Source organism: Marmota flaviventris, chromosome 18 (genome assembly GCF_047511675.1).
Source record: "Marmota flaviventris isolate mMarFla1 chromosome 18, mMarFla1.hap1, whole genome shotgun sequence".
In the NCBI taxonomy this organism is placed as follows: Eukaryota; Metazoa; Chordata; class Mammalia; order Rodentia; family Sciuridae; genus Marmota; species Marmota flaviventris.
The window spans coordinates 9,486,094-9,626,167 of NC_092515.1; the positions used below are offsets into that span (position 1 = coordinate 9,486,094).

Below are 140,074 nucleotides of genomic sequence, written 5' to 3' on the forward strand. Positions count from 1 at the left end.
GGAAGAGGAACTTCTTAGGAGCACATTTAGATTCCAGACATATCATACTTTACAAGTGTTGTGTTATTCAACCTTAATAGCAGGATTATGATCTTGATGACTAGATGTATTTTTCGAGACAAAAAAAGGATTCAGGAGAAGACTGGCACGTTCTCTTTTAACAGTTTTGCAAATCTTTCATGTCTGACTCAACAGTCCTTCTACCTGCTTCTTCTGTCAGTTGCAATGTCAGACACCGTGTAGGCTCTGGAAAATTCCACTGAAGGCTGGTAAGAGTGACAAGACCAATGATGGCACCTCCCCTTCCCCTATTATGAAAATAGGTTAGACCTCAGGGACTCCCTGAAATGGCCTGGGGTCCCCTGGGCCACCACACTTTGAGAATCCCTGCTCCTACCGGGCGAGCACCAGTTAAAGGGACTTGATTTCCCCACTTCAAACGCAGAAAGAGGGAAAGAATTTTGCAAAACGTTTCATGTGCCCTTTTCTCCCAGCTGCTCCCACAGGAAACTTAGAGGCAGCAGGTCCCATCTCTGTTCGGGAGGAGATCACCGCCACCACCAGGGGAAATGTCAAGGGAGGGGGTGAGACAGGACATTTGGGTCCAGTCTGTCCTTAGCCTCTGCCCTGGAACTTGTCAACCACAGGGACCCTCAGCTTCTTGAATGCCGCACGACTCCTTCAGCATGTTTCAGTCTCTAATTCTCTTTTTGGCTTCTGAAACCAAGACACCCCCACCCAGCCCTGCTCGTCACCCCACCCACCAGGAGAGAGATGAATGGGGCAGAGCAGCCAGAAAGCAGGGGAAGAGGATCAAAGGTCACACCTGCCTTCCACCGACCCAGGGGTTTAAGAGAAGCAAGAAAAGGAGTTGGTTGGACTGGAACATGGAGGATGGGGGGGGGGGGCGGGGGGGCGGGGGGGGGGCTCTAGGTGTCTGTGTGAAACAGAGAGAGCTTCCGGGCTGAGCTCCTTGCAAGCAGAAGTTTCACCTATGTGAGTGCCGGTGGCTTGTGAGACACGGGGCAAGTCACAGTTCAGGACCCACCTGGGCATTGGATATCCCTGGACCACCCTCGAATGCAGCAAGTTCCCAGGTCACTGTGACAACCCAAAGCGCCCCTCTTCTCTGCCAGGTGTCTGTATCATAGCCCACTCCCAGGGGGTCAGACTGCCTCGCGAAGAAGCCCTGAGACACACTTCAGGCAGGGGACTTCCGCGGGCCCCTAGTGTTAGGTGCCAGGGCGGTGACTACAAAGCGCCACGGTGTGGGTGGTTTAAAGAGGAGGAACCCACTGTGGTCGGACAGCCCAGAGCAGCGGGCGGCCAGGGCTGGCTTCTGGAGCAGAGTTCTCCTTGGTTGAGACCTGCCTTCCTGCTGTCTTCAGAGGCTCTTCCTCTGCACATGCTCAAGGAGGGGGGGGCGGGCTCTGGAGCCCTTCCCACTGAGACCACCCCCCACCCCCCCCACCCCCCCACCAGGTTTTGCTTTTTATTTAGAGACAGGGTCTCACTGAGCTGCTTAGGGCCTCAGTAAGTTGCCGAGGCTGGCTTTGAACTTGCAATCCTTCTGCCTCCGCCTCCAGAGCCGCTGGGATTACAGGCGTGGACCATCGCGCCCTGCAACCAAGAGGTTTTCTGAGTCTGGCTTATTTCACTGAAGATAATGCCTTCAAGATGGGGGCACAATGCACCCCTACACTTGTGGGCCTGCCTAAAAGCCAGATGCTCTCCTGGGGCAGAAGTCCTGTGCGTCCCTCTGTCCTGTCCTATGGTGGGAAGGAAACTTATTTCCAGTCACACTCAGGGCTGGGCATGTTCCAACTCCCATGCACCTCTTCTCAAATCCTCGTGACCTCATGAAAAAGTGGGGTCACTGAGGCACAAAAAGACAAAGTGACACGCCCTGCCATGGCCAGTACCGGGCTGTCGGGGAGCATTCCCGCCACCTTTGTGGGAACTAGAATGAGGCTCTTGCTCTAAAATGAATCTTGCAAGAAGCACCCCTCAGTTACTGAAATGACTAAACACAGAGTCACCGTGTGACCCAGCTCCCCACCCCTACGTGTGTACCCAAGAGAGAAAACACAAGCCCACGCAGAAATTTCTACCCAGATATTCACAGCGGCATTATTCACAACAGCCCTAAGTAGAAAGGACCTAAGTTCTGATCAGTTGATGAATGGATAAAAAAAATGTGGCACAGGTGTACAGTAGGACGCCATCCAGCCACGAGCGCAGTGGGCCCTGACCCAGGCGTCAGCAGGGAGGAACTTGGAGAGTGGGACACAAAGGCCACACACTGTAGTTCCACTTGGATGGACTGTCCAGAACAGGTGCGTCTGTAGCCACAGACAGGAGGTCAGTAGGACTGGGGACTGGGAGAGCGAGAGGCTGATGGCTAAGGGGGGTTGAGCTTCTTCTCTGGAGTCATGAGCTTGTTCAGAAGTGGATGTGGTAGCCAGGCACATGCCTGCAACCCCATGACCCTGCTGCAGCAGGAGGATCACAAGTCCAAGGTCAGCCTGGGATGTTTATTGAGATCTTATCTCAAAATAAAACATGGCTGGGGATGCAGCTCTGTGGTAGAGCACCCCTGGGTCTCCCAGCCCTGCCCGCCCGCCCGCCCAAAGAGTGGACCGTGGTGATGTCACAACTCTGTGAAAACAGTAAAACCCATTGACCTACACACTTAAATGGGTGAGCTAGCAGGTGTACGCATCTTCATTTTCACATGAACTTCATCCACAGTCATCCTCCCTGGGCATGGAAAACTGTTTTCATTGTGATTTCCAGTTGGGTAGGGTAATTAACAACACTTGTGCTGAACATGTTCACACACACACACACACACACACACACACACACACCCCTGAGAAATTCCTCAATGGCTGTGTGTGACTGTCATGCCTTTGGAATGCAGCTCTTCCAAGGGACTCATTTTGGAGAAGACAATGTGCATTGATTGCTTTGTACCATGGTGTGTGCATACGACAGCGCCTTGTGCATTTCAGGGTCAGTGAAATCTAGCCTTAAATTCACTTCGCCTGCTTCTTCTTTTTTCTTTTAATTATTTATTTTTTGTTCTAGGTGGACACAATGTCTTTATTCGCCTGCTTTTTTTTTTTATTAACGAATCTTAGCTGTCATTTAGCATGATGCATGGAGTTATCATTCAGGGTTGGGGTGGCACTTCTGTTGGACAAGACTGCTTGTGGGAGAATAGGAATGTCCATTTCAGGATCAGAAAGGTGAAAGGAGACCAAAAAAAAAAAAAAAAAAAACCAGTAGGGAAAATAAGTAAGTAGTTTGGCCCAGTTGCCATGACAACCTTGCAATTACATCTCTTCCTATGTAAAAGTCAAACAAACAACAAAAACACTGCCTGAGGGAGGGGGAACCGAGGTGTCTTTGTTCTGTTTATTTATTATTTAACAAATGCTTATATAATGTAAGTGCTCCATAAATAGTTCTCCTGGTCCCTCTCCATGGAGCATGACTGTGTGTGGGCAGCCCCTCTTCCAACAGCTCCCACGGAGTTAACCTCTTTAATCCCAGGAGAGCCCTTTGAGGTAGGGACCATGGTAGTTGCCATTTCACAGAGGAACAGTGAGACCATGGAAAATGCCAGAATGTTCCGCAGTTCAGCTGGGGAAACCGTTGGGATGGGGTATAAACCTAAGGATGGGGCTGCTGGGCCCCATGGAGGACAGGACAGCTTCAGGGAGTGCAAAGGATGGTGGGACCAGCGCCCGTGGGAGTGACTCTGACACTCACAGCCAAGCCATTAATTCTTCACCATGCTGTGTCTGTCGGATGATGGCAGGTTCAGACCACACGTGTGGCGTAAATGCACATGCGTGGTGAAGAACAGGAGCACACACCAGAGCGAGGCCCAGTCCTGCTGGTGCCCCGCAGGCGAGTCCTGTGCGCTCTGGTGTCAGGCGCCTGCCTCTCCTGTCGCAGCCTGGGCTCCGCACTGCACAGACACTGGGACTGAGCCTCATGTCCCCAGCGAGTCCTGGCCACACTGGATGAGGCCAGTGCCCTTGATCTAGCCTATAATCAGAGTCCCACCTGTCCCCTGGGAGGGGGTATTACACTCCCCAGGAGGCCTCTGACTCCTGAATGAGGCCGGTCCCCTCCAGTGAAGTCTGGTCCTCTGGGAACACCGCCTTGTTCTCTGATTAACGGAGCTGGTGCTTCCAGCGCCCCCATCTTCCTTCCAGGACCGCCCTTGAAGATTGGGCTGCTTCCCTTCCGCCAGGCAGACCCAGCTCCAGTGTGAAGCGTTGCTATGGAGACAGGGTCCAGCCACCAGGGGAAGACAATGGGCGGGGTGGGGAGCGGGCGCGGGGATGGGGGGGGCGGCGGAGGGGGGCAGTCGCAGGCGCAGTCTCAGAGGTGGCGCTGAGACCCTGCGGAGTGGAGACCAGCCGTTGATCTCAGACACCACTGTGAGTGTCGGCTCCCATGCCCCACGCCCACCTATTGCGCTGGGTGCTGCCCCCCTACACCTGGCATCCGATGGAGCCATTCGGGCTTGTGTCAGGGACAAAGGGAGACAGGAGTCGGACAAGCCAGGAGGGCAGCCAGGGAAGTCCCCTGGGGATTCTCGGATTCCCTGCCTGCCCTGGGGGGCGGGTGTGGGAGAAGACCTCGGTGTCAGATCCAGCCCGCTGGCAGGTAGCAGGAGCCCTGAGCCTTGCCACATTCACTTGAACCTGAGCGCTAACCCCAGGGGGTGGCCTTCCAGAGAGCTATGGGCACGGTGTGCTGCCGCCCAGCCTGCCCGGGTGCCCTCCTGCCCCAAGATCAGCGTGGAGCCAGCAGACTATGGCCATGCTCCTTGGGCAGGACTAGTGGGGGGCTGGACATGGACGTGCACAGGGCCTGCTAGTCACCTGGGTCCCCGAGGGCCTGGAGCAGGCAGACAGGAAGCCCTCCCGAAGCTCACCGTCCTGCCCTGGGCAGGTTCAGGCTGAGCAGAGGGAGTGCCCAGAGGAAGGAGCCGGAAGCCAAGGCCACCCTTGACACGGGTCACGCTGCCATCCCCAGGGAGATGGGGGCAAGGAGCAGGTCTGGAGGGTTCTGTGTGAGGACCGGGCGCAGGACACAGGAGTCCTGGGCAGATGGAACTCCTGCTGCAGGACGAGAGGCCCAGAGGCCTCCAGGGAAGGCCCAGCCCTCGCTCTGGGGAACCCAGGCTCAGGGACAGCACAGGAGGCAGGGGAGGTCAGCCCCTTGGAGGGCAGCCAGCATTGCTTGGAGGGTCATTCTGGGTGGCAGGAACAGAGGTTGACCCAGAAGGGCAAGAAGAGGAGTCAGGGATGGCGACCTGGAAGGAGTGGGTCTGAGGACTCCTTGGAGGGAGCCTGGGCCTGGTGATAGCGGGGGACCTGAGTGGAGATCAGGATCCCAGTGCCTCAGGCCCAGCCGGGGAACTCAGTGGAAAATGGGCCTTCGGGGCTGTGGGGATGGAGCTGGACCCCTCATGTTCTTGGCTGTGATCACCTTGACAGACAAGCCAAGAGGGACTGCACCCCCGAACCCTGGGGTGCAGTGGACCTGCTTGAACACCAAGGAAGACAAGAGCAGAGTCCCCGACTTAGTGGCATACTGGCTGTGAGAGACATGTCCCAGGAGGAACTGTGGACAGGACATATTGGGGAGCCGGTTGTGGTAAAATCAGAGCTGAGAAAAGAGGAAGTAGACAGACAACCCTGAGTTCCTGGCTACTGCGGTGTACACCGACCCCTGGGACCTTTCCCCTGGGAGGACAGGTTAAAAATCCCTTCCTTCTGTGATCCTGAGTTGAACCAACAAGAAAGAAAAAAAAGAGGCCCTTCCCCAAATTGTCATTTATGTGCAAGGACACATCGGAACCCACATGAAATCGTGGAGGAGGGAGGCCTTGGGGTGGACGCCAGCCAGAGTCCTGAGGAAGCCAAGGGGAAGGGAACCTTCTGGAATGCATTTGCACTTGGCTGAGTCAGAGAACTGCCCCAAGGAGAAGAAGGCTCCGCGTGGCCTCCGATGACAGCCAAGAAGGCTCCGGGTGGCCTCCTGGACGTGGCTCAGGAGTGGAAGGAAACACGTGGGAGGGCAGGGCTCACAGAACCCACACAGGTGGCCAAGGCCACGGCCCCAGCGCCCATTCGTAGAAGAAAGCTGGTTGAGGGGCTTTACCCAGAAGGATGCGCCAGAAAGCAAGAGGGGCTCGCGGAGGCCAAGGGTCAGCAGCCCGCCGGCCACAAGTCGACTGGTGGGAAGAAGACGCATCTGGGGTGGGGGATGCTCCCCAAAAGCTGCTAGCGGGACCCACAGACATCAGGGCGGGGAGCAGACCTTGCCGGGCCACCGCGCAGACCCAGCTGGCTCCTTTCTCCCTCCCTTCCTGGCCTCTAGTGCACCTGACCTGGCCTCCCCCCATCCCACAAGGGTCCCCAGGTTCTGTCCTGGTCTCCGCCCAACGGTGCCTCTCCACGCATGGCCCTCAGCCTCCTCCAGCTCTGCCCTCGTGGCACCCCAGAGCCACCCACCCCATCGGCCCTCACCCTGGTGCCCACCTGGGTCTTCACCCTGCATTGTGCCCTCCAGCCCTCTATGCCCAGCTCACACTTGTCCCCAAAGAGCTCTATCCAGGCTTTGCCCCGGGCCTCTGCTCTGGTCCTCAGCCTGGTACTCTGCTCTGGTCCTCAGGGCTCCTGGTAGAAGTCACATCTGACCTCTGGTCAAGCCACTCCATCTCCAAATCCTTGAAAGGCTTCTTCCTTTGTCACCGCAGTTCAGAGCCAAAGATCTTATAACTATCTGCTCTGTCTAACCGGGTAGCCGGACTTCCCTGCAGGGGTGTAATTTGAATTTAACTGTAGTTAACTTTCCTCAAATGCCACACTCCCAGGGAGGGCGCCCCTGACCACCCTATTAACAATGCAGCCTTTTCTGCAGCTCCTCCCTTGACCTTCAGAGTCCGGCTGCTCCCTGCGCACTGACTTGTTCTCAATGGCACACCAGTGATGGTTGTCAGGGAGTTTAATAGAGAAATTGGTGACAAGGTACTGCTGTCAGCAGGTGCAACAAGGGCAAGTGCAGGTTGCCCAGAGGTTAGTAACTGGCAAGTGGCTGCCACCCAGAGGCTAGAGGGGCCTCGTGGGAAATGCTGCCACGTTGCTGCCCAGGTTCCCTACACAGAGCCCGTCTGTGAGGACAGTCCCAGGAGCTTGCAGCCTACCCCTGTGGCTCCCCCTCGGAGCAGCCTCCAGATATCGACCCCCTCCTCCGGCTTTCCAACCTTAGCGCCCTCTCCACACACAGCAGCCCCTGGCAAAGGGCCCTGGCAGTGGCTGCAGGGTCCTGCCTGCACCAGGGCAGGTGGGCACAGAGGGGAGGGGCAGCAGAGCCACTCAGGTCCAGCTCCCCAGGTGGAATAGGGTCTGTCCTGTCTTTGTGGTGTCCCAAGCTCCAACGCTGTGCCTGTCATGGGAAAGAGCTGACATTTGTTGAATGACTAACGGACAGAATGAACCAGGCTGGGAGAACCAGGCCACGGATGCACCAGGTGGGGAATGTTCTAGAACAGCACGGCCCCTGGAGCGAGGGAGCAGAGGGGTGTGGAGAGAGGAGCAGGTGAGGCCCAAGGAGCAGCGCCAAGGCCCTGAGGCCGGCAGGAAGCAGCACCAGGTGGGCAGCCCCCAAGGCCACCTCCTGTGTGGGTCGGGACTGCAGGGGTGTCCCGGGGGAGGTCGGTGCAGTTCACAGTCCAGGGTCCCCAGGAACCAACTTCTAGATGAGGACAAGATCCTACTTCGGAGAGCGAGGCCAGCCGGGCAGAGGAGTCCCGCCCGAGGAGGGCAAGGGAGACAGCGTTGCGCTCAGGGTGAATGGGGTGCTCTGGGTGCTCTGGGGCGCCCTGTAGAGAGGTGACCTGAGCAAAGACCCGAAGGCGGAAGGCAGGAGGCGTGGGGCGGGTGGCCCCTGGAAAGCGCAGGACAGAAGCGGGAACAGCCAGGGTTAAAGCCCAAGCCAGGCTGTGGCTATCGGGGTTTGTAAACATGGAATCACTGGCCCCTCACCTGCCAGGCACAGTGCAGAGGGAGACGTGTCACCCAAACAAGCCACCTGCCTCCGGATGTGTGTGCGGGGTGTCGGAGTCTAGTTGAAATGCAGTTCAGAAGGAGAATTTAGAATGGAAGCCAGCGTGCGCACTACAGGGAGCTGAGCTGGCACCCTGGGCAGAAAGACCGGGTCCCCCAGGGTGGGGTTGTGGGGACCACAGGAAGTGAGCGAATCAATTTTCAGGGAGACTGGCTCCACCCCACCCTCCCCTGGCAGGCTGAGTGTCCAGGTGTTCGTGCACCCCTGCCTGAATCTGTTTCCGGGTGGACCTGGGGATGCCTACATTAGGGGGTGTTGCTGTCTGTACCCCACCAGACCTGCTTTGCCCTGCAGGCTGCCTGCCGGCACTGAAACTCCGGGGGAAAAGGAGTTCGCCAGAGAGACCTGGTTTATTGGAGAGTCAAGCGTGAAGATGGAGAGCAGGTCTCAAACCTGCCCCCCAAAGCTCCAGTTCAGGGGTGTTCATGGGATAAAGAAGCAGGGTCTGGGGGGGATTGGAGGTGAGAACATCTGTTGCCTTCCCATACATAACAACCTTTGTGGGCTGGGGATGTGGCTCAAGTGGTAGCGCGCTTGCCTGGCATGCGTGCGGCCCGGGTTCGATCCTCAGCACCACATACAAACAAAGATGTTGTGTCCGCCGAGAACTGAAAAATAAATATTAAAATTCTCTCTCTAAAAAAAAAAAAAAACCAAAAAAACAAAACAAAACAAAAAAAAAACAACGCGGGTCCAGGAATGGCGTGACCTCAGAGGTTTTCAGCCATTTGAGAGCAAACACATTGCCCATCAGACAGACACCGGGGCCCAACACAGGCGGGGTCTCCCTGTGTTGCCCAGGCTGGCCCTGGACTCCTAGGCTCAAGCCACCCTCCCACCTCAGCTCCTGAGAACTGGGACTGCAGGCAGATGAGGCTTTTTCAATTTTCTCTTGGTTTCATGGCTGGGTGTCTTTATTTGGTTCTGGAGAGAGAAGAGCAGGTTTGGGCCAATAGGATGAGGGCAGGTTTTCACGCCTAGTTCCCAGGTAAAGAATCAGGCTTAGAGAAGCAGGGGAGGTTGCTGAACGCCAGTTTGTCCTGCTCCAAGGTCCCCTCTGGATCTGGGGAAGACTCCATCAACCTGGAGCAGGACTTCTTCCTCGTCCCTCGGCCGGCTCAAGCGGGGAGGGGGCGTCACATGACTTCCAGGCGTGAAGCGGTGTTCCAGATCTGGTTCTAGAACTGCCGGAGGGAAGAGGGAAGAGTGGCAGCCAAGGACCGTCCCCACCGCTGTGGCGCCCCGGGTCTCCAGCGCCCTCAAGAGCCAGAGCGAGCTGCGGCTCCCGTAGTGCCCATCAGGGGGCGCTCCACGACAGCTGGTTTAAAGCACACGGGGGCCGCGCTCCCCCTGGTCTCAGATGCCAGGCTGCTTTGGGGTGGGGGCGGGTGACCGTGCAGGCGCCACGCGAAAACCCTTGGATTCTCAACAATACGGAACACCCGGTTACTGTCTCGGGTTACCCAAGGGATCCTTCCACCTCTGGGGCCTCGTTGGAGGCCCACCCTGAGGATGCTGGGGACCGAAGGGCAGAGAAGGCCGTGTCCACTGGAGGGAGGGACAAGCTGAGACTCAGTGGGGGACAGATTTCAGAGCTACTCAGAAGGCTGTAAAAATAGGCCCCAGGAGGAGGGTGTGAAAGCGTAATTGTCTCGAGTTTTGTGATTGTGTGTGTGTGCACAAGTCCAGCCCAGTGTGTGCACATCCTGTGCATGGGTGTAAAGGTTGACATTTGTGGGCTGGGGTGGTGGCTCTGCGGTGGATCACTTGCCTAGCACGTGGGAGGCCCTGGGTTGATCCTCAGCACCACATAAAAACAAATAAAGGTATTGTGTCCAACTACAAATAATCAAATAAATATATTTAAAAGGGCTGGGGATGTGGCTCAAGCAGTAGCGCGCTTGCCTGGCATGCATGCGGCCGGTGTTCGATCCTCAGCACCACATACAAACAAAGATGTTGTGTCTGCCGAAAACTAAAAAATAAATATTAAAAAAAAAAATAAAAAAATAAAAAAAAAGTAAAAAAAATAAAAAAAAATAATAAAAATAAATATTAAAAATTCTCTCTCTCTCTCTTTAAAAAAATAAATAAAAAGAGCTGGGGATGTAGCTCCGTGGTAAAGCACCCCTGGGCTCAATCTCCTATGTTAAAAAAAATTATATATTTAAAAAAAAAAGTTGACATTTGTGAGTGTGGCAGGGAATGTGTGAGGGGCCTCTCGTGTGTCCATGGGGCCCAGCAGGTCTGTGTGTCCGAGGGTATGTGTGGGCTCACATTTGTGTCCATGGGTCTGTGCATGTCGGCTGGGGGTTTAAGGTGTTTGTGCGGATCTGCGTGTGTCGGGCAGGAGTTGGTCATCGTGGTGTGCATCTGGGTCTGTGTGTGCACGCACACTTGTGGCGGTGACGAGGGTGTGACCCAGTGTCGCCAAGAGGACCTGATGACTATGAAATCCAGCTTCACATCAAATCCATCTTGCCTGTTGTTAGGGCCAACAAGCCTTTCCCTTCAAGGACCCCACTGACCCCCAAGACCCACTGAGCTCTGGGTACTGCAGGGACAGGCGGGCAGCGCCGGGGTTGGCTGGAGACCCATCACAGCATCTGTTCCTTCTGAGATTTCTTCCAGGGTCTCTCTGGGACCCTGCTGTTCCCTTTTACCTTCCAACTGCTCAGGTCCCTACGGCCTTGAGACCACTGTCCTCCCAACTGGGCATCCACAAAGGACAGTCCCACCACCCCGCAGACCTGGTATGGAGGGCACTGCTCAGTGGCTCCCAACACCTGTCCACCTCACCAAGCCCACCCTCCAGGCAGGGCCGCACCTGTCCATTCTCCCAAACCTCTGGGGCCTCTTTCTAGTCAGGCTGAGCTGTGAACAAAAGGCCAAGTCCATGCCCAAGGGCCACTCAGGGCTCTGTGTGCTACCACCAGTGACCACCTCCTCTCAGGGCACAGCAGGGAAGAAAAAGGGGCTGGGGTGAGGTAGAGCATGTGCCTGGCACTCTGAGGCCATGGGTGCGTCCCCAGCACCACAAAAAGGGGCAGGGAGGGTGGGCAGGATTTTTACTTACCAGAGATGTTCCGGCCAGTTCTGCGGCCGAGTCTGGGGGGTGGAATTTGTTGTGAACCCCTCTCTGCAAATACCCTTTGCTCTTGCTGAACTTCAGCAGAGTTGGGGTGTAGACAGTTGCTGTCCGGTTTTTCACTGCTAGGGGTCTCAGGGCCACAAGGCAATTCAAAGAAGCCCTCCACCCCCTCCAGGTCTTGGCAACCCAGTCCTTCCCCGATTTCAAGAACCAATCATGGCCCACTGCCCTGCACCCCATTTCTGCCCTGTCCCTATGACTTTCCAACACATCGGTGGCCAAGCCACCTCAGGTATAGAGTAGAGGGTCACACAGCCAGCACAGGCAAAGCCACATTCTAGCACCCCAAGGGCCCCCAGAGGTGTTTCAGGTGTGTTTCCCAGAAAATTGTTTTGTAGCTGGTCACCAACTGGGGTGCAGCTACGCAAAACCATGAGCCCTGTACCCTCCGACCCACAGAGCCCAGGGCAGAGTATGTTAACCAAAGTGAGGACATAGACACAGGGGTCCCCTTCATGGAAGACCCGAGTGGAACACCAGCAAGGGCCAAATCACCCTGGAGCATTGTCAGCTGCCAAGTCCAGACCCAGGACATCAACTCAGAGACACTTTTATTTGCATGTTGGCTTAAGCCCTCTTTTCAAGTTCAAGGAGGCCAAGTTACAAGTGTTGGCAAAATGGAGGCAGGAAGGCTGGGAAGTCCCCCCTTGCTCTGCCCTCCTCCCTTTTTCAAACTGAGCACTTAGAAGTTAAAACCCCGGGCAATGCCACCCTGACCTACAGCTTCTTTCTTTACATTCTTTGGGATATAGTATTTAAAAAAAAAATAAATGCACAATAGATAAGACGAGGGTCACTGGGTAGAGATATGGGAGGTGCTGCCTGTCCCTCTGTCCACCTCTATTTACAAGTCTGGAGGGAGAGAGTAGCTCCGCTGGGACCTGGGAGGGAGGCACCTTAGTGGCTGATGGGAGGTGGGGCACAGGATGCTCTGAGGTCCCCAGGGAACCCTCACAGCTGATCTTCTTGTTCTCCCTGCTCTGCTTCTGCTCTGGCCTCAGCCCTTAGCACCCTGAGGTTCCTGGCCTCACCTGCCCTGGGGACTCTCTTGGGCAGGGTTGGCAGCCGGGGAGTGTGCCAGAAGGCTCTCCTGCGTTTTCGAAACCATGAAAAGCGCCCAGGGGTCTGGAACCTCACGGTCTTGACTTGTTTCCGAGCCCCAGCCCCTGGGGCTGCCCCAGCGGCCCCCAGACCAGCTAAGGCTTCGGCTTCCTGGATAGCCTGGGCCTCCCCAGCCTCTTCCCTCTGATCATCTGAGGCCCTGGCCCTCTGGTCAGCTGGAGCCTCTGCCCCCTGGTCAGCTGGAGCCTCTGCCCCCAGGTCAGCTAGCACCCCTGCTCTCTGAATGTCTGCAGCCCCTGCCCCCTGGTCAGCTGGGACCCCTGCCCCCTGGTCAGCTGGGACCCCTGCCCTCTGGTCAGCTGGGACCTCTGCCCCCTGGTCAGCTGGGACCCCTGCCCCCTGGTCAGCTGGGACCTCTGCCCCTTGGTCAGCTGGGACCCCTGCTCTCTGAATGTCTGCAGCCCCTGCCCCCTGGTCAGCTGGGACCCCTGCCCCCTGGTCAGCTGGGACCTCTGCCCCTTGGTCAGCTGGGACCCCTGCTCTCTGAATGTCTGCAGCCTCTGCCCCTTGGTCAACTGGAGCCTCTGCCCTCAGGTCGGCTGGAGCCCCTGCCCCTTGTACAGCTGGAGCCCCTGCCCCTTGATCTGCTGGGGCCTCTGCCCTCTGGTCAGCTGCAGCCTCTGCCCCTTGATCTGCTGGGGCCTCTGCCCTCTGGTCAGCTGGAGCCTCTGCCCCCTGGTTATGTACACCCTCTGCCCTCTGGTCAGCTGGTATGTCTGCCTCAGGAGCTGGGGATGCTGCCTCCCCCTTCCGACGACGTCTGAAGGAGGCCCAGTTGATCTTGGGCCTCCATCTTCTGGAGGAGGTGGCCAGCGCGCTCCTATCTCCTGCGTTTCCCATGTTGTCCCCGTGGCTGGCACTGTGGTTGGGCCCTGACGCCCCATCTCTCTCCACCGGGGGGGAGGCTTGTGGGGCCTCCCCCACCTCGGGGCCAGATCTGGGAGCCCAACCCTTCACCCTTCGTTTCAGCTTCCCCCAGGACACCTGGCTGACGTACTCTCGCCACCTGTCTGCCTTGGACTGTGGGGGCCCCGAGTTGTTCTCGAACATGGGTACTGGCAGGTTGACCCTGCGGCGCACGGGTGGGGCGCTGGGCTTCTTCTCCCCGCGCCGGAGGAAGGCCTCCACCAGCTCCTCATCGTCCTCGCTCTCCAGGTCGCTGCCCAGGAATTTGCTGCCCAAGTAGCTGACGGGCATTTTGCGCACCTTCCTGCGGCTGCGCGGGCCTTTGCAGCCCTTGGCTCTGGAGGTCTCGAAGTCGCTGAAGTCGCTGTCGCTGGCGTTGCTGCTGTCGAACGTGCCCACGACCAGCCGAGGCGGAGGAGGGACCATCTGTTGGACTCTCCTCCTCACCTGGGGCTCCTTGGGCTTCTTGGGGGGCTGAGGCGGGTGTGGGGTGCTCTTCTCGATGATGCGGGCCACGTCCTCCAGGGTGCGGCCCTCTTCCTCTAGAAACTGAATCAGCCGCTCCCGAAATTCCGCTTCCTTGGTGGCGGGCTTGGAGATGACCCTCCACACGCCCCCCGCCAGCCTGACCTCCCGGGGGATGAGCAGATAGTCCACGTCCTCCCCGATCTGCAGCATGCCCACCGTGGAGTCCTCCTCCTTGCGGAACACCTTGCCGATCTTCTTGAAGGTGCCCACGGGCTTCAGGGCTTCCACGAGGACGTCCAGATCCACATCTTTGCAGACATCGGGGACGCTCCAGAGGATGAGGCAGTCGGGGGACGGGAGGAAGCCCCAGGGGAACCAGCCCCCGATATGGCTTTTCTCCAGCGTCTTTAAGATCTCCAGGGTGATATCTGGGGTGGGGGGCAAGGAGCCCAAACAGACGACGGGAAGCCCCTAGTCTAGGGGGAAGCGGGGCGGAGGGTCCCGGCAACGCTGCCCGGAGGGTCTCACCTCCCCTCTCCTTCCAAAGTCCCCTCCTGCAACAAGCCCAGTCTTGACCAAGTCGGGCTCCCCACAAAGGGCTGGCGGGTATCAAGTCCCAGGATGCTTATGTGAGCCGGGGTGAGATCAGTCCCGAGGCTCGAGGCCCGCTCCGAGATGGTAACGTGGTGTCCCGACTCCAAGTTGGCGCGCGAGGGCTGCGCGTCCTCCCCGGCCCTGGCACCCGGGACGCGGCAGGGACTTGGGAGAGGTCTTCGCAGACAAAGACGGCTCGGCGTGGCTGTTCAATATGGCCGAGGAGCTCGGAGGCCTCAGCCCAGCCCCCAGGAGGGTCTCCCGCCCCCAGGCAGGCGGCCACCCGCTCCAAGCTGACCTTGACGCGCCGCCCGCCTCCCGCCCGCGCGCTCAGGCGGTGCAGTGCAGCGCACGGGCAGGAAGTTCCCCGGCGCCCTCCCCCTGTGAGGCCCACCTTCCCTTCTCAGCTTACACTCCGGGACTGGGAAGACTGACAGGGGGGCTGTCCACTCCCTTCGGGGCAGCCCTCCCCCCAGGGGTGTGGCTGCGCCCCGGGCCTAGCTGCGGCGGTGGCTTCTTAGCTAAAGGGCGGCGCAGGCCCACGTCAGCACCTTTCCCCAAAGCCAGCGGTCCCCAAAGCTACCTTCCTAAATGTGCAGGTTTCAGACAAGCCCCGAGGTAGGATGTTAATGGAGCCGATCATCTGAGAGCCATTGGCGCCTTCGATTACAATTTAAAATCCACCGAACTGTTGGTACCCGCAATTCCTACCCGCACACCCATACTTGAGGGTAGAGAAGTCCGTGCCAGGTCTTATTGTACCACTCCCTAGAGTGGTGGTTGGCACACAGTCTGTGCTCAATAAGTATGAGTGAATGGATGAACCTAAATGGTCATCCGAAGGGACTGATGACATTTTATGGCCTAACCTGATAATGAAGTTCTATGCGCCTATGAAAACTGAAGCGGCTAAGGCCACGCAAGTTTTAGGGAACCGCTGTGCTAGGCGCCATTCTAAGTGCTTTCTATGAATTAACTCATGAAATCCGAACGATGAGACAAAAGTCCCATTTTACAGTTGGAGAAAGGGAGTCCCCCTCCCCCAAAATAAAATCACTTGCTCAAGGTCACACAGCCAGCCCCCAAGCAGTTGAAGTCTGGGTGTGAAAGCAGAACTGTTTTGACTTTTGTGTGGAGGTCAAGGAGTCCAGATGTGTCTGTATGCTGGTCACGGGCGCGCGGACTCCCCAGAGAAGTTTCTGGGGAGAGGGACCCCCCCCCCTCCGGCAGCAGAGAGCCTCCAGAGGCAGGAGAGAGTGTATATTTCATTTTACACGTTTTTAGATTGCTTGGACTTTTAGCAATCAAAAATGTCAATTAAAATAAGTTAAATAAAAGAGAAGGCCCCCAGGCCCCATCGCGGCAGACTGGGTCAGAATGCCTGGGCCGCGGGGAGCAGGCTGCGATGAGATGGCCCGTTGCACCACCACGGCTGCGCTGCTACTCACGTCGGTTGCAGGGAGTGCGGACTCGGAAGCAGGGAGCTTCCGAGTGAGCTGTGCTGCGCCTGTGGGTACAACCCTCGCAGCACCCTGGGGAGGTGGGTGGGCACCATCGCTACCATTTTCTTACAGATGGGAGATGAGGCTGGCCTGAAGACAGCTCTAAGTGGAGGCCTGACCACTGAGCCAGGTCTCGGGGGCTGGAATAAACACGAGGCCGCTGCAGGAGCAGCTGAGCCACTCCAGGCCTCCTTCCAGGGTTGGCTGCTTAACCCCACAACAGCCACAGCCTGTGAAGCAGCTGTCAGATGTGTCTCTGCTGGAAAACCCTCCATCTCCTTCAGAGTAAAATCAAAGCTCTCACTGCAGTCCAGGATACCTACAGCCTCGGCCCTGCTTCCCCTCTCCTGTGGGCTTCTCCCTCCCCTCCAGCTGCTGGCCCCTTTGCTGTTTCCCTGGCAGAGTGGGCTTGTTTCAGCCTCAGGGCCTTTGTACATGCTCTCCTTCCTCACAGAAAGTTCTGCCCCAGCCTACTCTTGGCAATCTCCCTCACCCTGCTCTCCCTTTCTCAGGGGCCCTTCAGCATCCTCCATTACGACCACCACCACCAACACCTCCACTGGCAACTACCATCTCCAGGTCTCCCGGACCCTGTTCAGAGCAGTCTTTCAACACATAGAATGGCATCCACTGGATGACCAAGGAAGCCAATTTATAGTGAAATGCAGGGGTAAAAAGTGATTTTACACAAAAGCCAGGTGCACTAATGACTTTGATAATAGTATAGAAACGATCCGGTGTAATTTTATTTCACTAATGGCGTGTGATTTTATTTAACTCAGAAAGAAACCAGGTAGATATTTAGAGAAAGAGGGGAGGAGGGAAAATAGAAAAGAGAGGAGGAAGCAGACAGATGCGCGGGGTGGAGGGGTTACAGCCTCGGCGGGGCCTTTGCAGTTATTGGCTCCGCGGGTTGTTTTTGCTCTTGCAGAGCCTGGACCTTGGGCTCCGCTGGATTTTCCTCCTCCCGCGCGAGCAGCCGCCCAGCCCTCGCGCGCGCCCCGGGGCCTCCCGCAGCCACGCCCCTCCAGCCTGACCCTCTCCCAGCAGACTAGGGGTCTCCATGGCAACCAGGAACGCTGAGGGGCCAAGGTGGAGGACTCAAGCCTTCCTGAGGCCCCCTTCCCAGGCCAGCTCCCCTGAAAACCTGTTTTGTAGGGGCCCAAATCCAAAACTCCTGGGAAGACCCTGGTGTCAAGAAAGTTGGCTTAAAGAATCCCAACTCTCCTTCCTAGAGGTGACCTCAGAGATGAGACTCTGGGTTTTGTAACCAGTATTTTCTTAAAGGGGGGGGGGGGCGGTCGGGGAAGGGAGATAGGTCCTAAAAATGAAAAGTCCTAAACTCAACATTCTCATAAAAATTGCCAACCCTGAAGCGCTGGGACGAACGCTTGTAAACCCAGAGACGCAGGAGGCTGAGACAGGAGGATCGCAAGTTCGAGGCCAGCTTCAGTCAGCAGAGACTCTGACTCAAATTTAAAAAAAAAATGATAAGACGGAGATTGGAGCTCAGTAAACCAGACCCCCAGTCCCCCTTGCTTCAATCCCCAGTACCAGGAAGAAAAAAATGTTTTGTCCCCCCTGAGCAGTTCTGCTGTGAGCGGTATTAAATGGCCCAGATCTCTGGCCTGGGCCACCACAGAAAGAAACCAAAACAAAACAATTATAGTTTTCACTTTAAATTTGTTTTAAAAGAAAAAAAAAAAGTCGGGAAAGAATGAAAAAGGAAGTCAAACCTGGCGGAAATCCCTCCACCCAGCCACGCTTCTCACCTGTCACTCATTTATTTATTTGGTACCACGGATTGACCCAGGGCACTTTACCACCGAGGCCACAGGGTCTCGCTGAGTGGCTTAGGGCCTCACTAAGTTGCTGAGGCTGAGTTGGAGCTGCGATCCTCCTGCCCCAGCCTCCTGAGCCTCTGGGATTACAGGCGTGCGCCACCGCACCTGACACTTTTTGCCATTTAGGAAAAAAAAAAATTTACTAAAAGTGACACATTTGGTGGGACAAGACAGAGGTTACTGTTAGATATGTCTGTACTGACAAAGAGAAGCAGAGAGCGAGGCAGAGAAAGGAAAGCAAGCCCGGCAGCTTACTGAGGGCATGTGTTAGGTTTAGAATTTACTGTACCAGGATCCCCCACACACACACACACCATCCTGGATTATTTCCAGCACAGCACTTCCTGATTTGGGGGGTGTTGCTGGGGACTGAACCCAAGCCTCCGGGTGTGGCCTCTACTGTGCTGCTCTCCCAGCCTCCTGATATTTTCTACTGATCAACTCACCCTGTGAGCATCTGAGCCCCACCCAGCAGGGACGGGTGTCCGCGGCGCTCACTGCTCCAATCTCAGCCTCTAGGAGAAATTGCAAAATATTTGTTGAGTGAGTGAATGAAGAAGGAGGGGGCTGCCCTGATCAGTTTCTCTGAAACGTGCATTTTCCACTCGGTAGCGGGTCCTGAGTCTTTCTGCATCAGTGTGCGCTCACCCACATCCGGGTATTTCTTCAGGACAGCTAGGGCCTCTGCAGAAGCCCATGAGCTACCCTATGGTGATGTTAATACTAACTGCTGACTGTGTGTGTGTGTGTGTGTGTGTGTGTGTAAGTGGAAATTGAATCCAGTGATCGACATTCCAGAACTTCCTCGGCCACCTCCCCTTTGTGGCTGAGACTGGGGAGCACTCAAGTCTGGGGTCTAGCTGGGATTGCGGGCTGGGCCACTGCACCTGGCAAACTCACTTTTACAGAGCACCTACTTTGTCCCTGGCCCTGTACATTTTCTCATTTAATCCCAACAACTCGGCCTAAATGATTGTTATTCTCATTATTTCCCATTGGCTCGGGTCTGTTGGATCCAGCCACCACACTGTCCGGTTGCCTCAGTGGGAGGGGGGAGGGGAGCAGGGTTGGTGGTAAGGTCCCCAGAGTTTTCTCTCTCACATGACATTGGTAATCTTGGCATAGACACCAGACTTGTCCTCAATCTTAATGCCTAGAAATCAGATCCCTGTCTACACTGGACAGGATATGAATTATCCACCCTTCCTTTCCGGATACTAAGCGGTTAACTGACAGCGTGGGAAGTAGGTCCCCAACACACACAGCAAGCAGCAGCGCTGTGTGGCAGCCTGGCCACTTAACTGCCCCCACCCCCACCCCAATTCAATCTACCAAAGATCTGAAAGTTGTTTGGAGGGGGCAGAAGCCAAGCCGGCAGGCCACATCTCTGAGGGCTTCATTCATTAGAATCCTTGGGGAAAGTTCCAGAGATCTACCTCCCCAAGACAGTATGAGGCTGCGGGTTGGTGGCTGGGCAGCCACAGGCAGGGACTGAGCATCCTGAGGAGGTGGGGCAGCTGGAACTAGGCACAGCAGGCAGATTGGAGGTGAGTTCCTCCATTCTGAGCAGCGTAGAGGCCCCTTTAGTGAGGAGAGGAGCCATGACATTAAAACTCCTGCACTGGGAGCTGCGCTGACTGACAGCTGACCTCCCCGGGAGCCGCCTCACCTTCACGGCCAGGTGCCTCCTCAGCATCTTAGATTCTGTCTTCTGAGCTGCATGGCCACCCTCAGCTGTGGGACTGTTATTATCAACCCATTTCGTGGACAAGGAAACTGAGGCACGCAGAGTGAGTAAATAACCCAGGCAGCGCCCCCTCCCCAGCTGCTCTGCCTGGGTTTTCGTTTTTCAAAATTGGTTTTATTGAAGCATCTGATACAAAGTAGCCTTTTAATATATATATATATTCACCCCTTTTTGTCCCGATATCCTGTTCTGCAGTTTGGTTATCCATTCCCTACCTGCGGGCCATCTGGGTTGTGTCCAGCCCGGCTTCTTGGGCTGCTGTGGATATTCCAGAGCCTAAGTCCCAGGGCAAGGGGCACACACTCTAGGGCAAAGAACCCTGTGGCATGAGGAATATTAGACCCATTTTATGGGTGAAGAAACTGAGGCCCAGAAAGGTGAAGCCTCCCCCTCCCCCCAGTCACACAGCTTAGTTGGTGGCAGAGCCAAGATTTAAACCCAGGTCTGTGCATTCCAGGGCCTCCAATGCCCTTTCTGTCTGGGGCACAGATTGGTTAAACGTCTCCCAAAAACCATTACCTGGGCATACTTGCCTGCTTGGCTCTTAGCATCCAGGGTCCAAAACAGCCTTCTGCAGGCACAGAGGGAACAGATGCCTCTTTTGAGGGATACTTATCAGTTTAGGAATCTGAGCTGGAAAATCAGGCTAAGGTCTTTGTGGATGCAACACACATTTGTCCCTAGTCCAGGATCCCAGGGGCCAGTATTTCACAGCTTCCTCCCTACCCGCCCCCCCCCCCCACACACACACAGCACGTTTTGCTATTTTTTGTTTGTTGTTGTACTGGGGATGGAACCCAGCAGCACTTTTCCACTGAGCTCCATCCTCAGCCCTTTTTTATTTTTTGAGACAGGGTCATACCAAGTAGCTGAGGACCTCACTAAGTTGCTGAGGCTGGCCTCAAACTTGCAATTCTCAGCCTCCCAAGGTGCTGGGATTACAGGAGTGTGCCATAGCCCCCAGCCTGGCTACACAGCTGCACGTTTACCCACATCTCTGAACCTGCAGAAATAGGTGGCTGCTGTCCCATTTTACAGATAAGATAACTGAGGCCCAGGAAGGTTAAATGCCTTGCCCAGGCTCTCACCCTGGTTCATAATCCAATTCCTTGTCGGCTCTTCCGAAATCCGAAGGAATCTGAACACCAAGAGCTCAGCATGAGTAAAGAACATTGGAAGCCAGCCTTGGTGGCAATGACTGTGGTCCTAGCTACTCAGGAGGGTGAGGCAGGACGATCCCTTGAGCCCAGTTGCCAACCTGTGCAACATAGTGAGACCCCCCCGCTGAAAAACAGGAAGACGGAAGGAAAGAAGGAAGGGTAGATGGATGGGGAGGGAAAGAGAAAAAACCTAGACGTAGGCAAATATAAGAACACTCATAGTCTTCTTTGGTGTCAATATACTACTTTTTCCTACAAAATTATTGTGATTATGGGGCCTGCCCGACTCCCTGGGGAGTAGACCCTACAATCTTAGTTTTGGTCACCACATCATTGTTCTAGAACTCAAAGTTCCCTGGGCTGGGGGTGCAGCCCAGTGGCTGAGCGCTTCCTTAGTGATGCAAAGTCCTGGGCATCCCCAGCATTGCAAAAAATAATAATAAAATTCAAAGCTGCAACAATCTGCAAGTCATTGCCACTACAGCTGGCAGGAGGGCTCGGTCTAGGGATTGTGGCCCGCAGCGCAGCACCTTGCAGATGAAGGAAAACATAGATTCCCCTCAAACACTGAGGACTAATGAGTTAAGGAGGTTAGGAGGCAGAGCACTCCCTGTTCTTTTTCTCTGTCCTCCTAAAGGCAGGACATAAATCCTCCTCCACTGGACACAGCTTTTATCCTCTCAGAGCCAGGCACCAGAGAAATCTGAAAACAAACACAATCCTCCTGTTTATTTGCATTCCACCCGATTCCGCTTTTAAGCTTTTAAGCTGCTGCTTTGTCTTGTCCCGTGCTCCATGGATTGTTCTCGGGCTGGAGCTCAGGGGTCGCCCTGCCCAGCACACAGGGGGCCCTGGTTCTATCCCTCACGCTGCAAAAACAGACACCAAACACGCATGCAAACAAAACCCCACAGATTGACTCTTTGTCTAAAAGGTATGAGAGTGTCTGGCTTTGGTCACTGTCCTCTCTCCTGCTCCTTTGTGCAGTGCCTTGGAGCCCAAGGACCCTGTGCTGCTTTTATTCCTGATCTGTTTTTCCATCTGGCCTCAGGTCTTGGGAAGCTCATGGCATAGAAGAAACCTACATATTTTGGTCCTCTTGGCTCTCATGATTGGATAACATTCCTTTTAAAATAACACAGTCCTGGAAACCTTCAGACAATCCATGGAAGAGATTTTTTTTTTTTTTAAAGAATTTTTTTTTTCCAAATTGAACCTTATATAGACCCCCCTCAACTGCCCAAAACATTAAAGAGCAGACTTGTTTCAGTAGCATACATTTATTTTGTCAATTCTTATTTGTACAATAGAACATCAACCACAAAAAGCGATGAAGGGTTTCAGCTAAACCCACCTTTGAAATCGGGGCTTTACAAAGGCAGCTGCGGCCTGTCCAATCTACTTGGGAATTCCGGCTTGGAATCTGCTGTGCTAGTGAGGCCTTGTCTCAAGGTGGTTGATGGTTTTTAATCTAATGGTGTGCATTGCAACCCTGTCAGACTCTCCAATGGGTCCCAAAAAGTCTCGGAAAGGAAGTGATCTTGATGCATCAAAACCAACACACACTCAGGTTGTGTATCACAAATACAAAAGCTAGATGGGAAACACCCAAACCCATGAGAAGCACAAACACTGTCTCAGGACTGCAAAATGATGATAAGAAATGTCACATTGTCCTATACAACAGTTGTGCCCTGAAGGGAGCACGGTCTGCATGCAACAAACATGCTGGGACCTGTGTGGCCTTTATCCAAGTTCAGACTGTGAACAAGAAGCAGAGTGGTAGAACGTTCTGCGAGTGGATGTGCCCTGGGCGGGGATTTATAGGAGATGAAAAGATCGGTATGGAGCTACAGACTTCTTGACCATGGATGGGCAGAAGTTCAAATATATATGTGAGGATGGCAGGAAAAGCTTCATCCCACTGTTGTGCGCGCAGACACACACACACACACACACACACACACAAAGACGCTGAGGTCAACGCTTGGGAAATGGGCAGCAATCAGAGTCTTCAAGGTTGGGGTTTGGTTACATCAACCAAGTGAATCCTAAAAATTCCTTAGGTTTCTTGAAGCTTGCTGGGAACCAGGGGGACCTAACAGGACCTGAGGGGTCTGGCTGTTAGGGTGAGGGGTTGGCTCTGGTCAGGGGTTGTTGGGGACAGCTTTCCAAACAATGACAAAGGGGAATGGATGCTGGAGGTTCTACACAGGACTGATGCCCACCCCCCTAAGACACTGTGGGGCTCCAGTGGATAAGAATCTAAGCATGTGTGTGTGTGTGTGTAAATTACACTTTTGAAAATAAAGTCATTCAAACCTTTGCAGATCCCTGAACCGATGGAGGTTTGCAAATTCAGCCTGGTGTTCCTGAAGGAGAGAGGACTGGACACTCACAATTGCATTTTATCTGATTCCTTTTCTCCTTCATCACCATCCAGGGTACTCAGCTCACGGGATTGGGGACTTGGTGTTTCTTAATGACTCTTCAAAGTGGACTCTTACTTAGTTTTTCTTCTCTTTTACGGGAAGTCTTGCCTTTCCTTCTTTAGAGAGTGGAGCGACCGCCCCGCCCCCGCCCGGGAGGACTTCTGGGACTTAATGTGGGGAGACCCACTCTTCACCCCAGGGCCAATGAGGGCAGAAGCGCCCAGTCTCACCACTTCTGCAAGAGAGACAACGTGTGGAGAACAGCGACAGTTTTTGAGAGTCATGCACAGTTCCTCAGTGGTGGTGAGCAGGGAGCCAGCTCACCAAGGTGGCACCCTCGGGACAAATTCGAGCCAGAGGTACATTCAAGGGACATCCCTTTGAAAGACGGAAAACCGCTCTAGACTTTGCAATGGCGGGATTTCCAGAAGAATGTAAAGATACGGAGTCTAGGTCCCTTGTCCCTCACCAGCGGGGCCATGCGCAACACCTGGCCCCTGATGATGGCGGAGCAGGGGTCACCTTGACAGTCTTCCAGGCTGTGCGTGGGTTTTTCTCAACTCTGGCAAAAGACCTTCTGCAAACCTTGAAATCCAGAACATTGTGTGTCCCCTCCGTTTCCTGCAAACCCCAGCAGGCGCCTGGGGGCAGCTACGGTCTCCACGGCAACTGTCGGGACGCAGGGCTTTTCTCTGGCTCCGACTGCGACTGCGCGGCTGGTCCCGCGCTGTCCCCGCTTAGTGAGAAGCCGGTCTTTGTGACCCCTCCTCACTCAGAAGTTACCCTCACTCACTCAAACCCACGCACACACTCAGGTGCCTACTCTCAAATGTCACCCATAGGTTTTCAAATGACTATCCACCGGAACTCAGCACAATCATGCGCAGATGCCGCGCATAAGCTGAGCGCCCTGCTCAATCCGTGTATTCAGGTGACTCAGATGTCATCCGCATCGACTCACATTGGGTATGACAGCCACGAGGGCAAGGTTTAGGTCTGAATTGTTTCCCGCCATTTCCCCAGTGCCTAGCACACGGCAGATGCTCAGGAAATATTCGCTGGTTAGAGGAAATAATGAATGAATGGGCCGATGAGTGAAGTATCCAGACTCAACCAGACGTGAGCACGGAGCCCACCTACAGCTACTCAGACCACCTCCCTCCCTCCATGTGTCCAAGTAACACGATCATTATGGTCTTTACCCACTGACGAGTGAGTGTCCTGAAGGCAGGGATTATTATTATTTTTTAATGCTCTTCTGTATCCCCAGCTCTTAGGACAAAGCTAGGGCACGGCAGGTCCATAAATATCTGCAGAGCGAATGAAAGAAGGAAGGACCCACATTGAACCAGATGTTAGCCACACCCACTCGGCTGCAACCCAAAGTTAGATGAAAATCCCTAGTTCATCCACACTAGTGCGATGTCACCTCTGACACTCATTCTTACTCAGAAGTCACCCACTCATTGGAACCACCACCGTCCCTTGGCGCAGGCTACCCCCCTCACTACACCCCCCAAGGTTCCTCAGCTATGCCCGCCCTCCCCCGTCACCCCCACAACCACTCAGAACATTCCCACGCTGCTCCACGTGCCCCGCCCCCCGACGCCAGCTCACAGCTTCTTGTCGGAGGCGTGGCGCCGTCGACGGTTTTTCTTGTGCTTCCTCTTGCTCCTCTTGCCCTCTCCAGCCTTGCTCTCCTTCTCCAGGGAGCTCGGAGGTGGCACCGCATCCACCCTGGCAGTGGCCCCGGCCTCTGGGTGCTCCCCAGGCAGAGGCAGGCAGCACTTCACGGCGGGCAGCTCTCTGGGACCTGTCGCTGTCGGGCACAGTTCCTGTCTCAGGACTCGGGCCACATCTTCCACCGTTCGGCCCTCGCTCTGCAGGAACAGGTTCAGCTTGGTCAGGAATTCGACGTCCTGCTTCCGGGGCATGTAGACCACTCTCCACATCCCGCCCTTGCCCTTGATCTCCCTGGGGACCACGGCATAGTTGAGCTCCTCCGCCAGTCTAATGATGGCTGCCTTGGTCCTGTCTTCCTCCAGAAAGGCTTTCCCAGCCACTTCGAATTTGCCCAGAGGCTTGAGAGGGACCCGTATGATCTCCTCAAACTCCTCGTGGTTGCAGTCCTCCGGAATCCCCAGGATCATCAGGGACTTGTAACTGTCCACCTCCAAGGCCTTGCACCCGTGCTCCAGCAGTGCGATGTCCTTGACACCAAACAGCATCTTGCCCAACTCCTTGAGGCAGCTGTATGCCCGCTGGTGCGCGCTGGAGCTGCCTCGGGAATCCAAAAACTGATCCAGGGTGCCACGATCGCTTTCCCAAGCCTACCTGGGAATGAGGCCTCACCGGCGGAGGCTAGAGACAGACCCAGCTAGAAGCTCAGGCAGGGCGTCCCCGGTCCCTGCGAGCAGGGCTGCACGATGTAGCCCTAGGAGAGGGGACTCACGCGTCCCAGGCTACCCGAGGTGGGTGTTTGCCAGCCGATTCGTGGCTCCCGGGTCCGGCGCAAGGCCGCACGAGGGAGGGTCTGAAGATGCCTCTTTATTGGTGGTGGCCTCCGAAGGTCCCCCAGGCCCTGACAGTCTCAGCAGATTTGTGACGGCTGATCTCCCTGGGACTGCTGCCACCAGCGCGTCCTGGGTGCGGGTCTGGCAGGCAGGGTGACTCGTCCCCTACCGCTGGCCCAGAGGTTGCCCTTAGTGCCCTGGGGCGGGGCCAAGACCAGGACGCGGCCGCTGCACTTGCTCCTGCAGTGACGTCACCGCCTTCTTCCGTTCTGCGGCCCGGAGATCTCCATGGCAACTGCTAGAGCATCGCCTCTGCCATTGGCGGGCCCCGTCGCATTGAAATCAGAGTCCGAGGGGGTCACTCGGAGGTGAGGGGTCAGCTACCCAATTTCAAAAATCCCCACTCTTTGGAAAAATGGCTGATTCCGGAGGGCTGGGGTGGGGGTGGGGCACAAGGAAGAGACAAGATGAACCTAGAACATCTTTTGGGGACACAAATTTGGAAAATGTATAAAGACAGATGAGAACACCTGGAAGGACTCAGGAGGCAGCTTAAAGGACCCCCACTGGCCAGTTCAGATGACTTGAGCATCAAGTTAGAAATAAGAGTAACAGATTATAACCCCTCCGCGCAGATATAAATGAATGGGAAGTTTGTTGAGGAATGTGCGCAGTTATAAGACCTTGTCCTTGTAATACTTTTTTTTTTTTTAATCTGATTCATTTATTTCATGATCATGCGTTTCTCGGAAAACTTACTGGTGAAATGTGAAATGTTACAAAGTAATCGGGAGATTACAAAGTACAGAAGAATAAACCCTTTTTATCTTTCCACAACTTTGCTCTTTATTTCAACGTCACACATCACAGTCTGCGCAGGCACGTGCCCTTACACGCACTCAGTAGATTCCTTTCCTGCAGAAAGCTAAAGCCGGAAGGCAGAGAGAGAGAGAGAGAGAGAGAGAGAGAGAGAGAGAGAGAGAGAACATCAAGTATGTATCGTTGCCACTTGATGATGCTGGCTTCCAATTTAATCTCCTGCCCCTATAATACTTATTCGTCAAAGGGACAAGCACCCTTTACAATGAAATGTCCCTTAATTTTTCTTTTTTTTTTTTCCCTTTTTAAGATAGAGAATTTTTTAATATTTATTTTTTAGTTTTTCGGTGGACACAACATCTTTTTTTTTTTTTATGTGATGCTGAGGATCGAACCTAGCGCCCCACGCATGCCAGGCGAGCAGGCTACCGCTTGAGCCACATCCTCAGCCCTTTTCTTTCTTTCTTTTTCTTTCTTTCTCTCTCTCTCTCTCTCTCTCTCTCTCGCTCTCTTTCAAGACAGGCCTCGCCTAGTGGCTTAGGGGCCTCACTAAACTGCTGAGGCTGGCTGAGAACTCCTGATCTTCATGGCTCAGCCTCCTGAGTCCCTGGGATTACAGGGGTGCCCCACCACACCCAGAGGAGTGTCCTTCTTTGTAGGACACACATGCCGCAATATTCAGGGAGCCTATGGCACCAAATTGGCAAGGTACTCTCAGAAAGGTTCAGAGCAAAAACTTCTCTGTGCCATCTTGGTAACTTTTTTTTTTTTTTTTTTTTTTTGCAGGTTTGTGGTTGTTTCAAATAAAATTTACACAGGGAAAAATAAATGTCCCCTATCCATTCCCCCCCCCCCCACTGTGTCCATTCTGCCCTCCCTAATCCATTAATAAAGGCCACCTGCCTGCTCCAAGGGCGGGCCCTGATTGGGTGGAACTAACAACCCCACCCCTTTGCCACTTAATTGCTTCAGAAATGGTCACTCACTGGGGCCCAAAATAATCGGGACATATCTCCCTGGTCAGAGAGATTGGTTAGAGCCTGGACTCAACTCAGTAAAGCCATTAGAATGACGGGAAGGACTTCTGCGACTAGTGAAGCAGGGATACTCCCCCTCCCCCAAATATGAAAGAGTAAGCCTGGAAGCTGCAGAAGGACATTCTGGCATCATGAGAGAAGACATTTCTTTTGGGTGCTGGGGATAGAACCCAAGGATTCCTGCACATTAAGCACCCAGCATGACACTGAGCTGCATCCACAATCCTAGAAGAGGCTGTTCTGAGGAGGAAGGCAGAGCTAAGAGAATCACTGACAAACCCAGCCATAGTCCTAATGACACCACCTGTCTCTGGATCAAACCATACCTGAAACCCATTCCTCTGAAACTTTATTTTTAAATACTCATTGAATTACAATGGCTGTAACGAGGAGCATATAGATTATAAATGAAAACCCACACATGAATAGCACCCAAATCATAAATGGACACCATCAGCATCCCAAGAAGGGTGTCTTGTACTCTGTCCAAGTCACTGTATCCTTTCAAGGGTAGCCAGCCCCCTGACTTTCAAGGTCACAGATAAGTTCAGTTTGATTTTTGCATTTTTTTATGACGGATTCACAGACTAGGTGCCCTGTGTTTCTTGGTGAACATATATGTACACATGTGTTGCTTCTGCCGGGAGAGGCAGCACAGTATTGGTCTAACCTCCAAAGACAAACTTCTTCTCCCAAATTTCAAAGACTTTCTCCCATCAATGCGTTTTTCTCCTTTGGGTCATCCTGGGAGCAGACTGGACAGGGGGCCTGTTCCCACTTTAGGGCAGGGCAGGGCAGTGAGGGATCTGGGAGTGACCAGGAGGGAAGAGGCTCTTCTGGGCAGGCAGGTGGCTTCTCTGTTGGGGACCTTCCATCCAGGATCTGCATCAAGTGGCCAGTGCGGGTTTGTCAATGGGCAGAGTCTGAGGGGGAGGGGGGAGTGTGATAGTGACCTTGCGTCCCGTCCCGTCCCAGGGCACTCCACTGAGAGTTGGAGGGAAAGGCTTAACTCAGAGGCCACGAATTGGAACCCTCTCCTCAGGAAACTGGGCTCAGATCTGCTTGATTTGTTCAGCTCTACTTTCCAAAAGCTTTAAGTCAGTGACCGACTTTTAAAATGAAACGTAAAAGGACTCCAGATTTCTGGCTTCTATTTGAAATGAGAGAATCTGCTAGACAAGGGAGCCCACACTCCTAGTCCCAGCCACCTGGAGGCTGAGACCGGAGAAAGACTTGTCTGAGCCCAGGAATTTGGGGCCAGCCCTGGCAATATACCAAGATCCCTTCACTTAAAAAAATGGGGGGAAGAGAGGATCTGTCATACAGACCTTCATTGTCACCTGAAGAAAACCTGTTGGGACTGAGAAGCCTCTGCCTCCCTTTCAGATGGAGCTCCTGTTCCGGTTTTCCACAGGCCCTGCCAGTCCTTCTTGCTCCCCGTCCTTGATTTGCGTATCTGCATTCCCGCTTAGCTTTGCAGACGGGACTGGAGTGAGATGCCTGATTGACACCCTCAGTAACCTTCTTATTATTAACTCCCCCTTCCGTATGCTTGAGTAACTCTTCATAAAGGAATTTAAACACTGACTGATGGTGGCGATGCCCATGTCACCAGCACACGGAGGCTTCGCTTTTGTGTCAAGCTTCTCTAACAGCCAGCTGAAGCTTCTATTTTTCTTTGGTGATGCTGAGCGTGGGACCCGGGCTCTGTGCGTGCTAGACATGGGCTGCACCACTGAGCCGCACCGCAGCCCAGGCCAGCCATTTTGTTAATGTTCCCGCCATCCCCTCTGGGTTTTTATTTTTGACCCACGATCACCAAAGGTCCGATTCCATGATGAGTTCCTCCCCGGGTGAGACCCACAGAGGCCTTGCTCCTCCCTGGAGGCAGAGCTGGACAGGGCTGGCGGACCCATTACTCACCTTCTCCAGCACAGAGAAGAAAAGGGAGGCTTGCCCTCTCCTCCAGGGGGTTTCAGGAACCAGCTCTTCCATAGAGATTTCTTTGAAGCTTTAGTCATTTATTTAGGTACAGGGGACTGAACCCAACGGTGCCCACAGACCACATCCCCAGCCCTTTTTTGTACTTTATTTAGAGACAGGGTCTCCCTGAGTTGCTAAGTGTCTCGCTAAGTTGCTGAGGCTGGCTTTGAACTCTCGACCCTTCTGCTTCAGCCTCTTGAACTGCTGGGATTACCGGGGAGCCCCACTGATGCCTTATTTTGTCATTAAAAAGTCACCTTTCTGGCCATTGTGACACATGCCTGTAACCCCAGAGTCTTCCGAGGCTGAAGCAGGATGACTGCAAGTTGGAGGCCAGCCTCAGAAAGTTAGTGTGGCCCTAAGCGAATTAAGGAGACGTTGTCTCCAAATAAAAAACAAAAAAGGACTGGGATGTGGCTTAGTGATTAAGTGTCCCTGAGTTCAGACCCCACCATATCTGTCTATCTATCTCAGGGGTTGGGGTACGTAGTTCAGCGCAGAGAGCTTGCCCAGCATGTGCTAGGACCTGGGTTCCCGCCCCAGTGTTAAAAAAAAAAAAAAAAAGTTCACCCTCCACTCCACGCGGACAGTGTTCATTATGTACAAAGACGAATTCTCCTTCAAAAGATGTAGTGAACTTGGCAATGGAAACGGTTTGCCGTGGATTTTGAGTCCTTGGCACGCCGTGGTGGATCCCTGGGTTTACGCACATTCTGGTTCCAGAAGCAGGCGACACAACGGCTCATTTATTTGATCCACCAACGTTTCCTGAGAGGCTCCTTGTTCCAGGCCTGGGGTGCCGCGCCCTGGGGCGAGTGGGGCGGCTGGGCCTTAGGAGCTCTGCCGGGCAGCCAGGAGGGCACCCACCTCTGCCGTTTACAGCAGGGACAAGCCTGCGACCCCAGGAAGAGCTGATGCGCAGAGTCCACGACGTGCTAACGGAGCTCAGTTTTCCTGGGACGTCTTTCGCTAGAATTTAAAGAGAGAATTGTGTAAAGTGCTTTGGGAGCCCCAGCAACTGGTCCTGTCCAGGAAGACTGCCCTGATCTTGGAAGTCTTCCTGGAGGAGGTGACATTTGGGTGTTTTTGTTTGTTTGTTTTTTCTCTTTCTTTCTCTTTCTCTCTCTCTCTCTCTTTTTCTTTCTTTCCGGTGCTGGGGACTGAACCCAGTGCCTCAAGCACGCTGGCGTGAGCACTCTATCTACTGAGCCACATCTAAATACCACTTTTTTTTTCTTGTTCTAATGAGTTACCCACGGCAGTGGAATGCACTTTGACACATCATACATGAATCGCGTGTGACTTCTCATTCTTGGGGTTGTACACAATGCAGAGTCACACCATTGACTCTGTATGCACCTAGGGAAATGTCGCCTGACTCATCTTACTGCCCCCTCACTCCCCCACCTTCACTCCCCTCTGCCCCATCCAAAGTGGCTGTCTTCCCTAGAGTTTGTTGTAGATGAGCACCCACATATCAGGGAACACACTCTGCCTTTGATGTGGGGGGAATGGCGTATTTCACTTAGCATGATATTTTCCAGATCTAGCCACAAAAATACCATTTTTTTTAAGAGAGAGAGAGAGAGAGAGAATTTTTAAAATGTTTATTTATTTAGTTAGTTTTCAGTGGACACAACATCTTTATCTTATTTGTATGTGGTGCTGAGGATCGAACCCAGCGCCCCGCGCATGCCAGGCGAGCGAGCTACCGCTTGAGCCACATCCCCAGACCATAAAAAAATACCATTTTAAAAGTAGTTCGCACTGCTCTCCTTACACGGGCACACTATGTGCCAGACAGTATTTTAAGCTAGGTGTACTAAGTCATTTACTTTTTACAGTTCATTAGTTAATTATTGACTTAATGATTCAATCATTTATTTCTTCAGTGAATACTCATTGAGCAGTTTCTGTATGTTTTAGCCAGAAAACTGAGGATCAGAGAAGTCAGATCATTTTATCAAAGCCACTCAACTAGTGAGATTGTGAATACTTAAATTTTAAATATTTAGTATAAATTTTCTGCTTATATATTTTAGCCTTTTTCAAACTGGGGATCCTCCTACCTCAGCCTCCTGGAGTCTCAGGTGTGCACCACCACACTGGGCAGGGAGATCCTGTCCCAAAATAAAAAATAAAAAGGGTTAGGGATCCTCCGATCTGTGGTAGGGCACTTATCTAGCATGTATGAGACTCTGGGCCCCATCCACAGCAACCCACATGCGTACACACACAAACACACACACACACACAAAGTTGTTATCCTGTATTGTTTAGAAATAATAAGAAAAAGATCTAGACAAGTTCACTGCAGATGAAATATTCTTTCACATACTTTCTGTTTGCAGTTGGTTGAGTCCGTGGCTGTAAAACCCAAGGCATGGAGTCCAACTATATGAGTGGTCTTGAGGAGAAGGAGAGCAGGAAAGCCAGGGGTGGAGGGCAGGGAGAGATTTTGAATTTTTTACAGTGCACCAAGTAAAGGTTCCTTGATGCAACTTCCCAGGGAGGCAATTCAGCCAGAGTGGCTCCAGGGGCGAAGGTCAAAGCTCGACCCCAGGCAGCAGAGCAAACACTATGTAAAGGAGCAGTATTCCAAGCAAAGGAATAGCCAGTGCAAAGGCCCTGCGGCTGAAGACTGCTGGGGGGGGGGGTGGTCTGAGGAACAGCCAGGAGACCCTGAGGGAACAGGAGAGAGCTGAGGAGACAGTCAGAAGAGCAGGTGGCAGGAGAAGGGAAGTGACAGCTAGATATATTTTTTTTAATATTTATTTATTTTTTTAGCTGTAGTTGACACAATACCTTTATTTATTTATTTTTATGTGGTGCTGAGGATTGAACCCAGGGCCTCCCACATGCTAGGCCAGCGCTCTACCCGTGAGCCCCAGGCCCAGCCCAATGGCCAGATCTTGCAGGGCCTTGTATCCTGTGGTGGGGAATTTGGACTTTTCTCTGGGGAGCTGGACAGGGAGGGGAGGTTGGTGAGGTTTCTGAGGGTCAGGGTAGGACAGGAGTTTGCCAGTCAGGCAAGAGACTGGAGTTGGAGGGTGTCAATTTCTGGAAGAGCAATTAATTCCCTAACACAGCAAATAGATAATAGATTAGATAGATATTGATATAGAAATATATATCTTTTTTTTTTTTTTTTTTTTTTTAGCTACAGCTATGTTCTGAGCCCTGTGAACCCTGGGGACACATCAGTGAGCCTGACAGAGGTAAATACCAGTAAAGTGGAATGCTGGGAACTCCAGGAGTGACCGCAGGGGACCTGAGCCAGGCTGGGAGGCTGTCCGGTTGAGGCTGTGTCTGCAGGTCCTAGAACAGATCCTGGGCTGGAGGTGTGGCTCGGGGATGGAGCTCCTGCTTGGCACATTTCAATCCCCCGCTCTGCAAACAAAGCAAAACCCAAACAAGGTCCTGTGTACAGCAGGTGCTTAATAAACACCTTTTGGCCACCAATGCACCCAAATTCACTCCCTTGCCATTTCTACAATCCTTGTTTCATGCAGGACCCGGAACCTTATAGTATTAATTTGTTTAATCCTCACATAAAGAATTTGAGGGAGATCCTGTTATTATCACCATTTTGCAGACAAGGCACAGCAGGACTAATACACAGGCTAGAGGTCACACAGCTCATAGGTGGCAAGAGTCGGACCTTGAATCCAAGCAAGGCACAGAGCCCGTCTCCCTAAACTGTCCTTCTGGAAGGTGGTGGGCACCGTGCCTTTACTGGGAGAAAGAGGAGGATGCCTGTGTCTCTCTGGCCACTGCTTTTTTTTTTTTTTTAATATTTATTTTTCAGTTTTCGGCGGACACAACATCTTTGTTTGTATGTGGTGCTGAGGATTGAACTCTGGCCGCACGCATGCCAGGCGAGCGCGCTACCGCTTGAGCCACATCCCCAGCCCTGGCCATTGCTTTTATTATGTATTTATTTGGGTATTCATTTGTTTATTTTCTGTGCTGGGCAGCTAGGCAAGCCCTCCCCCCAAACTACACCCCCAGTTTCATATTAGTGGGGTTCTCGTCTTTGCAATCTAACAGGCTGCAGCTTGTTTTATAATTCCAATATTTGTTTCTTTTTCTGTGAGCTTTCTGTCCGTATCTTTCACACTGTGGCTTTATTTATTTATTTATTTATTTTTAGCTGCAGGGTGAGAGTTTGGCAAACGAAGGAAACTGACCCCTCTCTGTGCCCCAGTGTTGTCGGGGGGTTCCTGTCCACGGTGGGATTCTCTGAGGGCTCCCCAGCCTTGTAGGTGATTTGAAGCTTGGTGTGATGAAATGTGTCCATCTTTCCCACCTGCCTCAGAGGTTTGTGTCACATGTAGCAAGACTTTAGTTCTAAGATTATAAATTCTCCGTTTTTCCCTTCTGTGAAAGTGACATTTTTGGACCTTCAGATCTCCAATCTACCTAGATTCTATTTTGGTATTTTAATAGGGATCTAACTGTGCAGCTCTGCAGATGGCTGTTCAGCTGTCTCCTGTGGGGAAAAGTCCATATTTCCCACTGGCATGAAATTCCACTGCTATATACAATCCCTCGTGTATTTCTGGCTCCCTACCTGCCCTCCTTCACCAGCTGCCTGTCTCTTAAGGAGCACCCCAGCTGCTTGGAAAACAGATCCCTATGATCCATTTGCATGTACGGAAGGGCTGGTTTCCTCTTGCTTACTTTATTTTTTTTTTTTCAGATTTTTTTCTGGATCTTTTCACATTGTTTTTTCTTTTAAACTTCAGAATCAACTTGTCTAGTTGCAAAAGTACTTTTTTCCCCCCAGTACTGGGGATCGAGCCCAGGACTTCATGCCTACTAGGCAAGTGCTCTACCACCAAGCTACACTCTTTATTTTTTATTTTGAGACAGGATCTTGCTAGATTGTGGAGGCTGGTCTTGGACTTGTGATCCTCCTGTCTCAGTCTTCCTAGTCGCTGGGATCACAGGTGTGAACCACTTCATAGGGCTCAAAAATATTCTTTTGGAGCTGGGACAAAATTTCCTTGCACGAGGCCCCGCCTCTTAAAGAGCCTACCACCTCAATGCTGCCACACCTCTGAGCTACAGAGAAGATCCCAGGGGGCAAAGGTGAATGGGGACTGAACACTGAGCACCGAGGACAGAGCACGTGGCCAGTGGAGCTGCGAGGAGGAGGAAGCACAGGAGCGTGGAGTGACTGTCCCCTGACTCCCTGTCCCCTGACTCCCGTGTGTGGCTGTCGCCCTGACACCCATCGCTGTAGGTTACACTGATGCTGGAGGGAGAGCCCTGGGGACCTCCGCAGCTGGCAGCTGGTACGTGGGCAGGGTCGGGGCTCACCTGGTTTGATCTGCATTTTGATGACACTACTGAGCGTTTTTCTATGTGCCTATGGCCACTTGCAAATCATCGGAGGAATTTCTATTCAAGTCCTATGTCCATTTTTGAAATAGATTTATTTTTTGTTGTTGAGATATGTATAGTTAAATATTTAACTATTACCAACGAATTGATAAACCATCAAATAAGGTGTGTGGTTTTCTCCTATCTTCGTGTGTGTCTTCCTAAGGTCCTGGAAGTCAGGTTCAAATCTGGAATCCTCCATCAGGTGGGGTGGTGCACGCCTGTGATCCTGAAGTGGCTCCCCCTTTCTCCACAGAAAAGCCTGCTTCATTATGGCTGATTTTAGGACTGTCAGCAAAAGAGTCTCTGCAAAAGAGTTCAATGTAGATAAACTTCCTATTTTTGAGTCGCCCTGTTTACTTGGCCACTGGCCAAGAAGATACCAGCCCTCCAGGTGCTGGACTAGTATAGTACTTTGAAGAAATGTGCAAACAAGGCCTCTGGCCTTGAGCTGGGCTTCACAGAGATGTCTATATTTTTAAGATAAGTTACAAATGGGCCCATGGTAACAGTTGGCAGGGGGAGGAAGGAGAGGGGAGAAGAAGCTCCCCCCTTCTCAGGTGTTGTCCTTGAAGAGTTAACTTGCCCAGAACAGTGAGAGAAAAAGCTGCTTTCATGTGAACTTCTGCAGACTGGGAACTTCTGAGCCCCTCCCCTTACATGCTGGGTATGAAACTCGAAACTCCCTGAACTCGGGGTTCAGGGGATTAATTGATTAATGCAAAAGCTGTGCCCTCTGAACCTGGCTGCAGCCAAATAAAACTGTTTCCTGCTGTCTTCGGTGCCTTGCCTCATTTGTCCCTACAACATTTTTGGCGACCCAGATGGGACAGAGCAGGTAAGGAAGGCTGTTCTGCCTCTCTTGTCTCCGGGGACTGGCTTCCCTGGGGTGATGGGGGACAGCGGTCCCCTTGGCATGCCCAGGCCACTCTTGGCCTGAAGACTGATCGACTCACCAAGCGCCCTAGGGCTGCCACCCTGGAGCACAGCAGGAACCAGAATTAGGGTTTTGAGCACCTCCCAGCTGAACAGGTAGGACCCGGGTCCATTTGGTTTGCAGCCCACCTGACTTCCCCTTCAGGCCTAAGCGGGTGGAAGAGAGGCTTGATTGCCCTCTGTTGGGTCCTGAGTGCTCTCCAAAGTGGTTTGAGCTGAAAGGGACCCAGGGAGTCGCCCGAGTAGTCTCTGTTTGGGGTCAGCGAGCAGAGGGGACACCGTGACTCCCTTTTCTGTTTGGTTTGGAATTGTTGGAATCTGGGCGGTATAGAAATTCTGTCCTGGCCATGTCTGTGGGAAAGTGTGTGAATGAGACGGACAAAGGGAAGGGCTCCGACCCAACCTGAGGGACGAAGCGAGTGCAGAGTCCTGATCCGAGGTTCCGTGGCCCCTCAGACAGTCTATGGCAGAATTTCACCAACCAACGTCCAGGTGAAAGCTCCAGGTCGGGGTTGATACCGACCCGCAAGGCCAAGAGGGCCCTAAGTCCCCGCGAGGGGAGCGGCTGGAGATGGACAAAGCGAGTCTTGTCCTAAGTGTGTTTTGTTCTAAGTGTGCGACACCAATGCAGGGTGGACCATGGGAGGCACACTAAGGAAACTGAGCCTTCTGAAATGTGTGTTAGAGACCTTTAGGAAGGTTTTCCTGGTGACTGTGGGTGAGACTCACTCCACAGAGGTGGCATACTCTGTGAATTAGAGTGGCTCACCCAAGACGTGGGCTGGCCACCAGAAGGATCTTTAGATGAGTCATTGCTGAGGTCTTTTGATTGTTGTTGGAACTTTCTCTGAACCAATTCTTTTATATGGATTGCTGGCAAGAGATAGTACAGAAACAGTCCCCTTGGTTGAGAGCCTGTCTAGATGGACAGTCCAAGAAGATGTTAGTCAGGAGCACAATGGTCTCTAAGACCCAGCGGAAAGCAGCTAAACAGAAAACCTGACTAGGAAAGACAGGAAGGGAAACAGTTTTCCCCGTGAGCCAGAAGAGGACCCAGGACCTTATGTGCCACTCTACCCAACTTTGCCAAGACCACCGGGACAGCAGACTGTCCCCTAGCCCCCTCGTCCTCAGAGGCAACAAATGATGGCTCCCAATACTGGCCATTCCTTCCTCTGTGATGTCCTCAGAGCCAAAGGCTTCCTAGGACCAAAGACTCTTCACCTCCCAAGATTAAGATGGGAGATGTGTCCCCAAAGCAGAGCCACAGCCCATATGAGTGCTCTCCAGATGCCCCTGCAAGGGACTAAAGGACCTGCCCATGTTGTCCAGAGGGAAACGCCTGAGGGAGACAAGGCCGTTTTGTGTGCCAGCCTTTCTCCACCCCAGAGCTCATAAGCTGGAAAAATCATGCTCCCTCCTACACGGAGAAACCCTGGGCCAGGACTGATCTGGTGCAGCCCATTCTCCAGACCTAGGATGGGGCCCAACCAAGAAGAAGGTCTAAAGGTAAAGAGATGTCAAGAAGCCCTCATAGGAAGTCTAAAAGAAAAGGGGGGGAAAGATAATAAAACACACTGTGCCCAAGAGTTAGAAGGGATCGGAGCCAGCCCTGAGCCCTGGCCTAAGCCAAGTGCATCTACAGACAGAGCCCAGCTAGGCCTCCCGCTGCTCCAGCATCTCCCTCTCGCACCCTCATAGCCCTGAACTGGGCCCCACATCTGCCTAAGGCCCCTCTGCCCTATGAAACTGGCAGCAATAATCGAAAGAGATGTGCCCAACTGACTCAGAGCTAAGTGTCCAGGCCACCGCTGCTGCCAGCCCTCTCCCTGCCCAGAGGTTCCCCGGGGGAGGAGGGGCACCATACAAACATTGCAGCCACAGTGCAAGTTTGTCAGTAAAGAAATGCACAGGTGCAAGCAACAGGTGATCAGTGCAGCCTTCGTGGGACAGGCTCAGAGAGCCATTTGCCAAAAATTACAATCCTAGAGGACTTACTGAGAAGTGTGACAGTGAGCTGATTAAGGTGGGCACCACAGTTTTCATCAGTCGAGATCCAGAGACTCAAAGACAGGCAGACCAGAAAGATAAAGAGGAGGATGGATCTCCTTACAAACCCAGAGGTCACTCAAAGGGGGGTCTCACTAGAACAAAGCCAATGGTTCAAATGATTATAAAGAAAAAAAGTGTGGCCAGACAAAAGGGGAAGCCTCCAGTGGCCCCGGCAGACGAGCACCCACTGCCATGCTCAAAAGCTGAGACTTGAACAGAGAAGGAAGGAATGCTTTCCCCAAGCCTTTGGCCCCAGCCCCTCCTTTCAGTTTCTTCCCACTTGCTGGGAAGTCGATGATTGACGAATATGGCAGGGTCCCAGAGACACACAGAACTGCATCTGATGCACGAGACCCACTGCCTCAGGAGGGCTCAGCTGCTGCAAGCCCCAAATGAACCAGAAATATGCTCATGTTAACAGCCAATAGTGGGCCATAGGACGCTCACTCCTAAAGGACATGTCACCCTGGCTCCAAGCCACACGCTGTGAGCCACCTGCAGGAAGGGCCACAGAGTCCCATGCACCCAGATACAGTGAACAAAACACAAGCAGGGCAGCTGCTATATACAATTAGAGCAGGCTCCCACCTGGCAGGAGGAGAAAAGCCACACAGTCAAAGAGCAACACCTAGGTGAGCGCAATGTGGCTGCCACACTGGGACCTGCACGGAACCGCACCACTGCCCTCCAACCTTGGCAGATGGCCCACGGAGAGCTTGACATAGGTGCCTTTTACACAAGTGATATCCCAGGTCATCAGTCTCTGCTAAGATTTACATTAGATTTCAGAGTTGGAGAATCCTTGCAGCCAAGATTCTGCACAGGGAGATAAAAAAAAAATTCCTGCATCTGAAAGCACCAGAGGCTCTGTGTGCGTCTTCCTTCCCTAAATGACAGTTCCTCCCAGGGGCTGGAGTACACCATCCTTGGGACAGCACTGGACTCTGATTTAAAGTCCACATCTATCAAGAAAAAGTCAAATACCATGGTTACCATCTGACTCAGCAACAGAACTGACAATAGCCACTGGGCCTCAACAGAAACAGGAGATCTGCTCAATTCCAGTCCCTCCAACCTGCCATCAGACCAGAGAATTCCTGGGGGCTACTGGGTTCAGCCATATACGGATCCCCAACTTTCAGTTATGGAAAAACCCCTCTATGAAGCCACAAAGTGGGGAGAACGAGATCCTCTGATGTGGGGGCCAGCACAGCAAAAGGCCTTTGAGGACATTAAACAAGCACTCACCAGTGCACCTGGATTAGGGCTCCCTGACCTCACGAAGCCTTTCTTTCTGTATGTCCATGATCTGTCTGGAGTGGCTGTGGGAGTTTTGACTCAGATGCTGAGGACGTGGCACCGTCCAGTGGCCTATTTGTCCAAACAGCTGGACTCTGTAGCCCAGGGCTGGCCACCTTGTTTATGGGCCCTTGCAGCCACAGCTCTTCTGGTGTTGGAAGCTGATAAACTGGCCATAGGACAAGAACTGGTTGTCAGAGTTCCTCATTCAATTTTGACTTTGTTAGAATATAAAGGACACTATTGGTTGACTAATGAAGGAATGGTCAATCCCAGGGCATGTTATGTGAAAACCCACGTATTCATGTTGAGGTCGTCAGAACTCTAAACCCAGCAACTTTGCTGCCCATTGGACCTGGAAAACCTGATCACTAATGTCTTGAGGTCATGGATGAAGTGTTCTCCAGCAGACCAGACCTGGCAGACCAGCCCTCAGGGACGCTGATGCAGAGTACTTCACAGACGGAAGCAGTTTTATAAAAGATGGGGTATGTTTTGCTGGATATGCAGTGGTCACTCTGGACTTTACTGCCGAGGCAAAACCTCTGCCTCAGGGAACTTCAGCACAAAAAGTAAAATTTATTGCTTTGACTCAAGCACCTCAGTTGACAACAGGAATCTTTTTAGATATTTACAGACTCAAAATATGCGTTCTCTACCCTTCATGTTCATAGGGCCTTATGTAGGCTAATTAACTCAGGAGGAAAAAAGGGGGGGGACATGATGGATAGGCAAGAAATTCTTGAACTTTTGGACGCACTGTGGGCTCCCAGGAAGGTTGTGATTATATATTGCCGAGGTCATCAAAAGGGAAACACTGTGGTTTCTCAGGGCAACCAGAGAGCTGACAGAGAGGCCAGGTTAGCTGTCTGCAAGAAATGGGAAGAAAATCCAGTCCCAGGTTTAAATGCTGCCCTTCTGCCTGGCCGACTAGCTAACAGAAAGGGAGCCAACATACTCCCAGCATGAAAGTAGGTGATTTAAGACTGAAAAAGGACATTTTCTCCCAGGTGGATGATGGAGATTTTCTGATGGCCGAAATAGCCATCCCAGAGATTCTAGCCCCAGCCTTTATCAACACAGTTTCGCAGGAAAACATGTTGGACATACAGCACTTGAGACAGTTCTGAGCCGACATTTCTATGTCCCCCGGCTCACAAGCAACACCTGGATGATCTGCAAACAATGTGAGGTTTGTGCTCACAACAATCCTTGTCAGGGGCCAAAACTCCCACCAGGAATCCAAATTATAGGAGGAGCACCTTTTGAAGACTTGGAAGTGAACTTCACTGAACTGCTACGCTCACGGGGCTATAAGTAACTTGTTTTTTATATGTTCATACTCTGATGGGTGGAAGCCTTTCCCACCCACACTGAAAAGGCCAGGGAAATGCTAGGATGCTTCTCTGTGAAATTATTCCCAGATTTGGGGTCCCAATAATTATTGGCTCAGACAATGGGCCAGCTTTGGGGCAGAGATAATATGATTACTGACCAAGAGTGTAAACGTCAGATGGAAGTTACATACTGTCTATAGGCTGCAGAGTTCTGGTAAAGTTCAAAGGATGAACAGGACTTTAAGGCTCAATTGGGTGAGCTGTGTCAGGAGACTCACTTACATTGTGATGAACTGCTCCCTATTACACTGTTGAGGATTAGATCCACTCCCACTAGGAGGAATGGATTCTTTTCTTTTGAGATAATATATGGGTCATTATCCACCCCTTTTATTAGGGGACTACAGGGAGACTTAAGAGAGACAGGAAAATTAACCCTGAGATGACAGCTTCAGGCCTTAGGGAAAACTTCACAGGTTCTCAACCATGGGTTAGAGAAAGAGAACCAGTAAGTTTGGCCCAGTGCACACTCCTTCAAGCCTGGAGATTGAGTCTGGGTCAAAGAATGGAATATTCAACCCCTGAACTTGTTTGGAAGGGCCCTTTCCCTGTTATTTTATCCACCCCAACTGCAATAAAGTTTGCAGAGACAGGTCCCTGGATTCACTACACCAGACTCACGCCTGCAGCTGTGGACTGGGAGTGCTCTCCAGATGCTGCTACGCCATTGAAGCTGACCATCCTGAAGAAAAAGGAGCACCGGAGAAGCTTGAGGATCAGAAGGACAACAGCCCTGCTCCAGTCACTCCGGAAGCTGACTGGTCTACGCACAGCCGAAGCTTGAGGAGACTACGGCCCTCTTTCAGCCACACAGGAGGGACTGGCTGATCAATGCCCCATGAAAGATAAACTTTCCACCAGGACTAATGGACTCTTTCAACCTCTGAGATAGTTCTTATACTGTAATGCATTGCCACCCCTTGCTTCTAGATATATACACAGTTCTCTGTTTGGTTTTAGCTACTGGTTTGATAACAGTAACTCCTACTGACTGGATTCTGGGTAACAAAATTTCACTTATACTTTTTTATCTTGCTTATATAAGCTTTCTAGGATTTGTTTGGTGTTTTAGTTTGGCTTTGTTAATTTATGCTGTTTAACCTATGCTAACCAAAACATTACTCTATTATTTAGTTTGGTTTCCTTTGATAACCTTAAGGGATTCTGCCCTACTCCTATTCCAACCACGGAGATCATGTAAACCATGTGTCAAGACAATCCACTATAACTAAGAGGTGGTAAAACATACATTTAAGACCTGTCCCACCAGAGGAATGCTATAGATGGATGACTATTTGGAAAGGAAAAAGAGGTCCATTGGAAAGAAACTTGATTTAGGAGGTCATCGATCTTGGGGTGAAGGTAACTGGCCACCCCAGAGGATTATTGCCACTTATGATCCCGCTACCTGGGCACAAAATGGCAGTTGGAGCTATAGAACTTCTATTTACATGTTAAACAGAATTATTCACTTACAAGCTGTACTAGAAATTATTATTAATCAGACTGCCACAGCCTTTGACCTCCTAGCCACACAACAGATCAGATGCGAGTGGCTAACTATCAGAACCGCTTGGCATTAGATTACTTACTGGTTGAGAAAAAAGAAATATGTGGAGAATTCAACACCTCAGATTGTGGCATCCAAATGGATGACAATAGACAAGCAGTTAACGATACCAACAACACAAGAGAACTAGCACATGTGTTAGTTCATATCTAGAAGGGCATTAAAGTTTGGGTCCCAACCATGCTTTTGGGAGATGGTTTTCAACTCTTGTAGATTTAAAAGCTTAACTAGTGTAGTGGGTATTCTGTTTGGCTCCACTGTGCATTAAAACTATTGGGTCCACTGTAGAAGCTTCTGTTGAAAGTATGACAACAACTAAGATTTTGACATTGTATAATGCTTTAAGCCAAGATAATGGTAATGATGCTCTTAAATTTAAAGGATTAAATTATGGGGAGCATCATTAAAGGGGGGAATTGAAGTGGCACCCCCTTTCTCCACAGAAAAGCCCGATTCACCATGGCTGATTTTAGGACTGTCAGCAAAAGAGTCTCTGAGAAAGAGTTCAATGTAGATAAATTTCCTATTTTCATGTTGCCCCGTTTACTTGGCCACTGGCAGAGAAGATACCAGCACTCCAGGTGCTAGACACCCCCTTATTAGTTTTTCACAAACAGTATCCAGTACACTAGTTTGTAGAAATGTGCAAACAAGGCCTCTGGCCTTCCTTGAGCTGGGCTTCACAGAGATGTCTACATTTTTAAGATAAGTTACAAATGGGCCCATGGTAACAGCTGGCAGGGGGAGGAAAGAAAGGGGAGAAGAAGCTCTCCCCTTCTCAGGTGTTGTCCTTGAAGGGTTAACTTGCCCAGAACAGTGAAAGAAAAAGATCTTTAAGTGAACTTCTGCAGACTGGGAACTTCTGAGCCCCTCCCCTTACATGCTGGGTATAAAATTCTGAAACTCTGAACTCGGGGTTCAGGGGATTGATTATAGCAAAGGCTGTGTCCTCTGAACCTGGCTGTAGCCAAACAAAACTGTTTCCTGCTATCTTCGGTGCCTTGCCTCATTTGTCCCTACAACAATCCTAGTGGCTCAGGAGGCTGAGGCAGGAGGCTGAGGCAGGAGGCTCGCCAGTTCAAAGCCAGCCTCACAACTCAGTAAGATCCGGACTCTAATTAAAATATAAAAAGGGGGGCTGGGGATATGACTCAAGCGGTAGCGTGCTGGCCTGGCATGCATGCGGCCCGGGTTCGACATACAAAGATGTTGTGGCCACCGAAAAACTAAAAAAAAATAAATATTAAAATTCTCTCTCTCTCTGACTCTCTTTAAAATAAAATATAAAAAGGGTTGGGGATGTGGCTCACTGGTTGAGCACCTCTGGGTTCAATCCTTGGTTCCCCCAGAGCCCCCTCCAAACACCAAAACTTGAATCTTCATGCCCCTAAGAGATCCATGCATGGGAAGAGGCACCTCCATGCCACATCTGGGCCCACTTCTCCTCCCACCTGTGGTTGGCTGAACGATGGCTTCCTAAATGTGCCCAGGGCCTGATCCCTAGAACCTGTGAATACTACCTTCTGTGGTAAAAGGGCTTTTGCAGGTGAGATTAAACAGGATTTTGAGATGGAGAGACGGGTCATCTGGGAGGGCCCACGGTAACCACAGGGTTTTCTACAAGAGAGAGGGAGGAGGCCAGAGGAAGACAAGGTCACGTGTCAACAGAATCAGAGATGGAGTGATACGGCCAGAGGCCAAGGAATGCGGCAGCCTCTAGAAGCTGCAAGAGACAAGGAACAGAGTCTCCCCTGGAGACCTCCACAGTGTGAGGGAAAAAAATTATATATGTTTTTTAAACTGCTAAGATGTGGTAACTTGTTACAGCAGCACGGGAAACTCACACCGCAGCCAACTTTGCGGCATAAGGTGAGTCCTCGCACACCTGCACGCTGATAACCCCAGCCACACATCCAAGCTCCACTCATGCCCACCCTGAGTGACAGTCTTCAGCCACCCCTGTGCCTGGAGGTGTACAGAGCAATGTCACTCCACCTGGGGAAGCGCCCTCACATGATCTGGAAGTGGACTCAGGTCAAGGACAAGGAATTACGGGTCCCAGTAGCAGACATGGTCTAGAAGGGGTAGGTGCCCATGCGCCTGTCCCCATGGACTCCTCACCCAGAGGAGGAGGCTTAGAGAAGGATCTGGACTCTGGGTCTAAAGGCAGCATTGGACTTGAGACACTTCAGAGACCAAAACAAGAGGACTTGCTAAAGAATTGGATGGAGGGGCTGGGGTTGAGGCTCAGAGGTAAAGCACTCACCTAGCATGCGGGAGGCACTGGGTTCCATCCTCAGCACCACGTGAAAATAAAATAAAGATATTGTGTCCACCTATAACTAAAAAATAGATATATTTTTATGAGGTTCTTTTTTTTTTTTAAGAGAGAGAGAGAGAATTTTTTAATATTTATTTTTTAGTTTTCGGCCGACACAACATCTTTGTTTATATGTGGTGCTGAGGATCGAACCCGGGCCGCACGCATGCCAGGCGAGCGTGCTACCGCTTGAGCGACATTCCCAGCCCCTAAAAAATAGATATTAAAAAAATAAAATTAAAAAAATAGATATTAAAAAAAGAATTGGATGGCAGCAGAGACTGAGACAAAAGTCAGATTTGGATCAGAGATGACGCTCCAAATTCAGTAAATGCATGACACAGCAATTCCATGTCTAGGCGTACATCATGAGAACTGAAAAGCAGCACTTAACAAATACTGTACACAAATCTTCATAGCTCTTGTATTCACAGTAGCCAGGAGGTGGACGCAACCCCAACAGCCAAATGTGTATCCACATGGTGGAATACTACTCAGCCATAAAAAGGAACTAAGCACCGACACGTGTTAATAGGGATGACCCTTGAAAACAGGATGCTCAGGGAAAGAAGCCAGACCCAGAAGGCCACCTGGGTATGGTTCTAAAATAGACAAACCCACAGAGACAGGAAGTGGATTAGTGGTTGCCAGGGTCAGGGGAAGGGGTGGAGAATGACTGCTTAATGAGCCCCCAAATCCTTTGGGCGTGATGAAACTGGACAGAAGGGTGCTTGCAAGACATTGTAAACGTATTAAGTGCCCTTTACATACACGTTTAAATGCTTCGTTTCATGTTATGGGAACTTTACCTCAATAATTTTTTTCTTGTTTTCTTTACTTTTGATTGACACATAATGACTGTACGCATTTAAGGGGTGCAGTGTCATATTTCAACACATGCATATTATATACTTGTGATCAAATCAGGGCAAATTAGCACATCCATCACTGCAAACATTTATCGTTTTCTTTGTGGTAAGAATATTCCAGATCCTCTCTTCAAAGTTACAGTTAGGAAGAATGCTTCCAGGTGTTCCACTGCAGAGCAGGGTTATAAGGTCCCTGCTTAGCATCTGGAGGTCCTTCTTAAGTGACAGCCCCCAATTTAAGGAAAAAGTTTCACTTTCCCTCCCAAGGGCCCTTCTAGAAAGGCCCACCACTCCCTCACACCAACCCAACCCCTAACCACCGCCTTAGGACCCGCTGAGCTCTGATTCCTGAACCTGCCCCATGAAAGTCCCAGAACCCAAGCCTGTTTGGCCTCTCTCCTATAGAGACATGGCCTTTATTTCTCAGCTCTGACAAACTCTCGTGTGTACCTCTGCCTGGTCTCCGTCTTTCATTTCTCACGTTCCTGTCTCTCGTCCCTCGATTTCCCTTTAAGGGTGACTAGGGGTAATCATGTATTGCATACTAAAACAATTTTTTTTTGTAATGACTCCATTTTTGTCTGAAACTCTTAAAGGACGCGGAGAGGTCTGTGCACTTGATGGGAGAAGCCACAGGGAGAAATGAGCTGGGGAGGGGCTCCCACTTTGGAGTTCTTGAATTTGATGTGCCTCCTGAATGGAGTTAGATATGTGAACTTGGAGTTCAGGGACGCGACTGGTGGAGGGATAAGTTAGAAGCCTTTGGCACAGGAGAAGTATTTTAAGCCCTGGGACTGGATGAGATCATCCAGAGACAGGGTGGGGGAAATGGACCAGGCCCAGGCTCGCAGAGTCAGTGCTGGAGGAAGAACCAGGGAAAGGGCTGGGGCTGGGGCGGGGGCGGGGGCGGGGGAAGAGCCCCAAGAATGTGCATCTGCAGAGCCGAAGCGTCTCCAGTCTTACACACAAGGGGTAAGTTCCAAGACGTTCCACGGCGTCCAAGACGGCGGACAGCATGAAGCCTGAGCACACAGCCCGGGCCTCCCTACATGATGCACCTAGAACAGCTCCACTGAGAAATCAGGCACAGCAGATCGGCACCAGTCACTAATAACAGACTATTATTTTATTAGTAGTAAACAGCGTAGGGCTGGGGGTGTAGCGCGGGAAGAGGTTTCTCTAGCACGTGCAAGGCCCTGGGTTCAATCCCCAGCCTGGAAAAGATATCAACCAGGCTGGGGAAACAGCTCAGTTGGGAGAGGGCGTGCCCCAGAAACACAGGCCCCAAGTTCAACCCCCAGCACCACAGAAAATAAATAAATAAATAGATAAAAACCAAACATAGAACAATATCACAACCTACTCTGACAGGAGATTGTTTCCAGCAAATGAACTGATCACTTCTGGAACTTTCCATGTCATGCTTCTGGACTACAGCGAACCAAGGGCAACTAAAATTTCAGAAAGCAACACCTTGGGTAGGAGGGGTGACCCCGTAGGGGTAGGTGGGGACCACCCTCTGCAGGACAGTGTTAGCGTGCCCTGCTGCGTCTGCGCAGTGGAATGTTTGTACCTGCCCAAGAAAGTGGAGAGGAAGGTCTCTGAGCGCTGATGAGACTCCTTCCCCACGTCAGAGATGCTGACATTCTCAGGACATGGTTGAAATAACAAAGCCACGAGTCTAGTACGACCGACCCTGTCACATAGCAGCAAGGAGAGCGGTTTCCAAGGGCAGAGTAGTAGCTTCCTGGTGGAGGGGCCTGGCGGCCATCCAGAAGGGGACGAGGAGGATGTGGCCCCAGTGCCACCCATGATCCTGAAGAAAGCCCGTCCTGGGGGAGGGAATGGAAGTGCCCAAGGGACATCACTGTGGCCCAGAGGTCTCTGTCCCACAAAAACTCCTGTGTTGAAACCTAATCCCCATGAGACGGTGGCAGGAGGGGGCCCCTGGAGGTGACAGGGCCAGAGGAAGCACCCCTTGTGTTGGGGCTGTGCCCTCATCAAAGGCCTCAGGGAACTCCTGGCCCCTCCACGTGAGGACGCGGCCAGAGGGCATCGGCTAAGAGTGTCCTCCTCGGACCCCAGGTCTGTCATGCCCTACCATCACTTCAGCCTCTGGAGCTGCGAGAACGAGCGCTTGTTGTTTACAAGCTGAGGTCATTTGTTAGGGCTACTAGACGCGACAGGGACAGCTGGCGGGAGCTACCCTGGCTGCAGACGCCTTTAGGTCCTGATACACCGGGTGCTGGACAATCACTGCGCCCCGCAGTCACCTGGGCTTTACCCCCTGGGATAGGAGGCGGCTCCAGGAGCAGACGTCCCCCATGGGGTTGAGCTCCACTCACCTGTTCCTTTGTAATCCTTTTGGGGACAGAATGTTCCATGGAACCTGCCCTTGTGTGTCTCCTATATAAGAATAAAGAATTCCAGTGGCTTTCTCTTTCCACGGACCCCTAAGGTTGCAGAGTTGTCCTTGGGTTTTGAAAAGGCACTTCTGTGTGTTTGTATGCTTTCTTGGCTGTTTTCTTAAGTTATTGGAACAGTCAGAGCCCAGCATGAGGTTCCCAGTGAGGGTAGAAGGTGATGCTGAGCATGGACAGTGGATAGGAAACGGTGTGGCTCCAACGTCACTTCCTGATCTGGGGGTTGGGTATTGGGGTTTGAACCCAGGAGCTCTTCGCCACTGAGCCCCGTCCCCAGCCCTTTTTTGTATTTTATTTAGAGACAGGGTCTCCCTGAGTTGCTGAGGCCTCGCTAAGTTCCTGAGGTTGGCTTTGAACTTGAGAGCCTCCTGCCTCAGCCTCCCGAGTTGCCCAGATCACAGGCGAGTGCCACTGCGCCGGCTGCATTTCCTGAATTTGATAACCACCTGGTTGTGTAAAGAAAGCCTTTATTTTTAGGAGGTAAACCCGGATGTATTTAGGGGCGGGAGAATGACGCCTGCTCCGTACCCTCCAATTGCACATCTGCGGCGGGAAAGGGGCTGCCGTGACGAGGTGCCCCCAAACGGGGTGACTCAGAACAACAAAAACCTGGCCGTTCTGGAGGCTGAGGTCCAGGGTCAGGGTGTCGGCAGGCAGGACCAGCTGCTCGCCTCTCAGGGGCTTTGGGGGGCTGTGGCCACTGGGCTCCTTCTGGCAGCCGTCACTGCCAGGACCCTCTGTGTCCGCATCGCGCGGTCCTCCCTGGGCGTCTGTGGGCTCCTCATGCAAGGACACCAGCCACCCCGCTGCACTGTGACCTCACCCTGACTGATGACATCAACATCAACCCTGTTTCCAAATCAGGTCACCGCCCAGGTTGTGGGGATAGGACATAGGGAGAGTGGACCGGGGGACAGAGGAGTCCAACCTAAAACTAGGGGCAGGAGAGAGGGAGAGAGAGGACAGCTCAGCCACGGAAATAAGAAACTAAACAGCCCAGAGAGGGGAGGGCTTCAGGGAAGGGGTGCAGCCCGATGAGGACAGAGACGCGGTCACTGGGTTTATGGGCTGTGGACCAGGTGCCGTGACCCGCTGCCTGGGCAGAGAGGTGGGGACAGGAAGCAGCCCTCGGGAACAGACAGACGGAGCTTCCCACTTCCCTCTGGGGAGGAGGGGGCCTGCATGCAGAAAGGGACTGTCTTCAGCTGGCAGAGAAGCTCCGCCCACAGCCCGGAGAGAAGGAGGAGCGCAAGCTGCAAACAGGGACGTCATGGGCGGAAGCCAAAGAAGCAAAAATGTATTTTTATCTTATTAGTTTCTAAAGCGTGTGCTACACACCCTGTTCTAAGCACTTTGAAAACATGAATACATTTTATTCCCATGGTGATGACGGGAGGTGGCTACAGTAGCACTGCTGTCCCCATCTTACAAATAAGGAAACTGAGGCACAGAAAGGGCAAGCACCTTCCCCAAGATCACACAGCCAGCAAAGGCAGGGCCACTTAAAGGGTGTGGGTGGTCAGGCTGCGGGATCCACACTTGACCTCTCCTCCCAGAGGCTTCTTTGTGCTTTGTTCTTAACAGGAGAGGCTGCAAGATGGGCCGGCGAGGGTTCAGGCTGGATGGGTCGCCTGGGGGTTTGAAAGAGGGGAGACTTAGAAGCAGGGGTGCTCATGGGAGGGGCAAATGTTAGAGAAACGGAAGGGCCACGTGACTGAGGTCTGCGGTGTGGGATAGCGGTGAACTTCTGCGCGGGGCAGAGAGCAGCTTCTGCACGGCCGGGAGGCGGGGTCCCTTTCCCTGTTCACCGCCAGCTGCCAATCCAGAGGTGCTCTGGAGCCCTGGATCTGGTGCCACCGCCCAGCTGTGGTTCTGACCTGGGGCCCCTGACCAAAGTTCTGGGAACCAATCGTGTCCAGGGCAGCTGAGGGGGAGGGAAGCCCCTGGAAGGGTGTCCATGGCCGCAGTCCAAAGGAAATGAGTGACATTCCAGGGACCAGCGCCCAGAGGCCCAGGCTGGAGAGGTGGGGACTGGAGGGAAAGCTGCCTCCGGAGCCCGGGAGCGCGAGGGTAGGGTGGTGTGGGGGGGGAGGGCCTGCATGCACCCCTCCCTCCACATTAACCTGAGAGTGAAGAGCAGCCCCCCGGAAAACCACGACCTGATCCCAGGAACTGCTAATATGCAGCCTCCCGTGGCAAATGCGGGGCAGGTGCAGGGGTCAAGCTCAGGGTCTCCTTAATTACCCAGGTAAGCCCAGAGGCCGCAGGGAGTCTTAAGACACAAAGGGTGGTCAAGCCCTGGGTGGGCGCAACCTGTAATCCCAGCGACTCCTGAGGCTAAGGCAGGAGGATGGCAAATTCCAGGCCAGCCTCAGTAATTTAGCAAGGCCCTAAGCAACTCAGCAAGAGCCTGTCTCATACATAAATAAATACATAAATAAGAGGCGGGAGGGGCAGAAGCAGAGGAGGGATCTGCTGAGGGGAGCCACAAAATGCCGCCCTCCAGGAACAGGCCAGCACACATCCTCCCTGGAGCCTCCCGAAGGAGCCAGCTGGGCCTCCCATCTTGTAGACTCTAATTTCCAGGACTGTCAGATAATAAGCACATGTCACCTCAGGCCACTAAATCTGCAGTAATTCATTACCACAGTAGAAACTTGATATGGTCAATTTCTTCATCTTCCAGGTCCTCTGTTTCTTGGTCAGTAATTTGGGGACAATTTAGCTTGTAGCATGGTAAGAAGGGTCTGTGTGTGGGAAGGCGGCTGGCACACAGTAAGTGCTCAGTAAACAGCAACTGTAAACATGGGCGAGAAGGGGTTTCTTCCTTCTGCCTGCCTCAAATGTAGTGTGACACCCAGATGATGGCAGTCATTTTGTGGCCATTCAGTGAGAAGCAAAGGCCTGAAAGCCAATGTTTGTTTGTTTGCTTGCTTAGTATTGCAGTGCTCGGGTAGAACCCAGGTTCTCACGCATGCTAGGCGAGTGCTCTAGCGCGAGGCTACAATGCCCATGCCCCAAAGCTGATTATTAAAGATGGCGAGGCCAAGGGACCTAAAGAACCTGGGACATCAGATGTTACTGAACCAACTGCTGGATCGTCCTGCTTCTAGATCTTTTGTTATGTGAGAAAACCCGTGCCCACTTGCTTACATCCTGGCTCCTGTTCTTACAGCCGAGCGTCTCTTTACTGATTTACTTTCAGAATCGAGCTAGGCCCAGAGAGCCAGAGGGATGCTCGCCATCACATGGGCTGTGAATGGAGGGACTGGGACGGGCTTCAGGAGGGGACCTGTGGACCTTGAGACAAGTGGCCTTGATTCTTTAGAAAAAAATGAGGAATTGGGAGCATGAGTTTAGAACATGCAGCAGCTTGACGTGGGTTTGATGCCCAGTACAAAAAAAAAAACTAAAGAAAATAAAACCAGGGAGCTGAGCCCGTGTGTCAGCTGTGGAAGCCACGTCCCCTTGCCCCGCCAGATCTGTCTTGGGAAGAAAGCTGAGCCTGTCACCGTTTGATGGATAGTTAAAATTTTTAATCAACGTGTTCTCAGGAGAGCTTTTACCTTCAAAGGTCAATTTCTTAAATTCCAGCCTGGGCTCGTCCCTTCTTGCAAAACTTGAAAAGCAAGGGAGAATATAAGAGCACAAATCGGTTCACACTCAAGTAAAGCGGAGCCTGGGGCTCCAGCCTCCATGGAGTGTTCTGGAACAATGGCAAATGGGTACTGAGGTCAATGATCACAGGCCCCTTCCTGCAGAGGAGCGAACCAGTGTCTCTCCTCTGACCTTTACTCCTTGATAATAAGCCTGAGCACTTACAGAATATTGCAGAGCAAAAGTCTGAAGCAAATATTTCCTATCACTGCTTTTTAAATACCCTGTGTGGCTTAACTGAAGCATTTTCGATGAACACCAGGTGAGCTGTTTTTATTTATTTATGTTTTGGTACCAGGGATTAAACCCAGAGATGCATAACCACTGAGCCACATCTCCAGCCCTTTTCTGTATCTTATTTAGAGACAGGGTCTCACTGAATTGCTTAGGGCCTAGATAAATTGTGGAAGCTGGCCTTGAATTTGTGATCCTCCTGCCTCAGCCTCCCAAGCCACCAGGGTTACAGGCATGCGTCACCATATCCCATGGAGAGCAGTTTTTACAATGGTCAATATGTAAGCATGGCAGTGGGGAGTCTGAAATAAACAAATCAAAAACAGAGAGTAAATAGTGACCCCAGGCTTGGCTTTAATAAATATCAAAACATATTATGAACCTGATAATTATTACAGGTCACTACAGACTGAAGAAAAGGAGAATATAGACTGTGGAAGCAGCATTATCAACTTACAAGCACAATTTTCAATATGGGTAGGATTTAAAAGTGGCACCAAAAATATGAATTGTTGAAAAACTGGTGTTGACAATGATGCGGGAGGCTGAGGCAGGAGGATTACAAGGTTGAGGCCAGCCTCAGAAACTTAGTGTGAGACCCTGTCTCAAAACAAAAAGGGCTGGGGATGTAGCTCAGTGGAAAAGCACTCCTGGGCTCAGTCCCCAGCACCAACAAAAGGGGGAGACCCTATTAAAATAAACTGTGGTACCACCATAGGAAGATGGAACTCTCCAGAGACATTAAAAAGAGGAGTTTAGGTATAGAACGATAGAGAGGGATTTCTAAAATATTTTATTAGGTGAAAAATACCAAGGTTCAAACTATGGTGCTTTATGAGAAGAGCAAAATATTGTCCAGAAGCGGCAGGAAACATTTCCAAGAAATGAAACAAAACAAAACAAAAAAAAAAACCCACCACCAAAAGTGATGGTTTGCTTTTGATGGTGGGTTTTTTTTTTTTTTTTTTTTTTTGTGGGGGAGGGTACCAGGATTTGAACTCGGGGGCACTCAACCACTAAGCCCATCCGCAGCCCTATTATTTATTTTATTTAGAGACAGGATCTCACTGAGTTGCTTAGTGCCTCGCCACTGCAGTTGTTGAGGCTGGCTTTGAACTTGGGATCCTCCTGCCTCAGCCCCTGGAGCCACTGGGATGTCAGGTGTGCACCCCTGGTGCCTAGCTTGAAGTGGCACCCCCTTTCTCCACAGAAAAGTCCTAACTGGGCTGCTTTAGAAATCATCACCATGGCTGATTTTAGGACTGTCAGCAAGAGAGTTCAGTGTAGATAAACTTCCCATTTTCCTGTCGCCCTGTTTACTTGGCCACTGGCCGAGAAGATACCAGCCCTCCAGGTGCTGGACACCCCTCACTAGTTTTCACAAATATGTATCCAGTAGAGTACTTTGTAGAAATGTGTAAACTAGGCCTCTGGCCTTGAGCAGGGCTTCACAAAGATGTCTACATTTTAAAGATAAGTTACAAATGGTCTCCATGGTAACCGCTGGCAGGGGGAGGAAGGAGAGGGGAGAAGAGGCTCTCCCCTTCTCAGTCAGGTGTTGTCCTTGAAGGGTTAACTTGCCCACAACAGTGAAAGAAAAAGCTGCTTTATGTGAACTTCTGCAGACTGTGAACTTCGGAGCCCCTCCCCTTACATGCTGGGTATAAAACCCTGAAACTCCCTGAACTCGGGGTACAGGGGATTGATTGATGACAGCAAAGGCTGTGCCCTCTGAACCTGTGTCCTGCTGTCTTTGGTGCCTTGCCTCGTCTGTCCTACCACAGGCTCACATGATCATTTTTGTATAAATGAAAGAGAATACATATACATATCAGTTATGTAGCAACCTTTTTTCTTTCTTTCTTTCTGGAAGGTGGTTGCTTCTTGGGGAGATGGGGTGGAAGGGAGGGAGGGCCTTTCTCAAGTCCCCAGCTGTAGCTCTTGCTCACCATTTCAGAATGCTGATGTGGACAGACAGTAGGACACTTCTCATTTTCTCTGTACTTCTTTACATTAAAACAACACCATCATACTTTAAAATGAAAAAAAAAATTACATTAACCCCAAACCATGTTTACTAATATTGCTCAGTTAACCAGATTTTTCTGCATTTCTTGGAAATGTTTCCTGCCGCTTCTGGACAAATATTTGCTCTTCTCATAAAGCACCCTTGTTTGGGAAGCTGTGTCCCTGCCTGTGCCCGGTTGGTTAGTTTCAGGCTTTTTTTTTTTTTTTTTCTTGGTGCGGGCCTGTTTGTGCCTGAAAAACTCTGCAGAGCATTTCTGCAAAGCCCATGCCTGGTCACGCTCGATCCCAGGGACAGGAAGCCTGAGGCACGGCTGCCATGGAGAAGGGAGCCTGGTCCCTGGTCACAGTGCCATAAATACAAGTGAATGTGCACCAAATCAGGACACAGTCACGGGTCCAGGGCAGCGCCTGCGGGCACCATTCACCCAGTGACTGTGACATCCAGCTGAGCTGTGGGAACAGCTGCAGGAGCCCTGCTTACTCCACAGCAAAACAAAATCCCTTCTGCCTCTGCACCAGCCCCTGGGGCTCGGTGGGGCAGGGCGAGAGGGGCAGTGGAGAAACAGTCGCCATAGGAACGTAACCGGATGCGCCCCGGGTCGTCACTGTGCAATTTTTCCAACTGTTTGGTGCCCCCAAATGTGGGATTTTTTTTTTTTGGTGCTGGAGGGGTGCAGGGCTCTCAGGGGTGCTAACTGGGCACAGGTTCTTCCACTGCGCTCCACCCCAGCCCCCAGAATTTCGGATTTGATGAAGGCAGTGTCGCCAACCCCCTGGCAAGACAAGAGCCAAGCCATCAAACATCTAGAAAAGCTAGATTCCTGTGTTCCTGTCACCAACATAAACTTCAGATGGATCAAAGATTGAAATGTAAACTAGAAAACCACCCAGGGCTCCAAAAAAATTTGGTGAATCAATATATAGTCTTGGTGGGAAGAGGGGGATATTTTCTTAGGCAGAGAAACAAACCCCAACAACTCCGAGGGATAAGCTCCGTACATTCGTATTTTGAAAGTTGCACGTGGTCCAAAAATAAAAAAGGCAAAACTGTGAGTGCATATGCTGGAAGTCATTCCATTGCTGTGTCCCTGCTCTTTTTATTTCTAACATCTTCTTAAGCAACCTGTATAAGGAGTTTATTTTAATTTTTTTCTAACATTTAAATTAGTGTTTGCCTGGCAGGCTGTGGTGGGAGGGTCACCTGAACTCAAGAGTTTGAGGCGAGCCTGGGGACCCCAGTGAGACCCCATCTAAAAAATAAAAATATGGTAAATAAAGCATTGCTTTTCCTGTGCATTTTAATCTGTGGAATGCATATCTTTTTCTTTCACTAACATCCTGGATCCAGCAATCCCATAACAGTGTTTAGACAACTGCCTCTTCTCACCCCTATTTCATGATCCAGAGGATCCGGGTGGGGAGGGGGTGATGGGAACCTTGTAAAACTGTTTCTGAGCAGAATGCAAAACTCCTCGCATCCCCTGATCCACACCCAGCCCCGGCCAGAACACAAGCCCTGTGTTCCCCTCGTTGCACAATCGCTTGTTGTTCTGAAGCTCATATGTCACCAGGCCGAGGCTGTCCTTGGCAGGCGCTGCCACTCAGAGCCCAAGGAATGTGGCCGCGGCAGCTGCCGGCTTGGACCCTCCTGCGAGGATGCCTGGGGCCAGGGTGCTGGGGTCGGGCGCTCCGGGTCTTATTTGGCAACAGATTTACAGGAGTCAATCAGATGAATGTGGTCTTGGCTCCCAGCACATTTTGTTTTTAGGTCACAGTGGTCTGACTTTTATTTTAAAATAGGAGCCATGTAAAGATGCAAACAAGAAGTGACCCAGCAGCTCATGGCCAAAATAGCCCTTAGACAGTTTAAAATAAGATAGGCAGTGTTAGGCATTCACAAGGAGCAGCCCCGAAAATAGAACGCCACCCCGCCCTGTTTGTCCCCTACTCCCCAAAGCAGAACGACAGCAGGTTCTCATTTTCCTTCCAAAAGAGGAAAAAATATTTACATATATATATATATATATACACCAGCATATATATATATATGCTCTGTATAAATAGGCACGTATCGCACATGCATGCATGTGTATGTATGCGTGTGCATGTACACGTATGTTGATCTGTGTTTGTGCCCTTGCGAATACACAGGAGTGTATCTGTAAATGTAGGCGTATAATTGGTTTTAATGTTCACGTGTCTTTGCATGTTTGTGTGTATACTGTGGCCTAAATGCAGTGAAATAATGACATACTAAATATGGTTCTTTTAAAATTTTTCTTGTGATGCTGGAGGTTGAACCAAGGACTTCGTGCATGCTAAGCCAGTGCTCTACCCTTGAGCTACATCACCATCCCTAAATTTGGCTCTTTAAGGTCATTTCATGGACTATTAAGAATTATAGGGCAGTAACTCAGTTGGTAGAGTGCTTGCCTCGCACACACAAGGCCCTGGGTTCAATCCCCAACACCACACACACAAACAAACAAACAAAAATTATATAATATTAACTGGATGAGGGGAAGTGGCACGTACCTGTAATCCCTGTGGCTTGGGAGGCTGAGGCAAGAGGATCACAAGTTCGAAGCCAGCAATTCAGTGAGACCCTCTCTGTCAATATAAAAAAAACATAAAAAAGGACTGAGGTTGTGGTTCAGTGGAACTATTAATTATATAATTATTATAATAAAATAATTCTGTAAGATGAGAATCATAGTAAATCACAATAAAGCCCGATCTCTATTAATTGTTCTTACTTAATTACTTTAAATGTTAACTTCAGCTTCATCTCGCTCAAAGAGGGTATAACGACTTTCTGACAGGAACAGACACCATATTCTCTGATATGCACCTCTATTTCTCTCTATAAATAGTTGTAAGCCTGTTAATAGTTGTTTTGGTCTCAAAATCAGCATATTTCACAATGATCATTTATGACTGCAGCATTTCACTCTATTAATTTTTATTCGGATTTATTTTTTATTTGTTCTAATTAGTTATACGTGACAGTAGAATGCACTTTGATACATCATACATAGATGGTGTGTAATTTCTCATTCTTCCAGTTGTACACGATGTAGAATCCCACCAGTCATGTAGTTCTATAAACATTGACGTGGCTGCGTCACTACAGTGTGCTGATTTTAAGTCCTTTAGGAATAAACCGAGGAGTGGGATAGCTGGTTTAATGGTGGTTCCAAGTTTTCTGAGGACTCTCCGTACTGCTTTCCATAATGGTTGCACCAATTTGCATTCCCACCAGCAATGTATGAGTGTGCCTTTTCCCCACATCCTTGCCCACATTTATTGTTTGTATTCTTGATGATTGCCATTCTGATTGGGGTGAGATGAAATCTTAGTTTTGATTTTTTTTCTCTAATTGCTAGAGATGTTGAACATTTTTTCATATATTTGTTGATCATTTGTATTTCTTCTTCTGTGAAGAGTCAATTCAATTCCTTAGCCCATTTATTGATTGGGTTATTTGGTTTTTTGGTGTTTTTTGAGTTCTTTATATATCCTGGAGATTAATGCTGCATCTGAGGTGCCTGTGGTAAAGATTTTCTCCCATTCTGTAGGCTCTCTCCTCACATTACTTATTGTTTTCTTTGTTAAGAAGCTTTTTAGTTGGAATCCATCCCATTTATTGATTCTTGATTTTACTTCTTGCTTTAGAAGTCTTGTTAGGGAAGTCAGATCCTAGGGTGACATGGCAGAGATTTGGGCCTACTTTTTCTTCTATTAGGTGCAGAGTCTCTATCTGGTGCCTATGTCTTTAATCCACTTTGAGTTGAGTTTCGTGCAGGGTGAGAGATGGGGGTTTATTCATTTTGTTACATGTGGATTTCCAATTTTCCTAGCACTATTTGTTGAAGAGGCTATCTTTTCTCCAGTGAATGTTTTGGTGCCTTTGTCTAATACAAGATAACTGTATTTATGTGGGTTTGTCTCTGTCTTCTATTCTGTACCATTGGTCTACATGTCTAATTTGGTGCCAATACCACACCATTTTTATTACTATTGCTTTGTAGTATAGTTTAAGGTCTGGTATTGTGATGCCTCCTGCTTCACTCTTCTTGCTGAGGATTGCTTTGGCTATTCTGGGTCTTTTATTATTCCAAATTAATTTCATGATTGCTTTTTCTAGTTCTATGAAGAATGTCATTGAGATTTTAATAGGAATTGCATTAAATCTATATAACGTTTTGGTAGCATGGCCATTTTGACAACATTAATTATCCAGGAGCATGGGAGATCTTTCCATCTTCTAAGGTCTTATTCTAGGTCTTTCTTTAGTGTTCTGTCATTTTCACTGTAGAGGTCTTTCACCTTTCTTGTTAGATTGATTCCGAAGTATTTTATTATTTTTTGAGGCTATTGTGAATGGAGTGGATTCATCGTTGATGTATAGCAATGCGTTTGATTTATGGGTGTTGATTTTATAACCTGCTACTTTGCTGAATTCATTTATGAGTTCTAGAAGTTTTCTGGTGGAATTTTTTGGATCTTCTAAATATAGAATCATGGCATCAGCAAATAGTGATAGTCTGAGTTCTTCTTTTCCTATTTATATGCTTTTAATTTCTTTCTCCTGTCTGATTGCTCTGGCTAGAGCTTCAAGGACGATGTTGAATAGAATTGGTGAAAGGGCATTCCACATTTCACTCTTGCCGTATAAGTTATTCTTTCATAATTCAACTGAAAAAAATTAACATATAAAGAACACAAGGAGAATTTCATTCCTGTTACCTCAAGAACTATAAGCCAGGTAGGGTGTGTCTGCACCAAGCATGGGATCAGCTGGGCAGTCGCCTAGGCAACCATGGCATCTCTGGCCCTGCTTGGGTCAGGGAGGTGAAGGTGGCGCAGATGGTTGGAGACACTTGGCTCTCCAAACACTGAACCCAAGGCTAAAGCCACATTTTCACATCTGAAGTAGACTGTGCTGACTGTGCTGTGAATTTCATTGTTTTCTACCCCTTTCCTTAGTGTTTAGTCTCTGAACTCCATATTTGTTTCTATGCAGAAATTTCATTAATTTCCAAATTACAGAAAGTATTGGGAATGAATAAGGAAGCAGAGAACTTTCTTTGTTTCTTCCCCTTCCTGGCTAATTGGAGTTCAGATTTGATGACTGGAGCTAACGCAGTCATTTTAGACCATGAGACAGAAGTCACCTGATAGAGAAAAGCAGAGTCACAAGTTAGAAGGAAGGAGCTCCTCAGGGTTGTGGAGCTACATGGCATCCTGGAAATGCCAGCCTTCAGATCGCCGCCTCTCATAAGCATTTTTTCATTAAGCATTCATATCTTTCATTTCTACAGTGTATTAAATGCATGTTCTTATCATATTCAAGGACAATTATAATTTCCAGGAAAAAGATCAAAAGGCATTATTTGAGCTATGCAGAATTTGCCAATTTCTTTTCCATCTTTACCCATTTATATACTAAAATGAAAGTAGTGTTTTTAAAACTTTTGATTATTTATGTTGACAGTCAATCATCCTGCACCCTGGACAAGTGACTCAAGACACCAAGATTAATTGAATTCTAAGAGTCATATGAGATCAACAACTATCATTCATACCCTCGATTCTAACCAGCATTTCTGAGATCGTTGATCATTATGACTGAGGGTCAAAATAAAATGTCCAAAAAAATCATAGCACCACACTAACGTTTTCAGCTCTTTGAAAAACTGAATGTTGGTGATTAGTCTTTATTTTATTTTAGTTTGCTGATACAGGGATTGAACCCATGGCGGTCTACCACTGAGCTACATTCTCAGTCCTCCTCTTTCTTTCTTTCAAATAGGGCTTCGCTATATTGCTGAGGCTAGCCTTGATTTTTGATCCTCCTGTCCTAGCCTCCCAACTCACTGGGATTATAGGCAGGAGCCCCCATGCCTGTTTTAGAGTCTATTATTTTAAAAATAATTTGAAGTTGTCTCAAAATAAAATAAAACAGCTGGGGATGTAGCTCAGTGGTAGAGCACTCTGGGTTCAATCCTCTATACAAAAACAAACAAAAATTGTTCATGCATGCTGGGAAACTGACAAAGCACAAGAGGTCAAAACCAAACCCTGAGGGCTCCAGCTGCCCCCTCTGCCTTCTTTCCCTCCATCACTCCAAACACATTCACTGTATAAAAAAAAAAAAAAAAAAAATCCATACCTTCCTGAAACAAAGAGGGGGTGGGGCTCAGTGGCAGAGTCTTGTCACTCTGTGGGAGGCCCTGGGTTCCATTCTCAGCTCCAAAAAATTTAAATAAATATTTTTGGTACTGGGGTTGGAACCCAGGAGTGCTTTAGTACTGAGTTACATCTCCAGCCCTTTTTATTTTTTATTTTGAGACAGTCTCCCTAAATTGCTGAGTCTGGCTTGAACTTGGGATCCTCCTGCCTCAGCCTCCTGCCTCTGCCTCAGGTCGCTGGGAACACAGGCAGGCGCCACCATGCCCAGCCTGGTGCATCTGTTTTTGGAGTGTGCTTTGTGCACTAGTGGGTGTGCCCGCGTTGGCACTGCCTGTGCAAGGTGGGGTGCGGAATGGGGAGGGGCTGACCTTGCCTGGCACTAGTTACATAGGTGTGCTCTGTTGGTGAAAATGTGCCCAGATGAACGCTCTGGATACACTTCGATTTTAGCCAGCTTTGTCACTGTGACCAAAAGACCGAAGAAGAAAAACTAGGGGAGGAAAAACTTCTGTTGGCTCAGAAGTCCTAGTCCATAGATGGCCGGCCATTCCCCGGCTCTGGGTCCTGGTGAGACAGGACATCAGAGCAGAAGGGTGTGGAGGAGGAAGGCAGTTCAGGACATGGCAATCAGGAAGCAGAGGGACAAAATATAAACCCCAAAGGCATGCCCCCAGTGACCCACCTCCTCCAGCCACACCTCACCTGCCTATAGTCACCACCCTGTCGACCCACATGAGTGGATTAATCCACAGATTGGATTACAACTCTCACAATCCAATTGCTTCACCTCTGAATGTTCGCACACGAGGTTTTGGGGGACACCTGATAATCTAAACCATAACAATTTACTTTTCAATAAAAAAGTTCTAAAATGTGGCCTACCAGGTGTGGTGGTGCACACCTATAATCCCAGTGGCTTGGGAGGCTGAGGCAGGAGGATCACAAGTTTAACACCAGCCTCAGCAACTCAGTGAGACCCTGTCTGTGAATAAAAGATAAAAAGGGCCGGGAATGTGGCTCAGTGGTTAGTGTCCCTGGGTTCAATCCCGGCACTAAATAAATAAATAAATAAATAGCGGACTGGACGTCAGCAGCCAGCCAGGTCATCCCAACCACTGCGTGACATTCCTCTCTGTCGTCCCATAAATGACGTAACCCGATTGCTTCCAATGGCCGTGTCTTTTATAAAAACCTCGTGACGCGCATCTCGGGCGCGCCTCTGCGGCACAGCCGGTGCATGTCGGGCCTTGACCGCTGGAGCCCCATGTCCAGCCCCGGAAGGAGATGCCAATTTTCGGGCCTAAGCGACCCGTCCTTCCGGCCCCAGCGCTGGGCTCCCTGGACATTTCGGGGGGGGGGCGGGGGGTCACCAAGTGGAATCTGGATGATGGGACTGCGCGACGTCCGGCCTCACGCTCATTGTGGCCGTGAGACTGGCAAGGGGCGGGCGCGGTGGCACGCGTGACCGCGGCGAGCCGGGGCAGCGGTTCGCGAGTTCAAAGCCAGCCTCGGCTACTCCGCGAGACCCTGTCTCTAATATTAAACAGCCAGGGCTGGGGTGTGGTCTGGACCTTAGGTGGCCCTGGGGCCAGCTGCCGGGGTGCGGGGTGGACGCTGTGGCCTCGCGATGAAGGCCCGCACCCCGCGCTGCCCGGGTCCTCATCGGGCCAGGCTGTGACGCAGGGGGACAGCGCCCGGCTGCACCGAGGTGGCCGCGCGGTCCGTCCGGTCCGCAAAAATAAAAATCAGGCCGCGGACTGCCGGTGGGGGGGCGCGCGGGTCAGCCTCTCGGGCATCGGGCCATGGCCTCTAAGGCGGGGCAGAGCGGCGCCCGCTGCCCCTCATCTAAGGCTTTTCATTAGTAGTGGGGCGGCAGCGCCACCGTGCCGCGGGAGGCCGCCTAGCGCCAGGGAGGCCGCCTAGCGCCAGGGAGGCCGCCTAGCGCCAGGGAGGCCGCCTAGCGCCAGGGAGGCCGCCTAGCGCCAGGGAGGCCGCCTAGCGCCAGGGAGGCCGCCTCTGGGGGCTCTCTGCCTCTTCCCTTCTGAGGTCTTCCCTTGGCATATGCAAGCTCTTTGTGAACCCAGGAAATGAATCCCGACCCCACCAGCCTTGCAGGAAACGTGTTCCCCCCTTTGTTGGTTGTCATTTGACTTTGTGGGTTTCTTCCCCTCCTGGGGACAAAGTGTTTAAATAGTCAGGTTGATTAATCTTTTCCTTTATGACTTCTGGGCTTTGTGTCCTTAAAGACGCCTTCTGCTTCCAAATGTATAAGTAAACTGACTCCTGTTCTTATCTAAATGTTACCTGATTTCATTTTTTACATTGATATCTTCAAATCATCTGGAAAGTATTTGGGGACACAAAAGAGAAGGAAGAGAATCCAACTTTATTCCTTTTTTCCAAAGAGCCAGCCAGTTTTCTAAGCACCAGCTAAGTTTAGGAAATTCTTTTCTCTCCTACTGATTTAAAATAAATAGCACTGTGGTCAGAGTCTAGGGTTTCAGAGGCATGAAGCTCTCTTTCTGTATTCATTATTCTGTCCTACCATTTTTCTGGCTTAATTCTTTACCATCAATCAATTCTATTTATTTCAGAGTCTCATAATCCATTTTGATTATCTACCTATAGGCTAATCCACCCACATGAATTTTTAGTGTCCTGAATGTTCTGTCCCATTCTCAGAAAGCAAGGGATTTTAAGTAGTTTACTTTCCAACACCAGGTTGGACTGGTGAACGCAGCCTGGCCACCTGCAAGTCAGGGATGAGAAATGTGGCTCACCTTGAGTCTTGAACATCCTCTAGTACCTGAGCACCTTCCCCTTGTCAGTGTCAAGGTCACAGTTGGCAGGAAAACTATTCCAAAAGCTCCTTTGGGCCAGAGACCTGTCACACCTTCACCTGGACCAAGCAGCCCCCACAGACCAGCCCCCATCATTAAATTGAGTATAACATGTACACCCTTGAGATGTGGATTGGATGCACAATTTCAAGTGCACACCCACCCTCGGCTGGTCTTAATCCACAGCGCCTGGATCAGGAGTCTAGACAGCACACAGAGAGGGCAAGAGCAGGTTTGTCTCAAGAGCTATGATCATACGCAGTCGGTGTTAAGCTGGCCCATCTCAAACTGCGATTTTAGTATACATTGCTATGGTTTCGGCTGTATATTAAGAGCACAGAACTGTAAAGATGAGGGCTGGGGTGTAGCTCTGGTGGGACACTGGCCTAGTATGTGTGAAGCCCTGGTTCCAATCCCAACACCAACAACAACAACAACAAAAAAAAATTGCAAAGATGAAATTAAAATAACCCCTTGTTACTTTTCACAAAACATTTTTATCAAAATGTAATTTACATGCAGTGAAATGCATGCCAAATATGAACATTTAAAGTCCACATTACTCAAGGAGCACAAGTTTGAGATCAGCCTCAGCAACTTAGAGGGACCCTGTCTCAAAATAAAAAACAAAAAGGGCTGGGGGTGTAGCTCAGTGGTTAAGTACCCCTGGGTTCAATCCCTGGTACCAAAAAAAAAAGAAAAGTTTCCCCTGAGACTTGACTAGAGCCATAAGGGAACACTCACTTTCCCGGGGAGCTGCAAGGAACTAACAGCTTTACCCTCCTGGCAGCGACCTGTCAGCCCATGGAGAGGCTGGCCTAACAACAAACCCACAGAGAGCAAGGAGCTCAGAGTGACAGGGAGCCAGAATCCTGAGAATGTTCTTTGAGCAGCTGGATAGAAACATACCTGAAGTTATCGCCCCTGACATTTCAGTAAGAAGCCAGTAAATCCCTTTTTTCTCTCTCTAGCTAGTTTGAATGCATGTAAATGTTGGACTGTTCCAAGTACACAGAGCATCTCTGCAAGAAACTATTAACACTTCCTCTGGGGAGGAAGAGAGGAGGTCAAGGGTGGAAAGATGATTTAGTTTTCATTGTAATCCTATGGCGGGGGGGCGGGGTACTGGGGATTGAACCCAGAGGCACTTCACCACTGAGCTACCTCCCTAACTAGCCCTTTTTTTTTTTTAAAAGACAGGTTCTCACCAAGTTGCTTAGGGCCTTGCTAAGTTGCTGAAGCTGGTCTTGAACTTGCGGTCCTCCTGCTTCAGGCTCTTGAGCCGCTGGGATTAAGGGTATGTATGTACCAGCACATTTCAAGTATGACATGAGCTAATTCAGGATGTTGTCAGGTGGTGGGGGGAGAGGAAAAAAGAAAAATGTTAGTTATGGACTTATGTAACCAAAAACAGTTTTGGCTTTCAGGTATGGCTAGATCCAGGCTCATATATAAATGTCAACAATATTCTCTTTCTTCTAGCCGCTTCCCACTGATTGTCTAGGGTTCAGAAAATCTACTCTCTGTAACCTCACCTCCTACTATTTCCCTTCCACTCCATGTATACTGGTCTCCCACAAAGCAGAAATAACCTGCCTCAGAGCCTGTGTACTTCCTGCCCAGGTGGTGGCAAGAAGGCCTTCATCAGCATCAGACTTACATTCTATTGGTAGGGGACACCAGTAAAAAAGAGACTTTATGGGATGGGCTGAAACTCAGTGGCAAAGCACTTGCCTAGCATGCATGAGGCACTGGATTCAATCCTCGGCACCACATAAAAAAAGACTTTATTCCTCAGAGTGTCAAACTCCTAGGAGCCTTATTGGCTCAATCACTGTAGCCTGGTGAAAAGAATGCTCTGATTGGCTGGCCGTGAGTCATGTAACATCTCTGGGCCTAGCAGTGGTGATGGTGTAGATGCAGGTCTGTTCTTCAGAAGAAAATAGGTAAATCATCCAAAGAAGAGGGGATGAATACAGGGAGGAGAGAACCAACGGGCTTCTACAACATTGCTGTTAATTTTTCTAAAGACACAGAGATGTACGACTTTTTTTCTTTAAAAAGCAATGAACTCAGCCAGGCGTGGTGGTGCATGCTGAGGCAGGAGGATTGAGAGTTCAAGGCCAATCAGACATCACTTTCCTATGTTCATGTATAAATACACGACCAGTGAAATCCACATCATGCACCACCCCAAGAATGGGATCCTAATTAAAATAAGTTACACTGCATGCATGTATAACATGTCAAAATACACTCTACCATCAGGTGTATCTAAAAAGAGCAAATTGAAAAATTCAAAATAAACCAAAAAAAAAAAGAGTTCAAGGCCAATGTGTGAGGCCCGGGTTTGAGCCTCAGCACCAAAAAATAAAAAAAATAAAAATAAAACAAAAAAGCTTATGCCTTGTATGACTTAATTTATACAAAGCTCTGGGTCAGGTAAAACAGCTTTGGTTGAGAAACCTGGTCTCCGTGGATGGGAGTGGCTCAGCGTTAGGGTCTGCCAGGAACTCACCTGTGCTTGGCAAATGCTCTACCACTGAGCCCCAGCCCAGCCCCATCCACAGTCCTTTTTATTTTCTAAGACAGGGACGTGCTAAGTAGCTAAGGATCTTGCAAGTTGCCCAGCTGGCCTGGAACTTGCCTCCGCCTCCCAAATTGCTGGAATTATAGGTCTGTGCCACCTTTGGTGGCAACACATCAGTGACTTTATCAGAGGAAGAGAGACCTGAGCCAACGGCTTGCACTGCCATGGTGACGCAGCATGAGGCCCTCACCAGATGCCAGGCTGACGCCGAGCAGATGCCAGCACCATGCTGTTGGGCTTTCCAGCTCCAGTATTGTGCTCTAAATAAACCTCTCGTGTTTACAGATACATGAACACTCCTTCTTCCAGGTATCTGTTACAGCAACAGAAGCCAACCAAGACACCTGTGAAAATCTGAGTCAGATCTGCTCAGCACCTGCCCAGGGCTCCCATTTCACTCAGTTTAAAACCCAGATCCAGCCAGGCACCGTGACACAAGCCTGTAAGGCCAGCGGCTTGGGAGGTGAGGCGGGAGGATTGCTAGTTCACAGCCAGCCTCAGCAGCAGCAAGGCACTAAGCAACTCAGTGAGACCCTGTCTCTAAATAAAATACAAAAAAGGGAGGTGACACAGTGGTCAAGTGCGCCTGAGCTCAATCTCTAGTACCCTCTCCCCCACCCCCCAGAACAACAAATCCACCCTCCCTGGAGCCCACTGGCCCTAGGCAATCCGCCTCCCAATTCTGCTCTGGTCACACCAGCCTCCTTGCCTCCCCTTATGCTGACAGTTCCCTCTACCTGGATGCCACGCCCCAGTGTTCACCTCACTCCCTGTCCCTCCGCAGGTCTGTTGGAGCACTGCTTCGGCGAAGAACCCCCACCCACTGCTACGCACAACAGCCCGCTTGGCCAGGCCTGGCTGCCTGGAGCCCCAGCTCTTCAGAAAGCAGAGGCCAGAGGGGTACCCGAGCCTAGGAGTTTGAGGACAGCCTGAGCAACACAGCGAAGGTCAGCGCACCCTAGAGCCCCCACCTCCTGTGGTCACCGGTGCTCAGCATGCTGTCTGCCCTACAGGGTGACCATCAGAAGCATGTGGCTCCTGGAAGCATGGAGCTGTTTGGTCTCTGGCTGTCATACAGTGATACTTAGTAATCCTGGCTGGAGGACAGCATGAACCCACAAGGAAACGACACCTCCTGATGCTCCTAGTGTCCATGGTGCTCCTCTGTTCTGCTCCCACTCCCCCCAGTACCCTGGCTGGGCCTTGCCCCCAGGCACACCCTGACCAGTCACTGCCCCAAGGGCTTCCTGGGGGCCCACAACCCCTTACCCAGGTCCTGTCCTAGATTTCCCCTGCTTCTGGCCATGGTGGCCTTCCAGACTTCCCTAGTGGCCTGAATCTAACCAGGCGTGACTACCACTGTGGGAGGTCAATCTTGCCCAAACGTGGCTTTTCCCATCATGCACTGGGAAAGACCTGAGAATAAGCATTTCCCCAGATCCTCACCAGCCCCAAGGCCACAGCTCCCGTCCTCCAACCCCACTGGCTTTTGAGGTCTCTTGTCTTTTCCCTCCGGATTATCCTCTGCTCATCCTCCACAAAACTCCAGCTTTGACCCAAGGATACTCCCTTCCCCAAGTCTTGATTATTCCACCTACAGCTCTCTGATCCACGCATGAACCAGAATTCTCAGGGGAAAGATGCTGATTCCCAGAGATGCCAAGAGATTCTGATTCTACAGTTAGGGCCATAAAAATAGGGCATTTTAAACAGAGGTTCCAGGTGACTGATCCATGGCCACCCTGGTTCAGGAGTCCCTAGTGGGGGGAAGGCTTGGACAGAAGAAAACTAACTTTTAATTCAAAGACCTCAGCCTCTGCCTAGGGCGATGAAAAGGGAGGAAGTATCTTCATTTTCAGCTGCTTTTAAAATAAACTAGCATTTCCAGATACTCCACACACCCCTGGCCTATCATAGATCTTCTAGAAACCCTAAGATCTATGGGAGATATTATCGCTGGGGAAGGACCACAGCAAAGAACAAATGGCTTCTCCTCTCCTGAGAAATTACCAATCCTGTGGCCACAACCCAGGTCTGCTGGCTGCAGCATAGCTGGGGTGGAGGAGGAGGCCTAGATAGCAGGGGTTCCTTACCGGATCAAGCAGTCCCCGTGCTCTCCACCTACAGAGAAGACTGAAGAGATACTTAATTTGCTGAACTTTATTATGCATATACATTTACATTTACTAATCCTGGTGTCAACCTTTTGTACAACAAGCCCCCACAGACCCGACTTGAATTTCAGGAGCTGGGCAGCTGCAGCCTCGTCACCCTGCGAGTCCAGTCCTCCCCGTGTTAATTGCACACAACCAAGACAAACCTTGAGGCGGAGAGGAGGAGCTGCAGGTGGGAACCATTCTTGTTTTCTATATCTTCAGTGAGACTCATGCAGGATTTTGAAATGAATCGTCACAAGAAATTTGTCTTAAAGTTGAATCACTAACAACATCTAACAATTGTTCACATTTTTACCACAAAACCAAAGTCAGAAAAAGAGACCACGAACACTAGCGAGGGCTAAAACTCCAGGACAGGATATCATTGTGTGCGGGTTAACATGGTAACTTGCTATCACACAGCTGAAGGGTCACAGCAGAACGAGAGCATGTGAAATACAACAGGAAACGAGCTTTCAGACATGCGCAGGACCGAGCCACCCACTGCCAAGCTTCCTCATCAGGTCACATTTACAAGTAATTTAATTATATGCAAAGAGAAGGCAGAAACGACTAGTTACAGACCTGTACAGAAACAAGTTAACCTATAAACACAAGGTAATATTCTGATAGTTCTCGATGTGACTGGTCTGGGTTACAACATACTTGAGTACTTGTTTTTCACACATTAAAACACATGAGAAAGTAGATTTGGATTACATCTTTGTGGATACCTTGGGATTCCCCAAAATACAGTGTGGAAACTGTATTTTGGGGCCCCTGCCCTCTCTCTTACACATGCGCGCGCGCACACACACACACACACACACACACACACACTATGGGACGGAGCGATCTGTTCTGATTTAGTGTGTCTAATCCAGATAGCAGAAACAGCTAATTTTTAAAAGACTTTTTCCCCCTCTCCTATGTGAGAAGTGGCTTCTGCCTCAAAGTTGGTGAGTCTGGTGGCTCTGGATAGAACTAGAGCCAAGAACCCAGGAATGACCCAGTCTTCCCTACTAACCACCCCTCTTCTCCACATGCTTCCTGAAAGGGCTTCAGCCCAAAACGGGAGTCAAAGTGCCAATTTTATAAATAGACTCTCAAACTTGACTACTGCAATGGCGAGGCAGACAGTCACTCTTCCCAGAACTCTTGGGACTGAACCACCTTCCAGTTTGACAACTGGAGGATGGAAGCTCAAGACTGAAGGAGCAAGAGGGCCAGGTGTGCATCCAAGACCTGGGCTTAACTCACCCGCCGGTCACGGCCCAGGGAGGCTGGAGGGGAGAAAGCAGGTGCCCTGCTCTTCAAACACCAAGCCTGAAGGTTAGCTGACCATCCAGAAGAGCAAGCAGGGGGTGGGGAGAAAGGCTGGACATGAATGAGCGAAACAGTAACCTGCCCATGCATAAAAGGTAATGAACATTCTAGAATTTTCCCAAGCCACTTACCAACCCTCCTCCCTCTGAGGGTGAGTGAAGGAGGAGGTGAAAAGCTGGCCTGGTAGAGAAAAAGGCAGAGAGACACACCTCCCTCCCCCAATTTCTCCCAAGACCTAAGATCTCATATCATTTACCTCCGAGAGCCAGACCTTTAGAAACTGGGTCCCTCAAAGAGCCAAGTGTCGTTTCACTCAATGACAAGAGAAAGCTTTGCTTCTAACTTGGAACTTCTTCCTTGGTCTTCTTTCACCTCCACGGGCATGGGTGGTCTCCCTTCAAAGCTTTCTGGAATCTGTGGGTAAAGTATAAGAGCTCAAGAGAAGAAGCAGGGAGAAGCACCGGAGGACATCACCACCTCCCAGGCCCTTCTGAGTCATCGAACACTCCATCCCCCAACCAGGTCTCCAGAAAGCTCATCCTTAAAGCCATGTACCCACCAACAGTACAATCCCCAACCTGAATTCCTGTGGAGAGAGATGGGTTATGTGCAGTGGTTCAGTGACCACAGAGCCACTCATGCATGACATGTGGGTGAGTGGGTTTGCAATGGGGGGAGGGTGGCAATCGAAGCCATCAGGAGCTCCTAGGAGGGAGCCTGGGCTCTCACCCTCTAAAACCTCACCTGGGGTCATCCACCTCCTCCACTGCACTGGGATCCCCAGTCACCTGCCTGGCTACCACCCCTGTAGGCCCCTCTGCCCCTCCTCCCACTTCATCCAAATCACATGCTGTCATCCTCACCATTGGAGGCACGAGGAGAGCCTCCTGGCTTGGCCTTCAGACCCCTGGATGTTGAGGCTTGTGATCTGGAGTGCTGGAGGCCTCTAGGGCCCTTCTGGGCTGACACATCCCTTCTCAAGCCAGAGGCCTTCTTTGCAATCATGGGCTTCTTCTTTGCCTCTTCGGAATCAACCAGGACGTAAGAGACTGGGCCCAAGCTCACCTTCTTCTTCTTCCTCATGGGGGCAGGGCTCTTTCCGGAGGCCCAGCCCATGGCCTTCTTCTTTGGGGGCCTTTGCTGACCACCACCTTGAGCTAACTGAGCAGTGCTTGCAGGGCTCTCCACTTCCCTAGGGGCCTCCTGAGGCGGATCCCGGGGCACCTTCCAGGCACTTTTTGCCAAAGGCTTCTTCAGAGCTGATTCCTCCTGCTTCACACATGGTTTTTTGTTGCTCTTGATAGACTCAGAGATCTCCATGCTTTCCCCCTCCCCGGCATTGCGATTCTCCAAGTAGGCGGAGCTACTGGGACGGTTGCCTTTGGGCTTTTTCCAGGGCACTGGTTCCTGTTTGAGATTTTTTTTCTGCTTCTTTCTCCTGGAGCGAGCCTTAGCTCCAGCCCTGCGAACTAGAGGTTTGGGAGGGTCACCCTGGTTTTCCACGGCATTCCAGTGGCGGGGGTTCTCCATCTTCAAGGTGGAACCCAGTTCTGCAGCCAGCCCCGGCTCCTTCTTGACCTTCTTCCCTGCTGCTGATACCCAGGCTGCTGCCTCCTCTGCCTCGGCGGCCTCCAGAGCCCTAGCTTCCTCCCGACTGCGGATCTCCGCATCCATGTAAAAGATGACTTGCACCACAGCCCCCAGGAGCACCCCCAAAGTCTCTGCCCAGTTCTCTGAAGGCTGGTTCTGGGACGGCGAGGGGTGGTTAAGCTGCAGCAAGCGGACCACATCCTCCCATGTGCGCCCCTCGGCATCCAGGAATTCGTTCAGGTTTTTCAAAAACTCGGCATCCTGGGTGGGGTCCCTACAGGCCACTCTCCAGGCACCGCCTCTTCCTGGGAACTCCCGCGGTATGGCGCTCAGATTCACACCCTCGCTAACCTCGATAAGGGCAGCCTTCACGTTCTCCTCCCTCAAGAAAATCTTGTTAAGCACGCGGTAGGAGCCCAGGGGCGAGAGGACCCCATTCAAGGTCTCCTCGATTTCTGCCTGTCCACAGTCCTCTGGGATGCCCGTGACCAACAGGGACCTGTGGATGTCCACTTCCATCCCGCGACACCAATCCTCCAGAAGGTTCATTGCCATAGCCTCCGACATCTGGCCGCTCTAACCCCACGCAAAGGGCCTACTAAGTGGATGTGAGCTGCAGGGGTCCCCAGATAGGAATCCTGCAAGGTCACAAGAGGGTGAGGTCAGATTCCCTGGAAGCTAGCCCGGCTCCCGGACCTCAGCGGCCCACTGCGGCTGGCCCGCAGGCGGCCTCGCGCTTTCCCAGACCCTCCTCCCCAGCCGGGGCCCGAGTGCTCACACGAATCCCGGGATCTGGCGCAACGGTCCTCGGGGCTGGCGCTCGGCCAGCGGCAGGGATGGACCGGGCAGCCCCGCCTCGGACGGCCCAGCCAGGCCAAGGAGAGGCCCCGGGGTGCAGCCACTCCTCAGGAGCCGGCTCCGGCCGCCCTGGCGCTGCGGCTCGAGCCAGACAGGGCAGGAAGCCGCAGTCCGCCCCCGCTCCGGCGCGCCGAGTCACGCGAAGCGGGGCCGATCAGCAGCAACTGCGCCGACCGAGCCTGGCGTCGCAGCGCGCGCCTGCGCACTTGCTCCCGCACCGCGGCGCCGGGTCTCGGCCCCCGCAGCTCCGGCGGTCTCCATGGCAACTGGAGGCTGGTTGCTAAGAGGCGGCGTGGCCTGCGGCGGGCTCTGCAGTAGGGTCTAGCGAGCTGATGCAAAAACTGCGACAGTTCAGGGGTGCACCCCGCGAGGGGTCTAGAGAGCCCCCCATAGCCCCTGCAGACCCGCTCTTTCCACCCTTGACTGCCTGGTGTGGGTCTCGGGATGGGGTGGGGGCGCTGACGTCCATGGCTGTGCACAAAACAACTCTCACCCTCTGCCCTCCTGGGAGACACCAGAAATCAGAGAGCAAAGGGAAAGAGAAGCTTTAATGTCTTCTGCCCCTGCCCCTAGTTCCGCTCATAATAGCCACAGCTCCGTTTGGAGCAGCATTCTCTCCCTACAGTTCCTGGGTTCTGGAACCTTCCAGAAATTTCTAGAAATCTCTCCCTCCCTTTTAGGCAACTCCTTTAGGCCTGAGATGAGTGCATCACCTGACCTTGTTGATTCTTCAACTTGCTGCCTTAACACCTTTGTTTATAGTGAGAAACTGATGTGACTCCATTTTTAAAAATAAATAACAGCAGCTTCTACCTCAAGGCCTGTCCTAAGGAAAGGGGCATGACCCTTGTCCTTGAAAAAATCCACAGAGCACTCCTAAGCACATACCCACCCTGCTGAGATGTTTGTCTGTAAATAACAGGAGAGGTCTGAGGCACCAGGTGTCCCTGACTCAGTTAGGCTAGGTGAGGACCCATATAGCAACCCCCCTAGCAACCTCCAATCAGCATGAGGCAGGGAAAATACCTGGGATGCCAGATGACCCCCCAGTAGGTTATGGTGGTTGATAACATGTTGGGAAACCATGTAGTTTAGCATGTACACCCCTCGTGGCCTAAACCAATCAGTTCAAATGAATCCCCCTTCGTACTAACCAAGCACTCCTACTCAACTTGTTCCTGCCATTGAATGTGCTAATCAATGTTAAGAGTTGTTGTTTGATTTTCCCGCGGTTTGGAATGATTTGCTGTGTGATGTTGTGATGCATAGAGTATCCCCCAAAACCTATAAAATCTCACTGAACAAAGGACCAGGACTCACTCCCTGGGGCCGCTGTGTCGGAAAGGTTATGAGTCCAGGCTCGAACTTGCAATAAAGACTCTTGTGTGATTGCATCGGATTAGGCTCCTAGAGGTCTATTGGGGTCCCAGGAATCTGGCATTACAATAGTTGATTAAGTGCTCCTCAGTGGCTCAGTGTTGAGTTGCCTTCTGTTTCCTGCCAGGACATCCTAGCAACGCTGCTTCCTAGCAGTTTCATTTCAGAGAAGTGATTTGTGTTCTCCAAGTGCCTTCCGTTTCTCCAGGAAACTTTTCACATCTAGAAGTTTTGAAGATTCAGGGAACTCACATATGAAAGATGCAATGAAAAACCAATTCTGACTTTGGTATTCCATGGAAAAATCTCTTCTTCGCATTCAGTTTTACAATTGACCTTTGTGAGGCCAAATGGCTGAATGCCTAATTCATTGTCATCTCTGGCATCCCTAAACATGGGTGGGATCAATTTTGTGTGATTGTCCTCTCACCTTGAACCAATAGAGTAATGAGAAGGGACGTTTTGTGACTTCTCAGGCTAGGTTCATCCTCTTTCCTATTGGTTGGAACACTCTCATTCTTGGATGCCTGAGTTTTCAAGTAAGAAATTCAGCTGTCTTCTGGCTGCCATGCTGTGAGGAAGCACAACCATAGTGAGAAGCCACCAGTGATCCAGTTAACAGTGCCCAGCTAAGCACAGCTCCATAGCATCTCAGCCCAAAGCACCAGACATATGAGCGAAGAAACTTCCAAATGATTCTAGCTCCCATTAGAGTCACTCAACCATTTGCATTTGAGTCCCAGACATTGGCTACCAGAAACAAAACATTACTGTTGTACCCTATGTGAATTCTCAACACATTCAACCCAGGAGTATAACAAAATAATTGTTCTGTGCCACTACATTTTGGGGTGACTTACTATGTATCAATAGATTGCTGGGAAGTAGGGCAAAGGTCAAATGCAGCAAGCATTGATGATGTTTGGCAAAGCATTACTGCAACAGAAAACAAGAGCAGAAGTCTTAAGTCAGCTTCTGAAGAGAGTCCCGAGCAACTTTTTAAAAGCAGTGTGCAGCTTCAGTCTGTGGAATTATTCCAGTGAAACAACATCCTCATCAAGCTTAAGGATTGAAGAAGAGGTAAAATTTCCACTCTCGTCAATTACTTTTAGGGAAGAAGAAAGCTTGATAGTTCACCATTAGCAGAGCTGATTAAAAAGAAAAAAAAAAAAAGTCTTGTTCTTTCTGTAGCCATTTAGCCTTATTCATAGGAAGTAGAGTAGCCAGAGGGAGCACCTTGTAGCTGATGATGCTATGAAGTTATAACAACCAACATTTAAAGTTTGTTTACTAAATTTTTTAAAAAATATTTATTTTTTAGTTTTCGGCTGACACAACATCTTTGTTTGTATGTGGTGCTGAGGATTGAACCCGGGCTGCACGCATGCCAGGCAATCGCGCCACCGCTCGAGCCACATCCCCAGCCCCACTAAATTTTTTAAAGTAAAATTATGATCCAAATTTAAAATTTCTTCCAGGCACTGTGGTGCATGCCTGTAATCTCAGCAGCTCAGGAGGCTGAGGCAGGAGGATTGCAAGTTCAAAGCCAGCCTTAGCAACCTAGCAAGGCCCTAAGCCTTAAATTTGAGACCCTGTCTCAAATTTAAAAAATAAAAAGGGGTAAGGATGTGGATCAGCGGTTAAGTGCCCCTTGGTTCAATCCCTGGCCCCCTCACCCCACACAATTTAAAATTTCTCATAAACTTTCAGATTTACTTTTATATTCCCTAAAATTCATATTATGATTATGATTTTTGCCTTTGGCCAAATGCTCAGCTACTCAATGTTTTGTCAAAATCTATGTATTTTATTCTGACATTTGATAAACATTTATTATTATTATTATTATTATTATTGCAAAATCAAGAGTAGCAAGAGGCCTGCTCAAGGCTGGGAAGCATTCTTCTTAGAGTACCTTTGCAGTGACCTGGGATGGACCATTGGGTCCAGAAAAATAAGAGAGTATGGCCTAATTGCTACCAAATGAGATATTCTTTTTAAAAGATTGTGGCAAGTGATAGCAAAATCCAGTGCATGCACAAGGAGCACAAATTGTTGCAAATTTGCTAATCAAGAGTGGATAGAATGAAAAGAAAACTACCAAGAGTGGACGAGGAGAGAATTCTCATACCTGTTCGTGACTGATACACATAAAGTCATTTTGGAAGACCCTTTGCTGTACCTAGTTAAGCAGAACATTTGCAAACATTGTAGCGTAAATTCCACTCCTAAATATATGTACCAAACATAAATGTGTTCACTAAAACATGGGGACATGGGCTGGGGATATAGCTCAGTTGGTAGAGTGCTTGCCTTGTGTGCACAAGGCCCTGGGTTCAATCACCAGTACCCCCTCCAAAAAAAATATAGGAACAAAGTCACACAGCACCATGCAGAATAGCCAGAATTTAGGAACTAAATTAACTAAATGCTATTTAACAGAAGAATGGATAAATAGTAGTCTGTTCACGTACTCAAACACTAAACAACGAGAATGAATGATCTACAGCCACAAACAATATATAGAAGAAGCTTTTAACTATAATGTTGAGGAAAAAAAAAAAAAAAAAAACCACAGACATAACAAGAGTTCATGGGCATGTTGTCACTAGAAACGCAAAAACAGCTCAAGGAATCTGTGCTGTCAGAAGTCAGGAAGAGTCTTGCTGGTGAATGTCTAATGACTTCCAAGGTGGGACTCCCACTGGTAAAATTCTGTGTCTTGTCTTGGGTGTTTGGTTACCAGTGTGTTTAGATGGTAGAAATCCAGCGCGCTCTGTGATCCCATCACGTGCACTTTCCTGTCAATCTGGGATTCTGCACTGACAGCCTTTGCTGTTTTGCTGAGGAGCTGGATGTGAGCTGTGAGGGAAGCTGTGCACCTTGCAGGTTTGGGGATTGAGCCCCTGGAAGAACGAGGCTTATTTTTGTATGGGGGGGGGGACTTGGATGAGAACAGATTGGGGGGGGGACAGGGTCGGGGAACGCAAACCAAAAACTAGTTTCGGCCATGCTCAGTGTGAGATGCTGAGACCACTCACAGGTACAGGAATTTGCTAGAAGGACTCACAGGGCTCTGAAAAGCCATCTACTCACTGCTAGAGCTCTTTATAGGGAAAGGATAAATTGATCAGCAAAGGGAGAGACCAGGCATGGGCTTCCAGCTGTCCTCGCCCTGCGGAGTCACATGAACAGTGCTATGTCTCCAGGCAATGATGTGCGACAACACACAGTCGCTCACCCAAGCCTTGGCATCCAGAGTTTTTAACTGGGAGTCAGTCTGTAAGCATAGAGCACTGTGCGGTTGACCTTAGATACTGGGTCTCCAGCACCCCCAGAGCAGCTGGGATTCCAGGCATGCGCGACCACCAGCCTCCTGTGGCAGTGTTATTTATTTATTAGCAGTGATGGGGAATCAAACCCGGGGCCCTGTGGATATTAAATAAGACTCTACATCCCCAGCCCTGCCAGCCCCTCCAGAGTCAAACTGATACGACACATCACAAGGCCTCCACCATTAATCACATTGCTAGCACAGGGCTTAACAGTCATCTCCTCGGAGCTGGTTGAAGGTCAGTCTCTTGTTTGGAATGTGCAGGGTTTGGACAGCCCAGGCCTGCCGCGTTCACCTTTCACCGGAGTTACATAGACTGCGGGATTCATGACAGGCCTTCTGCAGTGTGCGTCAGGCAGTGAGTGGCGGGAGGGGCAGCTAGAAGTCTGCACAAGGCCTTTTCATCTGCTGTAAGGCCTGAAATAGAGACGTATCATTTGGGCCAACACCTGGAAAGGAAAGCTGTATTGAAAACAGTGACTAAGGACAACCTGAACCTGAGGGTTGACTGGATCCTTCTCTCTCTCTCTCTTTCCCCCTCTCTCCCTCTCTCTCTCTCCCTCTCCCCCCCTCCCTTGCCCTCCTCATCATGCATGACCTGCCAGATGCCAGAGATACTGGAGACCTTTGCCCCTCACTGCCCATGCTCTCCTGGACCAAGATTGAAGGAAAAGCCATTCTCAGTTTGGTTTTCTCTCATTTATTTTGCCTGCAAGGGAATTATAGACACTAGGTTTTGAAAAACTGGATTTTTCAATGCAGTCACCCTCAAAGCAGCCATCTTTGGGGAGGAAGAGAAGAGGGATGGGGTGGAGAGCTGCTTGAACAATAATTTGTCACTTGTTTTGTCTTGAAGTTGGTCTAAATCTCCTGGGACAAGAAACTTCCTGCCTCAGCCTCCTGAGTAGGTGGGCTAACAGGTGCATTCCACCATGCCTGGCTTTTATGTTTTATTTTGTTTTTTTAAACATGAGGTATACTGCCAGACGCGGTGATGCACACCTGTGATCTCAGCGACTCCAGAGGCTGAGGCAAGAGGATCAACAAATTACAGAGGCAGAAGGAAACTTGCACTGTAAATAAAAATCGAGTTATAAAAAGGAGGATCTCAAGTTTGAGGCCAGCCTCAGCAACTTAGTAATGCCCTAAGCAATTTAGCGAGACCCTGTCTCAAAATAAAAAATGAAAAGGTGGGGTTGGGGTTGTGGCTCAGCAGTAGAGGGTTCGCCCAGCATGTGTGAGGCACTGGGTTCAATCCTTAGCACCACATACAAATAAATAAAATAAGAGTATTATGTTCAACTACAACTGAAAAAAAAACCAACCAATTTTTTAAATGAAAAAGGCTGGGGATGTAGCTCAGTGGTAAATGGCCCCTGTGTTCACTCCTCAGTACGAAAATAATAGAAAAAAATAATAACAATAGGACTGGGATTGTGGCTCAGTGGTAGAGTGCTTGCTTAGCACTTGTGAGGCACTGGGTTCGGTTCTCAGCACCGCATATAAATAAATGCATAAAATGAAGAGGTCCGTCAACAACTAAAAAAATTTTTTTAATTGTTAAGAAATAATAACTATAATAAATGCATATAAAACAATACTGTGTGTATATAACTATATATCATATTCTGTGCGTATATATACCTTTATATCATGCATATCAAAATATTTGAAATAAATAAATTTTTAAGAGAAAAATGTAAATGCTTATATATAAAAATGAACATATAAATCACATAAACATACATTTATAAACGTACACTTATATGCATTACATATATATGGACGTGTATTAGGTCAGCTGCCTGCCTGCTCTCCTGTTATGGAGCCACCCTGATTGCCAGTAGATTTAAAAATAGTTTCAAAGCTCTCTTAATAGGAGCCCTTCCTGTGGTTTCCATGACAACATTTGGGACTGCGGTTTCCATGACACAACTTTGCATGATGGTTTCCATAACGACGCATCCTGCAGCCCCAGCCCCGCCAGCCTGTCTGCCCTGCAGGTTTAGGACCGCCTGTGCCATCTTCTTCCTCTCTCTTCCACTTGGGTTCCTATCTTGCCTAGCTGTGTATTTTAAAGGACAACTCATGGATTTTCCATAAATACTGAACCCCCAAGAAGGTGTAGGGGTCTCGGGGCTTCTGTCTAGATTTCCTCTCCGGGGTAAGATGTAGCAATCTGCTGCAGTGGTTCTGGGACTCCTTCTGGATTGTTCTTGCTGCTGCAGAGTGTTCTGGGTGGGTACCTGCTTCCTGGCTCTCCTCCTTGTCCAGGTCTCGCTTTCATCGGCTATAGATTGGATCTAGAATGTTCCCAAGGTCCGTGCTCAACATTTGGTCCCTAGCTTGGCACTTTGGGGATTGGGACCTGGAAGGAGGATTTAGATATTATAGAGTTGAGAAAATTCTGAAAAGAGAAAAATTAAATCCCTCTGCAATTTCATTCCTCCTGGAGAACCCTGTTGCAAGCCTCGTCTGTCATGCAAATGCAAAATGGACTCTTAGCAAATGTTTAACCCATCGTAGGTTAGTGAGATCGCATGGCCAGTCAAAGGGGAAATGCACGCGCCTACACAGGCCATTAGGCAGGTTGAAAGGCATTACCTTATTATATAGAAAATTGGCTTTTCCCACAGTGGGAGGGAGAAATCAATCTTTACCAGATCAAATTCATCTACATGTCTGCAGACGAGGATCATTTACATCGCTTTTATCTACAATTTACAGAGGTACAAATACTCAAGACTCAGACACTTCACAAAATCAGCAAAACTGGAAGGATGTGACGGGCCCCTAAATTTGCCGCAAAGACATCCATCATCGGTTTGGCTGACTTCAAGACCTTTCATAGTTTTTTTTCCCCCCCATGGAAACAACAGAATGCAAGATATCCGAGTTCAGTTTGTGTGGTGGTATCTTGCTTTATGAAGCTTTATTTCCAATTCTACGTGTGTGTTTCCAGGTCAAAACAAAATGTATTTCTTAGCCGGGATCATAGTCAATCATGTGTGACAGCCGCTGCCATGGTCAATTAGCTGTTCCACGCTGGATATTTTCTATTTCCAGTGAAAAGCTGGTAAGGGTTGGTGGATGTTGCTTGGACTGTGCTGTGACTTCTCAACCTGCTTGAAATTATGATGCTTTTTAAAATACAGAGTGTCTGGTTTGTACATTTTCATCGCACAGAACAAGAATCTAAAATAAATCCTGATGCGTCTGCACCAGAAACCCAGCACCTCTCTACCGCGCTGTTCTCTCTCTCTTTCTGGAAATAATCGACAAAACCTGGGAATTATGTGGACAGAGAGATGTGTTCTGTCTGAGCTGGGGCTCAGGTTACAGCCACAGCTGCAGACAATGAATTCACTCCCGACAATAAAACAGTAGCAGCTGTTCTTGCAGAGAGCTGGGGAAGGACGTTCCCAGCAAGGAGCCCTGGCCAGGAAACCAAGAGGCCCCACATTCTTTTCCTTAATTTGTTTTTCCTTAAAATCAGCCACAGAACAAAACAACCCATCCACTCAGTAGGATTACGGTAATATAACATTCAAAAGTAATCGAATCTACTGTGTGGAAAGATACACAGTTTTGTAATACACATGTATGTTTATAGAAAAGCACAGAAGTGTTAATCACAAAATGGGGTATTTTTTACCCCTAGAGCAGGAGGGGTTTGGGATGAGCAGAGCACAAGAGGGGCCCTGGGAGGCTACTTCTTGATGGCGGTGGAAATAACATGGAGTTTGCAATAGAATTATTTTTTTCAGGAGCTGGGGATGTAGCTCAAGCGGTAGCGCGTTCGCCTGGCATGCGTGCGGCCTGGGTTTGATCCTCAGCACCACATACAAACAAAGATGTTGTGTCTGCTGAAAACTAAAAAATAAATGTTAAAAATTCTCTCTCTCTCTCTCTCTTTGAAAAAAAAAAGAGAATTATTTCTTCACCTGTACATGTGTGTTTTGGGCACGCATTTCTGTATGATGCTTTTACAAAATTTACCATTTTATTTTTTTAAATATTTTTAGTTATAGATGAACAATGAACACAACACTTTTTTTTACTTACTTTTTTATGAGATGCTGAGGATTGAACCCAGTGCCTCACATATACCAGGCAAGTGTTCTACCACTGAGCCACAATTCCAGCCCACATGCTGTGAATTTTTAAAAAATGTGTGTTTAAAAATAGCCACAGATTCAGGGTTACCACAGTCAAATAAGTGTTAAAATCATTTTCTAGAATGTTCCACAGCTGAACCCCAGCAGTACAAGCATGCATTCTATACAGGTTCATTAACTAGACACACAAAACCTAGCCAGGTGCAGTTTCCCTCCTCTGTTGTGGGGGTGGAGCTTATGATTGGAGAATGTCTTGAGGACCCAACACTCTTGGCTGGTGACTAACCTGCTTTTTCTGGAAACCCTTAGTCAAAGAAAAAAAAAAAAAAAAGAGAGAGAGAATGAACTATCCTACTTTTTTATAAGAAGGTGTGTATTATATTTTTTGATTTCTAAACATATACTTATGTTTCATAAAAATTATAAATATCTTCTTGAAGAGGAAAGGTGGTAGAAAGACAACTGCCAAGCCAAGTTGTTTTTGGTTGAGTGGATGAATGGATAAAGAAGAAAGAAGATGTGGTACGTATGCACAATGGGGTTTTATTCACCCATAAAGAAGAATGAAATCACATCATTTGCAGTAAAATTGAGGCAACTTGAGACCATATGTTAAGGGAAATAAGTCAAAGTCAGGTCAAGGGCTGTATATTGTCTCTTATGTGTGGAAGCCAAAGAGGGAAAAGGAAAAGAAAGGTGTGGGGGGAGATGTCCTAAAAATAAAAGGGAGATCAGGAGAATAGAGGAAAGGAACTCGGGGTGGAAATGGGGAGGGAGGGAGGAGTCTTGGAAGTGATTTTGGGCAAATTATATTGTTCTTGTGTGCAGGACCCAATATGTAACAACAAATCCTGCCATTATGTACAACTATGATGCACCAATAAAAAATGTGGGGAAAAAAATAATAAAATACTTCTAACACCTTAAAAATAGTCACCTAATAAGGAATGCAAATGGATGACCAAGAGTAGCAAGATTTCATTCCAACTGAAACAAGGTTTAGGCAGGAATAAGGCTGCCCTCCAAGGCCACCCACTGGTCCTGGAGGAAGATTGAAGAGAAAAATGAATCATTATACATCTTTTTTTTTGTTGTACATCTTTCTTTCTTTTGTTTCCCTTGGTTACAACTAGCATTTCCATTACAATGCTCCATGTCCATCCATCCTATTTCTATTGGCTCATTTTTAGATTTTTCCCCCAGTGCCATTTACATATTCTTGTTAAAAAAATTATATTTAACCAACACATAATAATTGTATATATTTGTGCAGTATAGTGTAATAATCCAATATGTGTATATGATGGGCAGTGATCAAATCAGGTTAGTTATCAATTTCCTCTCCCTAAATAGTGTCTAGTGCGGTGTTAGCTTTCTGTTGCTGTGACAAAATATGCATGAGAAAAACAACTTAAGGAAGAAAAAGTTTACCATATTTCCCTGCATAACCATCTCCAGCACATAATTGTCATGCCATTTTTGCAATCCAAAAATTGGTTTATAACTTGTCATCATGTAATTTGTTGCATGGTATAATTCTGTTCATCATGCCACTTGAAAAGTAAACAGAGCATCAATGTGTTCACCGTGGGCACATGTGTGCGGATTTGTCTTCTCACGCTTTGCAAGACATGAGCCTAGAATTCTCAGCCCTGGGGCTCTGTCAGTTTATTTCTGAAAGTTGACTTGTGTAGTTTGTTTAGAGCGCCACAGTGCTAACAGTAAACACATGGGACTGGTGCTGAGGATAGCAGGTCAGATCATCAACAAACCGATGATTGCAGTGCAGAATCTTCTACACAGATTGAATTTTGTAAATTCGCACTTTGCAACACAGAAGTAAATTTCCTTAAGTGTGGTATTTCAAATATAATGCACAAATCAATAACAACTAATGTGTTGCCTTTTTTTCCAAACCCAAAAAATGTTTGCTAAACTGTCACAAAGAAATGTTGTGCCTTGGGCTGGGGATGTAGTTCAGTGGTTGAAAGCTTGCCTAACATGAGCGAGGCCCTGATTCCATCCCCAATATGCACACACAAAAAAAAGATGTGCAATGATTTGGGCAATTTGATTTTAACATATATTCACAAGTATTCTGTGCATCCTAATTTTGCACTGAAGACAGTTTAGTAATAAATTACTTTTGAGTAATACTGGTACAATTTTTTAAAAGCTTATATTATGGCCAGGTGTGGTAGTGCACGCCTGTAATCCCAGGAGTTTGGAAGACTGAGACAGGAGGATCGTGAGTTCAAAGCCAGCCTCAGCAACTTAGAAAGGCCCTAAGTAACTTGTGGAGACCCTCTCTGTAAATAAAATATTAAAAAGGGCTGGGGGTGTGGCTCAGAGGTTAAGCACCCCTAAGTTCGATCCCCGAATCCCTGGTACCAAAAAAAAAAAAATTTAAAAGAAAAGGCTTGGCATAGAATCTGTGGTGGAATTCAGTATTTGGGGCCCATACTTTCAGCGGTCTCTGTCCATGGTTGGCTGACTTCATATTCCTGAGGCAGAACTTCATGGTGGGAGGGTTTGGAGAAACAAAGGTGCTCACCTTATGGCAACCAGGAGAGGAAGCAGGTGAGGGAGAGGCAGGGGCACACCTCTAGTGACCAGCTTTCTCCATCTGGGCCCCAGCTCCTAATAGTCCAGTCAGCCCTGGATCCACCGATGCATTAGTCCATCCATGAGGTTAGCACTCTCATGATCCAGTCACTTCCCCAAAGTCCACCTCTGAACATCGCTGTATTGGGGACCTGAGCTTTCAACACAGGAGCCTTTGGGGAGCTTTGGTGACATTCAGACCCCTCCCTTCGAGTCCTTTATAAGATATATAGTAAGTTATTATAAACTGTAGTCACCTCCTATGCTGTTGAACCCTAGATCATTCCTCCTAACTATATTTAGCCATTATCCAACCTCCCTCCCCCTCCTCCCTGGGTCCTTCCAGGCCTCTGGAGACCTCCATTCCACTCTCCACTTCCATGAGATCAACTTTCTTAGCTTCCACATAAGAATGAGAGCCTGCAGTACTTGCTTATTTCTCTTAACATAATGACCTCCAGTTCCATCAGTTCCATTCATTTTGCCACAGTGACAAAATTTCTTTCTTTCTTTCTTTTTCTTTTCTTTTCTTTTTTTTTTCAGGGGGGTGGGTACCTGAGATTGAACTCAGGGGCACTTGACCACTAAGCCACATCCTTATTTTGTATTTTATTTTGAAACAGGGTCTCACTGAGTTGCTTAGCACCTCACTTTTGCTGAGGCTGACTTTGAACTTGAGATCGTCCTGCCTGAGCCTCCCAAGCCACTGGAATTACAGGCATGTACCACCTTGCCCAGCGATTTCATTCTCTTTATAGTCAAATAATATTTCTTTGTGTACATACCCCACATTTTCTTTTTCCAGGCATCCATCGATGGACACCCAGCTGATTCCATACCTTGGCAATTTTGAAATCTAGATATTCTCTTTTAAAAAAAAATATTTATTTATTTATTTTTTAGTTGTAGTTGGACACAATACCTTTATTTTATCTATTTATTTTACTTAGTGCTGAGGATCCAACCCAGGACCAGGAACATGCTAGGTGGGCACTCTACCGCTGAGCCACAACCCCAGCCTAATCTAGACATTCTTTACCTGACTGTAAAAGTGATGTATGATTACTATAGAAAACCTCGACAAAGACAAAAAATATCACCCATTATTTTGCCATGCATATATTCCTTGATGCTTTATTTTAGAACTTTTTGCTTATTAAAGCTAGAATATTGGTTTTAATTCAAAGAACATGGAAACTTTTAAAGTCAGACATCCATCCTCCAATAGCACATGATCCAACAAGCAGGATGCAGGGCAGCCAGGGGTAACGGAAAGAAGTTGGGTGGGAGTCAGGATTCCTAGATTCTGTTCCCCCGTGTCACCAATCTGCCCCACGACCTTAGGGATTCTTTGCCCAGCTAGCTTCAGCTTCCTTGAATAGGAATGCCGAGTAGAAATGGTTCCAACTGTGACTTAGTGTTAGAATCGCCCATAGAGAGTTTAAATTTATCAAGTTCAGATCAACAGCATTTAACCCCCTGGGATGGGGGTGAGGCATCCCAAAGACTTTTAAAGCCCACCGAGCGATTCTAAGGTGCAGCCTTGTTTAGGAGCCTCCTCGCCCACCTGCGCGGCTCTGATTCAATAGCTACTGGGCCAGGGAGAGTGGGGTGGGTGGGGTGGCATCCGAAGCTTCTTCCCTGGAGGAACTCCCTTGGAGAATCTCCTCCCTGGCTGTGAGCCCACTCTCTCCCGCGGGGACATCCTACAAGTGTGAGTCTCCAGCTGTTGCGGACAGGACCGGCTTCCTGGATGAAAGCAGGGTATTTTGTTGTTGTTGTTGTTTGTGGTTGTAGATGGACACAATACCTTTATTTTATTTGTTTATTTTTATGTGGTGCTGAGGCTCGAACCCAGGGCCTCACGTGTGCTAGGCAAGTGCTGTACCGCTGAGCCCCAGCCCGAGCCCCAGCCCCAGCCCCCGAAAGCCGGGTTTAACACTGATGTGCTTCTGTGGTTACTCCACGGAGGGCGGAATCACCACTCACCCCAAACTGTGCATCAAAAGGTTTAGTACACGATGGGGTTTTTCGGGGGAGACCAGGGCGGCTGCAAGTCACTACAGGAGGCTTGAACAAAATCAGAGCGAGGGGACTGGGATTTTTAGTGGCCGCGGGCGGGGCAAATGGGGCAAGGTGGCTGCACAACTTGTACTTCCCATCGGCTCCAAGGGGGGCGCTATTGAGCTCTCTGTTTCCCAGAGAAGAGGTGCCTGGGGGTGCACCGGTGCAGAGGGCGGTCTAAAAAGCCTCCATTAGTCAAACGTCTAAAGTAAAGTCAGCCTCCTTATTACATAGGCTTTATATTTTTAAAATACTAGTTAAACATGTTGCGCCACGTAAGCAGCCCAAGGTACAGGCAGCTACACGTGTGTGGACCCGGGTGGTGATGAGCCATCCTGAGTCCTAAGTGCTCCAGGGCTCCAACCCTACCCGGGAGGCTGCGGCTGGCGTCCGCCTGGGTTCAGAGGAGGAAACCGAGGCCCACAGGTGGCCTAAGATCACACAGCCAGTAAGTGGGAAGTTCAGGATTTGAACTCCAATGGGGTTTCTCAGCTCCTGCGCGATTCTCAGTTGTTCACCCTCCTGGAGATTTTTTTTTCTTTTTCCTGTAAATCAAATGGCAGTGCACAGATGATAATGGGCATCCAAATGACCCAGGTACCTTGTTAAAATGCAGATTCAGACGCCGTAGGTCTGGGATGGAGCCTGAGAGTCTGCTACTTAACAAGTCCCCTGGGGATGGTTATGCTGTTTGCAGTCAGGAAACATCCACACTTTGCTATTTTCAATTGATTACATTTTGAAGTTTTTCATACCAACATACTCATTTTATCTACCTATCTATCCATCCATGTTTTTCAATTCTTTTTAGTTATAGATGTGCAGAATAACTTTATTTTATTTTTACTTATTTTTATGTGGTGCTGAGGATCAAACCCAGTACCTTACACATGCCAGGCAAGCACTCTACCACTAAGCCACAACCCCAGCTCCTCTGTCCTTGTTTTAAGGCAAGAGCACAGTACTAAGAGTACTATATTCACAGTCAGATTCCCTGGGAGTCAACACTTCCTGGCTGTGTGACTTTGGACAAGTAATTAACTTCTCTGTGCCTCAGTTTGCTCATGGATAAAATGGGAATTATGAGACTTGTCCTCAACTCAGAGGGATGTGAGGACTAGAGGGGTTATTTCAAGCAAAAGTCTTAGAACTGTGCTTTATAAATGCTAAATCAATGAGTGCTATGAAGATGTTGTGAGGATTATGTTAGTTAAATCAGATTGTTTAGAATGATCCCCTATAAAATAGTCTGTCTGTAGGAGCACGATCATGAGTGGTGGCTTTTTGTGACCTTTGTAGTTTGGATCCATCTGCCTCCCCATTACCTCCCTCTCCCTGTATAATGAGGTTCACGACCCGTACCCCATCTTCACAGGGCATTTACTATATCCCAGGGGCTGTGAGAAACCCTTCATGTGCCTTCCAGCCACTGCCATTATCCCCACTTTACAGATCAGGAAACTGAGGCCCAGAAAAGTGAAATGACTCGTCCAAGGTCACATGGCTGGCAAGTCACACAGCCAGGACACACAGCTCCAAGCCCTGGCTCCATAGCCTCACACAACCTGCATTTACTCTTTGTTTATTAAATCCTAATATGAATACACACACAGGCTTACATAGATTATTTGGGGTGTTATTTTTTTTACCAAAATAGGGAGGTGCTTTCTATTTTTTCTTTTGAATCAGGACTTGCTAAGTTGCTGAGGGTAGCCTCGAATTCGAAGTCCTCTTGCCTCAGCCTCCTAAGTCATTGGGATTACAGGCGCAGGCCACCGTGCCCAGCTGGTGGGGATCATATTGTACATAATTTTTCTTTCGCTTCCTCAAAAGGATCCAGGGGAAGCTCTCATCCACCCCCTCTGTGGCTGCAGAAGATCCCAGTGTGGTTGGACCTCTGTGGTCAGCCACTCTCTTATCAGGGGGTTCACAGTGTTCCGGGTATTTGACAGCACAAAGCACCCGGCCACCAACAACCAGAGCCCACCTGGAAACCCTGCAGCCTGCGGCACACTGGAAGTCCTTCCATGGTATTTTTTATTATTTTATTTTATTTTTTTCAGAGTAACAGGAATGGATTTATTTACAGAAGGGAGGGAGGGAGGGGACACTCCCCAGCCCTTACTCTCTTAAGAGCCCAGTTGCTTTCTGAATAGCGAGAATCGGGAGCCTGCTCTCACTTGCTGAATATCACTGACTAAATTATACCACCGTTTAGGGGCCTGGGTGAAACATTTTGACACATCTTCATGTTTTAGTGACTTAGGGGACTTTTTTTTTTAAAGGCAGAAGTGATTCCATGTTATCTGGGGGAACAGGGGTCCCAGAGGGGGAGGCTTCAGGCACGAGAGGAAAGCACATTTTCCATGAAAACTGTAAGAGTGACAGGCTGGGGCAGCAGCCCTTTGTGACCTTGGAACTGGGGGAACAAAGAATGAGGAAAGTCTTCCTCCCCTGCTCACCTCGCTCCTCCGGCTGGACCTGAGACTTTCCCTGTCTTCCCCCAGGACCAACAAGACATAAGGAGATGTGGATTTGAATCCTGGCTCGGACCAGCACCCAGGGATTATGCCTGGGTAGGTGGTGTGTGGGGCCCCCAGGAGCACCTTCGGGCCGAGCAGTTCACTAGGACTCAGAACTCCGGAAAGTCGCCGTGCTCTTGGTTTTGGTTTATTGAGCAAAGCAGAGGGCACATTTAGCACTGCCCCTGCCCACGAGAGCCCGGAAGCCAGCTCCAGCTGCCCTCTCCAGCGGAGTAAAGTGGACAGTGTGGATTCTCAGCAACCACATGTGACAACATAAGAAGTCCAGGGAAGCCCGCCCACGCCATGGTGACCATGGCTTTCATTAGGAGCCCATCATATAAGCATGGAGCCCTGCACAGCTGACCTTAGTTATTGTCTCCAGTCCCTCCAAACTGACGGGCCCAAAGATCTGCTCAAACCCAAACTGGTGTTCAGCAAAAATTACCTTAACATAAACCACCCGGTGTGGCCAGGTCCCAGGCAAACGCTCTTATTAGGCAGGACAGTCCACGAGCTTGGAAGGGACCTCCCAGTGGCCAGGCCAGGATCAGTCCCTTTTCTTGGAACCTGCAGGATTTGGGCAGCGCAGTGGGCTGAGTTAACCCTTCACAGCACAAGGGGTGTTTGGGGGCTGGCTGTGAGGGAGCACTGGGCTGAGGTGGGAGGGCCACTTCCTGTAGACTAAGGAGGTCTCTTCTATTTGGAAATCGGAGAGGTGGAGGACTCTGGAGAAGCAGAGCTGGTGAGAGAGATTAGGAGGTCAGAGAGCTGGGACAGGGGAGCCCTGCCCCCGGCTCAGGGAAGAGGATCCGCTATGGCATTTTCCAATAAACCTCGCTTATTGGCAGCTGGTGGGTCTCTGTGTCCCTTAGTTCTATGACGGTTGACTTGAGTGAGAAGAAAAACAGTGGGGGAGGGTTGGGCCCTCCATGATGGAACCAGGTCAGGTTCAAGGTGGGAGCTGTCACCAGCTGCTATGGTTCTTCCTGTAATCCCAATGGGTCTGGAGGCTGAGGCAGGAAGATCCCAAGTTTGAGGCCAGCCTCAGCAATTAAGTAAGACCCTGTGTCAAAATAAAAAAATAAAAAGGACTGGGAATGCAGCTCGGTACTAGAGTGCTTGTCTAGCATGTGCAAGACCCTGGGTTCAATCTGCAATACTGCAAAAGAGGGGGGGGCGGGGGCGGGGGAGCTGCGTGGCTTTCACTCATATCCTCCTACCTGCTCCCCACCCCCGCGTGCACATGCACGCATACACGTGCACTCAGTACAGAGGCAGCCCCTACACAGGCTCCCAGAAACACTCACGGACATAGACAAGCACACTCTAGCGACAGACCCCCACTCACACACACTCACAAAAGCAGGCCTTCATACAGATGTGCACCAGGTACCAATACAAGCACATTCCGGCATGCACACTGGGACACACACACACAACACAGACTTACGTGTGCAAACACGCACAGGCACTCAGAAGCATGCTGCCAACTCACACACTGCGCATTGATCCTCCCACACCCCTCTGAGTAGCCAAGTGACTCGGGCAAATCTGTCCCCCACTGAGTCTCAGCTTGTCCCTCCCTCCCCAGCAGCCGAGTGTGGGCATCCAGATGTGGGAGGAGCCCTTGGGTAACCCGCGTGGCAACAGGGTGTTCCGTATTGTTGTGGCTCCAAACCAGGTTTCACGCGGTGCCCCACAGGTTTCCCTGTAGGAAAGCCCTCTTGGCTTTCAGGTTTCCAAGCTCTGAACCGACGCCCGCGCGCGGGTGGTTCTGACCCGCGCTCCTGGAGCTCCCCCTGGGGGGTGAGTTGGGCGCTGCAGCTCCTGTAGGCGGGGCGGGGTGTCCAGTGTAAGGGGCGGAGCCTGAGCGGAGCGTCCAGGACCTGGGTGGGTGCTAGACGTCGGAGAACCCGAAGAGAGGAGGGGGCGTCGTTTTCAGTCACTGATCCTGATTTCTCCCTCCTTCGAGGACCTGGTCACATCTCCAGGAGTCGGGGGCTCCTCAGTCGCGGCCTGGATGAAAACCTTGAGGTCCCAGGCAGGGGTCTCGCTCCCCGAGAGTCTACATTCTGCACCCCCACTCTGGTCTCAGGCCTCTGCCCCTCAGTTGTAAGGCTGCCTCGCCTTCCCAACGCCACTCACCGAGGCACCCCACTGGGTAGAGACGCCGCTGAGGGCGGTGGGCCTCCTAGGGCGACACCACCTCTCCTGTACCCAGCACCGAGCCTGGCACGGGAGGGGCCTGTAATTACGTTATTAAACCCCCCATGTTATAAAGAAAAATAAAAATCATGTCACTTGCAGGAACATGAATGAAACTAGAGACAATTGCATTAAGCAAAATACGTCAAATTGGGGTTAAGAATCCTAAGTTTTCTCTCGTGCGGAGGCTGGAGAGGAAAAGGGGAGGATCCCATGAAGATCAAAGGGATCAGTGGAAAGGGACCAAGAGGTGGAGGCGGGGAGGGAAGGGGAAGAGCTGGGGAGTGACACTGGCCAACTGTATTGGTGTATGGCATATTGTGTGCACGTAGGAATAGCAACGCCCAGTCCCATCAGAATGCACAACATAATGACCAAGACAGGAGTGGGGGAAGAAGCTGACCTTAAAGTTACCTGCGGGTCTTTGCTCAGGTCACCTCTCTGCGGGGCGTCCCAGAGCGCCCCATTCACCCTGAGCGCAACGCTGTCTCCCTTGCCCTCCTCGGGGCCGGACTCCTCTGCCCGGCTGGCCTCGCTCTGGGAGAGTCCTGCTTCCTGCCCCTGGAGCAGGGCCTGGAGCTCCGGGCCCTGGGGACCCTGGACTGCGCCAACCTCCCACCAGGATGGCCCTGCTGTCCTGCCGCATAGGAGGCTCCTGCAGCGACCCACCAGGCTGCCCACCTGGCGCTGCGCTTCCCTGCTGGCCTCAGGGCCTTGGCAATGCTCCTTGGGCCTCACCTGCTCCTCTCTCCACACCCCTCTGCCCCCTCACTCCAGGGGCCGTGCTGTTCTAGAATGTCCCTCACCTGGTTATGGTGGCCTGGTTCTCCCAGCCTGCATGGTTCGTTCTGTCCGTCAGTCTTTCAACAAACATGAAAGGGACAAGACAGACCCCATTCCACCTGGGGAGCTAGACCTGAGCGGCTCTGCTGCCCCTCCCCTTCGTGCCCACCTGCCCTGGTGCGGGCAGGACCCCTCAGCCATCGCTCGAGTCCTTTGCCAGGGGCTGCTGTGTGTGGAGGGGGTGCTGAGGGTGGAAAGCGGGAGGAAGGGGGTCACTATCTGGAGGCTGCTCCGTGGGGGAGCCACAGAGGTGGGCTGCGAGCTCCTGGGACTGTCCTCAGCAGATGGGCTCTTTTTATGGGACCTGGGCAGCCTGGCAGCATTTCCCTTGGGCCCCTCTGGCCCCTGGGTGGCAGCCACTTGCCAGTTACTAACCTCTGGGCAACCTGCCCTTGCCCTTGTTGCACCTGCTGACAGCAGTACCTTGTCACCAATTTCTCTATTAAACTCCCTGACAACCATCACTGGTGTGCCATTGAGAACAAGTCAGTGCGCAGGGAGCAGCCGGACTCTGAAGGTCAAGGGAGGAGCTGCAGAAAAGTTTGCATTGTTAATAGGGTGGTCAGGGGCACCCTCCCTGGGAGTGTGGCATTTGAGGAAAGTCTGCCTGGGGGATGGGAAGGAGCCTTGGGAGTATCCTGGGGAAGGGCTCTCCAGGCAGCAGGATCAGCCAGTGCAAAGGCCCTGGGGCTGGAGCATGCCTGGTGTTTCCTGAGACCTGGGGCTCTGAAGCCAAGAGTCACACAGATAGGCTGATGAGAAATAAGGCAGAGAGATAAGATGGAGGCAGATGTATGTAGACAGTGCCGTCCCAGAGAGCTTTGTGTGGTGATGAAAATGTCCCGTATCTGTACTCCGCATTCATCTAATTACACTGAAACTGAATTCACTCCATGTGGGTGGCTACTGGCTAACTTAGTGAACCGAACAGGTCAAGACTACCATAGGGACTTTTGTTTTGATCTTTAGTGACATAAAGCCACTAGAGTTTTTTGGAGAGGACAGTCCTTTATAATCATTCACAGTCATGGTGAAAGAAAAGTGGTGTAGGACTGATCACCCAGGCGTCAGAGATAGAGGCACAAGCAGATTTATTGTCAGGCGCCTGACTAGGCAGAGAGCAGCGAGAGAGCAGCAGCAACGGCCCCTAGAATGTTCCCATTTACACCAGAATCGTGGCCGCGTGTTAGGGTGGCTTAGTCTTGGTGACTGGCAGAGCAGGCAACCCCTGATTTGGTAGAAGGCCAGTTTGTTTCTGGGGAACAGAGACAGGCAGTTTCCCATCTCTCAAGGAGGGCACCTCACAGAGCTGGTAAGTGGTCTCCTATCTTCAATGAGAGAACAGAGACCAGGGCGGCTCCAGACCCGTGAGTCTGACCTGGGGCTAGTTTCTGTTCCTTGGGAATAATCGTGTTCGTGGGTTGGGGGAAAGGAAGATGGCTGTACTTACGCCAACAGCTCTCCCTTCTTGTTCTGCTATTGGGGTTGGGGTGGCTTATGGATGGGGGTCTCCTTATTCTTGCTGACACAGGGATGGTGACAGGGGCGGAGGCAGGTCCTAAAGGGGGGTTTCTTCTGTCAGGAGAGTGTATTCTCCCGAAGCGTCTGACAGACGGCCTGCTTGGTGAAGCTCTTCGTCCTTCCATGATGGCTTCCTGTAAAACCTCGAAAACACACCGTCACAGAAAGGCCCGGCAGAGAGTGGCAGTGAGGGGGTCTCAGGAGGGGCAGGACCAAGCAAGGACAGGGTTCCACAGGTTGCTGAGAGAGGGAGGGAGGGAATTGCCAGAGAACTCGAGTTTCAGCTCAGCTGTTGGATTCTGTAAAGTTTGTATGTTTTGCTCTGTTTGTTTCTGATTGGCTGACAGGGTACCTGGAGGCTCCTACCTGGAGGCTCGGCCCCTATTGTCGGGTCAAGGTGCTTTGAGACAAATGCCACTGCTTCGAAGGATGGTCCCAGCTGTGACCAGTGCTCGCAGGGCAAGTCCTGGGTTTTCTGTGACACACAGAGAAAGGGCGAGGCAGTGAGGGAGGGCGCGCCCACAGCAGGGCTGGGCCAGGGCCTGAGGGGGTGTGTGGGGTGATGAGGGGCTCTCCAGGGGGCCTTGTGGCGTTGTAAGGGGGTCAGCCGTGCCTTCAAGCGTCCTGTCAGTCCGAGGAATGGGAGTAGTTCAGCCTGGGTGTGGGAACAGGAGGGTGAGAGATGGGATTTTCCCAATCCACTGCAGTGGCCCTGGGGATGGGGTTCCCTGGAAGCCCAAATAAGTGGCGGAGGGAAGAAAGCCCTGAACCTTAGAGCGCGACGCGGTATCCTCCAAGGCCAGGAAGTTCAGTGATTTGGCCGCTTGGGCTCTACTGTGGTGCAGGGAGGGACGGCGGAGGAGGTCATCCACGGATCGCAGGAGGAACCGTGGTGACAGGATAGGGGGGTGAGTCTCGGGCCAAGGCTTGTCCAAAAAGACGGGCGCTGTCACTAAAGCCCTGAGGAAGGACGGTCCTGCAGGTGGAGGGGACACCTGGGTGGAATCTTTGTGGAAGGGAATGGAGAGGGAGGCCCCCCTAGGGTCCAGAAGGGGAAAGTGCTCAGGAGGCGGGGGTGGGGGAGAGGAGAGCGCGTGGAGCAGTGGGGTGTGGGGACCGCTGCGTGGGCCATGCGGAGGCCTTGAAGGCGCCCGAGGGTTTCCGGTGGTGGGAATGGGTGTGTGAGGGAGTGTGCGCAGTGCACCGCGCAGTGTGTGGCTGCAGGTGGGGATCGATGCTCTGAGTCCCCTCTGAGGGCTGTTTGGAGGTGGGGGTATGGGGTCCGCAAGGAAAGAGGGATGGGTTTTTGAGTGTGATGAGGGCGGGACCTTGGCGTGTGGCTACAGAGGGGCTGTGCGCGTCCCTTACCTGGGGTTTGACCAAGGACGGGGGCAAGGGTGCCGATGAGGGGTGGTTGTAGGTGCTAGAAGGAGAGGACTGGGAGCGGACCCGTCTGGGAGGGAAGGTTGAAGCCAATGTACTTAGGAGATCCCTGCCGAGCAAGGGGCGGGGCTTGGGGAGAAGGGACCCCGCGACTGGTGCTCGTGAGAGGCGGCTCTTCGTGGTCCCTGTGGTTGCCTTCCACCCGGACAAGGGAGGTCGCGGGGGTAGAGGTGGGTCCCCAGAGTTGGACAAGTACTGAGAACGTAGCCCCTGTGTCAAAAGGAAAGAGGTGGCCTACCTGCTACCACATGGCTACCCTGCAGCACCCTACAGCATCCTGTTGTGACGGTGGCCGTCGGGTCCTGGGATCCTGGGCCTCATCAGTCATCCGTAGCTAGTCCCAGAAGGTCTGCGGAGGGGCTGTGTGACCTCCCTCCTGGCTGGGCAAGAGGGCAATCAACACCCCAGTGGCCCACCTGGTGGCCCTTGGGACAGGGACTGGGAGGTTGGCAAGGATTAGGGCGCTCCTCTGGGGGGAGGGTGTTGGATAGGACCCCGTGCCCATCATGAAAGGTGGGGCTGTAGCCTGTTATTGTAACTCCTTGGTGTTTGCGGCAGGGTTGGAGGTAAAGGTGACTCTCGATTTGGGAGAGGTCACCAAGGGAGAAGGGCACAAGGACTCTGATTACACTCAGGCCCGGTGACTGTGTGAAGAGGGAGTGAGGGGGTGGGTCCCTGAGTGGCTGTGTGAGAGATGGGGTGACAGGAGGACTGCGGGGTGGCTGGGATGGTGGTGTGGACGGAGCGGGTGGGTTTGGTGGAAGTCGGTGAGAGTGAGGCTCATCAGTGGGGTCCAAGGAGGGTTTGGGGTCCCTTGTTTGTCCAGGAGTAGGGTCTCTGGAGGAATCCAAAGCCTTAGTGGCAAATAGGAGCTGGTGGGGGAGCAAGAGGAGCAAAGAGGAGGCTTAGAGCGAGAAAGGAGAAAGCCGGCACATAGGGATGTCTCCATTTCCCTGAAGATCCCGCAAAATATTGGGATCAAAGGTGCCATCAGGTGGCTATTTAGATCCGTTGTCCAAGTCATAGAAGGGCCATGACTGAGTGGAAAGTCGAATCAGTCGATGGGCCTTTAGATCCGGAGCCAAAGGGAAGGGGGGGTGACGCCGTGGGCAGGAGGCGGGCAGAGGTGAGTCAGGTGATCTGGACTGGGAGCTCCCCAGGGCGGGCTGGAGTGCTGCAGTGGCTAGAGGCAGGCGTCCCCAGCTCTAGGCCAAACCAGAGTAGAATGACAGGGGACGGCAAGGGGGTTGTCACCCCAGGATTCACTGGACCCGGGATGAAGCCTTTCTGGGACTGAGAGAAGGGAGTCCTCACTTGGTCCTTCCCTAGTCCCGGGCAAAAAGCCGGTGGAGAGTCTTGGTGCGGGGCCAGGGCTTCGTGAGCTCTGCTGGGGGGCTGAGAACCAGGGCCTGAGAGCGAACTCGCCAGGGGACGGGATGGGAAGGTCAAGAATCCTGGTGCTGGGCCAAGACCTGAGTCTCTCTAGAGAGACTTGTGAGGAGGAGGAAGGGAAGGGCAAAGTCCCTTACCCAAATGAGGCCAGTGGGGATACAGAAGGCGGTGCTGGGTAACGAAGGAGGTGTATGGTGATTGCAGAGCAAGACCAGAGGGAGGGCCTGGGCCTGGTCCCAGTCACCAACACCAGTGAAAGAAAAGTGGCGCAGGACTGGGCACACACTTGTCAGCAGTCTGACAGGCTCCTCTGCAGAGAGAGGGAGAGAGCAGCAGCAACGGCCCCTTGGATGTTCCCTTTTATAGGCTAGAATCATGGCTGTGTGCCTTAGGGGTGGCTCAGTCTTGGTGACTGGCAGAGCAGGCATCCCCTGGTGTGTTTCTTGGGAACAGAGACAGGCAGTTTTCCCGTCTCTCAAGGAGGGAACAGAGAGAGGGGGCAAGTTTTATCTCGGCCTGGTTTCTATTTCCTGAGAATAAGAACTATTCATAAGGCGGGGGTGGAGGAAAGGAAGGTGGCTGTAAGAATGCCAACAGTAAAGCTAGCCCAAATGCAAGCAGGGGAAGCCTCCATCTTTTGGTGGGAGAAGGATGGAGAGCCTACAGGGAGGGGGAGAATGGAGAGAAAAGGCTCCCAGTGCGCCCTCTGGTGGCGACTGGTGGAGTCACTTTGCCTCTCCGGAATGAACACGTGACCCCACGCCAGCATGAGCTCAGATGTCCAATGGTGCCTGGCCGTGGGAACCCTGAGATGGCTGCAAGAGCCTCACTGCCTCCCCACGACACCCAATGAGGATTTGAAAGGCGCCTGAAGGATCCAGTCCTCAAATTCAGCCACTGGGACAGTGGTTTCAAACTCGGAGTTACCAGAGCCATGGAAATCTGGACCAACCCAGCCACCAGCACCGTCACCAAAGAGAAAACGACAGGACGCAGATGTGAAGGGGACAGAGGCCGCCTATTCTGTCCTAGGAGGGGGGCAGGTGGGGGGTTCCCGACCCTTCGTCCCAGGCCCGGGAAAAGGGGAGCGGATGCGCAGTGGGAGTGAGGGTATGGAGCGGGGTCCCTGGGCTCACGCCCCCCAGCCCACCCACACCCCGTCTTCAAGATCCTGGACTGGTCACTTGCCTCTCAGCCCCTCAATTTATGTCCTGGAAATCACATCCTCTTAGCGTCGTCAGAAACAAGGAAGGGCCTGTGACTTGCTCCTGCTTGCGACCCGTGAACAGGCTGTCTCCGCTAACACCACCACCCCGCCCCGCCGGCTCTCAGCAAGTCCAGCAGAGACATTAGTCGGTGGGGGCTGACCGTTTCCAGTCTACACCGCACCTGATCGCGACTGCAGGGGGAGTGGCTGTGTAAAGACCATTGCAACGCCCCCCTCCCCACACACACACAGACACACCGCACCGTTTTGTGACCTCACTCATTCCCGCTACTTTCTGTCCCTTGCTTCTCCACGAAGCGCTTCCTCCTGCCTGGGGCTTGCGGGAGCTAGTGGGGTTGTCCAGTCAGACTCTGGAGTTGCTGGGACTTGAGTCAAACCACGCTGACTGGGTTCCAGCGCTGTGTGGTTCTGGCATGTCCCTACCCCAGCTTCCCTGTTTGTGAAATGTGCACATCGGGGCTCTGAGCTTGCATTAAACTACCTGAGCGCTCTAAGCAGTGCCTGGGTACTCCTGGTAGTAGGAGCTATGCAAATATTGTTATTGTTGTAACTAGTGTTAAATCCGAGCCGTTGGCTTCAAGAGCTCAGTCTGGGCACCTGGTTCTCCTCGCTCACCTGAGCGTTCAGGACGCACCAGCGCCCGCGGGTCTTTAACCGGCGGTCCTGGAGCGCCGCCTGGTGGGGGACTAGAGCGCCGCGGCTCGCGCGGGCGGACGCAAAGCCAGGTCTGGCGCGGGGAATGGGTTGCTTTGTCCCCAGAATGTCCATTCCTCCCGGTGAGCTGTTCTAGGTCCTGGCCACACACTCGGAAGTATTGGGTGTCCCTTTCCCCGTTCAGCCGCTGAGGCTGGATTGAGGGCTCAGCGCAGGCACCTGGGGCTCCGGCGGAGAGAGGCTGACAGGCTCCTCTGCAGAGAGAGGGAGAGAGCAGCAGCAGTAGTGTCGCTCCTACCCGGGGGGGGGGGGGGGGGGGGGGCGGCACTAGGGCGCCACGTGAGAGGAGCCCTGGAGTCGGGCTGAGCACCTCTTCTCCAACGTTTCGAGCCTCAGTTTCCTCATATAACACGGTGTGAAAAATCTGCTTACATCTTGTTCCCCAACAGTCCTGGGAAGGCGCCCTGCCCAACTTGCACAGGTGGTGACAACGTCAAGAAGGGTGGAAAAAGTTAAGTTAGGAAGCGGTATTTATAGAAACCTAAAAGCACTCCACTTAAAATGCGCTGCCTTTGCGGGGCGTGGTGGTGCACGCCTGCAATCCCTGCGCGGATCCAGCCAAGAGGATTGCAAGTTGGAGGCCAGCCTCGGAAGCGTAGGGAGACCTTCTCAAGATAAAAAATTAAAGAGCTGGAGATGTAGGTCAGTGGTAAAGCGTCCCCGGGGTCCATCCCCACTAACAACAAACATAAAAGTTTGAGATACACTGTTCTAGGAACTTGCATTTTCTTTTTCTTTTGGTACAAGGGGTTAAACCCAGGGGGTGCCTAACCACTGAGCCACATCCTCAGACTTTAATTTTTTTTTTTTTTTTTGGTATTAGAGACAGCGTCTTGCAAAGTTGCTTAGGGCCTAAGTTGACAAGACTGGCTTTACTGATTGATTGGAACTGGGGATTGAACTCAGGGACACTCAACCACTGAGCTACACCCCTAGCCTTTTTTTTTTTTTGTTGTTGTTGTTGTATTTTATTTAGACACAAGATCTCACTGAAACAGGGTCTCACTGAGTTGCTTGGTGCCTCACTAAAATTGCTGAGGTTGGCTTTGAACTTGAGACCCTCCTGCTTCAGCCTCCAGAACTGCTGGGATTTTATGTACATTTCCTTAAAGTGGGACAGGAGCACAGGCACAATTATGGGGAGAAAGGAAGTCACGTCTGGAAGGGGCAGAAAAGGCTCATTCTCAGGAAAGACCCCAGGGTGGGGTGGTGGTATGGGATGGGCAGGGAAGCCCCCAGCCCTCCCATGTGTCCATCAGGGGTACACACGCCTGAACACGTGTACTAGACATACTCTTTCTACCATACAAATGGCATCATGTTCTGCCCACCAAGGATCGCCATAACAAAGGTCCACAGTCTGGTGGCTTAAACAATGGCAATTAATTTTCTCATAATTCTGGAGGCCAGAAGATCAAGGTGTTGGCAGGGTTGGTTTCTGCTGTATTTTTCCTGGACTTGTACACTGCTGGGGATTGACCCAGGGTTTAGTGCATGGTAAGCATATGCTTGACCACTGAGCCACACAGCCAGTCCTCTCCTTGGCTTGTAAATGGCTGTCTTCTGTGTCCTCTACAGCTGTCCCTGTATGTTTCTATGTCCTGATTTCCTTTATAAGGACACTAGTCAACTTGGATTGGGGCCTACTCCATTTTATCTTAATTACTTAAAAAAAATTTATTCTTTAGTTGTAGGTGGACACAATCCCTTTAATTTTTATGGGGTGCTGAGGGTCAAACTCAGTGCCTCACGCATGCTAGGCGAGCATTTCCCACTGAGACACAACCCCAGCCCCTTAATTACCTCTTTAAAGGTTCTACCTCCAAATAAAGTCATATTCAGAGGTGCTGGGATTTAGGGCTTCAAGATATGCATTAGAGGGACACACACGAGCTGGCCCAGGACATGTGGTTGCTCTATGCTCAGCCTCCAGGAACTGCCAGACTTCCACCATGACCACAGGCACAGTAACTCTTTAATTTACACTTGGCCGTTTCCTCTGGTTCATTCTGCCTGCTAGAGAATTCTTCCAAATCAAGACGAAGCTAACCTCCACAGTGTTCAAAAGTAAAGGCACGATAGGAATGAATACTTACCAATGGGCCATCTCACCTGTGGATGGATGCTTAGGGAGATGCCGGCTAAGTGATTTTGCTTGTTTCTTTTTGTATTTTGAAATCAAGACTTTTTCCCCCCTCCCTCTGGCCAGTGTCTTTCTGTTTTTAATGATGTCTTTACTGGGCATCTATTAACTTTTTTCTAAATTATTTTTTAGTTTTAGGTGGACACAACATCTTTATTTTTATGTGGTGCTGATAATTGAACCCAGTACCTCACGCATGCTAGGCGAGCACGCTACCACTTGAGCCACATCCCCACCCAGCCCCAGCATCTATTATTTTTTATGATGGGAAAAATACTTTTAAAATAGTACAATAAATTGTGGGAAGCTGTGGCTTGAACAAGAATGTACAGAAATAAGATCCAAGCCAGGTGCGTTGGTACACACCTGTAGTCTTGGGACTTGGGAGGCTAAGGCAGGAGGATCAAAAGTTTGAGGCCAGCTTCCCACTCAAAAAAAAAGGCTGGGGATGTGGCTCAGTGGTAGAGCATCCCTGAATTCAGTCCCCAGTGCTGCAAAAGAAAAATGAGAGGGGTGGGGGAGGGGGAGAGAAAGAGGGGAGAATTTAGCTTTAACTGGAGTGAAGGGTTTGTGGGAAGGTAAGGTCAAATTGTTCCAGTCCTTGTGGGCTCTTAGGGGTTTATCTAGAGTGTCTGGTGCCATGGATTTGTCTAGGATGGGCACACCTCCAGCATAGTCCACCCTCCATCCTGGAAAGAAACCGTGGCCAGGACCTGAGGGTGGCACCCTATCTGGGGAGGGGGGGGGGCAGCAGGCTGGAAGGCTGCAGGGGGCAGTCTGCATGGGTCATGCCTGTTTTCAGGCGACTGCACCCAGACACACTGACCACAGATGCCATGAGCTCTGGGAGGACTGCCGTCAAGCCCAGCCCATCGTGAGGCTGGGAAAGACAGCGATGACCTTCTTTTTCTTTTAAGGCCAGGAACTTTGTGCTCGGCTGTGCAGATGTGCAGTGAATTGGCCAGAGGAAAGTCTGGGTCCTGGGAGGTCACTTGTGAGCCTTAGAATGTCCTCTCTGGTAAGATGATGTCCAGTGGTGTGATTTATGCTGTGGCCTTCGAGTCTCCTGAGACCCAGGCTGGCTGTGTGGGCTGGATGGTCACCAACCAACCCTGCTGACCAGGTTGGGCACCAGGGCTCAGTGAGCTTCCTCTGCCAGAACACATTCTGGGCGTCCCACACGTGCCCCCCAGGGGAGGGGGCTGGAAGCTTGGCCTGGTCTCCTGGGTCCCGCCCAGTGCTCACCTTCCTGTTGCTGGTGAAAACCCTGAGCGGACTTCTCTGAGCCCAGTGGATCCTCCTGGCACATTACTGAACCTTAGTGGTCTGGGGCCCTCTGACCTGCAGTAACTTCAACACCCAGTCCCGTGGGAGCAGGCCAGCTTCTCTGCTGACCCCACACCTGTCCTCGCCCTCCTCCTCTCCCCTGGGCACAGGTGGCCTGCAGCCACTGGCCAGGAGCACTTTCCCAAGGCCCACACCAAAGTATGCCAGGGTCTGAGAAGGGCCTCTTGACACCAATGGCCGGCAGAGGGCAGAGATGGATGGGGTCTGGAAGGTCACCAGGGGGTCAAGACCCCCTCAGAACTCTGCCCTCCAGGTGTCTTGCAGGACAGGTGTGGAGGGGCATCTCCAGCTGGGCCCAGGCTGGAGCCTCTCTTAAGCGCCTACTGTACCGGACTGCTTGGGGGGTCAGGCCAACTCCTGGGCACACCTCCAGATCACAGTCACACAGCCCTGGCAGCCAGTGGCTCCACCAAACAGGATGACTTACAATAATGACTTTATTTTAACATATTTAATTACAGACATAAAACAGCTGGGGAAGGGGGTGGGCCCCAGCCTAGCCCCACCCTGGGGCGACCAAGAGTAGGTGCAGGCGAGGCCTCCCTGATGACCCTCTTTCTGGGGGTCTTCCTATGGCGGGGCCCTATTGCTTTAGCAGGGGAGGAGCCATGCAAACGAGGGGGGGCAGAGAAGCCTCCTGGCCCCGCCCCACCCCGAGCGGCCTTCCTCCAGAATGCCCAGGCTGCCCCCAGCCCCAGCTCCTCCAGCGCCTCCCTCTGCCCAGGGAGCAGACCCTCTGGCCAGCCCCGCTCTGCTCCCCACCCCCTCTGCAAACCTAAAGGGGAATAAATACAAACTTTACAAAGTAAAAGGGGGTCCAACGATGCCCTGGGGCGGGGCCTGCTCTACGCCTGCCCAGGGCTGGTGGAGCGGAGGCCCCGGTGCAGCTGCCCGCCCTCACATCATTCCTAGCTGCAGCAGCGTGTTGGCGTAGGCCATGGGCTTGACGTTGGGATGAGGCTGGAGCCGAGACAGAGGGACAGTCAGCATGGGGGACCCCTGAGCGCCCAGGTGTACTACCCCCTCTCCAGGCCTGGGGAAGGGCAGAGGCTCGAGGGGTGACTCACCACTGCTGTGAATTGGTGGAACTGGGGCCGCAGGTCGGAACCCCGGAGGTGGATGTAGGAGGCTTTGTTCCCCATCTGGTCGCTGCAGGGACAGGAGGGAAGTGACTACCGTGGTTGGGACAGGGCTGGGGGCTGAGAGAAGGGAGGGTGGAGAAAGGGGAGCAGGCAGGAGGGGGTACAGGTGAGGGGAGTGGGAGTGGGTGGGGGCGGCACCAGCTGGGCACAGCCAGCCCCATGGAGCTGGGAGCTGATCCACCAGGAGGTGCGAGGGACAGAGCTATGCGCACAGGACACTACGGGATGTCCTCCAGCCTAGGCTAGGGCACAGGCCACCCTGCAGGTGTCTGGACTTCAACAGAAAAGAGGGAGGGGAGTGGAGGGAGAGGAGGAGGCAGGAGCTCACTGGTAAAGAAAGGAGAGGAGAAAAGTTTTCAGAAATGTCTGGGTGACAACGGGAGACGGGTTTGCTCTGAAACGGCCCAGGTGGGGCAGCCTGGGGGACGTCCTGGGGGGACATCGTGGGGGATGGGGTGCCCAGTACAGTGAGTGTTCTATCCACCCTTCCTACAACGGAAATCTCCCATCACAAAAAGTTAAAACCAAAACAGACAAAACCCTGTGCCTGGGAGGAACCCTGGCTGGGGAGGGTGGAGACGCACCAGTAGTTGGGGGCGGAGAAGACGGTGACGCAGCGGCCACCATGTGCCACTTCGTAGCCCTCGGCCTTGACCTCGTGGCTGCGGATGATGTAGTCCAGCTGGTTCTCCTCCAGGAAGGCCTTGGTCACGTCAGGCCCGAACTGGCAGCTCACGCCCCGCTTGCTGACCGAGCGCCCATTCTGGGGGTGGGCCATGAGAGGTCAGGGTGACCCCTGGCCTGCCCCGCCCGCTCTGCCCACAGCCCACGTCTGCTGGCCCTGGAGACTCACCTGAGGTTGTGGATCCGACCATAGCAGGTCACACATAGGACCTGGTGGGGAAGGGAGGGAACATCAGGGACTGTCCATCTCCGGGGGGGGGGGGGGGGGGGCCCTCAGGCCACCTCGGCCCAGCAGTTTTAGGCCTGTGCTGCTGCACCAGCCAGGTGCCTGCCCCACAGCACAGCCCGGGTGGGGGTCAGGCAGGGGACAACTGGGGTTGGGGCTCAGGACATGCCCACTGGGTTTCCGAGCTGGCCTGTTGTCCCTGCGGATCTCCCCTTGCCTCCTCCCCCAACCCATTATTCCATTAGAGCTCCGACGCCAGATGGAGCATTCAACGTCCCAATTCAGACCAGGCCCTCGTCGGCTCCGAGTCCTGGTGGCTCCCCACTGCCTAGGAACAAGGACCCAGCTCCTCACAGGCTGTGGGGCCCTGCAGGATGCGTCCTGGGGAAGCTCATGTCCAACAACAACCCCTGGACCCGCCACTCCGTCCCACTCCTGCTGCGATCTGCCCTGCCCTGGGCCCCTCTGTGCAGGCACCTCTTCTTCCTGTGGTGTCAACTGGAATGTCACCTTCCTGAGAGGCCACCCAACACCATCCATATCCTCCAGGACACGTGCCCTCTGTGGTCTCTCCCCAGGACTTGAGTGGCACCCGAACACCTCCCTCCGAGGGGCGGGAGTCAGATCCTGGTGGTGACAGGTGTGCCCAGGGCGCAGCATCCTCGCCCTGCACTGTGGGTGTCTCCCTGGCCAGCGTGGCCCTGTGAGGGGCCCTGACTCAAGCCACAGGTAGGAAACGCAGGCTCCTGGTCTTGCTGTCCTTGCCAAGAGCAGAAGGCCCACGGGAGCCATGGGAGCCACGGGGGCCCAAGCTGCAGCTCAGGTCCCAGCCCGGGTGCTCACTGCCTCCTGCTGGTCCCACTCACCAGAGTCCGGGGGCTGCCGATTCCGCTCGATCTTTCGGATATCGTCTAGGGTGACGCCGTCTTCACTAAATAAGCCTCCATGCATGATCTGGGGAGGGGCAGGTGGCGACTGTGAGGGGACAGCCCCCCCAAGCACTTCACCCAGACACGGCCGCGTGGGGGGAGCCTCACCAGCACTTTGCCGTTGATGCACTGAGCCAGCGGGAGCCACTCGAACACCTCGCTGAAGAGCTCGTACATCTGGGCTGTGTACTTGGCCTTCACCTCACCCTCAAAACCATAGATCTGGTTCATGTTGTCCGTCTCGTGGTTGCCTGACAGCGACAGAGGACAGAGAGCTCCTCAGCCTCTGGGCTCATCAGCACCCTCTGCCTGGCGTGCTCAGAGGGACTGAAGGATTCCTCACTGGTGGCCAGCAGGTCCCAAGCTGATGACAATTCATACGCCAGCCCCTGGCCCTTCACAGGAACCCAACAAGATACAGACACAGCTCCTAGTCCATTTTCTGGGGGACAAATGGAGGCTGGGAAGGGCCCACAGGCACCTGTGACCAGGACCAGGCCAGTCTTGGGGCTCTATGGCCATGGGATAGCCTGGGCTATCCCAGCCCCATGGACCTCAGGCTCCCCATGGCAGGCCTCCCAGGCTGGGGGCGGGTGCCCCAGCCAGGCCCTCACCACCCCCGCTCCTCTCACCCACCCCCACCCCATCTGCTAAGGGCCCAGCTGTCCTGCAGCCTGATGAGCTCCACTAAGGGGGCTTGCCCGGCCCACCTGGCCCCTCCCAGCCACCTTAGTGGCACTCATCTCCCATGAAGCCCCACCTCTCCCTCGACCTAGCCAAAACCAGCAGTCCTTCGAGGCCCCTGAACTTCACAGCCCCCAGGGAGCCAGGTTCCACTGCCTCCCCACCTGCTCCAGCTCCCACACCGATCCTCCATTTGTGCTCTACATAGAGGTTGGGAGACCCACATTGGTCCCAAACAGAGTCCTCTTGGAAGCCAGGAGCTCCATCCACCTCCCTCTCCCAGGGTTCCTGCTCAGACTGCCCCCTGCCCCCACTTGAGTCCCATAGCCCCCTGGCTGAATCTGGGACAAACCAGAACAGCTCCCTCTGCCCCAGGACCTTTGAACACATAGCTTCTGCTACTCTCCCCCCAATTCCTGGCTCTCTCCTCTTTCGGATCCTTGGTCCAGCTGTACATCCTCAGTGGGGGCACCCTGAATAAGCCAGCCCTCCAGCCATCCCAGCTCTCCACTCCCTTTCCCACTTGGATGCTCCTTGATGCAATTTGCCAGTAGCTCTTGTGCATCTCCTGCAGTACCCCGGGAGCCCTCTGGGGGCAGCATTTTGCTCCCCAGGGCTCTGAGGAGCCAGCACAGTGGCTCTGGGACACTTCAGGGAACATATGGGCTGGGAACTTGCCAATGGCCTACCAGGCCCCAGAGATCAACACATGCACTGTGCTGACACTGGAGGCGGTGCCGATGGCCTGGGCTGAGCGGTGACATCCCTGCCAGGGGCCTCACCAGCTCCCTTCTCTGGGACACACCAACTCTGTCTCATCATTTTTTGGGGTTTTCATTTAAAAAAAAGTTATGTGACTCCTCTTTGGGGGTAATACCCGCAGTGATCCCCTGCCTCCCGCCCAGATCCTGGCCCTCTTCTCTGGAGGCCTCTGGCCCCTTCTAGGGGACGTCTCAGGGGCTGGGGCTGAGGAGGGGCCGGAGGGAGGAAGCCTCCAGGAGCAGCCCGCCTCGTCCAGAGTGCTGAGCAGAACCCGCTGGACACCTTGGCCGGCGTCACGCAGGAAGCCTGTTTCCGTGCAGATCATCAACAGGGCCTCTGACGGCCACCTGCTGGACACGGTCACACTGCACACACCTGGGCTGCTCAGGTACAGTGCTGCCCTCAGTGTGGCGCTGGCCTGGGGCAGCGCACAGCCAATCAGGCCTCACCAGGTGGTCCTGCGCACTTTCTGGGTGAATTCACCCATGACCCTGACCTTAAAGCTCAGGGGGGACAGCCCAGACCACAGTGCCTGCAGGCCCGGCACCTCCAAGCTCACCTCGAAGTAGGTGAAAGTGATCTGGGTAGAGGAGCTTAAAGCCGAAAAGGGTGAGAATCACTTCAACTGAGAAGGAGCCACGGTCCACAAAGTCGCCATTAAATATCTGCCCTGCTAAGGAAAACATGGCGGGCAGAAGGTGGGCTGCACCCCGAGTCTGCTCACCTCCCAAGGAGGTGGCACCAGGGGGTGGGGACCTGCACTGTGTGGCTCTGGCCTGAGGCTCTAGACCAAACTGAGGCCGATGGCAGGAGGCCCCGGGTGCTCATCTGCTTCAGCTGTCCCCACAAAGCAGGCCTGAAACCACAGGAGGGATGGCATGGGACTCATGCCCAGCCATACACAGGCCCAGGGTCCACCCCCTGGTTACTTATCAAGCAAATATCATGATGTCAAAAATGTGTAGAGTGGGGTGGGCCAGGTCTCAGCACCTCCTGAGAGGTGAGCCCATGAGGTGGGCCCTCCTGTCCCCATGTCACACACGAGGAAACTGAGGCACCAAGAGGTAGAGCGACTGCCTCAGTCACACAGTTGCAAATGGCCAGGCCTCCCTGGCAGGGTCCTCTCCCTCACACGGTCGGGTGGGGGTGGGACAGGCGGGCTGTGCTGAGAAGGATACGTAGGGGTTGGTCTCTGAGGGTAAGCCGTTGAGCTCAAATATGTTGAGGAGGTCATAGAACTGGCCGTGAGTGTCCCCGCACACTGTAATCTTCTCTGTCTGGAAGAAAAGAGGCCACCGGAGAGGGAGGGGCCCAGAGAGAGACGTGGGGAGGGGGCAGAGGTGAGGGGAAGGGCGAGAGATCATGGCAGACCAAGAAGATCCATGCAAGAGACAGGGACAGCAGCACAGCAATGAAGAGGACAGACAGAGACCAAGAGGCCAGGAGAGGGACATGCGGGAAGACAGACAGGGTGGCGTCAGGCACAGAGGGAAGGGCAGACCGTGCCAGGTGGATCTGTGAGTTCCTGAGCTCAGCAGCCCCTCCCGAGCCAGGAGGCCACCGCCCCCCACTGGCCCCTTCTCCCACTGCCCCTCAGGCACCCCTCTCTCTAACACCAAGCCGCACCCCCGGCCCCCACTCTTTTATTGAGAGAGAGTCTTCATAAGTTGCCCAGGCTGGCCTCGAACTTGCCATCCTCCTGCCTCCCACATGGCTAGGATTATGGCATGCGCCACCACACCTGGCTCAACACGCACCTCTTTAAGCGTAGTCTCCACGAGTGTGCTCAGCTTGGAGAGGACCTCTTTGACCTGTACCAGAATCTGAAAGGCAAGGCAGACTGTGAGTGGGGACCGGCTGGGACAGAGGTGCCCATCCTGGCAGGTCATATGCAGCATTCAAGTCTCCAATGGATGCTGGAGTTTCAAAAAACAGCTTAAAAATAATGTTTTAGAGAAAACCTGGGGAAATGACACATCTGGAAACGTAGGTGATACTGCTGTTCATGGACCGAGATGACCTGGACAACATCACGTATCTCTTTCCAGATTTTCAGGCCAGCCTGTGGACACCAGTACTGGTCACCACTGTCACATCAACAGGTGGGACAGCTGCACCGCAGTCGCGCAGAGGACTCCCCTGGTTTTAGGAGATGCAGGGGGAACTTATTCTCCAATGGTTTGGGGGGAAGAAAAGAAAACAGTGCACACGGACACGCAAGGAGAGGGCCCCAGGGCTGCAGGGGAGGGGCATAGGTGCCAGGGCCCGCTCCTCCACTGCCCACGGGCCTGCCATCCTCAGAGCAAAGCGCTGGGAGAAGAGTGTCAACAAAGGTAGGAGGTGGCCACCTCTGGTCAGAACCCAGACGGCCGAACACTGCCACTCTCATGGGAGGCCGAGGGCAGCACCTGCCCGGGCTGAGTGTGGGGAAGCCAGTGGACACCCGTGGCCGTGAGTGGGCTGCTCTAACAGGTGAGCGCCCAGGGGTCGGCCATGGCAGACTGCCCTTGCCCCCCACCAGCTCTCCAGGGCCTCCAGAAGGCGGGGCAGGAGGAGGCCTGTGGCAAAGACCCCCGAGTTCCGAGGAAAAATGCCCCAGCAACCTCAGCGCTAGCACAGTGCCTGCTCCACAGGGTCCCAGCTGCCAACAGCACAAAGGCACCCCGGGGGTTTCTCCAGGGGGAAGGTCCCAAGCCCTGCTGAGGGGACAGCTCCAAAGTCACTCTGAGAACTAAAAGCTGACTCCAACCAAGGCCGCGGGACTGCAGCCCAGGCCCGCAGCCCACGCTCCTGCGGCCTGACGCAGAACGCACGCAAGGCCATTTTGAGGGAAATCTATCTACCTCGGTCTCTGTGGTGCCTTTACACGGCCTCTGCTGGTGTCCAGAACTCCAGCCTTAAACGGCACGGACACACGCGGAGCTCTCTGGACTAGTCATAAAGATGACAGGCAGGCGGGGCTGTGGCAGTAAATGAGTGCACTGTGTCCACCTACAATTACAATAATTAAAAAGGAAGATGGGAGGCCACTGTTTTTTTTTAATTTTTTTTTTTTTTAGCTATAGATGGACACAACAGCTTTATTTATTTATGCGTTTGTTTGTTTATTTATTTATTTTTATTTGGTGCTGAGCATTGAACCCAGTGCTCACACATGCTAGGCAAGCGCTCTACCACTGAGCCACAATTGCAGCCCCGAGGCCACTGTTCTGAATTAAGCTTCTACAAGAGGCCACAACAGGCCAGGCCAAAAATCAAAATGGTGTCACTCCTGCTGACGCTCCACATCACTGTGCCCGTACTCCGCTCTTTATCTGACCTCCTCACAGACTTGGTTCCTCACACAAAGCCACCTGCAGTTCTCCCTTGTCAACCAACCAGTTATCTTTATTTTGTCCCCATCTTGCGAGGACAGTGACCTGGAGGCGACCCATCTGTTGTGTGTTCTTTTCTGCTTCCTCCAGCCTCTGCAGCCCCAGAGCCTCCTTGCCTCAGCTCACTCACCTGGTTTATGGGATACGGTACTGTCTGACTCTAGAATCAGAAATAAAGCCCATCAAGATCTTCAAACTCAATTACTGTCATTCTGTCCTTTGGGCTAAAGGAAACTGGAAGGCCTGCGTAGCAGCCCTCAAATCAAAGATCTTCTGATCTTCTCCTGCAGCCCCATAACCAGAGCGAGGTCCTCGGGAAGTTCACCACACCACAGGAGGGGATGTTGTGCCCGGCCAGTCGTCACCGTGACAGCCTACTTCCAACACAACAACTCCTACCTGAGGCCACTGCTGACCACGGGCTTCCTCTCTCATCCCATGGCCAGCCATCTCCCTCCCACAGGCCCCTTCCCAGCGCCTTGCTGTAGCGCTTGCACTTTGGACCCTGGAGTCTCTGCCCCTGTGGACACGCCCCTCCCCCCCCCCCCCAAGCCGCTGCAATACCAGACCTCAGACACGGGCAGCTGCCATCTCCTCCTCCTCCTCCTCCTCACTGCCCTCTAACTGAGAGCACTCGGGGCTGGCGGTGCTGGGAGGCTAGCCCGGGGTCTCTGTGTGTGCGCACATGCAAGCGTGTTACCTGGTAGGCGCATTTCCTGTGCAGTTTCTTCTGGTCCTTGTACCACTGCATGAGCTCCTTCATGAAGGTGATTGTCACTTTGCCGTCCTCAAGCTTGGGCCCACTATACTCATCCTCGATGGCTGCGTGAACAAGGGGACCAGTCAGGGGCCTCACCTACAGCAGGGTGGGCAGGGGCCTGCTCCAGGGATGGGGCAGATGTGGCTGTACACGTGCAGAGACGCAGAGCGAGAAGGTTCCCGTGAGGCTGTGACATGCTGGTGTTCCTGGGTTTTAGGGTTAGCATGCAACCCTGAAATCCACGGAGCCTCCACAGCGCTCGTGCCCTGTTTCCGACAGTACCAGGCTGCTCCTCTGGAAGTTGTCTTTCGCAGGGCTGTGTCCCTGCCCTTTGCCCAGCCTTCTAAATTCTAAGAAAAATGGCACCTAAACGACTAAGATGTTGACGTGAAGGAATCTTTCTTTAGATTTACGGAGTCCAGAACATCTGGTGACCTCATATGACACCAGAACATGCCATCCTGCCCCTCAGTCTTCACTCCTGGGCTCAATGAAGCTCAGAGACAGCGTGAGGTTAAAAAACGACTGTCTGGGGACTGAGGAACCAGCTCCCGAGGACAAGGCCAGCCGAGATGTGCTTCCCACAAAAGGAAGAAGAGAATAAGAAAAGGACCAGAGACCACCAAGGGAGGAGGAGTCTGCGGGCCTGTCCCCTGCCGCCGCCCCGCCTCCCCCCCCCCACAGACTTCCCTAAAACCGTCTTGTCTGCCCCGTCTTCCCAGGGCACAGGCCCTCAAATACGCCCCTTTCCTTCCTACCAGTTCTCGTCTACTGAGGGCAACCAAAGGAACGTGGGTCCAGTAACCTAAGAGCCCATGACGAACCTCCATGACACCCCAAAGAGGCAGGGCTCAGGCAGGAGGAGAGCGGAGCCCCGCCTGTTAGAGGATGCCCGACGGGAGCACGGCCACACGGGAGCTGAGGGGTGCAGTACAGTGGGACAAGCGATGCCCACTGGGACTTGGGACTCCCTCCTGTGCTGAAGTGATGAGCCTGGGGGATGAGGGCGCGGGGCGGCTGCGGGGTGCAGAGGAGGAGTCTAGACGGGTTGCTTTGACCCTCTCAGTGGAAACTGCCTCGGAGAGCTGTGTGGCCACCAGCAATAGACGGCCACGAGCCAGGTCCCCAGGGGAGCCCTGAACACAGCTGGCTAGTCAGACTGATGCTGCTGGCCCTGGGGCCAACAATGGGTCCCAAGAGGACCAGACACGGTTTCTGGACTGGGCTTTGCAAATGCCCAGGGAGCCCTGAACAGCGGAAAGCCCACCCTCCCTTCTCCACACCCAGGGCCGGACATGTCCAGCAATCCGCAGAGACACCCTCCTCAGGGGCCTCGCTTGTCAGAGCCGTGGAGGGGAAGCGGAGGGTCAGTTGTCTAAATTGAAGGGAGACAGAGGCAGGAGGGCTGGGCCTATGCCTTCGTGAGTGTGCACTCACTCTCAGTGAGGCCCGAAGGAGTGTCCCCGGGATTCTCCTGTGTTCCCGGTGCATCTGGGGCGCAGGGGTGGGGACACAGGAGTGACTGTGCAGCTCTCACCCTGAGGGGCACACACTAGGAAAGGACGGGGCTGTTCATCATGGCCCTTCCTTCCTCCCACGAGGAGTGCTGGCCGGCTTGGGGCCGCAGCGGTGAGCGCCAGCAGCCGGCAGCTGGGAGGACTCCCAGTCGAGATGCTGGACCCATGTGTCCGACCTTGGGGGAGAAGTCCCAAGGCCTGCTGGGGTGGCCTGGGCCTCCACTCCCTCTGGCAAAACTGGGGTGAACCGGGAGGCAGGTCCACTGCTTAATTGGCCCTCAGGTCCCGCCTCAGCCTATTTGAATGGAGACGGATGGCGGGAAGGGCACTTGCTGGACCACGATAAAGGAAAATTCTGAGAGGTCCTAAATTTAATTTCAAGGTTGGAAGATGGCAGGGAGAAAAGATAGGGAAGCCCATGGGTGAACACCTGCAGTGGAACCGACACATCAACGCCACGCTCCTGACGGTGCACAGAGGCCGGCTGGCTGGCTCCCCTGCCCACCCCGCCCCGTGTGCCTGGACACAGATTGCTCTGGGCAGGGAGGGTGGGCACCGGCCCGACTCACTCATGCTCTCGATGTCCAACGAGTCCACTACGGAGCGCTTGTGCTCGTCCCCCGCGATGGCCCGCTCAAAGGCCTTCTGCTTCACGATCTTGTTGCACTCTTGGTACTTCATCTTGGCATCTTTGTCATGGGGCTTCACCTTCACCACCTGGGCGGAGCGAGGGCAGGAGGTGGGAGAGCGGCGTCAGCACTCGGGAGGAGGAGTGGACGCTGTAGCTGCCCTCGTCTGCCCTACCCTGGGCTCTGTAAATGCTGCAGTGAGACCACCCAGGGTCCCCTGCGCTGGTGGGTGCATCTCCCTGGGCATCTGCATCCCGGCCCTGAGCACGAGAGCTGCCCACACAGGGCCCAGACCGGTGCTCCTGACGGAGCTCAGCCCTAACTCCAGGTGTGGCAGCACAGCTCGGGCAGCTGAGGCGGGAGGATCACAAGTTCAAGACCAGCCTCAACAACTCAGCAAGGCCCTGTCCCAAAATAAAAAAATAAAAAGGGCTGGGGATGTGGCTCAGTGGTTAAGCACCTCTGGGTTCAATCCCAGTACCAAAACCACACACAAAACCCCAACAACCCAACCAATAAGAAACAGTGTGCGTCTGAGGACCACGGGCTCCGCTGCAGGCTCCTGAAGGGAGCTGGCACAGGCCAGAGGGCTGTCTGTGCAGCTCGCGCGCTGCTGTGATGCCAAACAAGAGGGCGCCTGGGAGGAGGGTGGCGGCTCAGTCACGGAACAGAGTGGACACCTCTGCCGTGCCACGCTGGAGACCTGGACACCCGGTTAGGTCTGAGCTTCCTCCTCTAAGAAATGGAAGCTCTGCGGCCAGGGCTGCTGGACGGGATGAGCAAGGAACCCAGGCCTGGGACTTGGACCTCAGGCTTTTTTTTTTTTTTGGTACCAGGGACGGAACCCAGGGGTGCTCGGCCACTGAGCCACATCCCAGCTCTTTTTATGTTGTGTTTTGCGATGGGTCTCACGGAGCTGCTCAGGGCCTCGCTAGGTGCCCAGGCTGCTTCGAATGGACTTGGGCTTCTCGGGAGAACCCTGACCATGGTTTCCTGCAGCTTCCTGTGCTGAAGAGACGTGAGGCTGGGGCCATCCAGGTGCCGGCTAAGAGCGGAGGCAGCTCTGGTGAGCCAACCCTCTGCTGTACTGCTCAGGGCCACCATGAGAGTGGAGTGAGGGGCATGTGGGAAGCAGGTGCAGTGGTGAGGGCGCGGGAAGCCATGTCAGCCAGCGCCCACGGCTCTTCACAGCCCCCTGGCATGGCTGCTGACCAACTCAGCAAGATCAGACCCAGTAAGCACTGGACACAGACTTTGGGACACAGGAAGTTCCCCGTTAAAGGAGTTAGTCCCTGCCCCCCACCTTCTATCCTACTTCCTAAAGACCCGGGTCTTCCAAGCTCAAGAGCGGACAGCACCAGACTCAGCTCCTGGCCCTGCCACCTGCTGTGACCTTGGGCAACAGACCTCACCTCTGCATCTCAGTTAGTTAACCTGTAGCTATTTTAGCTGTGTGCTTCTGCCTGACCCGGTGCACACATGCCCCATGGCCTCTCCAGGAACGGGACCCCCATAAATCCTGGGCAGGGGACAGAGCACTGAGGGCCAGTCCTGGCCCCCAAGGGGTAGGGGCTCCCCAGTGGTGTGAGTCAGAAAACTCAGCAAAGACCCGCTACTCCCCGCGGGGAAGGAAGCAGGGTGGTGAGGCTGGTGCACCCTGGGGTGGAGGTGTCGACCAGGAGGGCAGGCAGCAGCAGGGGGGTGGCAGCCCATGCCTCCTCTGTCCAGGCAGGCCCAGGCTGGGACTCCTGCCAGGCAGTTCCACCTGGGGTGTGGGTGTACAGCCAGGCAGGGGAGGCCCCGGCAGTCTTCATGGGAGGGGCTGGGAATCTACGCCACTACTTGGCCTGGCCCTCGGGGCCCATCCTGCCCCCCACTCTCTGTTTGCCCAGTACTAGGCGGCAGACCATGCGAGTCTCCAAATGTGCCAGCCCCACCCTAGCGGCAGGACTTTGTTCGGGAGGCCCCTGCCAGACACTCCATCTCCCCCAGCTCCTTCCTAGCTCCAGTGCCACCTTCCTCTCTTCCATGAAGGCCACCTGCCACTGACTGGGGACAGGTGGGCTGTGGCTGCATCCCCCAATGGAAGAATGGTCAATTAAGCATTTCTTCTGAGCCAGTCTGCTGCCCACAGGCACCTGCAGGCCAGGAGGACCGCAGAGACAGGCAATGACGGCACAGGGAGAACGAGGAGGGGCAGAAGCAACAGCAGCCCCGGCACCAGCCACCAGTCGGGACTGGGAGATGCTGCCCCGAGCAGGAGCCCGCTCACTGTATCTCCCCTGCAGCTCTAGCTCTACGGGTAGCCAGCAGAATCCTCGTTTGACAGATGAGGAAACTGAGGCCCGGAGTGGCGAAGTCACCGACCTGCGAAGCCAGGACTCTGTCTTCTTCCAGGTCAACCTGGGCCAAAGCCTAGGCTCTTGATTTCCACCACGCATGCGCACGCGGGCAGTGCTTCCCCGCCAGCGCTCCCCCTGCCCTGGCCAGGGTTACTTGGCTCCCACTCCTCCTGCTCTCAGGGCATCCTGCGCACCCCAGGGAGGCCGCGTGGCATAGTGGCAGGCTCTAGGCCAGGCCTCCTGGGTCTGGTGGGCGGCTGGCCTCACCTCTTGAGCCTCCCTCCGTTCTAGGCAGCGGGGTGGTGCCAGCACCCCAGGGAGGGCTGGTGTGAGAATTACTGCCAAGCGCTTCCCTGAGGCCAGCAGCAAGCAAGCGTGCAACTCAAGGGCCTGCTGCTGCTGCAACGCCCTGGGTGGCTGACCAGGACAGAGAAGGGACCTGCCAAACTCCTGCTCCTGGGGAAGGTCCTTTGTTCCAGGTGAAAAGGGCCTGGTGGGACCTTCAGGAGCTGGGCCTGCTGGGCCAGAGCTCAGTGCTGGATACCTCTTCAAAGAGGATTATCTGAAGCCAGGCCCGGAGGCTGTGCCACACAAGGCTGAGGTGCGAGGACTGCCCCCTGGGTGGCAGAGTGAGACCTGGTTAAAAAAATAAACAGTGGTGTCTGAGCTGTACCGAAGTCAGCCTTCTGATGCTACCTGGTCGTGCCAGATGCCCTTGGGGGAAACCAGGATCTCTGTGTGACTTCTCCCGACCACATGGGAATCTGTGACGTTCCCCAATAAGCAAGCTGTCTTTAAGTAAAGTCTTCGGTCAAGTGTGGTGGTGTGCGCCTGTGATACCTGCTTCTCAGGAAGCTGAGGCAGGAGGACTGCAAGTTCAAGGTCAGCCTGGGCAACTTAGTGAGGCCCTGTCTCAAAATAAAGTAACAGGGGCCAGGGATATAGCTCAGTGGCAGAGCACCCCTGGGTCCAATCCCCAGTACCACCAAAAACAACAACAAAAACAAAAAAGTAACACAGGCTCATAACATCCCCACGGGAAGCCCTGGGTGCCGCACGTGTCTGGGCTGGAGCATGTCAAGGTACATGGAGCACAAGCTGGTCTCCATCTGAGCTGGCCATGAGCCTGGCACCTGACCACAGAGCCCATGCCTCCAAGCTCTGCAGAGGCGACCTTCAGACTCCTGTCTAAGACCCCCAGTAAGAAACAGGTGCTATTTTACATTTGTATTTGTTTAAGTAAGATACATTTGTACACAAAACAAGATGAACTTTTCCTTTTCCACACGATGAAGACCAAAATGCTGACCTCAAACCATTCACCAGACTTTGTGCCCATGTACAGTTCCACTGGTGGACTGTGGGCCAGGGTCCTGCTAAGTGACCCTGCAGGAGGGTCTCACAGCAGTGCTGGCCCACCAAGGGCAGGCAGGCAAGGAGGTGGAGGCAGAGGGCAGCCCTTTTGCTCCAACCAAGGCCAGGCCTTGGCTCGGCCTCCATAGCAGCTCCTGATCTAAGAAGAAGACGGGCCTGAGTGAGTCCTCTGTGAACCTGCACCTGCCACAGGATGCCCTCTGGAGGACGGGGTAGAGCACGGGGACAGGAGCTGCCCTTGTGCCCCAGCATCAGGAGGCAACAGGGCTGACATCCTGCAGGCAGCAGACTCATGTGACGTCCCCATGTGGACAGTTTAGGTGCAGCATGTGGCCGCACCTCAGGTCGGTCCTACAGAGGGTCTGGGTTCCCCACCAGCCCTCCATGGCACCCACGATGCTGGGGATGCTGGGACACAGCTCAGAGGTGGGGTGTCCACAAACTGGCCGGGATCAACCACCTTAGGCTCCCAGAATATGGGGAAAACCTTTTCCCAGGCCCAAGAGTGCCCTCGACCTGTCCTGGGGATCCTCTCAACCTCTGCGCCCAGCGTCCTCTAGGCCCCTCCTCCCTGCTGCGCCCTGCCCCCAACCCTGACGCCTGTGGTTACTCATTACTGAGCCACCAGCCCCAGTGACCTTTACTCACGACTTCACCAGAGCCCCACAGCTGCCCAGGAGGCAGTCACTCCTCCTGTCACCATTTTTCAGATTAGGGCACCAAGGACAACAAGGGAGTGGCTTGGCCAGGTAATGGCTTATAGGGACATAAGCCGCCCTTTCCCCCACTCTCCTGGGGTCACTCCAGACCCACTTCTAGCCTTCGCCCCCACCCTGACAGTGCCCCTGGCCTCAGCTTGGTGCAAGGTCCCACCCCGGCTGTCCACCCCGACCACAGCCAGGCTGCCATCTGCCCTGGCTCCCTCCAGCTGCCGACGTGCCCCTCCGTGCCCCTGCTGCCCTTCGCACACCACAGAAGGTGCTGGGTGGACCCAAGTGACAGTGCATTGATGTGTGGCGGGTGGGGGAATCCCCGACACTCAGAGCCATGCCATGTGCCCAAGCACTGTCCCCAGAGCACAGCACGCACCCCACTCTCAGGGAGCCAGTTCTCTGAAACAGAGACATGGTCTTAGGGCCACTCTGGGCTCAGATCCCAGCTCTGTCCCTTACCAGCCGGGGACTGCTGGGCGGATGACTGGCGCTCTGGGCTGCAGGCTCCTCACTCACAGTGAAGGTGAGCCAGCTTCCCCGGGGGACTGGCCGGCCACGCAGCCAGCTGGTTCTCGTGAAGGGTCAGCACACACCTGTCAGAAGGTGTGCGCTCAGGGGGTCCCCACTGGTGTCCCCCCAGTGGGGCAGGGAAGATGAGGAATCCTGCCCTGCTTTAGGTCCTTCCTCACCACGGGGCGACACATCCCTGTGTGCTGTCCCTCAATGGCATGGTGGCCTCCACTTCTCAAGGTACAGATCCACACCTGAAGTTACCCTCTGCACTACTCAGTGGGCGATGGGGTTGTCCACCTGGCCTGAGTCCTGAGCTGCCCCAGAGGCTGTGCTGTGCTGACCAGCAGAACCAGCCGCATACTCACAGGGGCTAATTACTACGTGACCCCAGCATGTTCTAGGCGCCAAGGAGCAGAAACTCATTGATTCCCTACAGCAGCCTGCTGCTCTCCTCGGTCCACAGACATGGAAAGCAAGGCAGAGGGGCAGGTGACTTGTCCAGGGTCACAAAGCAAGTGACGGCAGGGCTGGGACCCTACAGTATGCTCCTGGCCAGGGGGCCTCGTGGGCGCCTGCTGGGGAGTGCCGAGCGAGGCGGGAATGGCCGCTCGCTCCCTGCACTTCTGGCCCCACCATCTACCTGGCCCAGATGCCGGGAGCTGGCCCGTGCCCCAAGGCCCGGCTCACCGTCTCGTAGTCACGGAGGGCAGCCCGGAACTTGCCCAGTGCCATATTGCTGGCGGCCCGGCGGTAGTAGCCCTTGATGTACTTCTTGTCGATCTCGATGGCCCGCGTGGCATCGCCCAGCGCATAGCCGTAGCACTCGGTGCGCAGGTAGGCCAGGCTGCGGTTGCCATAGTAGATGGCATTGCTGGGGTTCAGCTCGATGGCCTGGCTGTAGAACTTGATGGCGTTCTCGTAGTCCTTGGCTGTGGAGAGGAGGAGACGTGAGGCCGGGCTGCCACCGGAGGGGGGGGTGACAGGCACTGGCCCAGTGCTGGCCGAGTCTCCTTGTACACAGATGGGGAAACCCAGGTCCACAGTGGAACTTGAAATATCCCCTCCAGCCACCATCTCCAGCACCCAAATTCCACACACTCACCCTCCCAAAGCCCAGGCTGGACACTACTTCCTTCGGGACCTCAGGAGGACCGTCTAGAGTCCTCACCACAGTCAGGAAGGGGTGATCTAAGTGTCAACCCCAACCAGCAAAGTGAGTCTGCCCAAGCCCACGGGTGGCCCAGCTCCCCAGAAGGCCAAGGAAGGAAGAGGAGATACAGGGAAGGAGACGACCCAGGCCTCCAGGAGAAGGGGACCCCGAGGACAGAGACATCAGCCTGGAGGAGGAGGGCTCCTAACAGAAGGAAAAGTGGGTGCAAAGGCCCCGGGTGGGACAGGCCTCCCGTCTGAGGGCGAGGAGGCTAGAGTGGCGGAGGCAGAGCGGGCTGGGGAGACAGGTGAGGAGAGAAGGAAGATGGGATAGATTCCTGGGGCCCTGGCAGCCACAGTGAGGTCTGCATATTGATGTTCTAAGTGTGGAGTGACAGGGTGTGACATCCAGACAAGGGCAAAAGGTCAGATTTTATTTAAATGAGCCACAGCTGTGCCCTGCACTTTACATCCTGATCTGCAAAATCCTCGTGTCTCCATGGCACAAATACCATCTGGCGCTCACTCTACACACAAGCCACAGAGGTCTTGCTCAAGGTCAAGTGCCCGTCTGTACCTGCAGAGCCTGGCTTGACTCCTCCCACCTGCCCACATAACGCACAGGAGAACCAAGGCCTGGAGAGCCGCGGGGCCTGCCTGGATGGGGACCCTGATGTGCCAGATGCCATACAGGGCGGAGCCCTCGTAATAACCCCAAAGACAGCTGCCTGTTCTGCAGATGAGGGCTCTGCTCAGGGAGGGAAGGTCTGAGCCCGACTAAAGCAGGCCAAGCCCCAAATGCTTCCACTCCCACCTCAGGGCCCGGGGCAGGAGTGGTGGGGACAAGGCAGGTGGCCTGTGCCGGATCCCTGGCTCCACCTTTACTGGCAGAGCATCCTGAGTCCTCTCCTACCACTCACCCCACCTCTGCTGGCCACACCACTCACCTGACGGAGCCAGTCTCCCCGGGGTGGGCCCCGTGAGGGCCGTCTCCCTTACTTCTTGAGCTCTGGCCCTGAATTGGGACACAGGAGCCCCCTAGCCCTGGCCTCCCTGAATCACAGTCCAGGGGAGAGAAAGCCCTGGTCCCTGTCAGCGAGGACCCAGAGTGTCCAGAGTTCGGGCACTCTGAGGGGACACCACAGCCGAGCCCTGGGGGACAGGAGTGAGTGGCTCAGGGAAGATGAAGGACAGAAGGAAAGAGACAGAGAGTGACAGGGACGGAAACGAGAGCAGGGAGGAGCCGGTTCCTAGGGAAACAGCCAGCAGCAAGGTGACCATCCTTCTGGAAACCTTTCAAATGGCTCCAGTGTCCCTCCTTGAGGAAGCCCTACTTGACCTGCAGTCTGGTCAGGTGCCCTCCTGGGCTGCCCCAGCCCTGCCCACCTGGTTGTCACTGTCAGGTGAGGGCAGCACCATGAGCCTTAGGAGGGCAGAACCAGCACCGGCTCCGACAGGCCTCCCTGGAAGGCCGAGCCTGGCTGGCCAGCGCTCTGGGCAGGCTGGGAGAACTGAGTGGCACCCGAGATCTTGAGCAGGCCCGCAGCACAAGACCAGGACAAGCGGTCCCCTCCCCAAGCCCGTCTGTTCACCTGAAATTCGAGAGCCACGGGGCTGAGTTCTGTGAGACCAGGAAGAGTGGCAGCAGCCCAGAGCCACTGCACGAAGGGCCCAAGAGGGACAGGGACGGGGAGGGGCCCGTAGCGAGCGGCCGCCTTCTGTACCCACCCAGTCCTGCCTCACAAGCACCAGTGCACCCCCTCCTCAGACGGCCCCAGGGAGCGAGGAGGAAGCGGAGGCCCAGCAAGGTCAAGTCACTCACCCAGCGTCACAGAGGAAGGTCTGAGCTCAGGCAGCCTGGCCCCACCCTCGGTGCCCACCTTCCTCTCCACCTCTCAGGCCAGGAGCACACCTTAGGGGGAATGCGCTCCCCCAGCCCCACTTACCGAAGGGGGCATCGGGTCCAGGGAAAGAGGGCAGAGCCACCTCCCCTAGACTCAGAATGAGCAGGGACCAGGCTCTGCCCCCAGGATCTCTAAAGTGAGACCAAGCTCACAGAGGAACAGCCATGGGGGGACAGGGACATCCTGAGTCCCTAAGACCCCCCAGGCCCTCCTCTCTGCAGGGCCCGGTGCCTCTGGACATGAGCGCCAGGCACGTGGCGAGGAAGGGGATATCCGGGGCTGTGCCCACGCTCTGACCTTGGCAGGCAGTTCTGCTTCCGAGCCCGGCTTCCTCTAGAGAACAAACAGGGCTGCAGCCACCTACTTCCCGCCCCGGGGAGGTCGGCGAGTGTACCTGGCCACCACCAGGGCTCAATTAAAGTGAGCAGTAATTATCTTTTATTGTATTCCCACAGCCCCCCGAGCCTGGAGCTCTGTGCCTGCCACCACCTGCCAGGCAGCAAGAGGCCCGGCCAGGAGGGGTGCGCTCGGCGGCAGCTCAGTGCCAGCCACTTCTGGCTGCCTGCCCAGGTCCTGGGGGGCAAGAAGCCCCCGCCATGGCCTACTCTTTCCCAGAATTCTTACCTCGCCCCACAGCAGTCAGACTCTTGCTGCTCCTCTAGAGCCCCAGGGAGGGGTGAGCACAGCTTCCAGCCCTCACCCAGGTGGTGACTGGGCCTCGTCCTGGACACCTCAGGCCACTAGCCCCAGAGCCCTGTAGGCTCTTCATTCTGTCCAGTCAGTCTCCTGAGCATCTTCCACACCCACCCCCATTCCCTCCTGCCCGCCCAGGCCCCGGTGCCCCTCTGCCCAGGTTCCTGACAGCCTTTCCCCTGGCCTCCCAGCCTCCAGTCTTGCCCTCCAGAGGGATCTTTCTTTTCCTATTTTCTTTTTTTGGTACTTGGAATTGAACCCAGAGCCTGGCACGCGCTAAGCAAAGGTTCCTCCAATGAGCCACATCCCAGCCTCAGGCCCACCCTTTTTTTAGGGAGACAAGATCTCACTCACTAAGTTGCCCAGGCTGGCCTTGACTTGTGATCCTCCTGCCTCAGCCTCCTGAGTAGCTGAGATCACAGGCACGTGCCACTGTGTTCAGCTCTAGAGGGTCTTTCTAAAGCACAAGTCTGCTGTCCTCTCTGCTCAAAACCTTCCATGGTCCTTGGAGCCCTCAGCTCAAAGTCGAGTCCCTCCCCATGCGCCTGCATGACCTGCTCCCAGCAGCCTCGCCGTGAACTCCTCCCACCCTCCTGACAGCCCGCTCTCTTCCCCAGTGCCAGGCTCTGCTCACCTTTGGGTCTTTGCCACCTGTTTCTTTTTTCTTTCTTTTTGTGTGGGACCAGGGATTGAACCCGGGTGCTTAACCACTGAGCCACATTCCCAGCCCTTTTTTATTTTGAGACCAGGTCTCGCTAAGTTGCTTAAGGCCTGAGTTGCTGAGGCTGGCTTTGAATTTGCAATCCTCCTGCCTCAGCCTCCTGAGTTGCTGGGCTGGGATACATACAGGCGAGGCCACCACATTCTGCCTAGAGCACCCTCCCCACTCTCTCAGGTGGCCACTCTCCTTTCCTCTCTGAAGCACCTCCTGAGTCAGTTTCCGTGCTTCCACCCTGATCAGAGGCTCCACCGCATCTTACCTTCCCACCATTCCAGCCTCCTTTCCTACCTCCAGTCTTGCCTTGGCACCCAGTCTGCACAGCAGCCAGGGATCTTCTTCCAGCACTAATCAGACCAGGCTGCTCCTCTCCTAAAACCTTCCATGGCTCCCTGCCACCTCAGGATAATGGCCACACTCCCCAACCTAGCCTCCAAGGCTTAGCCTCATCCTTCACCAGCCCTGCTCCCCCGACTGATGAAACTTCCCCACACTTTGAATCAGTTTCTCTTCCCACTGGATGGAGGCCCACTCTATGCTGGGCTCTAGATCCTTCCCATCCCACCATCTTCTCCAGCACGTGGCAGGTGCGAGCCTCCCGCTCTCCAGCAGAAGCAATCCTGTGTCTCTACGGGACTGTACCTGAAGCAGCAGACTCCTGGCCCTCACGCCCCTCCTGCCACCCTCCCCTACAGAACCAAGTACTCAAAACACTGGCCACACCTGCTGTCCCTACTTCCTGCTTCCCACCCACTCGCCTGGGCCACCTCGGCCGGCCTCCACACCATCGTTCCCCAGCAACACCCATGGAGCCAGATCTAGTGGTCAGTGCTTGGGGCCTCCCTGGGCAGTCCCTGGCCCAAGGCACCTGCCTCCCCTTCTAGAAGCACTTGCTTCATGATACCTTTCATGGCTTCCCTCTCCCTCATTAGCTACTCCTCAACACCCTCCTTCCGTTCTAAGTATTAGAGTTCCTCAGTGCTCCATTCTAGGTCTTCTCTAGGTGCTATTCTTAGATGACCTCATCTGTTCCTAGGGCATTTCCAACCACAGCTGATCACGCCTAAATTTTTCTCCAGTCCTGACTGGCCCATGTTACCTACTCCATTTCTTCTTGGACAGCTGAGTAAAAACCAGACAAGTCTTTGCAATGACTTCTGACACCCTGCACGATCTGGCCCCAACCTCACCTCATCTTGTATTATTCTCCCTGCAATGTGCTAAAGCTCCAATCATGCTAGCCTTCTTTCATTTCCCACCCCAGGACCTTGGCACATGCTGCTCCACCTAATCAGAATACTCCTCTCCCATTCTCTTTCTGATTTTCAGCTTAAACATCTCCTTCTCTATAACGCACTTCCTGTCCACCCTATCTAAAGACACCTCCAACTTTTATTTTCTACTTCGTCACCTTGTTGGTTTTCTTTTGAAAGAAAATTACTCAATGTGATACTCCTGCTAAATTACAAGCTCAGGGCAAGGCCACATGTGTCTCATTAGCTGCTATACCCTAAGCGCCTTGCGGTGTCCAGAGCACATAACAGGTGCTCAATAAACATCTATCAAATTAATGAATGAACACGTGCCCCGACGTCTCAGTCTTGCCCAAGATCTTAAGTCATGTTATTCTCAGCGCTTCCTTCACCTCTTCTCCCAAGGCCTCCCTCCTTGTCCCTTTTCCTCGGATCACCTCAAACCTCCTGCTTTTTGCTCCCCCCGCCCAGTCTCATGACCTCACCCCGACCCCCACAATTCCCTTATTTTTTGGGCTTCCCCCACACTTGGTGGTCTCCACCCCAAGCCTCCCCCCGGCAGCGCCATCACTGCCCAGCCACATGTCACTGGCTGGTAGCGCCCTCATCAGGCCTCACCACCAGGTAGCACCTCTTTCCAGGTCTCGCTTTTGGTGGCGCCCACATCCCGGTCCCCCTTCCGCCCCACGCCCGGTAGCGCCCGCCTCAGTCTCCCCGTGCAGCAGAGCCCGCTCGGCAGCCTCCGCTGGGTAGCAGCCCTTCTCCCCGGAGCCCCCTCTGTCGCCCCTTGGTAGCGCCACCCCGGGCCTCCCCGCGCCGGGTCACTTGGTAGTGCCTGCCCCGCGCCCAGGCTGCCGCTCCGCGTTGCCATGGTTCCGCGCGGGCCTGGCACCCCCGGCCTGGGCCGCTGTCCACCCTCCCCCGCCGCGTCCGGGCCGGGCGCACCTTTGAAGTAGTCGTTGGCCTGCGTCTTGAGCTCCTCTGCCCGCTTCAGAGCGCCATCAGCCGGGGGCTCATCCCGGGCGGGCTCAGCACACTCAGTCCGCTCGCCCTCCGCCATCGCCATGCCGCAAAGCGACCCCCACCCTGGCAACGGCCGCTAGCGGCGCCCGGCCGAACCGTCGCGAAGGAGCGCCGAGTGCCCGCCGCCGCTGCCGCACAAGTGTCGTAAAGCGCGGGCCCCGAAGGCGCCCTTGGCGCGCCTGCGCAGGATCCCCCTCGCCATAGAGCGCGCGGAGGACAAGGTGACCAGAGGGTCCCCAGACAGCGCCCCTTGTAGGATGAGCCAATGAGGAAAGCGAAAGGGGCGCGCGGGGAAAAAAGGCCCGGCGTGGCCCCTGCTCCCAAGGTTACCGTGTTCCGGGGCCGCCAAAGTTTCTTGGGTCTTAAGGACCCCGCGGTCCTTTCGGGTTGACGGGTGGGTGGCAGAAGCAGGTGGCAGGTGGGGGCTGCCATTCCAGGCAGCGGAGCCAGACCCGGGCGTCCAGCCACCGCCAATTCTTGTGTGACCTTGAACAAATCTGCCCCCGGCCCCCCGCCCCTCCTAGTGCCTCAGTGACCCCTCCGGAAAATGGGTGCTTCCCAAAGTCCCAGCCTCGCGGCTCGGGGGTTCTGATTGTTAACTGAGGACACCCCGAGCCCCAAGGAGCCTCGTTTGTCGCACTGTGTTCGTTCCCTTCTGTGTATTCGGCTCCCCAGGTCCTGCTGAATCTTGGTGGTGACCGTCGCCCGTCGGTGGTCGCTTCCTCTCCCCCTCTATGGCCGCCGCGGGGGCCTCCTAAATCGCTGTAAACCTGGACCACACCCCTCAGCCTTCCATCGCTTCCCAGGGGGGTCTCAGGAGAAGACCCTGGAGACCCTCGACTGTCCAGCCTCAGGCAAACTCTCCGGGTCCCGCCCCCTCGGAGCCCTGCACGTTTTATCTTCTGTGCAGCTTTTCCAAACCCAGGGCCTCCACGCAAACGGGGGCACCACGTCCTTTAAGGCTCTGCTGTCGTTCCCCACTTGGAAGCATCATCTATCCCACCCAAACCTCTTGTCCCATCATCTGGCCCACCTTTCCCACCACCGCCAGCAGTCACCCTAGAAGGTAGGTGCTAACGTCATCTTCATTTGACACATGGTGGTTTGCAGGGATCAACCTACTTAGGCAAGGTCACACTGAGAAGAGACAGGCAGGATTTAAACCCATCTCGTCAAATTCCTGTGCTCTTAATTTCTGCTCTACTGTAGGTACCAGAGCCAGCCTTGTGTGTTCCTGAGTTTTTCTTTTCTTTTTTGGGGGGAGGGGTGTTCTGCCCTAATCCAGCTCAGGCTGGATTCACACAGTTAAGGCTGTGTGACCTTGGGCAAGTGATCACCCTCTCTAAACCCATTTGATGGGGTCCAGTGGGGCTAGTAATGGTGCCCATCACACAGGATTAGAGGAAGTTTTATAAGATCACATGAGCACAGTATTTGGTTGAGGGACTGAAACAGACTAAGTACTTTTTATATTTACTCCATCGCAAGGGACAGTGCCTAGTGCTACAATGCGGGGTGGGGGTAGAGGATCTAGGAGGACCTTGTCCAGCTGGACAGGCAGAGAAGGCTTTCTGGAGGAGGGGTGCCTTAACCAGGATCTGAGGGGAGGAAGGCATTTGAAACACCCCGGGGGGGGGGGTGTAGGGGGCAAGTACAAGGCTCAAAAGGGGTTTCCTTCCCTTGAAAAGATTCCTACATGGAACACAGGAGAGCGATATGGGGGTGACAGCAGAGAGACGCGACAGAACAGACACTTCTTCCCACACACGGATCTGCAGACACAGTCGCTCTCGAGCGCACACGCGCTCACTGGAGTACAGAGAATCATGTTACAGACACACATTGGTCCCTGGAACTAGTGTCAAACAGCCCCACGCATGCACACAGCAACACACACACACACACACACACACACACACAGAGTGAATCATCTCCCCCAGAGACCTCACCTACAGGTAGAAGGAATGACACCCCCATCACAGGCTCACAGAAGTATGTCACCAAGATTCACACGTGCATAGAGGATGACACCACCAGGCACACACATTGAGACCCACGGAGGAGCTCGGGCCCCTTCACACACACACACACACACAGGATCAGAAAGTGAGGCGGACACCCAGCCTCCCCCCGAAGCCACCCCACAGATGACTCAGTGCACAGAGCTGTGGTGCCCACCAAGGCGAGGTCTTTATGTGGTTGCAGGGACATCAGTGGGTTCCAGAGTCTCTTCCCTTCCCCTAGCCCAACACAGCCCTCCATGGAGGGCTCGGGTCACCCCCTGAGAGGGGAGGGTCCGACCTGTCAGATCCTTTTCCCTCATAGCACCGGTCTGGACAGGCCACTCCCTGACAGAGAAGTGGGCAGTGCCTTCCAAAGAGGGGGTGAGAGGGGCTGAGTGTGGGGGCTTCCTGTGGAGAGTAAGAGTAGCACCATTGTGAAGGGAGCTGGGGGGACAGGAGGGCACGCAGCTGTGGTGGAGAGCTGAGGAGTCCCGGCCTCCCTCCCCTCCACCTATGCAGACAGGGCTGTGCGCAGGCCTGCGGCTGGGGAAGGCTCTGGGGGCCCCCAGGCGCCTGGGATGAAGCTAGGTAAGTGCTATCTGGAGGGCTGGGTAGGGAGGGGAGGGCTTCTAGGACAGGGAGACCTCAGGAGGTGAGGCTGAGAGGCCTGAGCGTGAAGTTCATGAGCAGAGGTCCCGGAGGGTGGAGACCTGGGAGGCAAGACTGGAGACCAGGGTGGGTTGGTGCAAGTTCAGGGGCCGCGGTAGGGGTGGGGTCTGGAATGAGAGTCAGGGCTTGTGAGATCCGAGGTCAGAGCAGTCCACGGGGCAAAGCTAGATTCTAGAATCAGATTCTAGAAGCACGTGGAGGCTGAGTTCCAGAAACTGAGGAATTTGAGTCTGAAATCAGAGGCAGTTCGAAGCTGTAGCCTAGAACCACAAGAATTTATAGAGTGATGAGAGAATTAGCAAGTGTCCCCAGACCAAGTTCCCGAACATAGGGATTGTGGAATCCTAAGATCCAGAATCAGGAGGAGGTGGGATTATAAGGGCCAGAACCACAGAAATCTATGAGGCAAAGGCCTATAATTGGATCTTTGAAGGTGAGTTCTAGACCCAGGGTTATGTGGAGCCACGTGATCCAGAGGGGGAGCTGGAAGACATGCCGTCTAGAACCAAGGGAACGCAGGGGCCGCAGTCTAGAATGAGAAGACAGGCATAGCTCCGTTCTAGAACCAGAGAGGTCACAGGCAATGATCCGGGATCAGAAGACCCTGACGGTTGCAAGGTCAAGAGGTTGTACAGTCTGGAACCAGTGAATGGCGGAGGTCACGAGGTCTAGAACCTGAGAAAACTGGCACGCGGTATCTGGCTCTGGACAGCCGGCACCAGATCAAGACACACACTCACTGACTTGTCTTAGGGGAAAGTCAGTCTTGAGTGTAGAGAGGCGAAGAGGAATGAGCTGTGTCCACGAGGTTTGGAACTAAGATGATTTAGAAGTTAGGAGGCCGAGATTTGGAACCCAGTGTATTTCAGATCAGGAAAAACTAGAACCAAGGAAGCCTGCACTCGTGGGGTCCACAACCCAGGAAGGCTGGGTATGGTGGCTCCCAGTGGCTTAGGAGGCTGAGGCAGGAGGACTGCAAGTTCAAAGCCAGCCTCAGCATCTTAGCAAGGCCCTGTCTCTAAATAAAAAATAAAAAGGGCTGGATGTGGCTCAGTGGTTAAGTGCTCCTGGTTCCATCCCCTGGGCCTGAAACCAAACGAAAAACTAAAAGAGGGAGTTAGGGAATGAGTTCTAGAACCAGCGGTGCTCACGGGCTTGAAGCTGGAGGGAGTCGGAGGTTGTGTGACCCGGAACATTTCTCTGGAGATGGGGAGGCTTCAACACAGGCAGCATCAGGAAGTTGTGAGTTTAGAACGAGAAAGAGCCAAAGGCTGTGAGATCTGGAATCAGGGGTCTGGGGCTGTTGGGGTCCACCACAGACCATGCTCGAGGGCCAGGGGAGGCCGGAGGCTGCAGCCCAGGGCCAGGGGAGGCCGGAGGCTACACCATCTGGAAGCAGAGAAAGTTCCGGGCTCCCCCTGAAGTAGGAAGACGGCGAGTGGAATCATTGTGCGGCAGGGCTGGGGGGCAGCTTGGGAGGTCGAGGTCCCTGGACGCAAGGTCTGACCCAGAGCTTCCCACCCTCTGAGGCCCGAGGAGCGGGGACAATCAGAGGCCCACATTCTTACGGACCCCGGGCAATTCATAGTGATCAAAAACCATATCATGAAAACACAAAAATCAAAACAATAATAAAGGAAGGACAGAAAGAGACGCTCCCGGACCGGGCCCTCCCAGCCGATCCCAGAGTGAGCCTGAGTTCCGCGGGGAGTGAGGTAACCAGGAGTCCTGAGAGGAGAGGAGGGGGCCGAGTCCCCCAGAGGTCACTGAGCGAGACCCCCGGGCCCCAGACGGCGCGGGCCAGGGGTGGGGCTGAGGTAGGCCCGAGGCTGGGGGGGCACTCGGGACGGAGGCCCCCTCCTTGCGCTGGTGCAGGCTTGGAGTGTGGCTGAGGTCCCTTCCGGGTGGGAGGCGGAGGCGGGAGCGGCGGCTCAGCGGGTCTGGGCCAATCCTGCCGCTGCCTGGAAGTGGCTCCTGGGCTGGACAGGATCCTGGCCTGGACAGAGAGGGAGCAGCGAGGGGCCCAGGCCTGTGGGGAGACAGGGAGTCAGGGGCAGAGCCCTCAGACCTGCCTCCCTCCCGGGAGTTCAGTGCAGGGGGGAGGCTGCCCCGTTGGGCCTGCAGCAGCAGCAAACCCGCTGTGTGGCTGGGGTGCGGCTCAGTGGTGCAGTTCCGGCCTAGGGAGACCCTGGGTCTGACCCTCAGCACAAACAAGAGACCCCTGATCTTGTCCTGATTTGATTCCAGGTGTTGCTACTTACTTGCTGGGTGACCTGGGGCAGATGACTTCACCTCTCTGGGCCTCAGTCCTGTCATCTATAAAATGGGCTAATAATACACACCTTCCCAGGACTGCTGCAGGGTGTCATCGAGTAAAGCCACATAAAGTGCTGTGAGCGATAACCGATGTGTGTTACCTGGGAAACGGGGTAGTCATACTGGACTCAAGCATGAGAGCTACTCGTCCAAAACATATTTACTGAGCACCTACTAGGTGCCAGGCCCATGCCTGGTGGAGGAGCAAAGCTCCCTGCCCGGCTGGGGCTGATGCTCCAGGGCGGTGGCCGTACACACACGACTTAGCACAAAGCTCGGCCCAGAGTGAGTGCTCAGCCACAGCCAAGCCCTGCACACAGAACAGCACGGCAGAGACCAAGACAGCCCTGGCCCTGCCCTTGTGGGCACAGACTCACAGGGAAAAGACAGCCTATGGCCAAACAAGGACACACATGCCAGTGTGATAAGGGGCGTTCAAGGACGTGAGCTCCTGAGGCCATGCAGGGCTTCAAGGAAGGGGTGACGTTTACCTCATCTACAGGTATAGTAACTAGGCAAAGAATGCTGGGAAGAGCCTTCCTGGCAGAGGGATCAGGATGTGCAAAGGCCCTGAGGTAGCCTCTGGAGGAAGAGAACTCTAAAGTCATAGTGTCCTACAGAGGCCCCATGCAATCCGCCCCTCACCTTTCTCTGCCTCAGCCACATCAGCCTGCTTTTCCCCAAATAAGAGAGAGACGCTCCCACCTGGGACCTTTGCAACTTCTTATTCCCTTTTCTGGGACATTCTTCCCCCAGAAATCTTCAGGGTTCACTCCTGCAGGTCTCTGCTCAACTCTCTCCTTCTCAAGTGAGGCCAGCTCTGATCTAAGCCCCGGCCCACCCACAACGCTCTTTCCCCTGCACGAATATTTCCCCAGTGGCGCTCGTTTTCCTCTCTTACGCTTTTTAAACTTTGAGACTGGGTCTCACTCAGTTGCCAGGCTGGCCTCAGACCTGCCATCCTCCTGCCCCAGCCTCGCTGGGATTTCAGATGAGCCGCACGCCTGGCTGCGCTTCCCTTTGTACTGCATTTACTTCTTCCTTATGGTCTCTCTCACTGGAAATCCAGCGCCAGGAAGGCTGGGGTTCCGCCTGCTTCAGCCAGTGTCTCTCTAGCACCTGGGACAGCGCTGGCACCCGCTGTGTGTGCATGAGGGAGAGTCGGTCAAGCCAGGTGAGGTGGTGGCACCCCTGTAACCCAGGGACTGGGCGGCTGGGCAGGAGGAGCACAAGTTGGAGGCCAGTCTGGGCAGCCGAGCAAGACCCCGTCTCAAAATAAATAAATAAATAAATAAGAGGCTGAGGGTGTGGTTCAGCTGTTGGGGCACCTCTGGGTTCAAACAGAGGGAAGTGGCCGAGGAGGGACACAGAGCAGGGTGTGGCCTGAGACGAGGCTCTGCCAGGCCCTGAGGGATGGGAGCCCGAAGTGGGAAGCTTCCTCTTTTTCTGAGAGGCTCTAGAAGGGTTTTGAGCCAGGGCCACATTGATGCTTTGGAAAGACCCCTCGGGCTGATGCCTGGAGATGTCAGGTGAAGCTCAGCCTTTTTTTTTTTTTTTTAATATTTTTTAGTTTCAGTGGACCTTTATTTATTCATATGTGGTGCTGAGAATCGAACCCGGGGCCTCACACCCGCTAGGCCAGCGCTCTGCCCAGCTCCGCCCCAGCCCCAGCCCCAGCCTGGAGCTCGGCTTTTGTTAATGGGAGTGGGAAGCGATAATAGCACCACCAACTAGTGTCTCACTCCTGGAGAGGCTGCGGGCCCAGCATCTCCACCAAGGCCAACAGGGGACCCTGCCTGAGCGCTTACTGCGTGGCAGGTCTTGTGTGCAGCTCTGCTGGGACTCGTCCCCAGGAGTCCTCAAAACCTGTCCTTCAGGTGAGAACCGTAGCCACAGGCCCCACCTGACAGACGGCAAACCAAAGCTTCCCCAACCCACAGGCCAGGTGTGGCCAGGGGACCCGGCCTGATTCCGACTCCAAGGGGCAAGGCTGCCCCCTCAGGGTCTCCTCGCCACCGCGGCCCAGGAGAAGAGGAAGGGGCAGCCTCTGCCATGGAGATCACCTCCGGCCATGACAGTCCCCGCCACCCATCCAGCAGGAGAGGGACCCAGGGCTCTGCACTCCCAGGTCGCAACTCACCCCAGGGCTCGTTCACGTCCAGGAGGCGGCTGCTGGGATCCTGCTGGCTCCCCGGGGCTGCTCCTCCTGTCAGAAGGAAACTCTGAGGGAGAGACAAAGTGGCCACCGTCACCACCATCACCACCCTCACCACCCCACCCCCATCGATGTCCAAGGGGGCAGGTGGCACAGTGGTAGTTACGGCCACTCCTGGGGTCCAGTGGCTACCTGTCACTGTGTGACTGTGGGCAAGTCACTGTCCCAGACACCTCTGTTTCCCTAGAGCCTCATTTTCTCCCTTCTCCCCCCTCTTCCGGCCCTGGGAGGCGGCTCTGTGGGTGGCGTCCTCCTTGCTGTGGTTCCTGGGCTCAGCTGCCAGGAGGTGGGGGTGGGAGGGGGGACTGCTCTAGTTGCTCCCCTACTGGGTCGCTGTGGGTTGGCTGTGCCCTCCGTGGAAGGTTCCAGATCTGTTAAGGCTCCCTGTTCTCCCCAGGACCCAGAGGTCACCCCTGTCACCTTGTGGCCAGGGTTAGTGCTGCACCAGCTGGGTTTCCCTGCACCCTGGCCGTCCCCTGTGAGTTAGTTTCCTGCCTAGATTCCGACGAGGAAGGGGTTGGCCCTCATGTGTACAAATGGGCATCATGACGACGACACTCCAAGAGTGGTCCCGGGACTAGGTAAGTTAACCATGCAAGGCATGGTGAGTCATCAGCTGCGCATAGTAGGCACTCAATAAATGGAAACTCTAGATAATGTCCTCCACACCCCTCAAGTTCAAAAAGCCCTCTGTAGATCAAGGGGCAAGAGAGCTCTTCTCTGGGCACCATGGAAGGTCCTGGAGGGAGCCTTGTGGAAGGGACACAGTGCAGGCTGGCTTTTAGAAAGGACACCCTGTTTGCTTTTGTGCAGTATGGACAGCAGGGTGAGGCTGGAGGCAAGGAGACTGGAGGGGAGGCTGCTTGGTTTAGTTGGGTTGGGCATACATCAGCGACCGCCCAGTCATCTGGGGGCCTGATCTCACCGAGTCCCCACGACATCCTGTGAAATGTAATCAGTGCCATTTGCCAAAGGAGGAAACTGAGGGTCAGGGTGGTAACACGACCTGCCCAAGTTCTTGGGCAGATCTGGGGCCTGAAGCCAGTCTGGCTCTAAGGTTTATACGTTCAGCCCCACACTGGGAATCCAAGGCCGGGCCCGTTCCTGTCTTGGGAGGGTCCCCTGCTGGTGCTGGCCACCCGCACCTCTCCCCTCAACCTGCTCACGTTTCTTCGTGGCACTAATCATGGATTGGCAATGCCTTCGCATACCCATGAGCAGAACTAGAAGATCAAGGTCCTGGTTCAGCGGGACCGTTGATCTTGCGTTTGACCTTCAGCCGGCCCCTGGCCCTCTCTGGTTTGCCCATCTATAAAACAGGAGGTTTGAGCCTGCTGGCTCCGAGGGGGGGAACCCCACCAGCCCCAAACATACCAGGCTGAGGGGAGGCAGCAGGAAGCTTTCGGGCTCTAGGCTGGGGGGCCGCTTGGGGGGTCTCACTCCCAGCAGCTCCACCCCCTCGTCCACTGGGCTGTGGGCCAGGGCCCTGGGGAACAACAGGCAAGACTCAGAACACAACAGACCCGGGGCAGGGGCTGCACCTGTGCCCCCAAACTCATGCCACGCACCGGCCCAGCGACCCATCAGCTGCCCACCCAGCCAACTCCTCGCCATTGTCCCCACCCGCATCCACCCACCCACTTGTCCATCTGTCCACCTACCCACATGCTCATTAATTACCCCCTTCTTTCATTTAATAAGTCTTTATTAGGCACCTGCTGTATAACCAACCCCAAGCTGGGAGCCTTGGGCAACATGGAAATGTATCCATAAAAGTCTCACAAGGATAGAAAAGGGACCTCTCTGGAGACCAAACAGGCAAACGGCTGCCACTTGGGACAGCGGAGACTAGTAATCTAAGGTCGTTCGTTGGAGGGGGACCCAACAACATTTTGTGTGGGTGTACATTTTCTTAGGAAGGGAGTCTACAGCTTTCAACAGGTTCTGGGGCTGGGGATGCGGTTCCCCCCAGCACCACACACACAGGTCACCTCACCAGCTCCCACAGGTGTTGGGAGACAGTTCTAGGCACTGCTGGCTACCGCAGCAACGCCTCCCTGCCCCGCGGATGAACCCGTGGTGCTTCACCACTGAGCTACACGACCCCAGGCCTTTTGAGGCAGGGTCCCACTAAGTTGCTTAGGGCCTCGATAATTTGCTAAGGCTGGCCTCCAACTTGAGATCCTCCTGCCTCAGTCTCCCAAGCTGCTGGGATCACAGGTGTGCACCACCTGTTACTGTGAGAGAAACTGTCACCGAGTCGGAGATTATGTTCCGAAGGAGTAATCCTGGCTGAGGTGGGGTTGGGGTTGGCAGTGAGCGTCGCAGAGGGTGCTCCAGAGGTGCCAGCTTAGGAAAAGGCAGAGAGTTTGGAACAAACTTCACTTGTGCTGGGGACAGTGAAGCCCTGGCCAGAGAAGGGCTGGGGCAGGGGGATGACTGTTGTGGGAAAGGCGGAAGGAGGGGGCAGGGCAAGGCAGGGACAGGGACCGTCCACCTTTACTCCCGCCTCCTTTACTCTGGCTCACCTCTTCCGAGCCCCAGCCGTGGGGCCGGATGCTGAGGGGTCCCCTCTGGAGGGGCTGGAGCAGTTCAGACGGGGGTCACTCCCCCAGCGGGGCAGCAGGGAGGACTCGGGGGTCAGGGGCGACAGGCCGTGGAAGCTCCGCGCGCGGGGCCGGCGCACAGCCCCTCGGGGTCTGTGGTAGGCGCTGGGAGGCTGCTGGCTGGCGCTGAGCTGGAAGTCGTCGTCCATGGAGATGTAAGGGGCCAGCATCTCCAAGTCCAGAGCATCGGCGTCCTGCAGGGGACGGGCAGGGGTAGGGAGTTAGGAGCTCAAGCCTCGGACTTTAGAGGACCTGGGATGGAGTCCCAGCTCCACCGCCTCCAAGGTGCATGGTCGAGGCCAGGAGTCGGAGATTCAGATTCTGCATCTGTGAAATGGGTATAAGGACTAAGTGGTGGTCAAGCACAAGATGGCCCTCCAAGATCCTCCTCTCTTGGGATTCCCACCCTAGCTGGTGCCCAGTGACTGAGGCTGACCTGGTCACAACAGGAGACGGTCTTCTGTGATTTCCACCCTGGGTTATAAAAGGCATGGGGCTGTCCATCTCTCTCCCCCATCACTTCCTGACCAGCTCCACGGAGAGACCCCCCAACCCACCAAGGAACTAAGGAACTAAGACCTTTGCCCACAGCCCAGCGAGTGACCTTGGAAGTGAATCCTCTAGGCCTTGCCAAGCTTTCCAAGAGACCCCAGCAGAAGCCACCAGCTAAATGGCTCCCAGACCGTGACCCTCGGGAATCAGGTGAAGTTACAAATACTCAGTGTTTGAACCTCTACGTTTGGGTAGAAATAGATACGAGATTTTGATACCGAGAGTGGGGTGCTGCCATTAACCCAAATCTAAACTATAGGAGTGGCTTTGGAACTGGGCAGGGGTCAGCAGGACTGTGGAGCAGGTTGAGAAGTCTGTCGCTGCCGTGTTAACTACTCTCAGACCTGGGATGTCCCCCAGAGTCCATGCGTTGACAGCATGGACCTCATGTGGCAAGTCAGGGGAGGGGTTTTCAGGCGCTGACCGGCTCTAGGGGCTCTGACCTCCCCAGTGGATTAATCCACCGAGAACGGATTCACTCATAAGGGATCCTCAGTAGCTTAGTTCACAGTAGCTGAATGGAGCCGCGGAGGCCTGGCTGCAGGAGCAGGTCGCTGGGGCGTGCCTGGGGGGTGACCTCTCCCAGGGCCCCGCTCCCTCTCCCTCTCTCCCCAATTCCCAGCTGCCATGGGCTGAGCGGCTCTCCTCCGCCAGGTCCGTCCACCTCTTGTCTCTGCAGTAGCATCACTGACCTGGACGAAGACCTTTGAACTGCGAGTCAAACCCTCCTCTAAGTTGTTCTTTCAGATGTTTTGGTCACGGTGACCAAAAACCTAACACAGTTTTGAAAAAAGCAACCGTCACAATCTGAACCCTGCTCAGCTGGGTGCGGGCTGAGGAGGAAGGGAGGCGCAGGGGACAGGAAGCGGAGCAGAGAGCCACACGGAAAGGAGGAAATGGAGCTGGTGAGCTGGGGACCAGCCGAGGAGGCTGCAGCCAGTGTCGGGGGCCACCTGAGTGCTTCCCATCCCTCCCGGTAAAAGGCAGGAGCAGACAGAGAAGCTAGAGGAGGAAATGTCGCCATGAAAGAACTGGGATTCTCAAATACAAATTTGAAAATCGTGTATGAATTTGGGCATTCTCCTCCTCTCTGTGTGCTGAAGAATTAACTTTGGGCTGGGCTTGGAGCTCGGTGGTGGAGCACTTGCCTAGCATGTGTGGGGCCCCGGGTTCCATCCCCAGCACTGCATAAAAAATTAAAAAATAGAATGAATTTTCTTCTAAGTGAAGTCTTGCCTGGGAGATCAGAAAACCCCTGGAACCCCAAGGGGTAACTGCATCTGCTGTTCGCCATCGGCCCTTGGAGTGTGCCTGATGGTTCTACAGACAGGTGACTCGTGAGAGTCTATGCTGATGAGATGACCCTGAGAGAAAGACCAACATGTCACTCAAGGGTTGGGGCTTTGGGCCACACGGAATCAGCCTGACCCCCAGGGAAGGCGGGGGCAGCCCTGGAAACTCCATTCAATCACGGGGCGATGACTCCGTCAGTCCTGCCTAGCTAAGCCTCCGTTAAGACCCCTGGGTGAACTTTCTGGGCCAGCAAGACTCCACATGCACGTTGCCAGAAGGGTAACGTGTCCCTAAAGACAAGAAAACTTCCCACTGGAGACCCCTCCAGCCCAGATGCCACCTCCAGCATCTCTTCCTTTGCTTCTGATTTGTATTCTTTTGCTATAATAACTACAGTTGTTGCCAGATGCGGTGGTGCATGCCTGTAATCCAGCAGTTCAGGAGGCTGAGGCAGGAGGATCTCAAGTTCAAGGCCAGCCTCAGCAATTTAGCGAGGCCCTAAGTAACTTAGTGAGACCCTGTCTCAAAATTAAAACTAAAAAAGCTGAGGATGTGGCTCAGGGTTAAGTGCCCCTGGGTTCAATCCCTGGCACCAAAACAACAACAACAAATAATAAGAACACCCCCAAACCCCACAGTGAGCACAGGCCTGTGCTACATAATGATGTCCTGGTCAACGATGGCCTGCATATGGACGCGACTCCATAAGGTCATAGCGGAGTTGAAAGTTCCTCCCACCTAGTGACGCTATAGCTGTTGTAAGGTCATAGTGCTGTGAGTGGCCAGGTCTGTGGTGACGCTGGTAGAAACAAAGCCACTGTGTTCCTGGTCACACAGAAGCTGAGCACCCCCGGTTGTGTCCAGTACGAGGTACTGGACGGTGGTGACGGACACCTGTGCTGCTGGCCCACGTCATCAGCCCGCTGTGCCTTTAGGGTTATTTTAGAGCACGTTCCTTGGACGTCTGAGAAGAGTTGGCTGAGCCAGGGGCGGTGCTCACCCAGAGTCCCAGCCACTCGGGAGGCTGAAGCAGGATGACCGCGTGAGCCCAGGAATTGGAGGCCAGCCTGGGCCACAAAGCAAACCCTCCCCTAAGTAAACAGACAGATAGATACATAAATAAAGCTTGCCGTGTGACAGTATGGATGCCACGTTACACCCGCAGCAGCCTCACACACACTGCGGTTCACAGAGTGTGTCAATCACATCCTCTTGGGCTTGATTTAATCTCTGCTGCCTGCTCTTCATGGCCCTAGAAGCCCGAGGCCATGTGTGGAGAGTACACTTTGGAGCTTAGGTGTGTGGCTGGCTGCACCACAAGATGACATGGCCTAAGGCTGCGTTCCTCAGAGTCTCCCTGTCATGAAGCGACACAGGACTGTCAAGTACCTCCCTGAATACTAGGATGGGAAGCCTGCCGGTCAGAAGTGAGAGTGGCCCTGGGGACCCCTAAACTTGCAACTGCTGTCAGAAGTCCTGGGTAGAGCTGGGTGTGGTGGCACATGCCTATAATCCCAGTGACTCGAGAGGCTGAGGCAGGAGGATCACAAGTTGGAGGCCAGCCTCAGCAACTTAGTGAGACCCTGTCTCAAAATAAAAAACAGAAAGGGACCGGAAGTACAGCTGCTCGGTGAGAGAGCACCCTGGGTTCACCCCAGTGGTGGGGTTGCTGGGGGTGAAGAAAGAAACACGGATGGTACTAAAAGAAAAGAGCCCTTTGGATCACCAATGTTCTTCCTTTTTTTTTTTTGTTTAAAAATCTGAATTGGCTTCATTTTCAATTCTTGAATTTGGCAACACTTCATTCCATAAAATAGAGCAAGTATTTCTGGACCATCCAAATTCTAGACAGAGAAGCAGGTTGAAAAGCTCCTGAGGGGGCTGGGATAGCTCGGTTGGTAGAGCGCTTGCCTGGGCTCGATCCCCAGCACCAAAAAAAAAAGCTTCTGAGTTGTGAATCCATGTCACTTTTTTTTCTTTTTTTAGATTGGGGATTGAACCAATCCAAAAAAAAAAAAAATCCCCCCACACCGTAGGGGGATTGCTTAGCCACTGAGCCACATCCCCAGCCCTTTTTTTTATTTTGTTTTGAGACAGGGTCTCGCTCAGTGGCCCAGGCTGGCCTTGAACTTGACTCAACCACCTGAGTTGCTGGAATTACAGGTGTGTGCCCCTGCACCTGGCTACACGTTACCTTTTATGAGAAAGGGGCAGTGACTCGGGGTGAGGGGCCAGTAGCTCAGAGGGTGGCATCTAGAGCCATGGAGAAAACCGCTGGGAATCAATCGGGCACAGGAGTCCCCATGTAGGACTCCCGAGATCCGCCAGATCAATTAAAAACCACTATGGATGCGGACCCTGAATGCTTCCTCTCTCCCCGTTTTTTGAATAGGAGTGCCTGTGGCAGTTCTGTGCCTGTCCCACCTCCACGTGCCTGGTGTGCAGCTCACAGGCCAACAGGGGCTGACCCAAGGAGCTCCGGGTTCTGCACAATGGGAAGGGACCTTGGCGGGCCTTGGGAGGGGGCGGGCGAGGCAGGAGTGCTGCGTGTCAGATCTGAGAACAGGTCATGAGAGACACCGCCTTCTGTTTGGCTTCTCCTCCTGTCTCCCTGTCTCCCTTTCTGTCTGTCTGTCTCCTGGTTGGATTGCGTGCCTTGAGCCAGCTGCCATGCTCTGAGGACAGTTCTGCAGCCCACGTAGTGACAAACTGAGGCCTCCAGCCAAAGCCAGGGAGGTGCTGGGGCCCGTCTGCACCACGTGCAAGAACCTGGGGACAAATCCTCTCGCCCCAGGTAGTGCCACCTAAGAGCCCGACTTCAGCCTCCCGGGAGACCTAAGTCACCCAGCCAAGCGTCTCCCGAGGTCCTGGTTCTCAGAAACCTCGAGACATAATAAATGACGATTGTTTTATAGTGATGAGTTTGGGGTCATTTGTTATATAGCAATAGGTGGCTGTGCACCATGTCCCCCAGTCACCTGATGGACCTGTTCAATCAAGCACCCCTTCAAATGTCATCTGTCCATTGTCACCCAGTCAATGACAATGGTCCATCTATGCAGCTATCCAACCATCCATCTGTCCATCCTTCCAAATACCTGACGAAACACCACCCATCCAGCATCACCCACCTAATGGATACAGTGATCCGTCTGTCCATCTGTCCATCCATCCATCCAGATATCTGCCTAAACTTCATGCATCCATCTCTGTCATCCACCTGACGAACACCATGGTCCATCTGTCCATCCACTCGTCCCTAAATCCAGAAATGTCAGCCCCCAGAGCACAGAGGTGAAGAGCTCCTGCCACGCCCGCCCTCACCTGAGCTGCGGCCAGCTCCGTCTCCGCTGCCCCGAGGATTCTCCCGCTGGGGAAGAGCCCGCGCGCGTTCTCCACGCCCACAGGTGGTTCACCTGGGAGATCAGCCTGTGGGGGACAGAGCAGGGACTTGAGGAAGTGACAACACGGACAATCTGGGGGTCAGGGTAGCAGGGAGGGTCAAGTGTGAGACGGCGGGGCCCCAAGGTGGTCGGGTAACAAACGTAAGTGAGTCCATCCTGGTGTGGGAACGCAGAGCGCCCGGGCGCACGGGGATGGCCAGGCAGACGGGAGGGCCAGGACGGCCGAGGCCAACACCCCCAGGCCTCAGCTCCAGGGGCCTGGCGTCCCAGCGCCTCGTCCTGGTTACCAGTGGCCGCCGGGCAGGGTCCTCAGCAGATAATCTCGACCCGCTGGGATCCAGGCTGGGCTGTGCGCAGGCCAGTGAAGGGGGCAGCCGCCAGGGTCTACCGCGCACCTGGGAGGTGGCCGGCCCCTACCAGGTGCTTCCCAGGAACACTCTCACTTAACCCACAGTGACCAACACGTGGCCCCTGTTCTGGTCTCCCGTCATGCAGGAGAAGAAACCGAGGCCGCAGGAGCTCACTGGCCCCGGGAACACAGCGCGTAAGGAGCAGGTTCTGGATTTGAACCCGGGACTCTGCAAGTCAAGCTCTTAGACATTCTCGACTCTTCGAGGCGACACTCAGAGCGCCTGGTGCTTGGCCACGGCGGGACCATTGCTTGTGCCAGTTCAGACACGCTGGGGTCCCCAGCCCAGGCCGAGGGCCGATTCCCGAGTCCCAACTTGAAGAGTCTGGGGTCCAGGTCTCAAAAGAAGCCCAGCCCACCCCATCCCACCCTCCACGACTGACGGAGACACAGGTCAGGGCGCAGCAAGGTCCGGCCAGAGGCGAGGGGGCTGCTTACCGGAAGAGGGCTCTGGGGACGCCGCGCAGCCTGCGGGGTGCTGGGGGTGGCAGCTCCCGAAGCTCCATCTAGGATGGGCGCCAGGAGGCGGCGGAGGTCAGGGCTACAGAAACGGCGGGGGTCAGCGGCCAGGGTGGCCTCGCTCAGGGAAGGGGGGTGCAGGAAGGCCAGGAGGCGGGGGCCAGGGGCATCTGCAGGATGGGGAGGACATGGGTGATCATCTAGGACCGAGGGCCAGAGCTCCCCAAGCCCAGCCCAGGGGACACAACCAATCGGGATGGCACTGTCCTTAGCGATGGGGAGAAGGGCCTGCAGGACCCCTGGAGGACCCCTGCGGGGCCAGGGGTTAACTTCAGTTCCCTGATTGTGGAGGGGCCCCAAATAGTGATTGGTGACTCAGATGGGCCCAAGGCCCCAAGGAGGTGCTAAAGTCCCTGGGGATCAAGTTGGCCATCACTGAGAAGAGGAAAGGACACGAGCAATCCACCCGCAGAGAAGCATGGACATGGAGGGAAGCCCATCCAGGATGAGGGGCCAGGAGAAGGAAGAGGGAGGAAGGGGCCAGACTCAGGGGACCCAGGTTACTGGAAGCCACATAGTAGTAAGGTGTGGGCAATGGGGAGCCACAGCAGGATACAGAAGAAGGGGGCGACAGAGACTGAGACCATCAGATATAGAAAAGGGAGGATGGGAGAGAGAAGAGCATTCTGGGAAGGAAAATTGCAAGTGCAAAGGCCCTGAGGCAAAAAAGGGTGTAGCAACGTCTGAGAGCTCTTAAGAAGCTGGTGTGTTCTGGAGGGTGAGTAGAAGGAGAGGAGGGCAGGAAACGGGTCCCACAGGGCCGGGAGAGCTGTGTTAAGGTCCATGTGCTTTCTTCCAAGGGTCCTGGGGACACAACAGCTCTGCTCCATACCAAGCCTGTGCCCAGGATTAGGGGCGTCCTTCTGAGAGAGGGCACCCCCCTGCAGGGGTCTGCGAGAGTGTTGCTCCGTCTGCTCCAGGGACAGCACCACACCCGTCTCTTCCACTCGGCTGGGTACAAAGCAGACAGTATATGCTTTTTATAACACAGGCCAAGTAGCCCTAATTCAAAAATCCAAGATCCTAAACCTAATGAGTGGAAAGTTCTACACCGTGAAACTTGGTGTCATGCCCCAAACTACTTGAAATATTGTGAAAGTGACCTTCAGGCCAGGTGCATAGGTACACGTGAAACATAATGGATCTTGTGTTTAGATTTGGTCCCGTTTCCGAGATACCCCATTAAGTACATGTGCAGATACTCCAAGGTCCACAAAACCAAACACACCCCCCATTCTGGTCTCAAGCCTTTTGGATAAGGGATACTCAACCTGTGATGGCATTTAAAAGAAAGTTAAATTTGTCACTTCCCAAGCTCCCTCTGTGGCAGGAAAGAGAAAAAGCAGCTGGCATCTAGCACAGGCTGGGTGGGTGGAGAGGAGGATCCAGGAGCTGGGGTGGGGGACAAGGGGACAGAGGGGGAGGGTGCAGGGACAGCCGGGAGCCCGGGCCCAGGGGGCCAGCGAGAGGCCTGAGCTAAGCAGTCTCCTTACAGATGTGCACTCATGAGCATCCTCTCCTCAACGTATCCATGAAAAGCATATTTTTAACATCTTCTTCCTTCCATTACCAAATATGAAGAACTCACAGGGCCCGGTTTTTATGAATAAGCGCTTGTTTAGGGAGCTTCTATTCATAGACATTTTTCATACTCCAGGGGACGGGTTTATAAATACAT

General features: G+C 52.9%; 5 protein-coding genes and 1 non-coding gene across 16 annotated transcripts in view; 1 reads left to right on the forward strand and 5 right to left on the reverse strand.

Moving 5' to 3' along the window:
* Positions 1 to 11,842: 11,842 nt before the first annotated feature.
* On the reverse strand, positions 11,843 to 14,710 carry Ccdc8 (coiled-coil domain containing 8). Its single transcript, XM_071605215.1, has one exon. It carries the CDS (start codon positions 14,012 to 14,014, stop codon positions 12,260 to 12,262), a length of 1,755 nt encoding a protein of 584 aa, XP_071461316.1. The 5' UTR covers positions 14,015 to 14,710; the 3' UTR covers positions 11,843 to 12,259.
* Positions 14,711 to 24,672: 9,962 nt separating this feature from the next.
* Pnma8c (PNMA family member 8C) lies at positions 24,673 to 25,552 on the reverse strand. Its single transcript, XM_027945792.3, has one exon. The coding sequence runs from the start codon at positions 25,309 to 25,311 to the stop codon at positions 24,697 to 24,699; it is 615 nt and encodes a 204-aa protein (XP_027801593.1). The 5' UTR covers positions 25,312 to 25,552; the 3' UTR covers positions 24,673 to 24,696.
* A 2,232-nt stretch (positions 25,553 to 27,784) lies between these two features.
* Pnma8a (PNMA family member 8A) lies at positions 27,785 to 71,309 on the reverse strand. Of its 8 annotated transcripts, none has more exons than XR_011705401.1 (8): positions 71,084 to 71,309; positions 69,579 to 70,943; positions 68,987 to 69,129; positions 56,144 to 56,218; positions 53,530 to 53,612; positions 32,662 to 32,825; positions 31,505 to 31,555; positions 27,785 to 30,404 (listed from the first exon to the last, which is right to left on the reverse strand). XR_011705401.1 is itself a non-coding variant. In XM_027945802.2 (3 exons), the coding sequence occupies exons 2-3, from the start codon at positions 70,870 to 70,872 to the stop codon at positions 69,113 to 69,115; spliced, it is 1,311 nt and encodes a 436-aa protein (XP_027801603.1). In that variant the 5' UTR covers positions 70,873 to 70,943; positions 71,084 to 71,309; the 3' UTR covers positions 67,379 to 69,112. The 8 variants fall into 8 exon arrangements, 1 of the variants encoding a protein (XP_027801603.1); XR_003584182.2 differs by having other exon boundaries at positions 68,972 to 69,129; XR_011705397.1 differs by lacking the exon at positions 53,530 to 53,612 and having other exon boundaries at positions 68,972 to 69,129.
* Positions 71,310 to 74,822: 3,513 nt separating this feature from the next.
* Trnat-ugu (transfer RNA threonine (anticodon UGU)) lies at positions 74,823 to 74,895 on the forward strand. The gene has a single exon. It is a non-coding gene; the product is annotated as a tRNA-Thr (tRNA).
* A 25,545-nt stretch (positions 74,896 to 100,440) lies between these two features.
* Positions 100,441 to 122,524, reverse strand: Ppp5c (protein phosphatase 5 catalytic subunit). The gene is made up of 13 exons (XM_027945877.3): positions 122,333 to 122,524; positions 116,358 to 116,599; positions 110,669 to 110,816; positions 108,523 to 108,644; positions 106,206 to 106,271; positions 105,627 to 105,725; positions 105,008 to 105,113; positions 103,111 to 103,253; positions 102,940 to 103,027; positions 102,017 to 102,057; positions 101,748 to 101,926; positions 101,089 to 101,170; positions 100,441 to 100,981 (listed from the first exon to the last, which is right to left on the reverse strand). The coding sequence occupies exons 1-13, from the start codon at positions 122,451 to 122,453 to the stop codon at positions 100,919 to 100,921; spliced, it is 1,500 nt and encodes a 499-aa protein (XP_027801678.1). The 5' UTR covers positions 122,454 to 122,524; the 3' UTR covers positions 100,441 to 100,918.
* Positions 122,525 to 124,605: 2,081 nt separating this feature from the next.
* Positions 124,606 to 140,074, reverse strand: part of Hif3a (hypoxia inducible factor 3 subunit alpha) — a 28,056-nt gene continuing 12,587 nt past the window's right edge. For 2 of the 4 annotated variants that reach the window (XM_027945791.2, XM_071605112.1), the window contains exons 9-15: positions 139,229 to 139,347; positions 138,316 to 138,506; positions 137,389 to 137,493; positions 132,142 to 132,413; positions 130,988 to 131,099; positions 129,539 to 129,620; positions 124,606 to 127,111 (exon numbers count right to left, since the gene is read on the reverse strand). In XM_027945791.2, coding sequence (XP_027801592.1) covers positions 127,014 to 127,111; positions 129,539 to 129,620; positions 130,988 to 131,099; positions 132,142 to 132,413; positions 137,389 to 137,493; positions 138,316 to 138,506; positions 139,229 to 139,347 — 979 coding nt within the window. In that variant the 3' untranslated portion in view covers positions 124,606 to 127,013. Of the gene's footprint in view, positions 127,112 to 128,867; positions 129,621 to 130,824; positions 131,100 to 132,141; positions 132,414 to 137,388; positions 137,494 to 138,315; positions 138,507 to 139,228; positions 139,348 to 140,074 lie in introns of those variants that run through there. The other 2 variants (XM_071605111.1, XR_011705381.1) reach the window with 2 other exon arrangements.

Excerpts from the sequence above, each read along its gene's own strand:
- Ccdc8 (XM_071605215.1), bottom strand. The coding sequence starts at position 14,014 with ATGCTGCAGATCGGGGAGGACGTGGACTATCTGCTCATCCCCCGGGAG.
- Pnma8c (XM_027945792.3), bottom strand. The coding sequence starts at position 25,311 with ATGCTGTTTGGTGTCAAGGACATCGCACTGCTGGAGCACGGGTGCAAG.
- Pnma8a (XM_027945802.2), bottom strand. The coding sequence starts at position 70,872 with ATGTCGGAGGCTATGGCAATGAACCTTCTGGAGGATTGGTGTCGCGGG.
- Ppp5c (XM_027945877.3), bottom strand. The coding sequence starts at position 122,453 with ATGGCGATGGCGGAGGGCGAGCGGACTGAGTGTGCTGAGCCCGCCCGG. Across the intron at positions 106,272-108,522 it reads ACAGGAAATGCGCCTACCAG|ATTCTGGTACAGGTCAAAGA; the intron begins GTAACACGCTTG and ends CTTGCCTTTCAG. Across the intron at positions 101,171-101,747 it reads TTCTCCGCCCCCAACTACTG|CGACCAGATGGGGAACAAAG; the intron begins GTGCGTCTCCAC and ends CTGTCCCTGCAG.